General features: G+C 38.5%; 3 protein-coding genes across 5 annotated transcripts in view; 1 reads left to right on the top strand and 2 right to left on the bottom strand.

Annotated features, from left to right (window-relative positions):
* PTEN (phosphatase and tensin homolog) overlaps window positions 1-58096 on the bottom strand; it is a 64305-nt gene extending 6209 nt beyond the window's left edge. Inside the window, exons 1-9 of one of the 2 annotated variants that reach the window (XM_058187620.1) lie at window positions 57267-58096; window positions 46689-46773; window positions 39551-39595; window positions 37383-37426; window positions 33394-33632; window positions 9866-10007; window positions 7312-7478; window positions 7164-7230; window positions 929-1133 (exon numbers count right to left, since the gene is read on the bottom strand). In XM_058187620.1, coding sequence (XP_058043603.1) covers window positions 1072-1133; window positions 7164-7230; window positions 7312-7478; window positions 9866-10007; window positions 33394-33632; window positions 37383-37426; window positions 39551-39595; window positions 46689-46773; window positions 57267-57345 — 930 coding nt within the window. In that variant the 5' untranslated portion in view covers window positions 57346-58096 and the 3' untranslated portion in view covers window positions 929-1071. Of the gene's footprint in view, window positions 1-905; window positions 1134-7163; window positions 7231-7311; window positions 7479-9865; window positions 10008-33393; window positions 33633-37382; window positions 37427-39550; window positions 39596-46688; window positions 46774-57266 lie in introns of those variants that run through there. The other variant, XM_058187619.1, reaches the window with a different exon arrangement.
* A 9499-nt stretch (window positions 58097-67595) lies between these two features.
* On the top strand, window positions 67596-87305 carry ATAD1 (ATPase family AAA domain containing 1). 2 transcript variants are annotated; one of them, XM_058188508.1, is made up of 11 exons: window positions 67596-67954; window positions 70830-70924; window positions 71040-71214; window positions 73753-73851; window positions 76251-76371; window positions 77407-77607; window positions 81327-81433; window positions 82516-82605; window positions 84489-84539; window positions 85727-85860; window positions 87117-87305. In XM_058188508.1, exons 3-11 carry the CDS (start codon window positions 71053-71055, stop codon window positions 87235-87237), a joined length of 1086 nt encoding a protein of 361 aa, XP_058044491.1. In that variant the 5' UTR covers window positions 67596-67954; window positions 70830-70924; window positions 71040-71052; the 3' UTR covers window positions 87238-87305. The 2 variants fall into 2 exon arrangements, with proteins under 2 accessions (XP_058044491.1, XP_058044490.1); XM_058188507.1 differs by having other exon boundaries at window positions 67596-67955; window positions 70825-70924.
* A 5503-nt stretch (window positions 87306-92808) lies between these two features.
* On the bottom strand, window positions 92809-141906 carry PAPSS2 (3'-phosphoadenosine 5'-phosphosulfate synthase 2). The gene is made up of 12 exons (XM_058188132.1): window positions 141113-141906; window positions 115010-115124; window positions 114091-114326; window positions 112373-112511; window positions 111751-111869; window positions 111502-111615; window positions 109733-109844; window positions 102218-102423; window positions 99892-100027; window positions 99531-99799; window positions 97763-97992; window positions 92809-96311 (listed from the first exon to the last, which is right to left on the bottom strand). The coding sequence occupies exons 1-12, from the start codon at window positions 141137-141139 to the stop codon at window positions 96170-96172; spliced, it is 1845 nt and encodes a 614-aa protein (XP_058044115.1). The 5' UTR covers window positions 141140-141906; the 3' UTR covers window positions 92809-96169.
* Between the last annotated feature and the right edge of the window lie 2273 nt (window positions 141907-144179).

Below are 144179 nucleotides of genomic sequence, written 5' to 3'. Positions count from 1 at the left end.
TTAACACAGCTGCCTGCAATTACTGCAGGTTCTAGTCCCACCAGGCCCAAGGTTGACTCAGCCTTCCATCCTTTATAAGGTAGGTAAAATGAGGACCCAGATTGTTGGGGGCAATAAGTTGACTTTGTATATAAATATACAAATAGGATGAAGACTATTGCTAACATAGTGTAAGCTGCCCTGAGTCTTCGGAGAAGGGCGGGATATAAATGCAAATAATAATAATAATAAAAAACTTTTGAGGGGTTTTTAATGCATCTTGATATTTGCAGTTTGATCCAGAATGTTCAGAACATTTTTGGGGAGGATCCATGTGTGGAAGGAATTGTCTGAAATTATCCATCATTGGATAATTCTTTGATGCAGGGCAGAAAAGCTCTACAATTTGCTAACCCTAAATCTGATAATAGACCACAATTCATGAATGAGAAGAACATCAAACCTGTTTAGTGAATGCCTGGCAGTGTCTACTGCACACGTTTTACCATGACAGAAAAGTAGAGCTTATGCCTACTCAATTCAAGAAGGAAAAATCTGTTCCCACAGCATTAGAACTTGGGAAACAGCGGGCACAGTGTGCTGATGCACAACTCAAGATGTCTGCTGAGAAAAATTAAAAAAGGATGAATAATACTGTCAAGAAGCAGAAAGAATATCAGCTGAATAACAAGTGTACTTATTACTGCAGCAGTTTAAAAGAAGGGGTTCAAGTTGAAGCTAAACCTAGCTGCGTGGTATGTGGGGAGATGGAATTCTCACAAAATAATTCTGTAAGCTCTAGAAAGTTCTGAACAGGCCTCTGGGCAGGCATATAAGCAATCTGTGTGAATCACAGAGACCACAATGTATAACATAAATTGCACACAGTTTACGTTACATTACTTGATTGCTTTGAAAATACTTACTCTAAAGTTTGGAGAAAAATATCGATTTGCTTTGTCCTTATTTGCCTTGTCCAAATCATTTTTTGTTAGTGTAAGGATCAAATATTCCTTGTCATTATCTGAACGCTCTGTACTCAAAATGCCATCAAGTTCCTGATCTCCAAGAAGACTTCCATTTTCTACTTTGTCAGAGTTTTCTTCCAGTCCTGGTATGAAGAACGTATTGACCCAGAAATGAAACATTTTGTCCTAAAGGTAAAAAAAAGGAGCTTGTTATAATATAGCACAATAACCACCTATTTACTGTCTTGCGTTTAACAGTACAAACATAGGTGTAACCACAACGTATCCGCAAAGCTTTACAATGAGGAGAGATCTGCTTCCTATTCTGTTTCCACGTTGGCAAACAGTTACTCTCTGCTGATAATCCATCCTGCTTCTATTGGACTTGAGTATTTTGATTTTGTTCCTTCAGTAACTGGGTCATTATCGAATAAAAAGATTTTCCTCTTTCATGAGCTGACAGTTTGAAATCGGTTAGGGCTGGATGGAAGGTGTCTTCGAATTGAAACCTAACTGAAGTACTTATGCACAGTATTTCCTGAGAAGAGAGAAATTGCTCTGTAATTGGCATTTCAGAATCAGTATGGTGCAAATAGGATCGTAATATCCCCACAATGCAACCCTGGATTAAAAGATGAATTACAAATTAGAATGAATACATTCAGAAACTTTATATCCTGGTCCTGCTAACTTGGGACTAATTGTGTTCATGTGTGACAAGAAACATACTAAGCAAAGACACAGCAAGCTAAACAAAGTTACAAAAGACTGAAATGCCCAAATTTGATTTAAAACGGGCCTGGACAATGAACTGTTCTCTTACCAAAACTTCAAGGAGGAAAATGTTTGATTTATGCTAAACCTAATTATTCAGTCAAGAATATACTGGGATGCCTTGATGATTACACAATGAGGTTAAATCAATCCTCAGTTTCCCATCTAATTTCCTTAAATTTTCCTGATAGCAAGTCATGCCATGAGCAACTATAAACTATGGAACGAATGGTAGATAATATTGACATGGCAGGGGAAGATACATATATTGGATTTGTTTGTGCTTTTGGACTTGGTTGTTTACTTGCAGATGTTAGTGACCATTTGAAGTGACAATGGAATTGAAAAAAGTGACTTATGTTTTCCACATTTTTGACTTTTACAGCATCCTCATGGTAACATGATCAAAATTCAGACACTTGGCAACTGATTCATATTTATGATGTTCACAACATCCCAGAGACATGTGATGATCATCTTTTCCCACCTTCTGACAAGCAAAGTCAATGGGGAAGCCAGATTGACTTAATAACCGGATTACTAATTTAGCAATTGCAATGATTCACTTAACAACTGTGGCAAGAAAGGTCATAAAATGGGAAAAATTCACTTAACAACTGTCTCGCTTAGCAAAAGAAATTTTGGGCACAATTGTGCTTTTAGGTTGAAGACTACCTGTATGCCTTTTGCAATACTTTTCTATTTAGCAAACACAAAAGATACTAATATTTCTAAACATGATATGGATAATAACTGACCCAAGGAATTCCAGAGTGGCACATACCATCCATCATCCTACTGAAATACATTTCAAGAAAAGTAACATAAAGCAAAAGAACAATATCAAACTATTAAAATATCTCTCAAATTGATTGAAAATGTAGTATTTAGTAACTAAGGTAGCTGCACTGCTCACCCACTAAGACAGTAGTCTTTTATTATGATCTAGTTTTGAGTATACAAGTATTAAATTTTCTACAACCCTCTCAATCAGGCCTGGCCTTAGACCCAAAACTCCTATAAATCCAGGTTAACATTTGCCAAGTCAAATGCATTTGTCTAATAAATTGACCTTTATTAGTAAAGCAAATTTGGAGAGATTTCCCCCCTCCCCTGAAGATACACTCATCGCTGAGAAATGTTATTCTGCCATGCCCATATGTGTACCAGCAAAGAATGAGAATAGTTAATTGTTCAAGCCTGTCCAGAAATTGCAAATTATCTCCAGACTTTTATTCATGCATATAACTAACTGTATATAACTAACTATATATAACTATATAACGCTAGATGGGGAATTCTGAGAGCGGAAGTCCACATATCTTACACTTGCCAAAGTTGAGAAACACTGGTGTAGAAGGGATTAATAACAAGTGCTAATGTTTATTGAGGAAGGAATATGCATGCCCTATTATGTTATGTATTATTCAATGTTATTATCTTTGATAGATTTGTTTTTGCTATTTACAATTTTTCAACTCTACATTCTCCAAATAATTTATATTACTATATATTACCAATGACTGCATCTCTAACTATCCATCTGTTAAACTACTGAAGTTTGCAGATGACACAACAGTGATTGTCTCATTCGAGACAATGATGAATCCGCATACAGATGGGAGGTTGAACAAGCAGCCTCGTGGTGTGACCAGAACAATCTGGAACTGAACACACTCAAAACCGTAGAAATGGTGGTAGACTTTAGGAGAAACCCTTCCATACTTCCACCTCTCACAATACTAGACAACACAGTATCAACAGTTAGAGACCTTCAAATTTCTAGGTTCTACCATATTCGCAAGATCTAAAATGGACAGCTTACATCAAAAACGTCATCAAAAAAGCGTAACAAAGAATGCTCTTTCTGCATCAACTCAGAAAGCTCAAACTGCCCAAGGAGCTGCTGATACATTTCTACAGAGGAATTATTGAGTCTGACATCTGCACCTCTAAAACTGTCTGGTTTGACTCTGCAACCCAACAAGACAGACACAGACTTCAGAGGATAATTAGAATTGCAGAAAAAAACAATTGCTACCAACCTGTCTTCCATTGAGGACCTGTATACTGCACGAGTCAAAAAGAGAGCTGGGAAAATATTTACAGACCCCTCACATTCTGTACATCCTGGACATGTCGCATCCTGGACATAAACTGTTTCAACTCCTACCCTCAAAATGACGCTATAGAGCACTGCACACCAGAACAACTAGACACAAGAACAGTTTCTTCCTGAACGCCATCACTCTGCTAAACAAATAATTCCCTCAACACTGTCAAATTATTTACTAAGTCTGCACTAGTATTAATCTTCTCATCATTCCCATCACCCATCTCCTTCCACTTATGCTGTATGACTGTAACTTTGTTGCTTGTATCCTTACAATTTATATTAATACTGTTTCCTGATTGCTTATTTGTACCCTATGACTATCATTAAGTGTTGTACCTTATGATTCTTGATGAACATATCCTTTCTTTTACGTACACTGAGAGCATGTGCACCAAGACAAATTCCTTGCGTGTCCAATCACTTGGCCAATAAAAAATTCTATTATATTCTAGTTAGCAAACATATTTACAATTTCCCACTATTTCATATCCTTATCAATTCCCATATTTGCTTGATTTGAAATAACTTCTCTAATTGTTATTTTTCAAGGCAATTAAGTTATTTAATATTTTAAGGTGCATATTATTAAATAAAAGACATACTGTGTAAAATACTCTATATTCATTATTAGTAATAAATCCATATGAAGGCCAACATCAGCTAAAGAACTGACAGCTGGGACTTCACATTGTTAGAAACAAATAAAAAACAAACACCAAATGAAGAATAGACAAGAGACATGACAAGGGTAAGTATTAGATAGCCAGTACATTAAAAATAGTAATAATAATAGCAGGCCAAACAAATAACAAGACCTGGCAATAGCTAAGAATAGGCAAGTTGAAGAAAGAGACAGTGGGGTTAATTCTGCCTTCACAAGAGCAAATGCATACCAAGCCAGAATTAAGAAGACAGTTATAGCTAGCAAATGCCACCTCTGCAAAAAGAGCTGAAGAAACAGCGGGCCCACTTACTTAGCTGCTGCAAGAAGATGACACAGACTGACTATAAACAATGGCATGGCAATGTAGCATCAATGGTAGGTACATTGGAAGATCTGCAAGAATTCCATTTGCTTGCAAGCAACAAATAACTGGAGCCCCAAATAGACAAAGTGATAGAAAGTGAAGAAGCTAAACTGCTCTGGGATTTTACAGTTCAAACAGACAAGCACCTGCTACACAACAACCCAGATTGTCGATAAGAACAAGAATGACTATCCAAGTCTGGATAGTGGATGTGGTGGCAGTAGCCCAAGAAAGAACCGAAGAGAAATAACTGGAGAAAATCACAAAATACAAAGACCTGAAAATAGAAGTAGAATTATTGTGTCAAAAAAAGCAGATAGTACCCATGACAATAGATGCCTTGGAGGCAATCACTTGAACACCACTGGCATTGACAAAATCACCACCAGTCATTTACAAAAGGCAGCTTTACTTTCAACCACTTATATCCTGAGACAACATCTTCAACAGCGCCAAACAATAGCATCTGTCAATCCCAGGTCTTTTATCAACAGGTGGATAAAAATGCCAAATCCAATTTAAACCTCTGTCTGTTTGTATGATGAATCTTAATGATTTATTATATACTATTATTTATTTATTTATGAGTGTCACACCAAAAAAATCTTGTCAGAACTTAATAAATTCTGCCTTATGACATCCTAGGTTCTTGAGAAGAATATGAACGAAGGTCAACATCAACGAAAGAACTCGCAGCAGATATTCCATGTTGTTAAATATATTATAGTTTATTACATTTGTATGCCACCTGACTCCCAGTGACTGAGGATAGTTTACAATTGTTAAAATATTTAAAACAAAGCTGAACCTTTAAATCTTAAAAAATTCTCTTATTCAAATCAGCAAAACAGCCCAGAGGCAGCCCGTTAGCAGGAACTCAGCTAATTTGTAAGCCGGAAGGGAGGGTTACCAGCGGACCAGTAACCGCCCTCACCCCCATCCTGGATCACTCCAGCGATCACTGAGCCTTGCTCGGTAAAGAAATTCAAGTTTTTTAGATGTCTTACAGTGAAGAAATTCAGAAATGGGTGAGCCTCCTGTTTCTCAGTCTCTACTTGTAGAAGACCGAGTTGAACAGGGGAACACCCAGACAAGGGAGCTGTGGCCAATAAAAATAGACTGGTCTCCAAGCAGAGCTTCACCCATTTCTGGATGATCTTCCCCGCCACAATGGAGAAGCAGTCACTGTTTTACTAGCAATTCTAGAAAAAGCATCTCACCTGCGTAGACGCACATTTAAACATCCTAAAGCAGCAGCTCTTGAAGTAGCTGCTTTGAGGACCAATCCAGATGCCACATTGCAAAGTGGCTTGGTGAATTATTTTCAAAGTCGTATTCAGCTTTCTTTATTAGATCAGAATAACGCAAACAAAAATTGGATATATAGCTATAGTTCAGCTAATTTCTTACGAAATTACTTTTTAAAAAAACCGTTCCAGAAGGAATCCCAAGTAAGTGAACAAATAAACACCCACAATCTTCTCAAGATTCACTTTGTGATATCTGATTTTGTTTCCCTCTATACACAAGAAATGGTCAGATAAAGACTTGCATGGAAAGTCTGATCAGATGCCAGAAAGATTTACCTCACATGCTATTTATCCTTAAGTTTGGGATCCAGCTTTCTTGCACAAGCAGAAGGTAATTCTGCCAATCCTCCTGCTGAAATCTCTGAAAGCTTTGAGGAGCATACGCACCCAAAGGGAAGAAATCTATTTGAACTCCCCAAAGTTCTTTACTAGATTCAACTACTATCTGTAGATTTTGTCATGCAACCTGATTTACTAATTACTAAAGTCAACCAATTTTCTTGAGGTCTGCCACTTTCCCCCCAGAATCAGTCTGGAAAAAAAAAATCAGCTTATTCTGGTGAGGACTGGATGCAACCTCTCACTTCACTTCAAGTAAGTCCCATTCTACTGACCTCTTTATGCATAAATGGGACTTACGAACAACCAATTTATATACTGCTGTTACATAAACTTTTGATGACTGAAAATCTGCAGAACCACTGCAATAGTCGGACATTTACACAGCAGCAATAGCTAAGAGTATTTTCTTCCAAATTCATCTAATTATACAATGGCAATCCTTTTAGATTTTGTAAATAAGCTAAAACGTTGCAGCAGTTGTTTATTGTAAAAGAATGTTGGAAAACGTCACATGCTGCAAATTAAAAGTTGTAAAATGGAAATTTCATGAAATATAAAACAGAAAGAGTCCTTCTTTAGTGGCTTTCCAAAACATTTCAAACAATAGAAAGTGGATAAATATTACACATATGCTTTTGTTTTTCACCTAAACTCAGCAGCACTGATAGTAAAAGCATGAACCTCTCAGATTTGTTGAAATTCAAGGGAAATGCCTGAAATAAATGAAGAGAAGGTGAATAAATTTAGCACTTAGAATTAAAAACCAAACACGTATCAAGTTAAAAAAAGCAAACCTTTTTCAACATCTTGTTTTGCTTATGGAAGAATTCCACCTTGATATCACCACATACTGGCAACGGCTGAGGGAATTCGAAGTACATGTATTTGTCTTCACGTCTTGTAGGTCCTGAAGAGGAGGTGAATATCTTTACCTTGAGCTGGTAGACCACAAAGTGAGGATCTGTGCAATAAAAACATTTTACGTAATGAGGTTACAGAACCATCTTAGTTCTAAAAAAATTGTAACAGTAAACAAAGCAAAAAATAAATAAATATTTTTTTTAAAAAAAAGACTTTGACAAAGACTATCTATCTAGTATTGCTTACATTATGCTTTAGTTATACCAACCCTATATTAATAAACTGGGAAAACTCCAAACTGCTCCTGTTGTTCCCATATCAGCTCAGCACAAAATGAAAGTTGATGTGAGATTTACCTTCTATAGGAAGATAATATACAGGCAGTCTTAAACTATATTGCAGCCTGCCCATTAGGGTTGGAAGTCATGGCAAACGTTAAATGAAAACTGCTTCATATAACAACCAAATATCCCTGCTCTTCAAGTACGGGTCATTAAGTGGAGCTCAAGGGTGGGGGCGTGCACATGTGAGCCTGCCACACAGCTGTCTTGCCAGCCAAAAAAAAAAAACAACAATGAGAAAGGAAAATGCTGTGTCCATTCTGCCATTGCCCTTCCTCCTGCCAAGATGCCCCTGTCTTTCTGGGACAAAAAAGGACCCATACGGAAGCTTTGCAGAGCTTTCTGCTCCAATCAACTGGCTGTCAAAGCCTCCCTGGCTCTTTCTGGGCTTTGGGGAAACCAGACTTTGCATGTTAAAGCAGCAGCTTCGAGCCTCTCAAAGCCTTTCTCTGGCTTTAACCTCCTCATGCCCACAGAAAGCCACGTTTCTTCAATAAAGAAATGTCGTATTTTGAGAACTACCAATAAAGAACAAGTGGCTAGCATCAAAATCTGCAGTATCAGAGTATGTCAAATCAATGGCAGAAAAGCAACACTCAATGACAGATTTAATACAATTTTAGAACTGCAGGTAAGCAACTGTTTCGTCATATTTTATAGTTGTCTTATAGTTATCACTAGTAAACTGACTGTAGCTCCTAGTTATTTATACCATCTTATAATGTCACAGGCTTGTGATCAGCACATATAATTGTGAGAAATATCATTTTAATGACCTCACCTGATAGAAAGTATCAGAAGTTTTCACCCATGAATCTTGATTGGCAATTTAAGAAGTAAAACTAAATCACATGTACCAAGTTCATTGGAAAGTTAGTTTAGTTTAACTAAATGGAATTTACTCAGGAAAAAAGTACAGGTAGTCCTCGACTTATGACCACCATTGAGCCCAAAGTTTCTAATACTAAGTGAGACATTTGTTAAGTGAGTTTTGCCCCATTTTACAACTTTTTTGCCACAGTTGTTAAATGAATCCCTGCAGTATTTAAGTTAGTAACACAGTTGTTAAGTGAATCTGGCTTCCCCATTGACAGGAAGGTTTGTCAGAAGGTCACAAAAGGGGATCACATGACACTGCAGCCGTCATAAATATGAGTCAGTTGCCAAACATCTGATTTTTTGATCATGTGAACATAGTACTACAACGGTCATAAGTGTGAAAAATGGACATAAGTCACTTTTTTTCAGTGTTGTTGCAACTTTGAATGGTCACTAAATAAACTGTTGTAAAGTCGAGGACTACCCGTACATAGCAATTTAATGACTGATTTTTGTTTTTTAAAAGTTTATTAATTATCTGTTCCAGTAGATATACTAAAATCAAGGGCAAGCTATAATTAAGTGAACTCTATAAGGCATTTAGAAAAGCCTGTGACTTAAGAAGCAACCGTTATATAAATATTACATATTATGTCATGCCATGTATTGTATTATTATACTACACTATATTTAAATAAATATAGTATTTATATATACTATATGTAAACTGTATAGATAACTGTGTTATCTTGCCATACTAAGATGAGTGCATTCAACCAGGAGAAGCACAACAAATTTCTATCCCTAGTGCTGCTGTGCATCTGCAGTGAACAACCCAAGACTGGCTGAATTCCCAATATACTTTTAGACAACTTTATGATACATTACTAGGATGTTGGGATCACATTCATGATTCACCCTGATTCAATTGTGTAGGGTATTTTCCAGGGCAAACCGAAATGCTAGGGCAAAAGTTACAGAAGAATCAAATTGAACTATGGAATCTCATTTACTGGAAAATATGGAAAAATCAAAGTAAGGAGATGTTATCTACATTGTAATGGTCACTCAAAATGAATTAGGTGAAAGGGAAAGAGGGTAAAGGAAAAAAGCTGAGCAGGAAAAATGGTGAGGGATGAAAAGTCTAAGAAATACATATTCCAAAAATGTAGAAAGTTATTTAAATCAAATTAGTGACCTCTTAATATTCTACTTGAGAAGGTGGAATTATTCCATAGTACTTTATACATATTTCTATTTTTAGTAACTAATATACAAACATTGCATATAATTCCACATAGTAATAACTGCTTAAAATGTTACTTACTGCAAGTGCCGCCACTGAACATTGGAATTGTTTCAAACATCATTTTATGAAACAGCAGTGCTACTGGTCTGTAATCCAGATGATTCTTTAACAGGTAGCTATAATAATATACATAGCGCCTCTGACTGGGAATAGTTACTCCCTTAATAAAAAGAGGGAGAAAAAACATTTATCATATATTGTCACAATTCGTTAGCCGAACTGACTTTCATAAAGTAGATTCTAAAAAAGGAATTAGAATGGTTACATGCAGCCAAATCTATCAATAAAAAGAATATTTGTTGCTCAGGGTTGAACTGTGGGGTCCTTGGTGCTGTCTGGGCTTGGTTGTTTTCTTTGCAGACATTTCATTACCAAACTAGATAACATCATCAGTGGTAAAAGGGTGTTGGGGGGTACTCTCTGTTTATATACTATATTTTTCGGTCTATAAGACACACTTCCCCTCCCAAAAATGGGTGGAAATGTCTGTGTGTCTTATAGAGTGAATGTTGCCAAAGCCCCCACATCCGCCGGCCGTTTTCAGCCTCTGCGCGCCCCGTTTTCGGCCTCTGCGCATTCTGTTTTCATCCTGTTCGAGGCGGCAGTGATCCCTGAAGCCTGGAACAGCTGATCGGCGGTATTCCAGGAGGCTGATCCAACTGCCAATCAGCTGCTCCTGCTAAATCAGGCTGAGATAATGTACTGGATTTCCCCTCCCCCCTTGTTTTCCTTCCCAAAAGCTAGGTGTGTCTTATGGTCCGGAGCGTCTTATGATGCAAAAAATACAGTATTAGCGGTTTATCCTGTCAGTATTGGTGGGACAACCAAGTTCAGACTGCACCAAGCACCTCAAAAATTTATCAATCTCATACATATTTTATGATAGTCTTGAATGGTTAGTATAAGTCTTCTACAATGCATTAAAAAAAAACCCAGATCTATTTTTCCATGAGGATCTACAACATCTGCCTTCAGCATGCACTTTCTATACACCAAATTGCAAATAAAATTTAATCAAACCAAGAGGGTAGTCAATCCACACTGGTTGGACACTTTTACAAGACATGCAAAGGAATAAAGTATACTGAAATATTGTTGTTGCTTCTGTCCAGGTTCACACTCTGCATAGCTAAGGAAGTAGCGCAGAATTGTTTGGGAAAAAATAGTGTGCAAGTGGAACATGATTTGTAATCTAATCTACAAAATCTATTACTGTGATTCTTATCCTAAGCTTGTAGCATGTTATAAAAACCACATTCATCATTTTTGCACCGCAATAAAATACTACAATATTCCCATCACCACCACCATATACTAGTTTTATGTTTGGTTGAGTTTCCAAATCCTTATGTCTGGCCACAACATTGCTAAATGCAATGAGTACATTAAAAATAGTACAAGCATAGTGGGAAGATATGCAGTTCCCTCCTCATAAAATTATATGTGAATCGAATCCTCTTATTACTTATTCATTGTTTAAAGCAAAAGCATGAGTACAAATAATTGCACCCACATCATCACTGAAGTATGGGAGTGACATAACCTTCCTGAAGAAAGAGCCTGCCCACCTTAGGGATTTTAATCTATTTTGTAATCTATTTTGTTTTTCATTCTTCTCTCCCTTTTCTTGTCCTGATAATACGCATATTATACCGATCCTGCTTTTTTTTACTTCCCAATAAAATTATCCCTTTCCTTTAAACTATTTATTTCTACTTATTTTTGCTTTTTTTTTTTAGCTTTTTTTGACATATGGCATTGACAAATATCCATAAACACACTTTTGCATCATCATAAAGAGTGTGATGCGTACCAACATCAATTATAGGGAGGGGAAAATCTCCAAGATCAGTTTCTGACAAACATCAATAAAGTGGAGAATGTGGGAATTGCATAGCATCTTTTTTTCCATGTCTAGAATATTTTGGAATGTAGTTATCTTAAATCCAGGGTTGTGTTTTTTTTAAGTGGATATATAGAAACTCTATTAGAAGAAGAAAAAATCCATTGGGAAAAATCAGACGACAGGCCAATTACTTCCAGAATTTTAATCCGCAATATAGATTAAATAAAATAGTAATTTTTTGATCTAAGGAATGCTATTTTTGTCTCTTGAATACAAATGCTAATAAAAGAAATTTGATCTAAAGGCCAATCATATTCAAAACAGACGGTAAAATTGATAGCTGAAAGGTTTCACTATATTTGATAATCTCTTATTTAGGATTATCCTAATTAAATTGGAGTATAGTGTAAAAATCAGCCACATATATTGGTGTGGGTGAATATTTTAAAAAGGCAAATTCTATGCCTGAGTTCTTATCTACTGGTAAATGCATGGATGGCGAAGTGGTAGGCAAAAAATGTTTTAGTAGAGATGTTTTGCTGTAGGATTATTTGTTAAATTGATATGTTGTCCATTTCACTTGCAAAGTGACTACAAGTAGTCCTTGACTTACAACCATATGTTTAGTGACTATTCAAAACTACAACAACTCTGAAGAAATTGACTTCTGATTGTTTACGACCTTTGCAGCATCTCCATGGTCGTATGATCAAAATTCAGCCACTTGGCAACTGGCTTTTATGATGTCCTGGGGTCGTGTGATCACCTTTTGCAACCTTCTGACAAACAAAACCAGTAGGGAAACCAAATTCCCTTAGCAACTGTGTTAATAGTGTAGGAATTTAGCACCCACCCCCCTCCTAGAAGAATGAAATGTTTTAGAAAATATTTAAAAAGGCAGAATATATTTCCCTGGATGAGAAATGGAGAAACATGTTTTAAAGACAAAGCAGCTTCCTGACTCCCCCCCACCTTTGTCAATGCGCCATTAAAGCCTCAGCTAAGCTCACTCATTTCCCCCCACCTTTGTCAACCATCATCTGCATCATAATAGAACCCATCTAGCAACTGAAACTCACCACATGGCACCTGGGAAGATTACATCAGCCAGCAAGGCTAGCTAAGACCCCCACCCCCTGGGAATCTGACAGCCAATCAGGGTACTCTTCCTGTGCCCCAGAAAGTTCAAAGCTCAGAAAAAGCATAAAACCAGGGAGCACACAGGATCTCAGCCCTTTTCTGTTTAGGAACTCAAGCCATGTGATCCTGGCCACCATTAAACCATCTTTCCAAGCAGTCTCCATGTTTCCAGTGTCTTTGTCCCCACTTGGAACTGAACCCAGATGGATATTTCTTCCAACAATAGCAACTGCAGAGATTCACTTAACAACATGGCAAGAAAGGTTGTAAAATGGGGCAAAACTCACTTAACAACTGTCTTGCTTAGCAACGGAAATTTTGGGGTCAATTGTGGTTATAAGTCAACAACTACCTGTAGTAATTTCACCACTCTTCTCTTCATAGATCTACTGCTTTCTGCTGTGTAAATACAAGTTTTAAAAAAACATCCAGAGATTGCAAGGTAAGTCAATACTCATTCTCTACAATATAAACTTACAATTATGATATTCTGAAAGCAGGTTATGTTCAATTCTATCTGAATTTACATATGGTAAACTCCTTCATTAGCATGAAGTGGTCTAAAAATATATCCTGATTTTTCAAGAAAAGTATGTAACGTCAATAAGTTAATTCCTTCAAAGTCATTTCTGCAAAACCATATCCAAATAGCACAAATCAAAGCAATTTAATTTCACAGATTGTAAAATAACATATTCCATGCAAGGTATTTTCTACCCTATTACGAATCTGCAAGAAATTTGTTTGCTTTTCCAAGACATTTTTTACATGCAGCTCAGCTGTTCCACACTACCTATGTATAACTGCAATTTTGTACAAAAAAAAAATTGGAATCAGAAATCAACTTCAATAGTACTAACTTAAGATAGCCAGTTCTGGAAGTGCATATCCATCCAAACCCTACAATATCCACCTCCTTCTGAAAGCCAAATAATGACAAGACTTTATATGCAAGGCTCAGGATTTTACTCAATGGCTCATCGGGAACATAAGGCTAATGAACAAAAGAATGAGGATACAAAATTTCACACTGAACTGATCAATTGACACCTGCTTAGTACTGGCTAATCTCTTGGATCTCTTCCAACCTCTAAATATTCTCTCAATCTTTCTTCTCATCCCAGTTGAACATGATTGTTATTTCTGGCTTGAACTTCAACTTGGCTATCATCATTCTCTAAGTGTTGTCTTTCTCTAGTTTAGCTCTTGTTCAAACATCAAGTATTGTTTTTCAAAAGACATTCCATCTAACTTTTTGCCCCAAGTGGATTAGCATTCATTAATATTTCCAGAGAACTGAGCATGCATGCAGGAATTGCTTAGACAAGAGGGAATAAAAAAAATGTCATGGTATAGTTGTAAAAATAAAAACAGGCAAGAAATTCATTAGAAATAGGAATCTGGGGATGATTTTCACCTTGCAGAGTATGAAGTGCCTATCTAGTGCTAGCTGAGTGTTCTCTTGTTTGCTAACTTTGAAGGAGCTAGAAAGAAATCTGCTTCACTTCCCTGTTTTTAAGGGGAGCAGATAAAACAAGAACATCTCATGCTGCTTAAGTATAATTATGATCTGCCTTTATGAAACCTACAGAAACAATGGGAGGAGACAATCTCTAGGTCTACAAAAATGTCTAACAGCTAGAATAAAAGGCTGACATGAACAGAACCACTTAAAACCAAATCAAAATTATAAACAGACTTTGCATAAAATGGGTGGATACTGAGAGGTAACAAAAAGAATCAAATGGACAAAAATGGTTTATATTACTAACGCTTAATGACCAATTGTGTTTTGAGATAGACAAGACTATTCTTGTCAGATGGTTGGAATGAAAACAAAATTAAACTGGGTATATCTAATGATTAGTGTTTCTTTCAGTGCTATTTAAATTCTGAAACATCAAATTCACTTTTTATTTTAGGTGAGATTTTGTCTATTTTTTGTCTAATGCAAACATATTATTATAGGTCATCTTTTACAATCTGGCAACCCTAATAGATTTAAGTATATCAAGATCCAATTTCCTAAAAATAATTATAGAAACATTCTCTTTAAAAACGAAAACACTCACTGCTACAAATTTGGAATGCATAATCATCACTTTTCAAGAAAAGATCTCTCCCAAATTTACTCATGTTTAATTAGGAATGCAGTGAGCTTAACTCAAAGTACTAAGAGGTTATTTACAACTATATATCACAGATGAAGTTAAATTTTTATGGAATCATCAGTTACTGAAAGGAAGGCTTCTGTGAAGAATATCAGCTAGAGAATTATACTCCGAGTCTTCACCTTGGCATCTAACAGCCACTAATGTCCAAAATAATACCTTCCTTGGCATATATTGACTCCTTTAATCAGTTTGCCTTCTGGTAAATGGACTTTTACTATTTTGTGGCAATCATTTTATATAATGCCCATAAAATGCTTTCAAAATTCTAAATGCAACCACTGAAAAGGCTAGGAATGCTCGATTACCATCTTCAAATTCTGAAATATATTGCTTTGAGTAAGACAGTATTCTTTACATAATATGAGAAGCATTAAGTAACTCTTGATTATTCACTCCTTGAAGCATGCAAGTTCTTAAAGCTCAGCAAAATACAGCTACTTTGATTGTACTGAATCATTCTCAATACCAAATGGCCATTTTAAGTGTTCTGAGTTCAGAACAAAACATCCAGTGTTTGTTCCAAGATCAGGACACAGCGATGTATTTACTGTATGTCATTTCAAGTGTCCTAGTACTCATCTACGCATTCTTCTAAGCCATGGAAATTTATAAAATGCACTAAAATGTGCCATCTATGCTCCCACTGACTGGAACTAGCTGAGGGCAGGAGAGGAATGTATTAATCAGTTAAACATATATTTAGCTTTTGCTCAACAGCTAAGTTTATTGCTTTTTTAAAATTCTTTGCTATGGAGAGTTTTAGTTCCAGTTATCATGCAGTAATGTGTTGTGTGTGTACAGAGCTTTCTTTGTCAAGGCACATTGCCAAATACAAAAATATGCTACCAGTACTTTTTCTATTCTACTGAACTTTCAGGTGCTAACTACAAATCTCACACTCCTTTGTTTGTCAAGACTGGTAATTAGCTTACTTAAGAAAAGGAATTGCTCATGTCCATTAGGAAAACTTGATTTCTTTTTGTAGTGCAGTTAGCTATTCATGGGTTGGTTTGAAGAAAATATCTTGCTATTGATTCTTTACTGGGCTAGGTTCTGTGGTTACTGCCTGAGCAAGCAACAAGGGTTTTTTGGGGGGGAAGCGAGCACTATGTACGCTACCTTGAGCTCCTACAAAAATAGTTCCTGATGTATCCCACATCAAAATAGGAAAAGCTGGATTGGAATTCAGCAAAATATGCTGACATGATTTTTTTTATGTGGAATTTGGGAGAGTTTTTATATCTATGTTCGGTATTAGAACATTTAATTCACTGAGAGCATATGCACCAAGACAAATTCCTTGTGTGTCCAATCACACTTGGCCAATAAAATTCTATTCTATTCTATTCTATTCTATTCTATTCTATTCTATTCTATTCTATTCTATTCTATTCTATTCTATTCTATAACATTTAAATTCAGGGCAGATGCCTTTTTTTTTTTTATTACTACTAGGGAGAAAGAACAGCCAAGGACTATATTTCAACCATCTCCTGGCATGGCCATGATCAGAATTTCTGGGATATGTTTCTCAAATGCTAGGCTTTATTGGGGGTGGTGCTACTTTTCAAGTGTGTCAAGTCTACACAAAAGCTTACACATGATTTTTTAAATTGTTTCTGCTAAAATAAGGTAGAAAATAACACTATTTGATGATGTAATTGAAGGCAGAAGAGATATGAGCCTCAAGCAGCTGCCTGTTTATGATTAAGGTAATGTATTTGATAAAAGAAAACCCAGAACTATAGTACTGTGTAAAAGTTGTGCAAGTAGCTGTAAATTAAGAATACTTTCAAATATATATATTTTTAATTATTTTTATCGATTTACAAAATGCAAAGCGAGCAAACAGAAGAAAAATCTAAAATCAATATTTAGTGGGACTACCCCTTCGGCTTCAAAACAGTTCTTACATTTGAGCACTTGCACAACGTCAGGAATTTTGTAGGATTAGAGGCAGGTATACGATTAACCAATTATACCAAGTAGGTGTCAATGATCATCGATTTCATATGTAGGTTGAAACATGGTCATTACCTGAAACAGAAATAGCTGCCTAGGAGGCTTAAATCAGAGTGAGGAACAGCCAAACTCTGCTACTAGGGTGAGGTTGTAGAAGGCAGTTTCATGTCACAGGTCCCACACCATGGCAAAACTTGGGCACAGGAACAAAACACAAGGTAGTTATACAGCATCAGCAAGGTCTCTCCCAGGCAAAGATTTCAGAGCAGATTGAGGTTTCAAGATGTGCTGTTCAAGATTTTTGAAGAAACACAAAGAAACAGGCAACGTTGAGGACTGCAGATGCAGGGGTCAGCCAAGGAAACTTAATGCAGCAGATGAAAGACACATCATGCTTACTTCCCTTCAACACTGGAAGATGTCCAGCAGTGCCATCAACACAGAACTGGCAGAAACCAGTGAGACACGGGTACATCCATCTACTGTCCTGAGAAGTCTGGCCAGAAATGGTCTTCATGGAAGAACTACGACCAAAAAGCCATAACTGGAAAGAAGGCTAAGCACCTCAACTATTGCATGAAAACATAGGAATTGTGGTACAGAAAAATGGCAGCAAATGCTCTGGACTGATGAGTCAAAATTTCAAATATTTGGCTGTAGCTCTCCAGTTTGTTTGCTGAAGGGCTGGAAAGTGGTACAATAATGAGTGTCTACAGGGAACAGTGAAGCAAGGTGGAAGTTCCTTGTAAGTTTGGGGCTGCATTTCTGCAAATGGAGTTGGAGATTTGGTCAGGAGTATGATTGGCCCCAAATTTATTCTGCAGCAAGAACTATCTTTAGTGTAAAGAACAAAAAGTCCCAGAAGTGATGGTTTGGTCCCCACAGAGCCCTAATCTCAACATCACAACATCACTGATTCTGTTTTAGATTACATGAAGAGATAGAAGGATTTGAGACAGTCTACATCCACAGATCTGTGGTTAGTTCTCCAAAATGTTTAGAACAAACTACCTGCCAAGTTCCTTCAAAAACTGTTTGCAAGTGTACCTAAAATTGAAGTTGTTTTAAAGGCAAAGGGTGGTCACATCGAATATTGCAGATTTCTCTTCTGTTCATTTACTTTCTATTTTGTTAATTGATCAAATAAACTATTAACACTTTTATTTCTGAAAACTTTAATTTACAGCATAAATTGTATAACTGCCTAAAACTTTTGCACAGTACTGTATGTCTGTTTGGACTTGGATTATTGCTTTTTTATTTTCTCAGAAACTCAATAAACATACCAACTGCTTGTCGAATAAAGTACAGTGACTTCTATACCAGTCCTTACCTTTGTACCCCAGAAAATTTTAACATGGAAATATCTGTTAATATGAGTGAAAAGTTTCTGAAATTGTACAACAAGCAATTGTATTTTAATTGAATAAAGCAAGATATAATTTGATTCTTGGAACCAATCTAAACTGAAAAATAGCAAGAAGTAATGAGTTATTTTGGATGCAGAAAAAGTGAACTCAACATGGAAAAGCATATGGTAGGGGTTCCAGCTTCCAAGTCTGTATAATACAGCTAATAAATACAGAAGCAATATTCGGTCATAAGCAACAGTGTGAAATTGAAGAAAATAATGTGGTTGCTTCAATACAGAAAGCTACAATAGTGAGAGAAAATTTGTGGACACTTTAGAACTATCCAAATATGCAACCCACAGTGCAAACACAGCTTCCTCTAACTCTAGTTAATAGAATCTTATTAGGCAAACACACCCAAAACAGGATACTGCGTTGTGTCTTTGCTGAATATATTAAGACATTTGTTGTCTTTCCTGGGAACAGTATGAAAAGCCCTATGAAAATCAGTTCTCTTACAGGGGTGTAAACTAAGCTAGATGTTCCAATCAATAAGATGACAATTGAGCATGAGTTAGAGAAGCCTCACCTATAATATACTAACACAGGGGTCTGCAAACTTGGCTCTTTTAAGACTTGTGGACTTCAACTCCCAGAGTTCCTCAGCCAGCTTTGGAACTCTGGTTTGGAATTCTGGGAGTTGAACTCTGGAACTCTGGGAGTTGAAGTCCACAAGTCTTAAAAGAGCCAAGTTTGCAGACCCCTGTACTAACACATTAGTTCAATCCACAGTAAAAGAGTTTGTATATAAATGGGAGTTCATATATAAAGCACACCACCATTGTTACTGTTCCTAGGGGTAGTCATCCAACAAAATTTATCATAAGAGCAAAATATAAAATATGATGGTCACAAAGAACCCCAGTATAATGACAGTGGATTTGTAAACTATTTCTGCATCATCTCATGTCAAGTGTTCGTAAGTCTACCACAACGATAGCACTGAATAAAAACGGTATGCATGGGACCCTACCATGGAAAACTACTGCATCCAGGAAATATAATGCTCAAGTTGGTCATAGACCATTTAGATGATCCATCAAACAATGAGAACATTTTGCAGATAGATGAAAGAGGAACTTTGGGACATTTAGGTGAAAAGTTTCTTTGGAAAAAAAACACTGCATTTCAATAAAAGAACTTCACCCAAGATGAAGCAAGGTAGTGGAAGTATCATGGTTTCAAGTTGCTTTACAAATTAGATTCCTAAGATTCACTGTGGGTTGCATATTTGGATAGTTCCTTAGATTCCTCTATCATTCTGGATTGCAGCAAATTCCACAGAAGACTGTCAAATATCTATCCATAAGCTGAACATTAAAATGATCCAAACACTGAATTTAAACTACAACAGAAGAACTGAAGCAAATGAAATTTTACATTTGCAATGACTGAGCACTGACCTTAAACCAATTGAAGTAGTTGCAGCTTGATCTGAACTGAGTTTTACATGCAAAACAATCTAAAAATGTCAATGATTTGAAGTAATTCTATAAAGAGGGTAGGCCAAAATATTTTCAAGCCAGTATGTGGGACTGACCCACAAGTGAGGAAAACTTTCAGTTGAAGCCACTTTTGCTTAAAGAGGTACCACCAGTTTCTAAATCAAAATTTTCACAAGTTCTTTCCAACAACGGCAGTGAATTTTGCCAATGTTGGCATAATATGTTCAATGAAGACAAGATACAGTACATTGTTTTGTGTGTTAAGGAGAAATATATTAATAGAACTTTGATTCATCTCAGATCAGAATTATACTATTGAAGGATTATGAATAGTTCTAAAGAGTTTACAATCATTCTCTCACTGTTCTGACTTTTTACAATTTCTATAAGATTCTCTTTCCCATATACTTTTGAAAGTAAAATTAATAAGAATACTGAGAAATCATCTTTGTAAATCACAAATATGACAAGTTTTTATGCAGATTGGCAATTAATGCATATAACTGAATGAAGTGAAGACAATTAGAAGTGCCAATATTTTAGTATAGCTTGTATAATGTGTGGATGACTTGCATTACATTTTTTGCTTTCAACCACAATGTAGTTCAGACATAAATTCCAGTTGGAATATTCTGGGCTGTTAATTATTAAGATAGCACAATGCCTGCTATGCTGCAAATTTTATGGGCAAACCAAGTTAATGCATTTCCTAAAGGATAAGTGTCATATGCTATCGAGAGATGTTCAGTGAAATGTCTCCTTATCAAAAAATCCTGGCAGAAATCATTGTCACTTGGAAATTTGAAATTTATGGTGAGAAAGCATAAAGGATATCTACAACACTCTTTATTAGCCAAGGAAGATAGAGAAATAAACTGAAATATGTTGACAGTGATATCTCCCTACTAAACACAATGGGATGACATGACAATAAATATCTTTCTCAAGAATCAGAAAGTCAAAATACATGCACTTTTCTTAAAAGAACAGACGTCTTCATTGCCAGCAAGCAAAATCTCTAATAGCATGTTTGTTGAGATGTATGCTTTTCTCTCTGCCATTATAAATTACTGAAAAACTCTTGGACAAACTTTCTAAGGATAAGCTTTATCCCCTCCTCATATTATAATCAACAATTCTCAGACCAAGAAAGGACAACAGGACAGTCAAAACCTGCACAGTAATCCAAAGGAAGGGATATTAGCAACATAGAATAGGGCATCATGTATGGAGATTGAATAAAAAGTAATGCTTCCAAGTTGCTAACAAACGGCAATACTAATGCACTAAGAAGCTCTGATGAGGCCTTGAGCGTGTTCGTTCATTTCACAGGAAATTAGTATAAGAAAATATTGTGCTGCTGTTGTCCATGAAATGGGACCCTACAGTTTAATACTCATCAGCACACTTTAAGCAATGCAGCATGACAGAATTGTTTTTACTGCCAAAGGAATCCCTCCAATTGCAATTTCACTGCCGAATCAGGTTGTTTATAGAGATAGCTGTGTTGGTGTGAGTATTGAGCATCACTGGCTAAATTTTTTTTTAAAAGATAGTAAACTGTGAAAAGTTGTTCCAGGTGATCAAGAACGAAGAGGATAGCCTGTGATAGCCTTCCATGAGTTTCACATGAGAAAGGGTTGGTTCATTAAGGACAGTCAGCAGATGACTCAATGGGAAATTGCTGCCAAATCTTGGCATTTCACAAGAATGTATGGGTCATAGCTATGTTCTTGAATTCTATCAGGTTTGTGCAAAATGAGCTGCCTCTATGCTGATAGCAGAAATCAAAGTATCAAAAGCTGAAATTTGCCAGCAACTGTTGTCATGCTACAAGAATGAGGGCTAGAAATTTCTTCATAGCATTATGACAGGTAAAGAAGCATAGGTTGGCCTGGAGACAAAGCATCAGTCCATGGAATATCATTACAAAACTTCACTTGCAAAAAAATAAAAATAGCAACTGAGAATCAAGACTTCAGCAGGAAAACTTGCCACTATGTGCTTTTGATGCAGATGGTATTATTTGCTTGGATTTCTTTGAACTGGGCACTATTATCACATTCAAAATTTTGAAACAATGACTAGACCACTTTTATGAGCCACCCTAGAGACCTCGCTGGATCTCACTGCCTTTCTTCAATTGCCATATAGTCCAGGCTCAGGTCCATGTGACTTTCACCTTTGGTCAAACTTGAAGAAATCTGTTTGATTCAAGTAAAGAACTGGAAAGGACTGTTGAGACTGGTTGAAGAGATAATGTATTGGGTTCTTTTGTGACAGCTTTAAGAATGTGTCCAAAAGTGGTAGTAATTATGGTGTAAATAGATAGAGGTAACAAAAAAAAAATCTCATTTCAAAGATTATTTTCCTATTTCATTTATTAAAATATCCCTATTTAAACACCGGGACAGCACTTGATAACCGTTGGGGTGGTCCGGTGTGGAAAAAGTACAGCTGGGTGTCATCCGCGTACAGCTGGTACCTCACACGAACCCACTGATGATCTCACCCAGCGGCTTCATGTAGATGTTGAACAGAAGGCGAGAGGATCGATCCTGCGGTACCCCACAAGTGAGGCGCCTCGGGGCCGACCTCTGCCCCCTGTCAACACCGACTGCGACCGGTCGGAGAGATAGGAGGAGAACCACCGATAAGCGGTGCCTCCACTCCCAATCCTCCAACCGGGCGCAGCAGGATACCATGGTCGATGGTATCGAAAGCCGCTGAGAGGTCTAATAGGACCAGGGCAGAGGAACAACCCCTATCCCTGGCCCTCCAGAGATCATCCTGCGACCAAAGCCGTCTCCGTGCTGTAACCGGGCGGAAACCGGACTGGAGCAGGTCTAGATAGACAGTTTCATCCAGGTGTAAGGAAACTGATATGCCACCATACTCTCAACAACCTTCGCCGGCGGGTTGGAGACGAGCGATAATTACCTAAAACAGCGGGTCCAGGAAGGCTTCTTGAGGAGGGCCTCACCACCGCCTCTTTCAAGGCGGCGGAAGACACCCTCCACCAAAGAAGCGCTCGTAATCGCCTGGAGCCAGCCTCGTGTCACCTCCTGCGTGGCCAGCACCAACCAGGAGGGGCACGGGTCCAGTAAACATGTGGTGGCATTCAGCCTCCCCAACAACCTGTCCATGTCCTCGGGAGCAACAGGGTCAAACTCATCCCATAAAATGTCACCAAGACCACCCTCAGCCGTCTCACCCGTATCACCGCAATCTTGGTCCAAACCATCCCGAAGCTGAACGATTTTATCGTATAGATAACCGTTAAACTCCTCAGCACGTCCCTGCAGCGGGTCATCCCGCTCCCCTGGTGTGGGAGGCGGGTCACCCAAACAGGGCGGCTGGGCGGTTATCTGCCGATGCAATGAGGTCCCTATTTAAACTAAACTTAAGGAAATACCAGTATTTTCATTCAACTCGTGTATAGCTTAACCTTTCACTGAGAAAATCTCTGGATATGAATATAAGGGACAGATATATTTAACTGAATCTAACTGATAACTCAGGTTATCAGTTAACTTTCTTTAAAGCCATGAAATATAATTTTAAGAAAGTTACACCTGGATGGACTGCATACTTGGATGGGTTGCAAGTGACTGTTTCAGAAAAATGTCTATAGCATCTACAGAAAGTTAGAAAATCACTATATTAATAAGAATACTGAGAAATCATCTTTGTAAATCACAAATATGACAAGTTTTTATGCAGATTGGCAATTAATGCATATAACTGAATGAAGTGAAGACAATTAGAAGTGCCAATATTTTAGTATAGCTTGTATAATGTGGATGACTTGCATTACATTTTTGCTTTCAACCACAATGTAGTTCAGACATAAATTCCAGTTGGAATATTCTGGGCTATTAATTATTAAGATAGCACAATGCCTGCTATGCTGCAAATTTTATGGGCAAACCAAGTTAATGCATTTCCTAAAGGATAAGTGTCATATGCTATCGAGAGATGTTCAGTGAAATGTCTCCTTATCAAAAAATCCTGGCAGAAATCATTGTCACTTGGAAATTTGAAATTTATGGTGAGAAAGCATAAAGGATATCTACAACACTCTTTATTAGCCAAGGAAGATAGAAATAAACTGAAATATGTTGACAGTGATATCTCCCTACTAAACACAATGGGATGACATGACAATAAATATCTTTCTCAAGAATCAGAAAGTCAAAATACATGCACTTTTCTTAAAAGAACAGACGTCTTCATTGCCAGCAAGCAAAATCTCTAATAGCATGTTTGTTGAGATGTATGCTTTTCTCTCTGCCATTATAAATTACTGAAAAACTCTTGGACAAACTTTCTAAGGATAAGCTTTATCCCCTCCTCATATTATAATCAACAATTCTCAGACCAAGAAAGGACAACAGGACAGTCAAAACCTGCACAGTAATCCAAAGGAAGGGATATTAGCAACATAGAATAGGGCATCATGTATGGAGATTGAATAAAAAGTAATGCTTCCAAGTTGCTAACAAACGGCAATACTAATGCACTAAGAAGCTCTGATGAGGCCTTGAGCGTGTTCGTTCATTTCACAGGAAATTGGTATAAGAAAATATTGTGCTGCTGTTGTCCATGAAATGGGACCCTACAGTTTAATACTCATCAGCACACTTTAAGCAATGCAGCATGACAGAATTGTTTTTACTGCCAAAGGAATCCCTCCAATTGCAATTTCACTGCCGAATCAGGTTGTTTATAGAGATAGCTGTGTTGGTGTGAGTATTGAGCATCACTGGCTAAATTTTTTTTTAAAGATAGTAAACTGTGAAAAGTTGTTCCAGGTGATCAAGAACGAAGAGGATAGCCTGTGATAGCCTTCCATGAGTTTCACATGAGAAAGGGTTGGTTCATTAAGGACAGTCAGCAGATGACTCAATGGGAAATTGCTGCCAAATCTTGGCATTTCACAAGAATGTATGGGTCATAGCTATGTTCTTGAATTCTATCAGGTTTGTGCAAAATGAGCTGCCTCTATGCTGATAGCAGAAATCAAAGTATCAAAAGCTGAAATTTGCCAGCAACTGTTGTCATGCTACAAGAATGAGGGCTAGAAATTTCTTCATAGCATTATGACAGGTAAAGAAGCATAGGTTGGCCTGGAGACAAAGCATCAGTCCATGGAATATCATTACAAAACTTCACTTGCAAAAAAATAAAAATAGCAACTGAGAATCAAGACTTCAGCAGGAAAACTTGCCACTATGTGCTTTTGATGCAGATGGTATTATTTGCTTGGATTTCTTTGAACTGGGCACTATTATCACATTCAAAATTTTGAAACAATGACTAGACCACTTTTATGAGCCACCCTAGAGACCTGCGAAGCTGGATCTCACTGCCTTTCTTCAATTGCCATATAGTCCAGGCTCAGGTCCATGTGACTTTCACCTTTGGTCAAACTTGAAGAAATCTGTTTGATTCAAGTAAAGAACTGGAAAGGACTGTTGAGACTGGTTGAAGAGATAATGTATTGGGTTCTTTTGTGACAGCTTTAAGAATGTGTCCAAAAGTGGTAGTAATTATGGTGTAAATAGATAGAGGTAACAAAAAAAAAATCTCATTTCAAAGATTATTTTCCTGTTTCATTTATTAAAATATCCCTATTTAAACTAAACTTAAGGAAATACCAGTATTTTCATTCAACTCGTGTATAGCTTAACCTTTCACTGAGAAAATCTCTAGGCGCCTTCTCCGAAGACTCAGGGCGGTTTTCACTATGTTAGCAATAGTCTTCATCCTATTTGTATATTTATATACAAAGTCAACTTATTGCCCCCAACAATCTGGGTCCTCATTTTACCTACCTTATAAAGGATGGAAGGCTGAGTCAACCTTGGGCCTGGTGGGACTAGAACCTGCAGTAATTGCAAGCAGTAATTGCAAGCAGCTGCTGTTGTCCATGAAATGGGACCCTACAGTTTAATACTCATCAGCACACTTTAAGCAATGCAGCATGACAGAATTGTTTTTACTGCCAAAGGAATCCCTCCAATTGCAATTTCACTGCCGAATCAGGTTGTTTATAGAGATAGCTGTGTTGGTGTGAGTATTGAGCATCACTGGCTAAATTTTTTTTTAAAGATAGTAAACTGTGAAAAGTTGTTCCAGGTGATCAAGAACGAAGAGGATAGCCTGTGATAGCCTTCCATGAGTTTCACATGAGAAAGGGTTGGTTCATTAAGGACAGTCAGCAGATGACTCAATGGGAAATTGCTGCCAAATCTTGGCATTTCACAAGAATGTATGGGTCATAGCTATGTTCTTGAATTCTATCAGGTTTGTGCAAAATGAGCTGCCTCTATGCTGATAGCAGAAATCAAAGTATCAAAAGCTGAAATTTGCCAGCAACTGTTGTCATGCTACAAGAATGAGGGCTAGAAATTTCTTCATAGCATTATGACAGGTAAAGAAGAATAGGTTGGCCTGGAGACAAAGCATCAGTCCATGGAATATCATTACAAAACTTCACTTGCAAAAAAATAAAAATAGCAACTGAGAATCAAGACTTCAGCAGGAAAACTTGCCACTATGTGCTTTTGATGCAGATGGTATTATTTGCTTGGATTTCTTTGAACTGGGCACTATTATCACATTCAAAATTTTGAAACAATGACTAGACCACTTTTATGAGCCACCCTAGAGACCTGCGAAGCTGGATCTCACTGCCTTTCTTCAACTGCCATATAGTCCAGGCTCAGGTCCATGTGACTTTCACCTTTGGTCAAACTTGAAGAAATCTGTTTGATTCAAGTAAAGAACTGGAAAGGACTGTTGAGACTGGTTGAAGAGATAATGTATTGGGTTCTTTTGTGACAGCTTTAAGAATGTGTCCAAAAGTGGTAGTAATTATGGTGTAAATAGATAGAGGTAACAAAAAAAATCTCATTTCAAAGATTGTTTTCCTGTTTCATTTATTAAAATATCCCTATTTAAACTAAACTTAAGGAAATACCAGTATTTTCATTCAACTCGTGTATAGCTTAACCTTTCACTGAGAAAATCTCTGGATATGAATATAAGGGACAGATATATTTAACTGAATCTAACTGATAACTCAGGTTATCAGTTAACTTTCTTTAAAGCCATGAAATATAATTTTAAGAAAGTTACACCTGGATGGACTGCATACTTGGATGGGTTGCAAGTGACTGTTTCAGAAAAATGTCTATAGCATCTACAGAAAGTTAGAAAATCACTATATTAATAAGAACACTCATAATCATATTACATTTTTATTTTTTATATTCATGTTCTTGATCAGTAATTTGATTTTCCCTAATTATAAATAAAATCGACATAGACTATCATATCATGACATTAAAGTAACAAATACAAAATAAATATCTGGGATTACTTCAAAATAAATTACACACTCTGCTCTGACGTCTCATTGGTAAGGTCCAATTTTGACTGTTTTTTGTAAATACAAAATAAATATCTGGGATTACTTCAAAATAAATTACATCTGCTCTGACGTCTCATTGGTAAGGTCCAATTTTGACTGTTTTTGTAAATACAAAATAAATATCTGGGATTACTTCAAAATAAATTACACACTCTGCTCTGACGTCTCATTGGTAAGGTCCAATTTTGACTGTTTTTTGTAAATACAAAAATGTTTCACCTTGGTGGTGAGTTTCTATAGCAAAGGGGCTGTTCCTGAAAAGGCCTGTTTCTTGGCTCCCTTTCCTTGACTTCTCATAGTAGACGAATTCTTAACCTGATCTCTTGGTCTGCATGGAATGAATTAGACAATTCCAGTGGTACGAGGACACAGGGGCTTTATAGGTAATAATCAGCATTTAGAATTGGCCCCAAAAATATATGGTAATAAAGGATGCTCCCACAAAATTGATGGTATTCTGGTGTGCCAGTATTTTCATTCAACTCGTGTATAGCTTAACCTTTCACTGAGAAAATCTCTGGATATGAATATAAGGGACAGATATATTTAACTGAATCTAACTGATAACTCAGGTTATCAGTTAACTTTCTTTAAAGCCATGAAATATAATTTTAAGAAAGTTACACCTGGATGGACTGCATACTTGGATGGGTTGCAAGTGACTGTTTCAGAAAAATGTCTATAGCATCTACAGAAAGTTAGAAAATCACTATATTAATAAGAACACTCATAATCATATTACATTTTTATTTTTTATTTTTTTTATTTTCATTTATATCCCGCCCTTCTCCGAAGACTCAGGGCGGTTTTCACTATGTTAGCAATAGTCTTCATCCTATTTGTATATTTATATACAAAGTCAACTTATTGCCCCCAACAATCTGGGTCCTCATTTTACCTACCTTATAAAGGATGGAAGGCCGAGTCAACCTTGGGCCTGGTGGGACTAGAACCTGCAGTAATTGCAAGCAGCTGCTGTTAATAACAGACTGCATTAGCAGTCTGAGCCACAGAGGCTTTTTATTTTATTTTATTTTTTATATTCATGTTCTTGATCAGTAATTTGATTTTCCCTAATTATAAATAAAATCGACATAGACTATCACATCATGACATTAAAGTAACAAATACAAAATAAATATCTGGGATTACTTCAAAATAAATTACATCTGCTCTGACGTCTCATTGGTAAGGTCCAATTTTGACTGTTTTTTGTAAATACAGCAGGAAAGAGGCATGTTTCACCTTGGTGGTGAGTTTCTATAGCAAAGGGGCTGTCCCTGAAAAGGCCTGTTTCTTGGCTCCCTTTCCTTGACTTCTCATGGTAGACGAATTCTTAACCTGATCTTTTGGTCTGCATGGAATGGATTAGACAATTCCAGTGGTACGAGGTCACAGGGGCTTTATAGGTAATAATCAGCATTTAGAATTGGCCCCAAAAATATATGATAATAAAGGATGCTCCCACAAAATTGATGGTATTCTGGTGTGCCAGTATTAGCTTCACCATAAGCAAAGGAAGTGAATTCTGGACCAGAGCAAGTTTCAAACTCCCTTCAAGGGCAGCTCCCATCTGTAAACCAAATTGCAATTATCTACAAGATAACAAGGATAAAAATTACCATTATCAGAGTCTTCAGTTCTAGAAACTGCATCATGGTCAGCAACTGAAGCTCAGTAAAAGTCCTGCTGTTTATAGTGTCCACTTGCTACATCAATAGGAGCTGTGAGTCCAGGACTCTCAAGTTGTTCCTTTTTTTCTTTTAAAAGTAATGACATTCCATTCAGAGCTAAAAATAATGGAGTTCTGGAACATAAATGCTTCTGAATACTTCTGAATAAACAGTATCTCATATCGCACTTCTCAGTCATCAAATCAAGACTTCTATCATATTGCCAAGGCAAGACGGAATTGGTATACAAAGTTGGGCATAATATTGGTAATTACCTAAACTGAACCAACATAACTTTCCTAAATGATTCATATATTTTTGAAACAACTTGAGCACTAAGGCATTCCCACATTGATTGGCCCAGCGTCTCCACCGACCTGACTGAAATAGGAAGGGGGAATATTCACTTAATACCCAGACTATTTACAAGCTAGAATTATATCCAGACATCCGTTAGTGTAAAGTTGAGAGATCATCAGGAAAGATCATTCTTCTGATGCCAGTCTGAAAGCTGCTACAATCCACACCCATTCTTATTTTGTATCTACACTCCCTCTTCCAAACTTATGGTAGCCAAAATATCACTTCTGTCTCTCCTTTTCTGTACTGTAATCACTTTCTATTTCTTCATCTATACCAATTCCTGAGTCCACAGTGATAACCACCAAAGGACAAAACTGTTGCACTCATTGTCATAACCACTGGTCAACAATTTAACAATCCTGTTTTCAGTATCTTTGCTAAATCCAGCACCATCCAGACCTCTTCCCCAATGCTTTATCTAATGTTCCACAACTTCAGCTTTCTACTGTTGCTGTCTTCACAACCAATGATTCCCATTCCTTGACTCAAACTCTGCTTTTCCAAGTTTCTATTGTTAGGTCTTTCCAGTTTGTCTCAATATCATGATCATTCCTTTGTGAGAATTCTCCAACCTCCATAGTCGCCAATATGATTTTTTGCTCAATACTCAATTTCAGTGTAAGTGACTCCTATATCCAATGTCACACAACTGCTTCCCTAAACCACAGGCAATCCAGAGATTGCCAAAAGGCGTCTAAGTAACAAAAACGGCAAATCACCACCAAAACAGGAAAGGGACATTATTTTTTAAAAAAACATTCCAGACCACCATGACAAAAAATGGGAAACAAAAAAGTTACTCTTTTGCTCTGTCAAGCAAATCTGTGGGGTCAACAGCATGGAATCTATAGTTACTATTATACCAATTATGCTATACAAACAGGCATCCATCAGACAGTTTTATTTGCTAGTGAATGAAATGGCACTTTCATTTACATATGGGGAAGTTGATTTCTTGCCAGAAATTGACTGGAGAAGAAATAGAAGCCATCTATTGCAATTATCCTAGGCAGAGAGTGAACTTCTGTCTTGTCAAATTCCAGCAAAATATATTCTCCCGTCTCCCACAGCAGGGCAACTGATTTTATCTCCAATGATATGCATTGAAAAAAACCTTTACAATTGTACATTTTATTTTAAAAATGAATAGCTGCATTCATTTTTCAAACAACCAAACCACAGACTGGTAAGGCATTAAGTTGCAGGACTTAACAGTACAACTAACCATGGCCCCTCTAAATGACAATAGTAGCTGGAGAATATTCAGCACAAACTACCACATATCTAGTTGTGTTCATCTTGCGTTTAGTTATTTTAGAACTTTCTGAGTCAGGTTTCTTTAAGTGTTTTAAGTTCTGAATGCATCTTTTAAGCCTTAGGTAACTTTATGATTTGCCCTGTATACTATATAAGCATCATTTCTTGAAAAGAGAAAGGCTACTACTCTGGGATAATTCTGAAGTAGTTTCAGAACGATCATGTAATGCAACAAAGTGCAAATGTTGAGAACCACATGTTACTCTGTCTTTGAGAGCTATGTTGGGTATGGCTGGTATTATCACAGGAGACAGTCAAAATATTTGAATGGGGAAAATTAAGAGATTAAGGGCAACTATGCTTCTTCTATTAGGCCTAGATTCTTCTCATAGTCACTCATGCCTTTAATCACCTAATGTTCGGACTATATACAGTACAGAGCTGCCCTTGAACAGTTAGTCCTCAACTTACAATCACAAGTGGGACTGGATTTTCCATTACAAAACAATACAGTCATAAAACCAGACATCACATGGCTGCATTGCTTAACATTAGAAATCCTGACATTCCTGGTTGTTATCGCAAACCAAGAATTGCAAGATGTGAAGCAAGTACACAACCCAAGCCAAGCAATTCTGGCTTGGTTCTTCTCAGCCCCTAGCCTCAGTAAGGGACTGCCTCCAACTCTCTTCACCCTATCTCCATCTCTGCCCTCTTGGTCGCTCTGCACCTTGCTTTGAGGGGCAACAGGCAGTCCCCGAAATATGCAATGGGCTATCCCACTCACGCTTATCACCCTGTACTCCCAAGGTTCCTGCCATGCCAATGGCAGAGCAGAGTGTTTGAATCTGAAACCAGAGCAACCAATTTAAACCAGGGCTGAAATTTAGTTACCTTCACTACCGGTTTGGAAATGTGAGCGTGCACGCCTCCTCCACAAGAACGGAAGGCTCTGTGTATGCACAGAGGGTCAAAAAATGGAATGTGATGGGTGGGTGGAGCCTCCCGCCATCGGCGCTACCGTTTCGCCCGAGCCAGATAGAACCAGCTGAATTTCAGCACTGGTTTAAACACTCAATTCTCTAACTCTCTCTCTCTCATACAACTGATAAATAAAAATGCATAAAAATTACCATTAAAATTAAATTAAGATTTTAAAAATTTAAATTATAGAATGATGACAATTAAACATCAAAAGCAGAAAAAAAATCCTATGATGACCATTTAACATTGGAGTATTACAGGAATACTCAAGGGACTAGCCAACCTCAGCTGCACAGTCCTCTGTGCCCCCTACACAAGGACTCTTTGAGGAAGGTCATGAGCAAGATGTTCCACAAAGGGCAGCCATAGAGAAGGCTCTCTTCCTAGACCCAACATACCACATCACTAAGCTTAGAAATATTAGTCATCCCGAAGTGCCTTCTATGTAACCTTTATAGAGTTGTCGGTAATCTTTGATTTCATTTCATAACTGTATTGTCAGGTGAAAATATACTTCTTTCTGAAGACGTATGTAAAATTTAACTCTGCTATAATCTCCTTCATCCAACGAATATAATTTATAAAATAGGAAAATGCAATTTGCAACACTGACTAAGAGTACTATGTCAATTGTACATATTTTGAAAAAGCAGTTTGGAAATGATGGTTACAAACTTTTTAATTTTAAAATTTAAATTTTCAGTTTCAACCCTAAAAGTTGAATTTTTCAGCTTTTAATCCATTAAAATTCTTTTGCTTTAGTAAAAAAAAAATGTTCAATTAAACTAACCCACAGATTTTTTGAAGTCATGCACTTTCTAAAGCATTTGGAAAGCAGATGCTTGTCCTCATTATTATGAAGTAATGTATCTTCTAAAATATTTGCATGGTTCGTCTAAAACTGGTAGCCTTTTTCAAAATTTTATTTAACTTACATGCAGGGTTAAATAGATCAATTAACTGAAATACATATAAAGAATCTAAGCAAATGATGCTTTATTAACATATAAGCAGGAAGCAGACACATTAATACGGCTTCCTTCCCAAATGAAACATAGCTGTGCTCTTAACAGCTGCATCAGTAAGATAGTCCGATGTGAGGCTTTCATTATGTGTATTTCCTCTTTTAATAAACATATTTCTGACATGGATCAAAGGGAACTATGTAATTTTCTTAACAAGGTAAGGGTCCCATAGATTGACTTTGCATTCTAATGACCATGCTGATATTATAATAATCTTTTCTTGGCAATAAATCAACTCATTTGCTATTGCCTTCTTCCAGGATGTTTCTTTCACACACACCCCATTTCCCAGCCTACTCTGTGGGCTTGGGATTTTCTGGCAGTTTCCCATCTAAGTCTAAAACAGATCTGATTTGTTGAACTGTTTTAGATCAGCTAAATTCAGCAAAGTGCCTGTAGTTATTGTAGATGTAGTAAAAAAAATTAATGAGACTATACTTATATGAAACTAGACTGTGGAAACAGGAAATAAATCTATTTCTCAAATATTACAGTAATCAGATATTTCTAAAAGAATATTCACTAAATGACTGAATGCTTATTATAACCAGATTTCAAATCCAAAAAAGTGGAGCGTACACTATGGAGAATCTCAAATCCTAAATGAATTTTACTTTTGCATTGCAAAGAAACACAAATACATTTTTATGCCTAAAGGCAGATGTTTCTGATCATGTAAGTGAAAGGAAATTAAGTAACATTGAAATATTATTACTTGTACGTTCACCGTCCATAATATGGTAAGGACAAAAAAAACCCCCATGAAATCTAAGAATCAAGACTCAGCAAAGAAAAGAACATTGACACAGAAAAAGCAAGTTTCTTACCTTTTTATCTCTGGTCCTTACTTCCCCATAAAAATCTAGAGCTTCTTGTGCTTTCTGAAACCTTCCTCGATGTAACAAATAAGCACAAATCATTACACCAGTTCGTCCCTTTCCAGCTTTACAGTGGATTGCTGCAACATGATTGCCATCTTCACTAAGCCATCGATCAAGATCTTCACAAAAAGGTTTTATGAGCTCTAGCTGTGGTGGGTTGTGGTCTTCAAAAGGGTACTGTGCAACTAAAAACCAAAAAATTGTATTATTAAATTGAACACTAATTTTTAAAGATATTTGTAGTATTCCTTGGTAAAAAAAGTCTGTTGCATAATTTCTTGAATAAAAAAATTTGGATGTTTCTAAGTCTAACTCTATTATAGATTGCCATGTACAGGTTATTTTAATAACACTGGCTTCACAACTCAAAATCTTCATTACTCCCCATTTCCTCCAGAAAACGCCAATGAAAAAAATCTATAAATCCTGAAAACTGTCTGACTATTTAGGTTTTTTTTTTTTAAAGTTAAGAGCTATACCTATGGTTTTGGTTTTACATATGCACAGAAACAATAATTGCAACTAGATGTAAAATATGATTGGGTTTCATATGAAACATCTTTAAACTCATTGACTCCCCCATCAACTTTTGCATTTAGCACCAGCAAGATAAATGGAAGTGTCTGTTTTTATTCTTTATTTCAATCAATTATATGTGAAATTAATCAGTGGCCAAGATTCAAATGCAACTGAATTTAACAGAAAATGAAAGAATTTTTCTATTACTTCTCAGCTAGGAAATTTGTGGGAAAATATAAACTAAATATTTATGAATCATATTAAATCAAGTTCATGGGTGGTAAAATAAATGTAGTAGAACTGAAATAAGACAATTACCTTATTTCCTTAGTACAAAATTTAGTTGCAAGGTATGAAATCAATGAAGTATATTCAGACAAATCAAAAGCTACCAAGCTGATCAGCAACAAAAAATATTTCACCACCAAATGTAAGAAAATAAGTCTTCTAAGTAGCTTCAACATGCATATCACTGAATATTAAAAGTTCCTTAAATCACTAAAAGTACCAGAAGAAAACCGCTGAACTTTCTACAAAGCTATATCCATTCTTGCAGATTGGCAATTCTGATAGGGTAGATTCTTCTTACCCTGACAAATTATCTGCATTGCAGTGTTAACAGCCCCTTAATTCCTTCTGGATAATGGTTGGAAAGGGGTTATATAATTACATTTCTTAGTGACCGAGGCAATCTAGGGGGCAAAAACTCCTTTTGATGAGATCCCTATTGAGAAGCTGTGGTGCAATGGATACTTTTAAACAGAGGCTGTAAGCCTTCATGATATCTAGATCATGAAAAAATGGGGACCTTATTCAGGCACATGATCAAACACATGAAGGGCTCAATCTCGGTAGAGAAAGGCTGCACACACAGGTCTCTCATACTTGCTCTAATCTCCACGCCTTCAGATGGAAATTTTTGAGAAGGGCAGCTGCTCTTAAATTCTGTTGAATTAACCACTAAGCACAACATGCAAAACAATATTCTTTATGGTTGATATATGAACTGCTTTCTTTCTTTAAATTGTGATTTCCAGTTCAAAAGTATACATATTTTACCTGTTTTTACAAGAAACCTATTTGCTGCTGCTCCTCAGCAATAGCCCTTTAATGTTACATCCATTCCCAATAAGGTCCAGAATTAAGGGCCCCTATCTTTTACGGTTTAAAATTTTGAGACATGTTATAACCACTTTCATAAAATAGCTACTACAATGTGTATGGACAAAGCAGAGCAATTATTTACAAAAAAGCTACTCTTCTCATCATTATTTTACACCTTGCTCTCTCTGTAACATCAGTTCGTCATGTATTTTACTAAGTCAGTGAGCACAATTCTTAGGAGAGAGGCCTCTAAAATGTTTATTTTCAATATGCCACAAAGATTACCGTAAATATCTTGAGAGATCCTGCTTTAAATTGGAAGAGTCACGAAATCTTCTGCAGGCTATAAATATGTTTCCTTTTTTAAAAATTAAAATAATCCAAAAATAATAAAATCCTATAGGCTCTGGAGCCCAACAAGTAGCATATTGTGGTTTTTTAAATCATAAGATGGAAATTTTACTATATGAAAAAGAAGTACATGTTCACACAGCTACAAAAGCTGATGCATTAACAAAATAAATTCCTTGCTTATTGTATGCTGGGGTACACAATTTATAATCCATGAATTAACTCCTTAGAGCAGCGATGGCTAACCTTTTTTTCCTCACGTGTCCACACCCATAATACAATGACCCCTCATGGATGCCCTGACCCCTATGCATTCACGCGCAATCCCTCCCCCGCCCCCCCCCTGCGCAGGTGAGTATGACCCCCCGTGCTCTCCCACCTGTGCATGCACGCGCGACGCCAGTACCCCATTTTAGTCCTGGCAAGCCTCCCTGAAGCTTCTGGAGGCGGGAAACGGGCTGTTTCAGGACTTCTGTTAGGCCCGCTTTTCGCCCTCTGGAGCCTCAAGGAGGGCAAAAACAGCTTCCCCCAGCCCTCTGGAGGCTGGAAATGGCCCATTTCTGGACTTTACGTAGGTCCATTTTTCACCCTCCGGAAGCTTCAGAGACTTTCCTGGAGCCTCCAGGAGGGTGAACATGCCCCACCCCAGCCCTCCAGAGGCCGGAAACGGCCCATTTCTAGACTTCTGGTAGGCCCGTTTTTCGCCCTCTGGAGGTTTTCCTGGAGTCTCCAGGAGGGCAAAAACAGTCTTCGGAGGCCGGAAACTGCTCATTTCCAGACTTTTGGTAGGCCGGTTTTTCCCCCTCCCAGAGCCTCCGCACGAGCCCTGTACTTACCTGGCATCCAAAATGAGCCATGTGAAGACTCCTGGGAGGGGCGGCATGGGCATGCATGCGCATCTCCCACATGCGCGGCAGAGATCCGAAAATCAGCTGGCTGGTGGAAGGTGCGCGCGCATGCGCAGTGGAGCTGACCTAGGATGATGGCACGCATTCCTGCAGAAATGGCTCCGCATGCCACCTGTGGCACACGTGCCATAGGTTCGCCATCATAGCCTTAAGAGTATCCCCAGACAACACATTGAAAATTATTTAATTATTTTATGTAGTTTAACCTATGAGTGATGAAATCTGACCCAGAGTCAGGATTTGGGGTGGGTGGGTGGGTAGGGATTTCTCCTTCAAAAATAAACTTCTTAGAAATCTAAGATACCTGCCTTCTCTCCAATGAGATGGATTTTATTACTGTTTCGAAGAAATCGCTTCAATTCCTCTCTTACCAAAAAGCTGATAGGGTACACTCTGGAGATATCATCACTTCCTTAGTTGAACTTCCTGATGCCCTCAGAGATCAAATTAAAATAAAGTGCAAATTCTGACTATAAAGAAAACATTAGTCCTAATTTACTAAAATTTACAAAGAACCACAAATCTATATCTCGTATAACATTCATCTCTCTCAAAACATTGATTCTCAAAATATAAACAAATATACATATACTCAGATAGTTGAGCTGCTGGATAACTATCAGGCTGCGTAAGTGCGTAATAACCTTTTAATAATAAGCAATTTCTGAGGAGTTGGGGAATACAACTCAGCATACCAAACTTCTGAAGGGCTGTTGAAAGAGCAGGACTAATTCTCAGTCTTTTTAAATTGTTAGCTTCGGGAATATTTAAAAGTTGGGGATAGGGATACAAGGAACTAAAAATGAAATTCTTGAGATTGAACTCTTGCATGAAATTCTAGGAGATTATCTGGTGTGCTTGGAGGTCACTAGGTCATGAAATGTTTGTGAAGAGGTCACCCTTTCAAAATTAATCCCCCCTCCCAAATAATAAAGGGGAAGAAACTAAAAGGAAAACTGAGGTTACTAATATTAACATGTAACACTTCAGAAATGAAGAAAGGGTATGCTTGCTCTTGTTTCTTAAATTATGAAAAATACAAAACAAACATACCTCTGCAGTTAAATTTGGCGGTGTCATAATGTCTTTCAGCACATCTGAAAGAAAAAAGTTAAAATTGCATGAAGCATTATTTTATCATTTAGTTGGGGGACAAACCTATTATATACTGTACAAATTCCTTTCTACAAGCTAATACTACAATCATAAAGAAAAGAGGGAAGAACTACTGTTTGTGTGTTCTTCATGCCATATAGATAAATAGAGGTATAAATAGTCCTCGCCAATGGCTCTTTCAGCAAGCCATTCAAAATTGCAGCAAGGCTGAAAAAACAGATTTATGATCACTCCTCAAACTTTCAGCCATTGTAGTGTCTTTGCAGTCAAGTGACTGCAATTCAAGCGTTTAGCAACTGATCCACATTTACAAGGATCGCAACATCCCAGTCACATGATCACCATCAACTTCACAGCCAGTTTCTGACAAGCGGTCATTGGGGAAGCTGACAGGAAGCTGTAAGTCGCGGTCACCTGATGTCGTGCTGAGAGCTGTAGGCGATTCATTTAATCCCAATTACAGGTAGTCCTCGATTTACGACCGCAATGGAGCCCAGAATTTATGTTGCTAATTGAGAAATTTGTTACCATATTTTTCGGAGTATAAGATGCACCTTTCTCCCCCCAAAAAAGAGGGTGAAAATCTGGGTGCGTCTTAATACTTTGAATGTAGCCCCGCCCAGCCTCCCAAACTGAGGTTTCAGAGGCTGAAAAAAAAGCAAGTCACAGAGCTCACAACTAATGAACCTGTTGCTAAAATTCACCTCTGTGAACAGCTGATTGGGAGTATTCCAGGAGGCCGATCCACCCGCCAATCAGCTTTTTTCTTATTTTCCTCCCCAAAAACTAAGGTGCGTCTTATACTCCGGTGTCTTATAGTCCAAAAAATACGGTGAGTTTTGCCCCATTTTACGACTTTGCTTGACACATTTGTTAAGCAAATCATTGCAGTTGTTCAAACAGTGACACGGCTGTTAAGTGAATCTAGCTTCCACATTGACTGTCAGGTTGCAAAAGGGGATAACATCATACCCAGGACACTGCAAATGTCATAAATATGAACCAGTTGTCAAGCATCTGAATGTAAATAATGTGATCATGGAGCTGCTGCAATGGTCATAAGTGTGAAAAATGGTCATAAGCCAATTTTTTCAATGCTGTTGTAGCTTTGAATGGTCACTAAATGAAGTGTTGTAAGTTGAGGAGTACCCGTAAATGCAGCTGGAACTGATACCATTAAGTAAGTTGTAGTCACTTGAAGTTACACTTAATGACCACATTGCTTAGCGATGGATTTAAGTCTCAATTACAGTCGATATAAGAGGAATACCTGTACTTTTGAAAATATAACAGCTATGTACAGAACTCTTTCTCTTATTTGTGGCATTAATGGGACAATCACTGTACACCTAACTCCTAATAAATTTCTACCCAAAGTAATAAAACTACGGTGCACATAAATCTGAAAATAGAAAAAAATGTGATTATAGGAAAGAAGATTATCTCAAATAAAATGTGAGTTCATATCACTGTTCAGGTATAATGTTCCTAGGCAAATTTGGGACTCTGATTATTACATATATTCCTTTCCTAAGAACTCTCTTCTACAAACAAATAAAAGTAACTCCTAATTAAATAATACTGAACTGAGTAGGGAAGCAGGTAATATAACAATGACCCTTATTCCTATTAAACCTCAAACCTAGATTTTAATATGAATATATTGAATATTTTTTTAAAAATTACACTAAGAAAATCAATATTAAAATATTTTTATACCTGCTTTTCCTAATAAGGATAATTAGGAATTAAACTGCAAATTCTCAATTACTTTACAGAATAAAGTATCATCCCAACTTATGAGTTATTAATGTTTCAATTCTCTTTTTTCTCATTATGAAGTCATTCACTTGCTAAAACTAAAATAAGTTAGGTGACATATCGTTATTTCATAGGTTTCCTATTAAAGAACCAGGCTGCACAAGTGAGTAGGAATGTGCAAGTGATCAGGCAGTGCACAAAACCACACCCCCAGCCCACGGAAAAACTGCCCTCCGGGAGTGTACTGGTCCCCGGCATCCAAACTGTTAGGGGCCACTGCTCTAATGCATTTTAATATATTTAAGGCCAGTATCTATAGAAGCTACATAAAAAAGCATACTTACAGATTATATATCTTGTAATGGTTTTTATGTTTTGAATCCAGAAACCTTGAAAGAAAAGTGATATATTAAATTCATTTGGATACTATTTAAAAAAAAAAGATTGAATAAAATATGTTTGAGAGCAATTTTGATCAAATAATATTTTATGGATATAACATATCAACTGCTGCTTTTCACTATAATTTTTCCCTTAGTTATAAAACTAAGGAAATATTAAATTTTACTTACACATATAAAACGTATTCCTGTTACCGAACTAAAGAAAGTTGAATTTCTAGGCACCATCTACACTGAAATTTAATTTTAATTTTCATACAATCTGTCTGAAATAAAAATAAATGCAACTCTACTTCACAACAGAAAACAAGCAGAATCAGCTTCAAATTTGTTTGATATCAGTAGAATAGATCCCTATGTCAAACCATCAAGTCTTTAAGCAAAAATTTGGTTCTATGCATTTTAATTACATCTACAATAAAGACTGTACAGTTCTAATTTTTTTCACTATTCTAGGAAATTCCAATATTCAACAATTATAGTTAAAATTTGACTCATGTGCTGTTTGGTTACGGGTATTTTAACAATTTAAATAGTTCCTTCAAAATGCTGGGGCACTGCATCATTTATCAAAAACCACTCATAAAATTCATCACACATTTTTAGGCAAATGTGATTATTTCTTACATAATCATAATCTAACTTCATGAATCAATATTTCTCAAACTGAAAAAAAGTTTTAACAGAACCAGTTCTTAATACATCAAACCTCAATGAGATTTAATAGAGGTTAAATAACTTGAGAATTTAAATGGGGATCCAAGTTTCTTAGAGCAAAGATGTCAGTTATTTAAATAACCTACAGCTTCAAAACTGAAAAGTCCAAGGCAACAATCCATAAGCTATGAGAAAGGCAGGAAAAAGAAGCACCAGATTTTAAGCTGTAGTTAGGATAAGAAAAGCCTATATGCTAATGGCAGTAGAGAAAATCAACTGTTTATATTGGCTTCATCTTGGTATGCAATAAAGATTCCTATCTAGTCTTGTTGAGCAGACTGTCTGGGAAGCTTCTGCTGAGTTCTAGCTTGGACACCTGACAAAATCTGTATGCTATGGTAAATCATCATTCAGGATTTCAAATTTATTTATGAATTCTTGTTTACTTAGAAGTAATTCAACCTACATTGTTAGTATTAAGGTAGCTTCCATGGTATTTAACTACTTGGATGAACTGATTAAGCTCTATGCATGAGTACATTGCTACTGCACACTTGAGACAGAATTAATGGTTTAGTGTTATTGCAAAAATGGACAGAGGTATTTATTATACATGCCAGCTCATAAATTATCATAATTATTTCACCCATAAATCCCAGGGAAAAATATATAAAAATGCATTCTTATAGCAATGTAATGAAGTATACCCAAATCCTGCATCCTATTATCAAGCTTCAATTTTAGAGTCATAAATAGTGTTAGTACATAAATAATGCAGTTTTTATATAGAATTGCACCGTTATTTTACTCATGTTCTCTTGGGAAAAAGAATCAGAATGCCATTTCTCAAATTCTAGATCTCTTTGTCTAAAATATTATGCTATGCTATTAGTACATGATATAAGTTAATTAATACTGTTCAAGTACTTTTTTCTGAATAATTTGCATAACAAGTTAACCATGATTCTTTTAAAAGCATTTTTTTTAACAAATATATTATAGTAAAAGCAAGCTGAATTGATTTTAGATTTGTATTTAGTTAATTGTCAAACAGATTATTTTTAAAGTCTAATTTAGTTAAAATTGCATCAAAGTATAATAAAGTTTTATTCACTTAGGTTATATATAAATTACACTAATCAGGTATATATAATCTGAGAAGTAATAATCTATATTGAAGCTTCTTTTTTCAAGTATTAATTATTTGCTGAAATGAAGTTCATGTAACTGAAATACCTCCAGATTTGACCTATTCATGAAATGTATTTGCACAGAACAATTCTCAAATCATAACTGATTCTTGTTCTTTTGCCAACTTACTACCCTCTTCATAGTCTATTAAGCTTGATTGTCAAGTTTCTGGATGAGAAAATGAATCAACAGAAAGCCGGTAAGTCAAAACCACAAATGTAACCACTGTTTAACAGCTCCAACATTAGAGTACTTATTTCAAGATTCTTTTGTTTGCTCTATCTAATACCTATTTTTAAAGTATTTCAATTAATCAGATGAAGTAGGTCTTTGGAAGAAAGGCACCCTATTCTTCAGTTTTGCTTTTTAAAAATTGTTTTATCCTTTTTTAAATTTTAACCAAAATTCTTGCAATCTTTCCTATCAGAAATAGTTCCTATCAGAAATATTTCCATTTCCTATCAGAAATAGTATTAATTGTGCACATGCAGGAACAGATTGAGTTTCTTTGAACAAAAACACATATCATTACTATTTTAATGGTACCATTAATATTGAAACTACAGGCAGTCACAGTGAAACTTTTACTCTCAAATTTAAATCAATTATAAACTGTTAGATCTCCGAAAATCAAGTATCAAAGATTTCAAGGCTTCCTGTTTCAAAATATGCATCTAATGTATGATATATGCATATTATATAGGGTATAAGGAATGTTGTTCATCTAATACGAATGCAATTTGTCTTGTAATTACAATATTTTAATTTTTTTCTTTTGAAATGTTTAGGTTTTCTCTTTTTAAAAAAAGTTTTATTAAATATTGATTAATGATTACTTGCCATTAAGTCTCTGTCAACTCTTAGTGAACACATGGAAATTTTGCTAAGATTTAATAAAGAAAGCAAAAACTTCTGACCTTAACAGAAAGCTAATCACTTTATCAGAGCTTCTTCTTGAAGATAGTTAAAATAAGACAACTGGAATGGTACTGGATACTAGTTTTACTACAAAAGTAATCAGTATGAACACTAGACAGGGTAAACATGATAGGAGATTGATCTGTGTAGTATTTAAAAAGCCATCTGAATTGAGAAGTTTATACTCCAGGTTAGAATTGATAATATTTGAGGCAAGTTTAGTGAAGTTTAGAAATCCTTGTAGACACATCTACCATAAAAACAGCTGTTTTTACAGCTATCCTAGGCTGAGTACATATTTAGGTATGACCTATAGTTTAAGGGGAAAGGCACCTGGAAAAGCTACAAAGCAATTGTGCTGTGCCTTCCAGAAGACATGACAGCCTTAATACAGACCCCTCCTCAAGAAGCCTTCCCTGGACCCGGCTGCTTTAGGTAACTATCGTCCGGTCTCCAACCTTCGCTTCGCGGCGAAGGTTGTAGAGAGTATGGTGGCATATCAGTTTCCCTTGCACCTGGAGGAAACTGTCTATCTAGACCCGTTCCAGTCCGGTTTCCGGCCCGGCTACAGCACTGAGACGGCTTTGGTCGCGTTGGTGGATGATCTCTGGAGGGCCAGGGATAGAGGTTGTTCCTCTGCCCTGGTCCTATTAGACCTCTCAGCGGCTTTCGATACCATCGACCATGGTATCCTGCTGCGCCGGTTGGGGGGATTGGGAGTGGGAGGCACCGTTTATCGGTGGTTCTCCTCCTATCTCTCCGATCGGTCGCATGAGCAGTGTTGACAGGGGCAGAGGTCGGCTCCGAGGTGCCTCACTTGTGGGGTGCCGCGGGGTCGATCCTCTCGCCTTCTGTTCAACATCTATATAAACCGCTGGGTGAGATCATCAGTGGCTTCGGTGTGAGGTACCAGCTGTACGCTGATGACACCCAGCTGTACTTTTCCGCACCGGGCCACCCCAACGAAGCTATCGAAGTGCTGTCCCGGTGTTTGGAGGCCGTATGGGTCTGGATGGGGAGAAACAGGCTCAAGCTCAATCCCTCCAAGACAGAGTGGCTGTGGATGCCGGCATCCCGGTACAGTCAGCTGAGTCCACGGCTGACTGTCGGGGGCGAGTCACTGGCCCCGATGGAGAGGGTGCGCAACTTGGGCGTCCTCCTGGATGAACGGCTGTCTTTTGAAGATCATTTGACGGCCGTCTCCAGGAGAGCTTTTTACCAGGTTCGCCTGGTGCGCCAGTTGCGCCTTTCTGAACCGGGATGCCTATGCACGGTCACTCACGCCCTCGTGACGTCTCGCCTGGATTATTGCAATGCTCTCTACATGGGGCTCCCCTTGAAGGGCATCCGGAGACTGCAGTTAGTCCAGAATGCGGCTGCGGGGGTTATAGAGGAGCCCTCGTGGCTCCCGTATGACACCTATCCTGCGCAGACTGCACTGGCTACCTGTGGCCTTCCGGGTGCGCTTCAAGGTTTTGGTAACCATCTTTAAAGCGCTCCATGGCATAGGGCCGGGCTACTTACGGGACCGTCTACTGCTACCGAATACCTCTCACCGGCCCGTGCGCTCTCACAGAGAGGGACTCCTCAGGGTGCCGTCAGCTAGGCAGTGTCGTCTGGCGACGCCCAGGGGAAGGGCCTTCTCTGTGGGGGCTCCCACCCTCTGGAACGAACTCCCCCCAGGACTCCGTCAACTTCCAGACCTCCGAACCTTCCGTCGCGAGCTTAAAACACACCTATTTATCTGCGCGGGACTGGACTAGTTTTTTAAATTTTATAGGGGTTTTAATTGGTTTTAATATTTATACTATTTTTAATTAATTTGGCTTTTGAATAAGTTTCTTAATGGTTTTCTTAATTTGTATATATATGTTTTTTAGCTGCCTGTGAACCGCCCTGAGTCCTTCGGGAGATAGGGCGGTATACAAATATGAATAATAAATAAATAAATAAATAAATAAATAAATACTATGAGGGGGTTTTCACTTCATCTCTCTGAAAGCTTTAAATTAAATATGTGGTTCAAGGATGTCATCCTCCAAATTATAACTGTGACAAAGTACTGTGTCTATATAAATGTTTTCAGCCTTATAAATCATATGCAGTAAAGAAGATGCTAGGTCTGAAGGAACAAAAGATTATTTTATTTAGCAGTTTTAACTCAAAGTACTACCTATTTAATGCCATTATCAATGGCATTTTTTTCTTTTTTAAAACAATCCTATTTTTACCACCCTGCATCATATATAGGTACTTCAATTAATGAAGTGGAATGATAAAACTTGTATGATAATAAAGTTAGATAACCCTTATGGTAACATAAAATATTTTTTAAACACCAAATTGTTTTGTGTAAGTTTCTGTTCTCACATTCAAATGAAAGTTTTCTAAGCTCTGTTTAAAAATAATTTATTTTTAATACTTATTTTTTTAAAAAAAATAACAGAACAAAGGAAGCAGCAACAATAAAGGGAAAGTTTTAAAAAAGAAAATATATTTATTTCTGGCCTGGCATTGGAGGAATATGTTCACAGATAGTGACAAATTAAAATGGGATTGTTACAATTAACATCCAGATAGTAAGAGAGATATTATTTGAAGCAACCAAATTCGTTCACCACCTTTGTGCGGTTATTGTGCTTTTATGGAAACTTTTGTCAAACTTCTTTCAAGGTAGTAAGATAATTTCAGGGCAATTCTCACAGGTGGGATGATAATACTTTTTGTAACAATGATCTGCCTTCCACATATAATCATCTCCCCAGTGATCTACCAGTTTTTCCACAGCTTCCTCTGCTTCAATAATATCCCAAGGGAAGATATTATGAAATGGCCTTTTCAGATTTTGAACCTCGGGTGGCTAAGTAGGCTTTAGAATTTTGGAAGGTTATACACAACATTTGGGGTGCCGGGATGGGGGGAGACCAATAGCATTCAGTACAATATAAAAGGTAAAGGTTTCCCTTGCACATACATGCTAGTCGTTGCCGACTCTAGGGGGCGGTGCTCATCTCCGTTTCAAAGCCGAAGAGCCAGCATTGTCCGAAGACGTCTCCGTGGTCATGTGGCCGGCATGACTCAATGTCAAAGGCGCACGGAATGCTGTTACCTATTTTTTCTACTTGCATTTTTACGTGCTTTCGAAACTGCTAGATTGGCAGAAGCTGGGACAAGTAACAGGAGCTCACCCTGTTACACGGCAGCACTAGGGATTCAAACTGCTGAGCTGCTGACCTTTCAATCGACAAGCTCAACGTCCTAGGCCATGAGCCACCGCATCCCATTCAGTACAATATAGCCAATGCCAAAGTAAAAGAGGGGAAACTATCTTTCAGCAAAAAGAATTGAAATTTGATAGTTTTTATTTTATTGTTCAATAAGCAATACTTGGAATATTTAATTCCTCTATTATAAATTTCATAGGCAAACTTCTTCAGACTAAACAGTGAGGCTAACAAACAATCCAGCCTACTGAAAGATCAATACCATATAGTTCTACAAAATCATCATGTGAAAGAGCAATTCTACTGTTGGTGTTTGAAAAGTATGTTTATTAAAGCTTTTTTTTTTTTTCCAGATGACAGGGCAGGAATAAGCTAACTTTTTGACAGCTGAAAGGGCATTCCCATCAGAATTAAGGACTTCAATGGATGAGGTAGTGATGCAATTACTGAGAGGGGATGATGGGGGGGGGGATATTTTTATATAAACTAAAATTTTATATATATTAAATTCAAATCAGCCTCTGGTGGCTCAACAGACTACGCAGTCTGTTATTAACACAGCTGCTTGCAATTACTGCAAGTTCAAGTCCCACCAGGCCCAAGGTTGACTCAGCCTTCCATCCTTTATAAGGTAGGTAAAATGAGGACCCAGATTGTTGGGGACAATAAAAGTTGACTTTGTATATAATATACAAATGGATGAAGACTATTGCTTAACACAATGTAAGCCACCCTGAGTCTTCGGAGAAGGGCGGGATATAAATTCAAATAAAAATAAATAAATAATTAAAAAAAAGGTTAGTACTTTCTTAACTGACTGAATGCTTTTGCAGAACAGAATCCAAATTTTCAAAATATTTTTATTCTCTAATCAAATCTTATATACTGGCAGCACTAGTTTAATTCTTTCTTTCTTTCTTTCTTTCTTTCTTTCTTTCTTTCTTTCTTTCTTTCTATCTATCTATCTATCTATCTATCTATCTATCTATCTATCTATCTATCTATCCATCCATCCAGAATGGCAAACATTTTGACAAACCACAAAATATTAAGCCTGTCATTGAGATAAGACATTGAGAATACATTCTTACCTTACAACATCATCAATATTGTTTCTGTACACTCCTTCAAGTCGTTCTGCCGGAAAACCCATTGCAATGATATTTGGATAAATATCTGAATATTTGTGTTAAAGGAATTTTTTACAAATTTTTACAAAATTGCAGAATAATTGTAGTACATACTTCAAATATTTAATTATATAATTTAAATTTTAAAAAATTGCAGTGCTTCCCTAAAACTGGCTTATCATTTGATTAGTTGTCCAACTTAAAAACAACAGCACCTAAAGGGACTAAACAGCTAAACCTCACTAAACAACCACAATTGAGCCCAGAATTTTAGTCATAACTTGTTGCAGTCATTAAGTGGGTCACCATGACTTGATTTTACAACTATCTGTAAAATAGTTTCACCACAGTCATGGAACAAACTACATAGTTGTGACCACATGATTCATTCTCACAAATGGGCATTTTTTGCCAGAAACCACATAACACTACAAGTGGTCCTAAATGCAAGCCAGCTACCAAGCACCTGAAATGTGCTCATATAACCACAGAGATGGGGTGTGTGCATGACAGTCATAACTTTGAGGACAGATTATACATAATTTTTGGGGGACCCGTCATAATTTCAAACCGTTAAGTGATTAAGCAAGTAGTACATTTAACAAAAAATGTCTTTCCACGTAACTTCACTGTTTCAGCAATATGATATAGAATTATAAAAAATCTTTTCCAAAGTATCTAATAAAACCATTGCCTTCATTATGTATATTAATGCTTACTTTTAATATATATACTTAAGGTCAAATAGTATTTTTGCATTATGACTGCATCTTGAATACACACCTATAACCTTTCCCTAAACTTGGGAACCAGGTAAGAGGTTCATAACCTTATACAGCACCAAAGATAACAATACCTATGCCCAACTAACCACTGAATGGCCAGCTACTTCCACAAACCACAGTTAGTAATACTGAAAGACTAATATAACAAAACAGCCTTTCAGACTGTAACTTGTTTGTAAGTAGAGGAATGTCTGTATTACAATATGCTATATTTGACAGGTAGCACCATAACAAGAAGACGCCATGGTTATTGTAAAGGTAGGGTAATAGGCAGGAGAATAGAACAAAATAGAACAGAACCTATATGTAAAAATAACAGTAAATTAAATAAAAGTTAAATTATTTAAAGAACATGCTGACACAAAGGACCAATGCCCTCAGAAACTACTCTAAGTGGAGCACTGTTCAAAATACTCAATATTGTCTGAAAAAATTTACAAAACCATTTTGTACCTTTGCGTTCAATATTGATAAAAATCTATTTTTTGTTCCCAAATATAAGAATTTAGATAAAAAATACAGTCACAACATAGAAGCAGCTCAGTTACATGAGAACAAAGGGACATCTAGTTCGGCATCTTGTTTCTAACATGGCCAAACAGATGCTTCCAGAAACCTTCATGCCCTGCTTGCAGGCTAACAGACTTTTTCCTGCTTACCAGCTGTTAGCAATCATAGAAGTTCCATTTAGTAATCATAGTTATTCAGTGCTGACAAATCTCGTCTTCTTAAATTTGTCTTATCTAAGTCAGAGGACACTCATGGAAAAGGAAGTTTGAAATTTTATCAGAACAAAATATTTTATGCACCAAATATATTCAGCATATTCAGAATGAAACAATTGGAAACAATACTTTCAACAAAGGAAAACATATTTAGATTCAAAATTAGAAAATAAAAAACTTGCTAGATTAGGGAGACTGAAAATTTATGGATGTAACATTATACATCCCCACATTAACATTTTGGATTAGTTTAACAATATTTTCAGTAAAAGACAAAGCAGGGAAACTGGGCAAATATTGCTGATTTAGAAATCAGGAATATTTTGGAATTACAATTTCGGCAAAATCCTTGTATGTTTACTTCCATCAAAGTTGGCAGGAAATTGAAACCTGACTACAGATAGTCTTCGAATTACAACGACAACTGAGCCCAAAAATTTATGTTGCTAAGTGAGAAATTTGTTAGGTGAGTTTTACCTTATTTTATGACTTTTCTTGCCAGGTTTGTTAAGTGAATCACTGCATTTGTTAAGTTAGTAACACGGTTGTTAAGTGAATCTGACTTCTCCATTGACTTTGCTTGTCGGAAGGGTGCAAAAGGGGATCACGTGATTCTGGAAGACTGCAACCATCATAAATGTGTTGTCAAGCAGCCAAATGTTAAGTCACATGACCATGGGGATGCTGCAACAGTTGTAAGTGTGAAAAATGATCTTAAGTCACTTTTTTTCAGTGCCGTTATAACTTTGTTCACTAAATGAACTGCTGTAAGTCAAGGACTACCTGTATTATTATTCTATTGAGAGTTCTTTGAGTTGTAAGAAGATAAGCCAGGTCACATTTTAGATCTGTATTTATTTATTGGTTTAATTTCTATAACTGCTCATCTCAATCAAAGACTCTGAGTGGCTTACAATTCACAAAAATATTGTTGTTGTTTTGTTATGGTCATTTCCGAAGGCATCCAGACTTGCATTGTTCAAGCTGAGCAGCTCTATAAATATTTTAAATAAATATATTACCAGACCATTCAGTAAGATTTAAAGCACAATGGGCAAACCTAGATGCCCATTTACAAGTAAAATGGAAGAAATTCTGGAAATATGTCTATGGAGATTCTCAGTCATCCAGGTCATAGTTGTCTCAAAGGTGGTATTTCAAAAAATCAACTGGACTGTTTTTTTCTTGCAGAAGAAGGTAACGTTTTGCTTCTCATCTAAGAAAGTTCATCAGTTGTCTTTCATCCTTCCCCCATCACAACTGATGAAGCTTCTTGGATGAGAAGCAAAACATCATCTTCTTCCTCAAGGAAAAAACAATCCAGTTGTCTTTTTGAAAAAGTACCTTTTGAGACATTCTGGAAAATATGTGTCAATTTCCTTCCATTCCGAGGTGGGAAAATATACACGTTTTACTAGGCTTGACACTTAAAAAAACTCTAATCCTCAGCCAATGGAGGAGCAAAATAAACACTTCAAATACATATATATAGATGCGCAATACAACCTCTTCCATTTTGTGTAATCACTCAATTGCACTCCTCAGCATACATACAAAAGCACACATGCAAGCAAAATGCATCTCATCTTCTAAAGTTGTCCATCCCTGATATACCATTTCCCCGAAAATAAGATCCTGACTTATATTTTTTTTAACCCTGAAATAAGCGCTTGGCCTTATTGGGCTTATTATCAGGGGATGTCTTATTTTGGGGAAAACAGGGTAATTTTTTATATTATTACAAGTTTAGTCAGTTTGGACTAGTGGTTAAGGCACCAGGCTAGAAAGCAGAGGACTGTGAGTTCAAATCCCACTTTAGCCATGAAAGAGAGGTGGTTGACTTTGGGTTAGTCACTCCATCTCAGTCCAACCCACCTCACAGGGTAGCTGTGGGGGGGAAATAGGAGGAGGAAGATGTTGGGTTTGTGTGTGTTGGATATGTTTACAGGCTTGAGTTTTTTCTAAAAATAATAAAGGTGGGATACAATCAAAGAAATAAAAGTTGAATTACTTGCACAAGACTCTCTCGTTTTAATTTCAAAACTGTAATCATGTGCCAAGAATAGCAACTAGCCTAAAGTAACCCAACAAGTTCCATGGTTGAGTGGAAACTGGAATCTGCATCTCCACAGCCCCAGTCTGAATTCATAGCTTTGAAAACCAAGAACATTCTGGAGACAAGTGTGCTCTCGCTTGATGCAAAGATAGATTTTGGAAAAATATAGAAACCTAATCTAGCATAGAAATAACAGATACCATTCTCTTTTTTCAACAGAATGTAATGAAACATACATATAAGTCAGAGTTTGTGAGCAAATGAAGCATGTTATGCTGATAAAAATTGTATGTGTGTATACACACACACACACAAACTTCTGTTGTTGGACAGTATGCACTGAAATTTGTAGCAATAGTAGGTTCTATGCTAAGGGTTATCTATTCTAAATTTCACATGGATTGAAACATTTTTGAACAAACGGATGGCTTGTTTATAAGGAATGCAATTCATTTCTGAAGATAGTAATAAAGCTGATTTCCTCAAGAACTGTAGTGAACACGTAAGGCATGAACTTCCTTTTTTCTCCAATATCTATTCTTCCTATATCCCTTGTTGTGAAAACAATTGAAAGGGTTCATGAAGCTTCTGAATTAAAAGTCACAGCATAAAGTTGATACTCCATGATAAAACCCACCAGGATAAAAATATGATAAGACACCAGCATATATAAATGTCTTTTAAAAAGTATTTAAAATCTCCTAAACCTTAAGATTTCTAGAGTCTCCCCTAATTAAAATTCTGTAATCAAAACTGCTTGATTTCTAAAATACTCCGATATAACAGTACACCTTTCATCATTGAAATCCAGCACTCTCATCTCTGATCACAAAAGGGTTTTACATAAATGGAGAAAAAGAAATTCTGCTACAGCTGCTTTTCACATTCTGCAGAAGCCAGTTAAAAGGTACTTAATCCTAAAGCCCAGAATTATCTACAGATAAATTCAGGCATATCTCCAGAATAGCGAACATCTCACTGAAATTATCCCATTCTGCTAATTCTACCGATTTGAGTCAAATCAGATGTACATTTCTAGAAATTAGCTATCAACTTTTTATTCCAAGATTAAGTAAATTAACGTTCTTAACAAACCAATATAAACTTGCAAAGGTGCTGACGTGTCAATAGGCAGCATTTTCGGCATCAGATGAGAAGAAAATATGGATAAAGAGGAATTTTTACAGACTAATATAGTGTATTTTCCCCACAGATTCAGGAATGTAAGGGGGGGGGGGAAACAAGGAAGAGTTTTGATAGAAATATGTGACCTGAGATTACATCCTGATTCATTCAGTCAAATGGTTAAAAAGTAGTTATTAAAACCCAATGATTTATATGAACAAAACACAATGAAGTATGAGCAGATGGACTTTACAGAATGGTGGAAGGAAGATGAGGGAACTCTTCTTTGTGTCTGGATGTTTGTGGCTGTTCCTTGGGGTACTAATTGTTTTGTTGTTTATTATAGTTTTATTGTTATTGTGTTTGATTGACTGGCAAGCCATGTATAACTCTATTGGAATGAGCAGTAAATTAACTAGTAAATAAATCAAATATTGCAATGCCATATTAGAAATACAAAGCTATGGTATTCCTCTGCAGAAACTGTGCTAATGAAGATTAAACTTCCAAAGAAAATTATGATCAGTGTTGCTGACCATAAAATCAGCAGCAATATTGATTTTACAACAGAATTAAAAAGCTTCCAGCTGGAAAATTATATAGTTAAAATGGCACTGTATCTCTTACTTTAAAAGGGGAAGCAAATTTGGTAGCAGGGCAGGAGAACACAAATAAACAAATAACCTCTCATTAGCATCTTTGCTGAAGGAACATGTGAAGTAGAAGGTACAGCAATCATTTAGTATTCCATAGTCAGCAGGAACAAAGTCCAGGAATGCTTATATCATATTTGTTGAATCTGTTATAAGTTAAATTAGATTATAATTTATGCCTTTCTATATATTTGTTTTATAAAATACAGATAACAATAGGTTTGGCTTGAGACTATATATATGGAAATCTGCTTGTGTAATGTAATTTCCCTTTCTTCCCACTGTACCCCCAAAATGTGCTGGAGAGAACACAGTTCTGCCAAATTTGTCTCCTTACATGGACAGATATAAATTGTACCCCTACAAACAGGAAAGTTTCATTAGTTGAGTGAATTGGGATTTAGCAGAGATTTCTTGTTAAAAGAATGGGTGGTAGTGATTTCCTTATCCAGCATTTGATAGGGCAGCCATGTGGAAGATTCGCCAAGCCTCCAAAAAGCTGGAACAAAGCTCGAAAACAAACACTGCCATATCTCTAATGGAACTCTCTTGACCACAATCCTGAAATCAATGCATTGTTGAACGATGTTTATCTTACTGCAAACAATCCAGGTAGATGGAATAAGTGGCTAAAATCTTGAATGTCTAGATACTCTAGAACAACTTCCAAATCATTAATTTTTTGAAATGCTATCGATTCAAGTATCATCCATATGTAATATTTTAATTTTAGCATACTATATTTGTTATTTACAGACAATTTATTTTATTTCAGTTTCTATGGAGAAAGCTAGTTTAAATATTTAGACACCAAAGAAACTTCTACAGAATAGAACACTAGCATATTTACTGATAGAACACACACGCAAATATACACTATTGAATAGTTATTTTTCCACACAGAACTGAAGACTGGCAGTGACTTTTCATTTCCAGTGAAAAGTCTATTTGTATCTTGGAATGTTTCTCAACTACAACGCCCACAATTAACAATCAAGATATCAATGCACAGAAACATGAGCTGTCATATACATCAAACAGCAGATACCAAGCACTCCCTATTCGTACATCAAATTTCAACATACGATTGTCAAAAATTGTGATATTTTCTTGCCACACTGAGGGCTGAAAACACGTGAACTATAAGCACAATTCCTCCCTAGTGTTTGCTATACTGTTGCTCTGTTCACGGAAGCTTCAACCAACGCATAACCCAAACATGATAGCGTTGCCCACCAAAATTATACAATGTTTACTTTTTTGAAAATATATTTCACTGTAGATTATAAAACAATAACAAATCATGTTCATGTTGTTGTAAAGAATACTATACGGATGTGTCCTTAGGTGCCTAGGAGCTGAACTTAATTTAAAGGAGACTTTACTTTTTATTCTAAATGAAATTAACCCTACTTATCTGTATTTTTATCTATATACGCCATATGGAAGCAAATTCATTTATACATATAAAAATAAATATATAAGCAATCAGGCTACACACTCACCCACACTTCTGCAAATACAAGCACTCATTTTCCAGTTAGAAAAAAAGACTTGACTCTGCCCGCGATTTTACGGAGCCGCTGGCACCAAAGTGTACAATACAAGGCCATATAGACTTCAGGGAATACTATCATAGGTATAAATGGGTCATCCCATGCTTCACAGCCAACACTTTATATATACATTCATAATTATCTGAGGGAAGAGGCCAATTTCATCCACTCTTTTATACTGCAATTAATTCATACCTTCCTCTTAATAAACACAACATCTGGCTACTTGCTTATACTGCAACTTTTACTGTTCAAATTTGACAAAGCTATAATTTAACTGTGGACTGTGTACATAAGCAAGAGTGTTAATTTTTAACTTCATGTTTAGTTTCCCCAATTTTATTGTGCACGTTCCAATTGCAATTTTCAAATACAAAGCCATTTTTTTTATCTTAATAAGATACTGTTTTACAGCATTTAGAAAACTAAGAATCCAATTATTTCCTAAATGGAAAGGTTAATTTACCACCAGAATGCATGCTAAATTGCATGGTATCCCTCAGAAAGTATGAATTAACAAAGTATTACTACTAAAATATAAATCTATACATAATTTCCTTGAAAGTTACATGTTAAAAACATTCAAGATACCTTATATTAAGATGTGTACTTTCACTTTTATTCACACATCATGGTTTATATCAGTCAGATGGCCTAATGGGGTTTTTAATTAAAACTTTAAGCCTATTCAACATGACTAATCAACAAGGTTTGTAGGAGCTGCAGTAAAAAATGAACTGAAAAATGAAAAATACTTCTCACTTCTCAGAACTAATATTGAGTTAGAAATCTTTTTCAGTTTAACCTATTTGGTTTAACTACAATCAAAAACACACTATAAATATTATTACACAGAAGTACTGTTCTTACAATAAAACATCAATTTCCCTACCAGTAATATATGGGTCGTTTAAAAATATATTATTTTAAAATTTTAATCTCTTATTTATATGGACATACACATAAATCACTGCTAACTATGATAACTTAAATCTATAAAAACTTTTCAACCATTCAGGAGAATTTCATGCTGGAAACAAATAAAGATCTAAATTAGACACAACTAAATTCTACTAAAATGGAGAATTTCACTTGAATTCTTAAGCATGTTTTTTTTCAGATGAGTTTCTCCAAATTTTACAGGACTTGCTCTCTAATTACTAACTGACATGGTACTGTGGCTAACATAGAATGTGACTTGATTTTAACTCTTTATCCTAATATTAATATATCATTCATTGTTTTATCCGATAAGAAATACGAAACCATTTCAAGAAAAATCAACCCTAATTCCAAAAGGAAAATACTGGAAGGTCTATAGCCAAAAGACAATTAAAAAAAAAATCTATCAAGTATTCTGCACATGACCCATAATAGAATCCGTAATTCTATTGTTGGAACGATTATGTGGAAGACTTTTTACTAGTCTAACACGGTTTGCAATGTTCTAATGCAGAAAATAAAAACAATCTTAATGATAATTAAGATAATGTATCTTAATTGATACAGCATATTTATGTATTTATGTATTAGCAAGTTATTTTTTTTTAATCAGATTTACAGAAAAAATTCTTTTTTCCCAGAGGAAATCTGTGCATACTTATTTGAACATACCTTAGTGACAGAACACTATGGATGCAGTGTGCTGTAACTTCAGTCCCTAGTATCTTCAGCTATGCCAGTGCAAACCTCTACCTGAATTTCAGGAATGATGCTGCCAACTAATGTTAATTAATATCTATCAATTGGCTGAGCTAGTTCAATCAATGTAATGACTCAATGTAAGGCTGCTTTCTAAATTCTAAATACAGCAACTTCAAACAAATGAACTTATTTCTCAATAGAGATGAATAGGATTATACTGTCATGTACTGTAATATACAGTCAATCTGCATGTACTTTAAATTGTATGAATTTTTTTCTTAAATAAATGCATGCTTTTATGTATATGTATTTTAACTGTAGTACCCCTAACTTACAAAGAGAAGCAAACAATGAGTTAAACAAATTAGGATAAAATTTGGGCCTACAATTTGAACACTCAGTAACTACTGAATCTCAAAAAACCTCCCTGAAACTGAGGAAGATTCCGATAATTCTACAATTGCAATCAAATAATGGATGGCAACATATATATATGCACTCATATATGTAATTATAACCATGTAGCTCAACAGTGTTCTAAAGTTGCATTAATGAAACATTGCTAAATCAAAAAGGAGCCTTACCTCCCATTTAAGATAGTACTGTATTTCCAAAGTTTTCTATGCTATTATACAAGATACCACCAACTAGTACTCCTACTAAAGCTATTTCTGCAGAAAGACAGACAGAATCATCACTATGCTTTAGAAGAACCATCTCTATGCTTTAACATTTGGTCATAACTCAAATTATTGGATGGAGTATGCAAATGGCCAACTTCCTAATTCTAGTAGCTGTAGTTTCTACTACTGTTAAAAATGCAATTACTTAATAATGATCTCTTTATAATTAAAAATATTGTTTTAGAACCAAGATCCATAGCACATTGGCCACACCTCCCAGAACCTATATAAGTGAAAAGTAATTTCTGCTAGTCATCAAAATTGTACTACATTAGAAAATTCAAAGACTGAATTTTATATATATATAAATATATATATATATGATTCTAAATGTCTTTGAATGCACAAATATTGTAGTCTACGGTATATATTTAGAAGCACTTTCGTAAGCAAAACCACCTTTGTAGATAGGTTTACTTAGGTAAAACAGCAATTTTTCAAAATCTTACCTGGAAACATCAACTACCTAAATTTGTGGGTACTTAGTCTAGTTGTCAAAATCAAGCTCGCAATTGTCTAAAAATGTGAATACTAGCTTTAATATTTACAAGAATCTTTGTTGCATATTTATCACCATTTATAATCCACTATAGAGCCTGCTTTTTAACCAAACATAATTACACTCACTCAGCCTTCCATCCTTCCGAGGTTGGTAAAATGAGGACCCAGATTGTTGGGGGTAATATGCTGACTCTGGAAACTGCTTAGAGTGGGCTATAAAGCACTGTGAAGTGGTATATAAGTCTAAGTGCTATTGCTACAAACTAAACACCATTTAAACTGATTTTTCATCCACAACCAACTTTCCCAATCCACTAAAGTAATTCAAATGTGATAAGATAGAAGGCTTTCTACATTAACTTTTTCCAGAAGACAAATGCAATGGAACTACTCAGCTCTTTGTCACTGTTAACTGAGCAACTTCAATACAAGTAACTGCCATAATCCACACAACTATTCCAGATCACAAGACCTAGGACTGCAAGGAGCACACCGAATATCACCTTCAAGTTTCTGATGCAACAGCTGTATGGGCACGACTTATTTCCATTTCATCTGTCTCTACCTTGTAACACCGGGCCTAGGCCCACGTCTGCCAGATTCTTGCTTCTGCACATGAGAAGAAAGGGAGGGAGAAGCCAGAAATCACAGCCATTTTTTTTAAAAAAAATATGGCACCTAATGGGGAAAGGGGCGGGAAACACAAGAAGCAGCCACACTAGGCCTCCTGGGGGAATCGGGGTGCAGTAGCGAGAAAGGGGGACCCCTCTTAACAGGAACGGTCCCCGGCCTCCAAAAATGATTGGGATACAAGTCAGATCTAAATCGAAGCCATCCTCCTGGTATCGCCTTTTGTTCCTGCTGACGATTTCTTTGATGATGGCGGTCATGTCTGGGAGCCGGGAGCCGCTCAGGAATAGCGCGGAGAGGCACGGCGGCGGCTGCAGGGCGCAGATGGCTCGAAGCCTCGGCGGGGGAGGCTGTTCCCCGAACAGTCCCCGCCGCCGGTACGACCGACGGCTGCTAACCAAGCGGCTGACGGGCAAGGACGGCGCGGGGAGGCCGGCACCGTGGACAGGGCCTGCCCCCGATCGATCCAGCGGCGACTCCCGGGAAGGCCCCGCAGCGGCGGCCCCGACAGAAAGCGGGAGCGAGGAAGGTCCTCCTACAGGCTCCGCCACCGGCGCGGTTCCCCGCGGCAAGCAAGATCCCGAGAGCGGCGGCGGCGGCGGCGGCGAGGAAGAAACGCGGCCCCGACTCCCTATCGCGCTCCTGCGGCTTTGGGACGAGAAAGAGGAAGCGCCGCCGCCGCCGCCGCCGCCGCCGCCGCCTTCGGGCCGTTCCTTTTCCCCCTCAGTCAGGCAGCGGCGCTCCAGCTGCAGCGGTGACAGCAGTTCCGCGACGGGCAGCCCCCCTCCCCCGGCCCGCTCCGCACCCCGCGCGAATTGGGGGTGCGGGCGGGCGGGCTCCCTCGGGTTCAAGGGGAGGCCGCCGGCTCGGGGCTGGGACTCTATGGCTCGACGCGACGGGCCGGCGGGCTCCCCTCGGAGAAAGCGCGGGGAAGACGGCTGGGCCTCAGGTGGCGGCGGTGGCGCTGCTGCTGGTGGTGGTAGCGGCGCGGCGGCCGCGCAGGACCAAGGCCGCCGCCGCCGCCGCACTCAGGTCCTGAGGAGGGTTCGAGGCTGGCGGCAGCCGCCGCGGGTCATGTTGCTCCGTCCGCCGGTGGTTCGGGTTTCCGCGATCCGCTGGATGGGGGGAAGGGGGCGCACGGGGGGCGCCTCGCCGGTCGGCCGGTTGCCTTGCCAGAGCCCTCTTCGCTCCCCGTTGGGGCTGCGGCTCCGAGTCTCGCCGCGCCAACCGCCTGAGGAGCTTCAAACTACCATCATGGCTGCAGCTTCCGAAGCGAGAAGGGAAGCAGGAGGGAGAGGGAGGGAGGGAGGAGAGGGAGCCCAGCACCGAAAGGAGGGGAGAGACAGACAGACAGACAGACGGCCCAGGAGGAGGAGGGGGTGGGGGGTGTCCAACCAGTCCGCCCTTCCTAGCTCCTTCCGCTGCTGACGAAAAAAATAGTCCCGCACCGCCACATCACCGCCTCTTCGGCCGCCGCACCAACCGATTCGCTGCTTTTCCCGGACGGCTCCCTTTCTCCCTTCTGTTCCTCCTCCTTTGCCAAAACCCTGCACGGGAAGCGCCCGGCTCGTTCTTCAGGGGGAAACGGCCGAGGCCCGAATTGGGATCAAAGAGGAGCGGAGGTGGAAGGGGGGGAGGGGCGAGGGGAAGGGAGGAGCGTACGCACGTTCTGAGTGGCGGAGGGATACGGCAAGCGATTGCCTCATCGGCATGACGGGCTAATTCCCTGTGGAGTCACGTGACGCGCTAGGCGAAAGCGTCGGGGGGGGGAGAGAGAAGAAATCGCTTCTCGGCCCCCCACCTTCCCGTTTTCGTAGCGGCCTTTCGGGCCTTTCTCCAGTCCCTTCTCCCGCCTTGCGGTCTCTTCCTCCCCGGCTTTTTGTGGAGAGTTGAGTGAGTGAGTTGAGAGGGTGACGAAGCTTTTTTTTTTGGACGCCGAGATTGAATTTGCATCCGGCGCTGCATCCCTTTGATGGAGGTTGCCTCATGAAACTGTAGGCCTTGTAGTAAAGAGTCTGGACCCTCTTTTTTTTTTTTTTTTTTTGCAAATATGGTTGCCGGATAACTCCAAAAAAAAAAAAAAAAAGCAAAATGTCTGGTCAGCTTTTTAACCTTTTGTGGAGAGAGAAAGAAAAAAGCGGCGAGATTTTGTAGAAGCCAGCAGGTGCAACCTTGCAAACGATACCGAGAAAAACGAGTTTTTGGTGTGTGTGTTTTTTTTTAAAACATCCGCAGAGGGTGACCGCAAGCGTCATTCCTGCGGGCGTGCTGGCGGGGGGGGGGGGAGGCCACTCTAGAATGGATGACGAGACCTGGGTGACTGCAAAGCCGCCTCGTGAGGAGCCTTTTTTGAAGGGGGGGAGGGGCGGGAGAGACAGAGAGACCCCCCCCATGAAAAGTGGGGGGAGGGGGGGCTTCGCTCTCCGCAGCGGCTCCGGATTGCACCCAGCCTGCAAAATTGCGTGGGGGGGGGGAGAAAGACGCCCGAAAGCGGCTGCTGCCTCCGTAGCGTGTGTGTGTGTGTGCTCGGATGCGCTGATGTCACCCGGTGTTCAAGACCCTCCCCGAGCTGCCGTTGGGCAACTGCCATCCCCCAGCTCGGAACTGAATCTCGGCGGGAACGGTCGTCACCCGGCTCCGCCACGCGAGGCGAATGAGAAGCGGAGGCCGCGCTCCGAGCCTCCTCGCTTCTTTCACCGCCCGTTCAAAGCCCTTCTTATAAAGAGACGCCGAAGGTTGCGCGGGGGGAAAGCCGAGGCGCAACGTGTGGCCGACCCGATTGCGCCCCCTATTGGCTCGCGAGAGGAGAGCCGCGCTTCACCGCGGGCCGCTCAAATCGCAGTAGGGGTGATCCTCGATTTAAGACCTCAGTGGAGTGAGAGAGCGCCCCCCCCCTCGTTTCTGGTTGCTAAATGAGATGTTTGTTATAAGTGAGCTTGGCCCTGTTGGGCGGCTTTTCTTGCCACAGCTGTTAAGTGAATCGCAGCGGTTAGTAAATTAAGTGAAGTGTGACTTAATTCTGAAGTTTAACTGGCTTGTTGGAAGGTTGCAAAATGGCATCCCGTGACCCCCATGGACACTGCAGCCATCATAAATATGAGTCAGTTGCCAAGCAGCTGAAATTTGAACGTGGCATGGGGGATGCTGCAATGTGAAAAAGGATCATAAATCACTTTTTTCAGTGATGTAACTTTGATCATCAAACAAACTCTTTTAAGTCAAGGACTACCTATGTTTCTCGAGGCGTGCCACCTGGGTACTCAAACCATCTTTTGTTGGCCTCCAGAGTTATCTTCCACAAGCTGGGTTTGAGTATTCTTTTGGTATCATTCTCCAGAGGCCTGGCAAATAATTTGAGTTCTTCAGGCTTCCCTGATTTGTGTCAGCTTTTTAGTTGCCAGTATGCAGGGACAGTATGAATGGGCGCAATGGCTCAGGGGCTAAGATGCTGAGCTTGTCGATTGAAAGGTCGGCACTTTAGCGGTTTGAATCCCTAGTGCTACGTAACAGGGTGAGCTCCCGTTACTTGTCCCAGCTTCTGCCAATCTAGCAGTTCGAAAGCACGTAAAAAATGCAAGTAGAAAAATAGGGACCACCTTTGGTGGGAAGGTAACAGCGTTCCGTGCGCCTTTGGCGTTTAGTCATGCCTGTCACATGACCATGGAGACATCTTTGGACAGCACTGGCTCTTCAGCTTAGAAACAGAGATGAGCACCGCCTCCTAGAGTCGGGAACGACTAGCACATATGTGCAAGGGGAACCTTGAACTTTACCCTTATGCAGGGACAGAATGGTTGAAACATTAACGTAATAGGGGAAAAGCAGGATGGCCCACTTTTTTTTCCTTTTTCAACAAATGGTAATCTGTTGCAGCGGGTTTTTTTTCCTCAGTTGATGTAGAATGAAAGTGACAAAAAGGAATTCACTAACTTCTTGCAGTTCTTTCATATCATAGTACCCTGAAGACAATAGAGGCTTTGCAACAATATATCAAATGTATTGTTACAAAGCCTCTTTACAGGATGTATAATTACTTGGCTGAGTTTCATTTAGCTTCACTTCCTACTCTACACATCTCCATTTTACTTTCATTGGGGGGAAATTTTGGAGCAAGGACCATTGAAGTGCCAGAGAAAACATACTGTTTTTCATTCCCCTTCCTAATTGTAACAGATTGAATTCACACAGTGCTAAGCTATGGTTTCACTCAACTAATGTTTAATAAATTACAGTATCTACATTTGCATATGCTAAACTATGAAGCGTATTTAGAAACCCCAGGGAAGAAGACTGCTTAGAGATATCAATCCCTTAAAGGAAGATCAAGCAAACCTCAGTCTGACATCACGTGTCACAAAGACATTGATTACAATTTGGATCTCCACATGGCATCCCAGGGTGGTTGTATGCTTGGCAACAGCTCCTAGTACCCATCTGATTTTATTTAACTAAGGAAAGACGGTTTATTCCTTGTAGTTCAGGATTGAACTGTGGAGTCCTTGGTGCTCTCTGAGATTTATGCATGTAAATGTATTTTAATTTAGTTGAAAGTTAGCATGCTCTAAACAAAACACAAACCTCATCCTTTCCAGGCTCAAAAAGCATTCTTAAAATAATGGAGAATTAAAGTACAAGAATAGAAAATAAAAATAATAAAAGTGGGAAACCTTGATGTAATTATGCTGTTACAATAATTGCTACTACATTTTTACAGCTAGCTTGCTCATCTTAAATCCCTTTCAGTCGGGTTACAATCCTGCTGATGAGTTGTTTTTCACTAATTTTGCCTTATATTTTGGGCCAACATGGCTTAGCATGATTTATAGACTTAGCCAAGTATGATTTATTCCACAAAACACAGTTAAAAATTTATACAATCTATCAGCATGTGGATTCCAAAAGAAATCATCAGAAGTTTTCCTATACAATTATGATTAAAATGAGTAGAATGAGTCTATTTACTAAAGGCCCCAAACCTGTTTTATTTTCAATAGATACTTAGCCTCACCTAGCATTCATTTTTCAAACAGTAATAACAAATATAAAGAGATTTACTGATATAATAATAGGCTGCCCACCCTCCACCTCAAGATTCAACTGATATTTTGTGGAAGAATTTTCATTGGCATTGTGGGAGGATACAATAATTAAGAAAACTGTGATTATGTAATATGGTGTCAGTCTGGCCAATGAAACACCAGCCTTTTTTTTTTTTTTTTTGGCAGTCTATCTGATGTTAGTGCATAATATACCAACAATATGCTCTGGCAATGTATCCTTATTCTAAACCTAAGGCAACTGGTCTGTATTATTGCATTAAAATTCCAAATCAAGTTAAAGTTGACACAAATACCACAGGCATAAATTGCTTCTGCAACAATATTAGATTTGTCTCTTCGGCTTACTTCAAGGGCTTGCAAATAAAAATCCGAGCTATTTTTAGAAGAAGCCCATGATCTTAAATTCCAGCAAGTTCAAGGGTGAAATCCAGCAGGTTCTGACAGGTTCTGGAGAACCGGTAGTGGAAATTTTGAGCAGAGAATAACCAATAAATACGGTAGTGGAAATTTTGAGCAGAGAATAACCAATAAATACCACCTCTGGCTGGCTCCAGAGTGGGGTGGGAATGGAGATTTTGCAATATCCTTCCCCCAGGAGTGGGGAAGGAATGGAGATTTTGCAAGATCCTTCCCCCAGGAGTGGGGAGGGAGTGGGGATTTTGCAGTATCCTTCCCCTGGAGTGAGGTGGGAATGGAGATTTTGCAGTATCTTTCTCCTGCCACACCCACCAAGCCACGCTCACAGAACCGGTAGTAAAAAAAAAAGATTTCACTACTGAGCAAGTTTCATTAAATATATGTATGTATGTATGTATCTATCTATCTATCTGTCTGTCTGTCTGTCTGTCTGTCTATCTATCTATCTATCTATCTATCTATCTATCTATCGTCTATCAAAAAAGAGATCATGTGGCTCTGGTATTGGATCTGCCCTTGGGAGATTCAGATTCAAATCCATCCTTCAAGTCCATTGAAGTCCAGTGGCCCATTTGCTATCAGCAAAACCTACTTCACAGGAAGGAGATTATGGAGAAAAATTAGAGACAATGCTGTTTGCTGCCTTTAGCCCTTGAAGAAAAAGTAAAATATAAATCTTACAAATAAATGTACATCATGCAAAAGGAAAAAGAAATTCAGTCCTATTGCTATATCCCTGAGCACATTACATGAAATTGCCATATCACCTATATTCTCCTTACTTTTTAGAAACCATTTTATGCCTACGTACTTGTGGTTTTTATAAGGCAATTTAGTTGTCTCTAGGGATGGATTGGTATTGTTTCGTTTCCATTGTTTTCCAACATTCTCTTTATCTTCAAAAATTTCTCGTGAGAATTGTGCAATTGTTGGTTTATTGAGCTCATTTATACCTGCTTTTAATTTAAAATGCTTTTGCATTTTCAAGGTTATTTCTTGTCAAGGAGACTCTAGAGACACATGAACTGCATACTCTGAATTGAGCAAGAGTGGGAGGTATTGAAAAAGGTAGAAAAGTGCCACATTTTGTTATCTAAGGAGGGTTTACCTTTATATACATGCACACGGTTCGTTTTACAAACACTTTAAACTAGAAGGAATAGATAAAGATTCAGGCTAACAAGCTCTGCTCATATATTTATGTCCATAAACATTTTCTAAATAAGAAAAATGGTTTAGGACAGCAAAACATTCTTTTCAGAAATACTCCATGTTGATATTATGAGAGAAACCAGAGGAAGCAAGTGGATACATTATCTATACATTAAACGTTACTGATTTCAGTCATAGGAAGCTTGTATTTTCAGTTCCTACACCAATTTTCAAAGTACTCGGTGTCTCTCCAGTGATTGGTCCTTATGCTTTCTGATGCTTGTAGAGCAGGGCAATTTTTTTCATTTATCAAAATCATGTATGACGTGAACAAATCTCCGTTTTTTTACATTTCAAATCAATCTTCCATGAATGTTCATCAGCACACACAAAGGGAATTGACAGGTTTTTAAAAAAATGATTAGCAAGAAAGTAATATATTCCAGTCTTATGACAAGCCATGTAGTTTTTCATTTGCTATTGGAAACATTCCTCAATTCTTTCATCAAAAACCAACTACATTGTTAGCATTCTAGATCAGGAGTGTCAAACTCACATCGTCATGAGGTCTTTTTCCCCCCTTTGCTAAACCCGGCATGGGCATGGCCAGCATGTGACACATCTCGCCTGTGGGCTGCTAGTTTGACAGCCCTATTCTAGAGCCCCTTATTTCAATTTAAATGAAAATCTATCCAGAAGCTCAATCTATACTGAATGTTATCTGCAAACAATGAAGCAAATATACCAGATGTAGCATAACAATTATGACGAACAGTGCTAGGGGCAATTAATTTTCCCAAGGGGCCACATGAAAAACTGGGACTTATCAATAGGGCTGTGAAGGATGCGTAGGCACAAATGTGTGCGCATAAATAAACTGGGGGAAAAATACATCAGTCTCCTTCAAAATAAAAGCAAAGCGGTTGTTCTGCATGCATGGCATACAGTATACTTATTTATATTTACAGTTCTAATTTCCAACTGACCTCACACAGACCAGACAGGGACAATCAAAGGGCCAGATGTGGCCTGAGAGCCATAACATGTCCAGGTCTGGTCTAAAAGCTATCAGCCCAGGATTTTTTACTTAGGTTAACTTTTGCAACTTTTTACTATTTACTATTTAATATAGTAAGTTTTTGGGGTGAAGAACAAAATTGAATCTATATTTGCAATATCCAATGTAAATTTAAAATCCTGTAGAAGTGGAATGTTCAGGTTTTATATATAAGTTTTACAGTGCAGTGTGCCTCTCAAATTAGACAAAATAGAGTCCTGCTGTAGGCCTGTTTGATTCGATAACCGTTCTCTCTTCTTTCCCCTATTATTGTTCAGAATGTGACAAGATAAATCACACAGACCTGCATTGTCTGATACATCTTCATGGACAGTACCACTGGTATTTTGTTCACAAAATCTCAAGTACTTATAGTTTAGAAACAATGTAGCATCTCAAACACAGAATTCTCTTCCATACCAAGTCTGTAAGTATTTTCAGCCATCTTTGTAAAGATTATCTCCTTGATTTGACATATTTTTCAACTTTTTAACAATAATGTGAATCAGCAACATGCTGCTTTCCAAATGCTTTCAAGGACATTCTGCTAAAAGCAGGGAAATCAAAATGCAGGTGGCCTACTTACAATGTTACAGCTTCAGGTGACAGAGATAGAGAAAGCAAGCACAGCTGAACAGTTAGGAAATATAGCATCTGGAACCATTTTATGCCTCATCTATCAATCTGCTTTATGGGACGAGAGAATTAACATTTCAAACCACACATCATTGCTTCATGACAGATAAATCCCAAAATTGTGGTCGTTACTTCACCCCAAAGCATTTCAGATGGACATCTGCAGAGGTCACATTGAATAATCGCTTTCCAATGTCTTTAAATTAAAAGTTGTAATAAAATTTACTATGTAATGAAATTAGCAAAAACTGTAAGCACTACTCCAGTATAAGCATATATATAAAACTTCTAAAGTCTTTTGAATGTACAGTGACAGCTCAGGTCAATGAGATGATACTGTGAAATATGTAAGATAAATGCAGAGGAAGATTAGTTGCTTTTGTTAGAACATTTATATAAATCAACAATGGTATTTTTGTTTTGCACCTTTTCAGTTTAAAAAAAAAATCAAAATTGCTAATGAAGTATCCTGTAAATTCTTCCTTGTAGTCCTCCTGTTAACAGTTGAAAATTACCTGTGCCTTTGTCTAGGCCATAGGTGTCAAACTTGCGGTGTCACGTTGCCATCGCATGACGTTTCACAATATTTTTTCTGTTCACAGAGCTGGGATGGGTGTGGCCTGGGTGTGACACATCCAGCCCGCAGGCCGCCAGTTTGACACCCCTGGATTAGGCACAGTGCTTCAGCCAATAGACTGTATCTTCACTGCTATTTAATGAGCATTTTACACTAGGTGTAGGCATCTAAATTTAATAAATAAATCATTCTAGCAACTTCCTATTTCTTTGGCACACAGTATTTGGCTAGTCAAGCTTTAAAGAAGATGTAAGTATATATGCTGATGTCTAATGCTTCTCCCATGTCCAGCATACATTATTATGTATACTGTCATCACAAAGACATTGTATTACCTATGTACAAATCATACAACCCTTGTCCTGTATCATTTCACAGATGTTTTTAAATCTGTCACCTTATGTAATTTATACCCTAAATTTAATTGTAATACACAATGACTACACAAAAAGTTCAATTTCCACATTAAAAATGGAATGGAATGAGGGGTGAAAAATGAAGAATGAAGTTATAAGAAGGGATTCACTAGTTTTCAGCATTAGAATCTATTAGAAGTATTATGCCTTGTAAAAGTATAGATAGTATCTCAATAAGGTAAGAAATATAGTAAGTCTATTATATACCAGTATGTGCATCAATACATTTTTCAATTTTGGAAAATGTGCACAAATGAGATTTGTAAATGTATATGCTACCACATCCAATTTATTGAGAATTTGAAAGGAAATTATTTTTGCAACTAATGACAACAAAGGTGTACAGATAGGCATAAAAAGACAGCCTAAATTCCTGATTAATTTTAGACGTATGGAATTCTAAATAAAGAATTAGGCATCATTGAATTAAGTTCAAATCTTGGTAGCAGCATAATCCAATGTTCACTATCTGCAGCAATCAATGCTAAGGCCATTCTTGTCATATCATTTAGTCCCTCTACTTCCATTAACATTGCCAAAGTCTATTATTCTGGGAGCAGAGGCATAATTAATATCTCCTTTGTCTCCCAGCGTTTGGATTTTAGACTTAACCCAACACGAAAGATTGTTACTTATTCGCAGTTTGTGTTACCCACCCACACCCATAGATTTCATGAAATAAAACAACATTTACACAAAATATAGAAAAACACTCGATGGTGGTCGTAAATTGAGGGCTATCTCTACTGAATTTCGGGTTTCATGGTTAACTAGACCAGACTGGGGAAATCTCCATCTAGCCCTATTGTGTGCAAGCAAAATTGGAGCTGTCCTTTGGCTCCCTCTCTACTCCTCAGAGGGCAAACTTTTTTGAGGCCCGCCTAGACCAGGGGTTTCCAACCTTGGCCACTTTAAGCCTGGAGGACTTCAACTCCCAGAATACCCCAGCCAGCAAAGCTGGCTTTCTGGGAGTTGAACTCCTCCAGGCTTAAAGTGGCCAAGGTTGGAGACCCCTGGCCTAGACAGTCTCGCTCGCCTTCCCACAAGACGAAGAAAGCAAGCTCGGCTTTCCACGCGAGATTCCTCGGCCGAGGGTCACAAGAAAAAAGTTCCCCTCCCTCTTCCTCCTTTAAAGCGGAACCTTAAGAGAGAGGCGCAGCGTCGGAGGGGGAAGGTATTGAGCGTCGGCCCAAACAGCCAAGCGACGCCTGCCGGGAACGGCCGTTTCCTTCACACTCCTCGACGAATTTCGCGCGCTGTTTTTTTTCTCCGCTCCTCCCCCCCCCTCCGGCGCACGCCTTTTACGCGCCGCGATCCTTTCCGTCGCCCCGGTGCGGAGGAGGCAGCGGCATCCGAAGGATTCCCGCGGAAGGTCACCTCGAAAGGCTCCCTTTCGCTTTCAGTTCAGTTCGGCGGCGGGGCTTTCGCACAGAAAACCGGCGGGAGCGTTTCGGCCGGAGAGTTGGGGAAGAGGGTGCCCGCCGGGCTTTCCTTCTCCGTGCCCGCTGTTCGAAGCCGCCGGGAAGCCCCCCTGAAAGCTTTGGGAGAAAGAAGGTGACTGCTCCATTTGCCCTCTCGGGTTGTGTGTGTGTGTGTGTGTGTGTGTGTGTGTGTGTGAAATAACGACTCTCTTCTTCCCCCGCCGCCTCTCCATGTGCCCGGCTTGGTCTTGTGTTATTAAATAGGGTTGTGCGGAATCCCAGTTATGTTGAAATTCAAATTCAAACCTTTACTGTCAGAGTACAACATGTGTGCTATGAAGATCGGCTGAGCCTCCCTTCGCGCACCCGGGGTTGAACCAGATCAGGGACCCCAACCTTTCGGACGTCAGGGACCACTAAATTCATAACCCCTTCTCCCGAAGGACTCAGGGTGGTATAAAAATCGAATAAATAATAATAATAATAATAATAATTTTAAATCCCGCGGACCACTAATATGAATTTTTTAAAAAGATAAATAGTATTTATATTGTCCCTCACATCCTGGACGTAAACTGTTTCAACTTCTACCCTCAAAACCATGCTAAAGAGCACACTGCACACCAGAACAACTAGACACAAGAACAGTTTCTTCCCGAATGCCATCACTCTGCTAAACAAATAATTCCCTCAACACTGTCAAACTGTTTACTAAAACTGTTACTATTCTTCTTCTCATCCTTACTAGTATCTATATCTTCCCACTTATTACTATAACCATGCTGCTTGTATCTTTCAATTTATATTGTTGTTTCCTAGGACAATTTGATACCTTATTAGTAACCTTAACTATCACTAAGTGTTGTATCTTTTTATTCTCGATGAATGTATTTTATTCTCCTTATGTACACTGAGAGCATATGCACCTAAGACAAATTCCTTGTGTGTCCAATCACACTTGGCCAATAAAGAATTCTATTTAGTGCAATATAAAAAAATGCAAATAATTTTTCTGCGGACCTCCAAAATGTTCTCATGGACCACCAGTGGTCCGCGGACCACCTGTTGGTGACCACTGGACTAGATGACCTCCAAGGTCACTTCCAACTCTGTTACTGTTACACCACCCCCAACACAATACTGCATACAAGGGAGGCCCTTCTTTATAGTCTGCTGGTCATGTTTGATAAGCTGCTTCCTTAAATATAGCTTTGAAACTCTTGAAGGGAGAAAAAAGAAGTCAAGTAAACTAAAATGATAAGAAATGGCACATTTTAGGATGCACATGGAAAGAAAAGTTATGCTGGTAATTGAAAATGCAACATACTGGACTTTCTGCCCTGTTGTTTTGCACTGACTGATTGGCAGAAATAAAACTAAAATGTTCGACTTGTTTTGGGTTTGGTTGAAGCTTGTTCCACGCTCCTACTGGAGCGATTTTACAGTGCAAAGAGTGAGGCTAGTGTGCATCATACACAACCAGATGCCCATTTGTGCTAGTCTACTATTGGTATGCCCCAAGCTGAGTTTTAATTTACTTAATTTTAGTACTGTGTTTCCCCAAAAATAAGACCCTGTCTTATATTTTTTGCTACAAAAAAGGCACCAGGTATTATTTTCAGGGGGGATGTAGTCCACTGACTCACCTCACTTGCGCACATCGCTTCCCAGCCTCCTTTTCACTGTTAGAGGCCTTCAGGAACTACTTCTGTGGCTGCCGGCAAGGCTTTCCTGAAGCCTTGCCGCCCTTGCCAGCTGCAGAAGAAATGGGCCGGCAACACAGGTGTCAGAGTGTGCGAGGCCTGGCTGCAACTGTCTGAAGGCAAGTAGTAGGGCAACTCCACCACCCCCATCCCCACCGTAGCTTAAATTTTTACCCATGTACCCTGGAATGGCAGGGTCTTAGTTAGGGCTTATTTAGGTAGGGCTAATATTGGGCCCACATGTAAAAATCAAGCTAGGACTTACTTTTGAGGTAGGTCGTATTTTCGGGGAAACACAGTATTTGTGTATCATTATGTTATAGAAATACTAGGTGGTTCGCAATAATAAGCATAAAATGCAATAAAAGTCAGTGAATACAGACTAAAAAAAGAACTTATTCCAATTTTTAGCCTGCTGCAGTAAAGTAAAGTTGTAAAACTTCCCATGTCTTGCTTTAGACCCACCCAAACATGTTTTTTCTCATGCATAATAATGAAGCCGAGTATCTTTCAATCTTTTTCTCTGGGCCAACTTGTCAAATCAGCTAACAGCAATCTAATAGTATGTTCCTTGCTTCCCCCTGCCCCCATCCCCACCCCTCCATTCTCTTCCCTGCTTCTCCTCAGCTGCCAGGACTAGTAAATTGGCCTGGGTGCCTATTCCTTAATGCAATCATCTCGGCAATAAGGAATAGAATTCCAGAGTGGCCAGTCCCACTAGCTGCTGTATTGGCCGGTCTCCAAACAATCTTCTTTTTTCTTTCACTTAGTGCACTATATCTTCCCAGTGTTTTTTTCTTTGTTTCCTTCTTCCTTCCTCACAGCTGGTCCACATATGCCATCACCCAGGAAACCATCACTCAATCATATGCCATCACCCAGGAAACCTTTCCATCTAGTTTTCTTTCGGTGTCTCTTCCTCCATCCCCAAACTACATTTCAGTCCATACTAGAATCAGCCCTATTTCATTATGCATATGGATAAAACATCTGAAAAACCATATTTTGGCTTGGGCAGAAAGCATTGAAAACCAGCTGTGCCTGTATATGGAACATTCTGCACATTCATAGTATGTTTAAATCCAGTATTTTAAGTCAATTTGTAAAACTGAGTCTTACTGGTTTTGACTACTATCAAGTGAGTGGCTAATAACAAATAAACACATGTATGATGCTTTTTCTGAATATTATTGTTTTTCAATTAATATGTTCCATTTTTAAAAAATGCTTTCCCTTTTTGATGTGGTCATTGACACATATTGAGTGATAACTAATTATCCCTTTCTTTATCTCTACAGGGAACAGAATCACACCCATCTTGTGTACAAAATCTCTTGTATGTGAAACTCCTCTTATATATGAAAAAAACCTCAACCATCTTGTGTATGAATTAACAACAGGTTAGTAATGTATCAAGTATAGTAATGTATACCGTGTACCAAAAATTAATACTTCAAAGCTTCCTAATTTTCTAAGAATGCACGCTGATATTCTTTTCTCCATTATTTGGTATAGGGAAACACGCACAATGGTACATGCTGAAACGTTTTCTCGTCCTCTAACTCGGAATGAAGTTGTTGGTTTAATTTTCCGCTTAACAATATTTGGCGCTGTGACCTATTTTACAATTAAATGGATGGTAGATGCAATTGATCCAACAAGGAAGCAAAAAGTAGAAGCCCAAAAACAGGTAATGAATAAAATATTTTAAATATAAATGTTATATAAATAAGGAACAGAAAGCTAAATTTTTGAACTGCTGAGTTCAGAGTAAGAAATGAACTGATTGAGTTTGCCTAGTCATTTATTTACTTGCTAGCTTGCTAACCTTGCTCAGTATCTTGATCTTCTGACTTTGGGTGTTGTGCAATTGAATAAAAACAAATTTCACAAGGTATAAAAATAACCAATTACAGGTAATCCCCTGGTTACGAGTGTTCCCTTAGCGAATGTTTGAGGTTAGGGTTAGGTTAAGTGCCCCCTAGAGTTTGCAAACAAGGCCCAAAATGACGAATCTTGCAGCACCATGGCAGCTGTTCGCTTTTACAAACAACTGCAGAGGCTCTGCAACATTCATCCTGCATTTTGCTGGCTGAAATTGGGCTGAGGGGCAGTTCCGGCCCTCCGAGACTCCATTTGGCCCTCCACGGGCCAGCAAGGTGAGACCTGTGGAGGCCCAAATGAAACTGCAGAGGGGTGCTCATGGCTAAGAGGGTGGAGAGGAGATTGCTTACTAGATCTTCACAAGGTAAGTGACCCGGTGCAGTGGGTTGGGTGGTGAGGGGAATACAATTGTGCGGAGCATGAGGTATTTCAGAGAGTCAGGGAAGCTTTGGGTGGTCTTAAGCAGATGGCCTGTTCCATCAGTAGCGCCCCCCCCATGGCCTTTCTCACCCTGAAATACATAATGTGCACTTAATGAGCCTCACATTCGATTAGTGAATGCGTGGGCGAAAGGAGGGAATTATCTCGTTCAAGGTACGAGATTCACACGAATCCTCGGGTTACAAATGGAAATGGCGGGCTCCATTCCATTTGTAACTTGAGGACTACCTGTAATCAATTATGCAGACAAATATATGCAAGCTTAGAGGAAGTTCAGTTCACACAGTGTTAAAAAATTTGGGGTATAGTATAGTCCCTGTGACATGTTAGCAATATTCAGTAGATGCTTGCCAAACAATATAGTTCAATTTCCAAGCCATGACTTTGTGAGTAATGTGTAGAAAATTTGGGCACCCAAAAACGCTTCTTAAATCTCAATCCAGAATATAGACACGATCACATGCTTTTCTTTCAGAGTGGTCAGTTAAATTACTGGGTTGCTGCTCCGTCTACATTAGTCCTCAAGCTACTGCAGTGGAAGAGAATTAAATTATTTCGCAGTTCATGAAATAGAGAAACATTATTGAACTCCGTGGTACTGACTTCTGAGTAGACCTGTGTAAAATTATGCTTTAAAGCTGACACAATCCTTTGCTCATAATTATGGTAATGTTCTAAAATAATGGAGTCAAGCTGTTGTTTTTAACAGCATGTGTGTGCTACATTAATACGAAAATTCAAAGACCTCCCTGTATCCTTTGCATGGAAATAATCTGCTATATTGAGATAGGATGTCTTGAAAGACTGTCTCCCTGCATTAGCTTTTTTTTAGATATATATAAAATTAAGGGAGATTCATTGGGAGCTATTGTTTTACAAAGCCCACTTATAGAATGTTGCCTGTGTGGAAATGTTCTTTGTTTTTCCCCCCGTCACAGATCTTTCTGGCTAGAGAATTATTTTCTTTTCCCCAGTAATGAATATATCATTCTGAAAGTTGTCTGCATATTTTGAAAGAGTTTCTAAAATGCTGTTTAAAAGGCATACAAGATGTCACACGACTGTGTCACTTAGCAATGACAGGCCCCATTAACATTGTAACGTGAAGAGTTTAGATTACAATGCTTGCTGGTTTCCCTATTGGCTTTGCTTGTAGAAAGACATGCAGGGAACATATGAAATCACAATTATGTGACTGCAGCTTGCTGCAATGTCCGGAACTTAGAGGACCAGTCGTAAGTGCCCCTCATTCAGCACCATCATACCTTTGAACAGTCGCTGAACGAATGAATGGACACAATCTAAGGATTACCTGTAATGTTTATGACCATCTGTAAAGTTTATGACCATCTGTAATGTTTATGACTGCGAGAGCAGTGGGGGCGCAATGGTTAGAATGCAGTATTGCACGTTAATTCTGCCAACTGCCAGCAGTTTGATTCTTACCGGCTCAAGGTTGATTCAGCCTTCCATTCTCCCTAGGTGGGTAAAATGAGACCCAGATTGTTGGGGGGGATATGTTGACTCTGTAAACGGCTTAGAGAGGGCTGAAAGGATTGTGTAGCGGTATACAAGTCTAAGTGCTATTACTATGCTTAAATTAAACATTGTTCTATTATTGAAAGGACATTGAGTACTAAGACAAAGATTAAAACACATTTGAATAAGCTTTGATTATCCTGGAGGGACACCCTGAAGTATTGTTACTAACAACAAGCTGACTTTATTTTCAGCAAAGAGATGATATAGTCAAACCAATGAAAATGGGGGCATTATTTTTTCAAATTCCTAATTCACAGTTAACAGAATACTCACATTTCTTAATAGCAACCTTGCCTTTTCTGACATTATCTGAAAATATCAAAATGAGGTCATATTGCTGAACTCTAGCTTTTTTCAACAGGCAGAAAAGTTGATGAAGCAAATAGGTGTGAAAAATGTGAAGCTTTCTGAGTATGAGATGAGCATTGCTGCACATTTGGTGGATCCTCTTAGTATGCACGTAAGTGTTCTCTTTCTTATTCACATGTAAAAATGTTACATCTCGGGGCAAAATGTTCACATGGATGCACACGTGTTCATAGTGGAACTGTATTTTAATTGAATTTTCTTAATTTTGGGAGCAGATGGACCTTGTGGGACAGACACGTGTGTTGGCTTTTTATTCCAAATAGTACAATTATCATAGAGGTCTAAACTTCCGGGCCCCTTATCTTTTTTCCCATTCTCTCAATATAAACAGTGTCTTTACAAGTTAGTAATAATACTAGCAATCACATACACAATTCAAAAATCTGAAATATTATTTGATAGAACTAGTGCATAGTGACTATTTTCAGATATTGGAGCATAAAATGCTATACATGTGCAGCTAATTGAAGCAACATTATTTTTGGGGGGAGATAGTATGAAATAGGGAACAAAATGCTGCGATAACTATTTTTACGTTTATTAAAATATCAGAACTGATCATTGACTAATATGCATGTTCATGGACTTTTTTGTGTACTAGCTTATTTTAACACTGCATCAAGAGTTTTACTTTCCTTCAGTGATTTTATGCAGTTTTACATGAAGCTAAAAAAAACATGCTTCAAAATAATATTTAGAGTTCTCTTTGTACGCTTAAAAACTGAATTATGGTAATTTAATCTTATTCGTAGATTAATTCATTGTATGCTGTATCTATAGCATGCTCAAATAAAATTATTTCAAGAACTGGGTATAAGCACCAAGTACTTGGGTACCTAAAAATTAGCGCACTGAAAATATCAGTATGGTGTTTCCTTGAAAAAATAGTTATATTGCTGCAATTAGCTAGCTCAAAGATTGAAATCCTGGAGGCCACATTGGAAAACAGCTATTTACTTAACATCTACCCCAAGAATTCCTGGAGAGAGGAATAGTCCATGGTACCTTCTTATGGCCTGACCATTAGTGATTCCACTACCAAACCATCTGATTTTCACCTGCCTCGCTTCGTCTGGTCAGAATTGAATAGAATGAGTTGTGATACTGGAAGAAGTGCCCTCTGTCCTGTATCGGTGGAGGTAGAAAGATTCCCCGTTTTGCAATTGTGGTGCTGATATGCAGACTATAAAACATATTGTGCAAGTTTGCCCACGATGTGCATTCTCTGCTTCCCTAAGAGATCTGCACGAAACAAAGCCAGAGGCGATCATCGCCTGGGTAGATGAGTTGGACATCCAGTTATGAGGCCACTGCCATACCCCCACTTAGTAGTTTTACTTATAATTATATGGACTGTGTGTGTACATACCGTGTTTCCCTGAAAATATGACCTCAGAAAGTAAGTCCTAGCTTGATTTTTACACTTGCGCCCAATATAAGCCCTACCCCCGAAAATAAGCCCTAATTAAGACCCTGCCCACTGTGGGGTACATGGGTAAAAATTACGCTGGGGTGGAGATGAGGGTGATGGAGCTGCCCTACTACTTACCTTTGGATAGTTGCAGCCAGGCCTCGTACACCCTGGCCCATTTCTTTTGCTGCAGCCAGCAAGGCTTTCCTGAAGGCCTCTGTAGCCGATAACAGAGCTCCCAATCGATCTGTTATTGGCTACAGAGGCCTTCAGGAAAGCCTTGCTGGTCTTGCCAGACAAAGAAGTTCCTGAAGGCCTCTAATAGCGAAAAAGAGGCAGGAGGTGACAAGCGCAAGTGAGGTGAGTCAGTGGATGACACCCCACTCCCACCCCCACCCCAAAAATAAGAACTGATGTCTTTGTTGGTGGCACAAAAATATAAGACAGGGTCTTATTTTCGGGAAAACAGTACATACATACATACATACATACATACATACATACATGTGTGTGTGTGTGTGTGTGTTCTCTTCTGTCATGTTCTCCTATGCTAAAGCTACATATAAAGGATTTTACACTCTTGGATGTACTGTAGATAGAGTATAAAATATCTTAAGAGTTTTAATTTCTATGACTGTAATACTTGTTAATATTAAAAGACCAGGTTGGATATTAAAACTAGGTTCTTCGTTATTAATAGAAAATTTATACCAGTAAGAATACTTATTTATTAGTGCTCTCCTGCCATACTGCTTAAGGCCAACGTCTCTATTTCTTAGATCAAGGATCAAAATATTTTTCTTCAGAATCAGTAAGAAAGCAAAAATAATCACATGGTATATTATATAAATGGATTCAAATCCTCCCAACACTAATCTATCTGAACCAGCATCAAGAGAGTAAAGTCATAACCTCTGGGATGTATTTTGTTTTATTTTTCTTGTTCAGTGAGATACATGCTTAATATACAAATGGCTTTAAGGTTCAGTGTAACTTTCATCTTTATCCCTAATTTGAGAATTTAGCTGTTTAACTGATGCCAGCCCAGTAATTTTTTAAATCTTATATTTGTGCCTTAGGTAACATGGAATGATATTGCAGGCTTAGATGAGGTTATTACAGATCTGAAGGACACAGTCATTTTGCCAATCAGAAAAAAACATCTATTTCAAAACTCAAGACTTCTACAACCACCAAAAGGTAACGTGAAGAAGTACAAATTAATATTTTTAGAAAACCTGACCGTAATAGAATTCCTCAAGGACAAAAGCTCAAGTGGGGTAGCTCAAGTGGGGTAGCTCAAGTGGGGTAGCCATGGTAGCTCAGGCTGGTAAGAAGCCTGTTATTAAAACACAGCTGCCTGCAATTACTGCAGGTTCAAGCCCGGCCCAAGGTTGACTCAGCCTTCCATCCTTTATAAGGTAGGTAAAATGAGGACCCAGATTGTTGGGGGGGCAATAAGTTGACTTTGTAAATATACAAATAGAATGAGACTATTGCCTTACACACTGTAAGCCGCCCTGAGTCTTCGGAGAAGGGCGGGATATAAATGTAAATAAAAAAAAAAGTTGTATAAAAAAATCAAGTGATCTTTCTAAGTTTTATTTTAAAATAAACTTAGAAAGATCACTTGAACTTGTCCCCATTTATAATAAACTGTTTTTGTGGAAGATTAATTTAGATGTGGAAAAAGGTAGAGATTTTCTTCCAAATCATGTCATTTCAGTTAAATATATACATTTATGTAGTTTTGCAATATTGCTTAATATCTCACTCTTCCTACAATTCATAGGATGGCTTAAAGGGCAGCAATATAAAATAAGTAGCTAATGACAGTGCAGAACTTTAAAATAATTTCAACATGAATAAAATATTTAATTTGGGTAAATAAGGTCCTAGTATGTGTATCCTGTGTATCTTAATATATAGGCAGAAATTCTACTAACCTCTGGCTAGCTTAAACTTCAGAATCAGTATATTTTCACCACATGAGTATATTTTTCTGCCTGTATAGCTTGTTTCTGTCCCTCTGAGTTTGTGCTCATTTTAATAAATTAATGGGCAGGTAATAAATGTCAGGATTTTATGACATATGAGAGCAGCTTGTAAACAACAGTGCTGATGTGGGGACTTTTGCAAAGAGTTTTATTAACCGCAGTGTATATAAAATGAAGATGTTATGTTTTCCTGTGTAGAATTGCGATACATTTATTAACAGTGTGTTTTGGTTTTCAGGAGTGCTGCTATACGGCCCTCCGGGTTGTGGTAAAACCTTGATCGCTAAAGCTACAGCAAAGGAAGCTGGTTGCCGCTTTATTAATCTTCAGCCCTCGACGTTGACAGACAAGTGGTATGGCGAATCCCAGAAGCTGGCAGCGGCTGTTTTTTCTCTTGCTATAAAACTGCAACCGTCCATCATCTTTATTGATGAAATAGGTAAAGTAGAATTTTCTACACATTTGAAAATATTACGTTCGCATTTTTAAAATACTTCATAGTCTTCTTCATTAGTTTGGTCACGTGAGATCAATAATATTTAGTATTATCAGTAGCAAAACAAAAGTTACCTTTATAAAGAGGGGTTTTTTTTGTTTTGTTTTTTAAAGGAGGCTGCTGTTTAATTTGAAACAGCAGTGTTATATTGCTATAATCTTATATGTATATTTAATATTTAAAGAAAAATAAAGGCCTTTCCTTTGTCTATTTGGATTCATGAAATGGATAGAGCAGCATCATTTTTTTTCAACCCTTCAGCATTAGTATATATCCAGTATGAAATTCAAAATCTTATATGGATTTAAAAAAACAACGACGTTTATTTTATCCCATCTTTTATTATTTTTATAAATATCTCAGGGCTGTACATAATATTTACTCATTCTTTTTTCCCACTCAACAGCTGTGTGAGGTGTGTTAGGCTGAGAGACTCTGCCCCAAAGTTACCCTGTCACTTTTCACGCCTAAGATGGGGCTAGAATTCATGGTCTCCTGGTTTCTAGGCCAGCACCTTAACCACTACATCACACTGATTCTACATTTAGCATGGGCACATTTAGTTCTTAACTCACATATATGTAAAATTAGATGTGATGCTTGTTGCTTAAATCCCGGTAATATAATACTTAGCTGGAAGGCATATCACTTGGGAAAAGCCATATTCTATAACAAAAAATGGTTTCTTTCTCATTAGTATAGTACTGTTAGTATAAAACAGTGGTCCCCAAGCTTTGCAGTTTGGCAGCCCAGCTGGGGGAGGGAAAGAGGGGAACTGGATTGCGCAAGTGGCAGGCTGGTGCACACGCCTATAGCTTGACTTGTGCCAGAAGAGGACCAGCTGGCATGCGCATGGTTGCCCACCAGCCCGTTGCTTGCGCAAGCCAGCTGGTCTTCTGGCTAGCCACTCACGGAGCCCAATTCCAAATAGGCCATGGCATGATAATGGGTTGCGGTCCAGAGGTTGGGGACCCCTGGTCTAAAAAGTCTTCCCTTCCATATTGTCCTTTTAATTTTCCTCTTAAGTGTAAATTAAAAACCAATTTCTATTCCTAGCTGGTTTCCTTGGCTAAGTGATGGGATCAGATATATCCCAGCTAGAATACATACTGTATTTTTCGGAGTATAAGACACACCTTTTTCCCCCCAAAAGGAGGGTGAAAATCTGAGTGCGTTTATGCTCTGAATGTAGCCCCACCCAGCTTCTCAAAGGGAGGTTTCAGAGCTGAAAGAAGCATCAAAAACGAAGCTTCAGAAAAGAAGCCCCCAAACAGCTTCAGAGGCTTTTTTTCTGAAGCTGCTTTGAAAGCTTTCAGAGGCAGAAAAAAGTTTTTTCTGAAACAGAGTTTCAGAAGTTTCAGAGGCAGAAAAAAAAAAAGCAAGGCACAGAGCTCACAACCAAGGAACTTGTTGCTAAAATTCACCTCTGGGAACAGCTCAGGGTATTCCGGGAGTCAGCCCACCTGCCAATCAGCTTTTTCCTTATTTTCCTCCCCAAAAACTAAGGCATGTCTTATACTCCAGTGCATCTTATACTCTGAAAAATATGGTGCATATGTATCTTCAGATTTTACATATTGTTCCCATCAGACTGACTCTAAGTAGCTTACGCAGTCTTCAGTATATTGTTTGGATTAAAATATGATAAAACATCAAAAGAACTTTTAAAAAAAATTCCACTAATATGGCCACCAGTTTCTCAGAGAAACGTTCCTCCTATTTTCCCATTCCTCAAAGGCTTTCTGAAAGAGCTACATCTTCCTAGTCTTCATGAACACTAACAGGGATGGGGTCAGCCCTTACATCAGGCTCAGGATATCCATGAAGAAGGAGACCAGAACCGAGAAAGCCCATCCCTGGAATCCTAGAAGAAAATAGTGCCTAAGGGTTGGAACCTGCACCAAGTCCTACCTTTTAGTTTTCACCAGATAAGCAAGTTGCACCGGTACCGTATATATGGTACCTTGCTCAATAGTAGTACCTGTGAGAGGGATCTTGGAGTCCTAGTGGATAACCATTTAGATATGAGCCAGCAGTGTGCAGCAGCTGCTAAAAAAGCCAACACAGTTCTGGGCTGCATAAACAGAGGGATAAAATCAAGATCACGTGAAGTGTTAGTGCCACTTTATAATGCCTTGGTAAGGCCACACTTGGAATATTGCATCCAGTTTTGGTCTCCACGATGTAAAAAAGATGTTGAGACTCTAGAAAGAGTGCAGAGAAGAGCAACAAAGATGATTAGAGGATTGGAGGCTAAAACATATGAAGAACGGTTGCAGGAACTGGGTATGTCTAGTTTAATGAAAAGAAGGACTAGGGGAGACATGATAGCAGTGTTCCAATATCTCAGGGGTTGCCACAAAGAAGAGGGAGTCAGGCTGTTCTCCAAAGCACCTGAGGGTAGAACAAGAAGCAATGGGTGGAAACTGATCAAAGAAAGAAGCAACTTAGAACTAAGGAGAAATTTCCTGACAGTTAGAACAATTAATAAGTGGAACAACTTGCCTGCAGAAGTTGTGAATGCTCCAACACTGGAAATTTTTAAGAAAATGTTGGATAACCATCTGACTGAGATGGTGTAGGGTTCCTGCCTGGGCAGGGGGTTGGACTAGAAGGCCTCCAAGGTCCCTTCCAACTCTGTTGTTATGTTATGTTATGTTAAGTTCCACTTTGTGTGGGCACTCCTACAAATCCCCACATTCTGTGAAATAATACTAGATAATGGTTTCAAATCAAGCCAGCCATGAAGCTACATTTTAGTGAACCCATCCCCCAACTCCTGCGTGTGATACCAATTTTATGCAACTATTTTAGAATAGAATAGAATAGAATTTTATACATTTGCATGCTTTCTCTGGACAATTGAAGGGCTGTTATTGATTTATTTTCAATAAAGAGATGGGTTATATATTATAATTTGAGGGGGGAAAGTAGATATCACGCTCCTCAGTAGGTATATGAAATTTATTGATGAGACTTTTATTTTAAGGACGACCCAAAGCTGAAAATATTGTTTTAATCTTAAAAAAAACAACAGTTCAGTGGGAATATTTTTGTGGTTTTGAATATTTGTATTGGCCAATAATAGAATTTAGTTATGTTACTATGTACCACAGTGTGCCCAATCATGTTTTAGACTTCTTGTGATGTATTACTTTTAAATACTATCTATTAACAGATACAACAAAAATGTTTTTACTATGATGTCCCTAGTTCATATGTGCCTTTTTAAATATATAAAATGGGATGTTAACCAGGTATTACTAATTTATGTCTGAGGCTCTTGAACTGTTCTGTTGTTTAAGAACTGAAATTACTTTATCAAAACCAGGTCTCCCAGTTCAGCATTTTTTTTAAACGCCTAGAAACTGAAGACAATACATAACCAACTGAAAAAAGGCACATGGGGCATCTACCCTTCTTGGTTGCATCATAATCTGATTCTGGAAATTTCTTCCATTTGCTAGAAGAGCCAAGAACTGTTGTTTCAGAAACACTGTCCAGCACTCCTCTTAACCACATAGAATGTGTATCTTCTTGTATGTCCCATATGTTCTCAGTTAATGCATGTACCTCAATTAATTCATTATGCAACACATATAGCTTCATACTCTAGAAATACAAGTTCTACTCAAATCCTGTTTTGGTTTTGTTAAATTCAGATTCTTTTCTACGAAGTCGTTCAAGTTCTGATCATGAGGCCACAGCTATGATGAAAGCCCAATTCATGAGTCTCTGGGATGGTCTAGACACTGATTTTAATTGCCAAGTAAGTAGCAAATGATCGTTTTTATTGATACAGTCATGCAAAGCTTATAAAAATGTACTTTTCATTGCTTAGATGCTCAGTTATAGGCATTTATGAGCAAAAAATTGTCAGCTTGAGAAATGAAAGCACAAAAAGATGGTTTATTCATTTATTATTTTTCTTTCCTTCCAGTGTACTCTACATAGTATTTCTTCCTTTATTTTTTCCCCACAAGAACAACCCGATGAGGTTTTGCTGAGAGAACATACTGTCCAAAGTCACCCATGGCTAAGTGATAGAACCTGGTTTCCCAGGTGCCAGTCCAACATTATAAGCCTACACTATACTGTGTAGCAGGAATTTGCAACTTTTTCCAGGCTAAGAGTGCATCTGCTGTCATACTCGATATTTTTCGTTTCGTATTCTTGCTTGGTTTAGTTGTACCCAGAAGAAAGTCTTGTCTCATTCTGGTAAAACCTACCTGATTCAGTTGAGATCAATATCTCTGTAGCTTCTCCAGTTAAGCAACTTGGCATGCTTATTTTTCTAACCACAAAACGGTTTGATTGGCTGAGAGTCACAGTGAAATGGGGAAAGAGCCATCTAGCCAGCTTTTCAAAGAGAAGGCAGTTGAATTGCAAACTACTTTTTAAAAACTTTTTCCACCCAATCTAATCTAGTGATGGGAAGCCTTAAATGTCAGTACCTTGGTCAAAGTGAATTCCTACATCTAAGAACCCTTTCTAATCCCTTTATTTCTAACCCTTTATTTCTAATCATTTTATTTCAGTTTTGTTTCCATATGCAGATAGTAGCAACATTACTGATTTTCAACTCCTGACATATTTTAGATGTAGTAGTAATCATGTACTTTGGAATCAGTATTTATAAACACCATTTTGTAATGCCTCTCAATTAAACGTGGGATTTTCTAGATAAATTTAAGCATCTAGAGATTTATTCAGATTCAGACGAATTATGTCCTGATGATATTAATGGAAAAAAACATTCTTTAAAAAAACAGGGCCAGTTGTTTGCGAGACATGATACATCAATATTCATGTATTTCATCAAGAATAACTGTTCCTTGTCATTACATTTAGGTGATAGTGATGGGAGCTACCAATCGCCCTCAGGATCTTGACACTGCCATTATGAGAAGAATGCCTACAAGGTTTCATATCAATCAGCCTGTAAGTTGATTAAAATGGTTTGCTATGGACTTCTTCCTAAGGCTCAGAAAAAGTGACTGGCCCACGATCACCCAACTTGCTTGGTGCCTAAGGCAGGACTAGAACTCATAGTCTCCTGGTCCTGGTGTCTAGTCTAGTATCTTAATGCTATCTCATACTAGGTTTCCAAGGTAGTTTATCACAAAGGAAAACAAAATAACAAGCCAATATGATGAAATGCTGATTAATGGAGAAAACAAACAGTATTCCTTCACAATGGCATACCAAAATTTGGGCAATCTGCTTAGAATGTTCTCCTATTTCTATGCCATCCAGTATTTCCCTAAGGTGATACGAAGTACTGTAGGCTGTTCCTTGAAAATTTCACAGGGAACAGAGTAATAACCTACTTCTGAGCTACGTAGGGCTTTAAAACTAGGACAAGAAATTATATTTTCCTCAGAAACCATCTATTATGCAGTGAAGATCGGACCTAAGAACTTATGTTTGAGATAGGACTTCCTGTCACACCAATGGAGTTTTGCTTGAGTTCCATGCACTTTTCAAAAAACTTTTAGAGCAGCAGTTCCCAAACTTTCTGGCTCCATGGACTGGCGGGGGAAAGAGGCAGCAATAGTTACACATGTGCAATCTAGATTCCACATTGGCACAAATGAAGCTTTGTGTGCTTGCTTGCTGATTTTGTGGCCCAGTTCTCAACAGCCCATGGACTGGTAGTGGCCCACAGACTGGGAATTGGGGACCCCTATTTTAGACGATGTGACTAAGAGAAATCAGAAAATTGCCATACCTGTTTTCTCTAGGAAGCAGGAAGTGTGGGGGGAAAAACTTCTACCCTGGACACATAGAAAGGAAAATTGTTATAAAGCTTCCATTTTAATTTAGCAGGGGAAACATACCATTATTTAAGAGCAGGTACTGTATTTACATCTTGACTTAAATCAGTTTCTTGCTCATCTGAAATCCATCGGTCTTGTTTGGGATAAGTTTCAGCTTTTTATTCAGTTTTCTGTTCTTTATAATCTATCAAAACGGTTTGGTGGTATCTTGCTTGTTTATTGTGCCTTTTTGATTTGTATCTGATTTGCCTTTGGTATCTATGTTTAAGGAAGTTCTGGAAAGACTCTGTGTGTGTGCTGAGGAATTAGCTGTGTTTGGATATGTTTTTCTTGCTGCTCCAGACTCAATTTCTGACTGATCTCTCCCAAATCGGTCTATGACAACTCGCCATGGTCAATTTGCCACAGCCAACTTGCCACGGCTAATTTGTTGCAGGACAAGGGTTACACTAATATCAAAGAAATGGTGGAATCGAATAATTAAAGAGAGGATGCAAAAGGAGGGGCAGAATAAAATATGAATGGCAAAAATTAAAATACTTTTTGGTTATTTTAAATATTTAAATAGAATTGTTAAATTGTCATACGAGTTGTCCCATGATGAGTTAGCTGTGGCGAGTTGTCCTGTAGCAAGTTGGTATTGATGAGTTGGCCATGGCAAGTTGGCCGCAGCAAGTTGACTGTGGCAAGTTGTCCCATTTCCTCCTAAATAACTTTCAACTGTCTTCCATGAATCCCTCTTATCAAAGGATTTATTCTCTCACAAGTGCTTCTTGCAGAAGCAAGGAGAGAATAAAGAACCTGGGTGCTGCTGAGGTAGGAAAATGAGGACATTTGCTTGAGAAGTACTTGACATTTGATGATGGAAACTACCTTCTGTCATCAATGCCTTCTCTGGGAGATCCAGTGGTACAACAAGGAATTTCTAGCAGAATAGTTTTTTTTAAAGACATCATGAATGTCGTGTAAGATTATCATTTTAAAAAGGTTGGGTCATTCTTCCTGTTTTATATTAATAACAAGTTTTCTTTCTTTTAATTAAAGTCACTAAAACAGAGGGAAGCAATCCTGAAACTTATTTTGAAAAATGAAAATGTAAGTTGGTCATTTTTTGTACTATAAAGTAAATTATTTTTTATTCCTACAACAGTGTCTCATGGTTGTAGACAAATAGTTTCTGCAAGTACTTATATCATGGAGGTTTTAGTCCTCTGTAAATGACTCAGTTAAAAGATAAAATTCTGGCTCATAGACTTTCCCCAAACATGGATTGTAACAAAATTTTGCCAGATAGTCATATATCTTTAGAAATCTTATTGCCTATTGGTAAAATGTTAATCTATTCCAATTTATTGTGCGTCCATAATATTTACCATGTTGTTGGTCCCTATATCAGTAGAAATCTTTCATATTATCTGCATATTGTAGCAAATTTGCTTCTGTTTCTGCCACCTGCTTACCATGAATTTATGTATGTAGTTACTCATATAGTTGTCCACTCAAAAGAGTGGTTAACGACATGAGAAACAATACAGGTAGTTCCCAACATATGACTGTTCATTTAATGATGGCTTGAAGTTACAACAGCTTTGGAAAAGGAAACTTGAGACTTGCATTCATTATGATGGCCATTGTACCACCACTACCCCGTCGCAATATGAGTGTGCTAGCCCTTACAACCAGTTGCAGTGTCCTGCAGATCACATGATCACAAATGCTCATGTGCTCAACAATTGTAAAGGTGAGCTGGTTGCCAAGTGCCCGAAATATGGTCCTGTGACTGGAGAGGTCGTACAACCATTGGAACTCTGGAACTGGGTTCTAAATAGCTTTTGGAGGGGACTCCATCGTATCTTCAAACAATTGCTAAGCAACCAAATCGCTAAGCAAGGACTGCATGTATAATCTCTTGTAAATGAAAACGACTTCCAGAACAATTACATAAAATATCCAGTTTATCTCCAGTTAGGTCATAACAATTTATCAGAGCCATTTGACTCTCGGTATTAATAATTGCCAAAATCATAAGGTGCCCATCAATAACCAAAACATCATGTTCAAGTATAACGTATGGAGATTTCCTAATTAATATAGCCATTCTGGTCATTTTTGAATTTCTATAAATAAGAATCTGATAAACCAAAGTGCGTTAACAAGTAATTTGTTTTTAACAAAATGAAGCATGATAAATTATTTGATTCTATTTCAGTCTAAACTATTCCTTATTGTTTGTAAGTTAATTCTGTGGTCCTTGGGTGTGTTGTTTTTTTCTTTGCTGACAGGTGGACAGGCATGTGGATCTCCTTGAAGTCGCCAAAGAAACGGATGGGTTTTCAGGAAGTGACTTGAAAGAAACGTGCCGCGATGCTGCACTCCTGTGTGTCAGGGAATATGTAAATACTGCATATGAAGACAGGTACTTCTATTTAATGCCCCAGAAGGCTTAATATCTAGGAGCCAATTTTGCTGGTGGTTTTTTTTTTTTTTTTACAGTGATGGATTCCCATAGCCTAAAGATTGGGTGAACTGTTTACAAGAATTAGGAGGGGATTCCTTCCTGTTTCCTTACTTTATGTAGCAAGATGGATGTGCTCTTAATTCATGACTTCTTGCATTTGGAGAAGGGAGAATTACATTAATGCCACATAAGATGGCAGAGAATTTCAAATGTGCGTGTCAGCCCTGAAGCCATTTTGGGAGCATCTTCAGGGCTGCCACAGCAAGGCCAGTTGGAGCTGTGGGAACGTGAGGGGGGGAAATTGAGATAGCTGGCAGGATGTAGCCAAAATAACATTCTTTCCTGTGGGAGCTAAGGACACTCTACCAGGTGTTGGAGGGGCATAGACAAGAGCCAGCCAGACCTGGGACTGTGACCTCATTAGGCTATGTGATGGACTTGTGACCTGGGGGCAAGAATTTGGGGGTTTGATTTGGGTGGGGAAAACCTCCTTCAGAGTCAGGTTTTCACCAGCTGTGCCAATATGACATTCCTAATAAATTCATACTTTGAGGAAATTCATACTTGCCTCAGGATTTTGATTGCTTTGGGTTTGTTACTTAGAACCCTGACAGTGCGAGTATCTGGTTTAAATTATTGTGAAGCACCTCAAAACAATTCTGAATTGGTCAAAATGCTTCCAAAGATCATTGGTTTGAACGTGAGAACAACTGTTTCAGACTCAACATTTGGAATGGTTTGGTTGGAATTTGAAGCAGGTTTCATACTTCTAGATCAGGGGTGTCAAACTTGGTTTCATTGAGGGCTGCATCAGAGTTGTGTTTGACCTTGGGGGACCAGGGTGGGCGTGGCCAGCTCGACCTCACTCGTGTCAGGGGCACCTGTGGTGGCCTGAGTGCTCTGCCAGCGAAAACAGGGTCCCAACTCCATTTTTGGCTGCAACAGCCTCCTGCAAACCTCTGCCAGCAAAATGGAGCTTGGGAGAGTCGCACATGGCCATCCCAAGCTCCGTTCTCCCTGGCAGAGGCACTGCAGACCAGTCCTTCGCTGTTTCCAGTGCAGCCCTGCGGACCAGATCCAGTCCACAGGCCTTGAGTTTGATACCCTTGCTCTAGATTATTCCCAAATACAGCATGATATATAATATACTCTCTCTCTCTTATTTTTTTAATTGCACTTTTTATACTTTTTCCTGTTTTTTCTTCTTCTTCCAGCAACGACGACGATGAAATTCGCCCAGTGCAACAAAGAGATTTGCATCGAGCCATCGAGAAGATGAGGAAATCAAAGGATGCAACGAATCAAAGTGTTCTGATGCATGTTAGTTTAGATTAAGGTTATCCATCGCTTCTTTTGGTGACTGATAATTTAAATAGTAGAAGTCAATTGAAAAAAAACAAAAACCCATCCTTTTAACACCTGGTTCTGGAATTGTTTTTATATGCTGATACCTAAGTTATTGAAACCTAGTAATTTTGCAGAATTGGATTGGATCTGTGTGACAGATCATGACAAGGAGGGATATAGTCTTGCTTCAACCAATGTCCTTGTTGCAGCCTTAAAAATGTGTTGGTAGGTTTTCGCATAGCACATGGTTGCTCTGAGAGGGAGAGCAGAGCCTGTGTATATATGTATGAGACGATGTGTGTGTGTATATGACATGTATGTGTATCCACAGGTTTTTATAGAGAGAGACATACTATGTAGGAAACTTGAATATGAAATCCGTTCAATTCTTTTACTATCTGGATCGAGTTAGATCACGGGGTTAAAATAATAACTGCACAGTTCCCTAATGCACAGTCAGAAATTCTGCTTTTTTGGGGGAGTTGGGGTGGTGATGGTGTGTGTGTCTGTAATGTAGGGAAATTCTCATTTCTCCTTTGCATCATAACTGACAGTATGCTCAGGTGCCAATTATCTAAACCAGGGGTCTCCAACCTTGGCAACTTTAAGACTTGTGGACTTCAACTCCCAGAGTTCCTGAGCCAGCAAAGTCCACAAGTCTTAAAGTTGCCAAGGTTGGAGACCCCCTGATCTAAATATAAAATGTGTGCAAAGTTTCATGAATGTTTGCATCTTATATGATCCTACAAATTGCATTCTTTTTAATACTTTTTTATATAATTGAAGCTTACCATTGTAGGCAGAACACTGGAAACTACAGATTGTTAATGTTTTCTTTTATTTCTGAATTATGAATAATGTCCTTTATTTAATTATTGGACATAAATGCTGCCATTGCTAAATTTCCTTCTTTGCTGTTCTAAACATTCTAACAGCTCTAAGTGGAAATCACAAAAATAATCACATCAAGGACAGTGGCTTTCAATTTTAGTTAAACTTCTTTCTATAAGACAGGGGTCTTACAGAAATAATCATATTTCATATTCATTATGAAATAATAGGAAAGATTGGAATAATGAGATTTATTTTCTTAAATTCATTTACTGCTGTGTTTCCCCGCCCCAAATTCATATCTGTGCTAATTCTAGGTGCACTTGTAAGCATCTTTTTTGGGGGTATAGAACTAAAATGTCTTTTACAGATCATATCCTAACTAGAATGATTTACTTCTTTTTTCTATGTGTCCATTTCAAAATGAAAAATCCGTGGCCAAGAAAAACACAATTCAGTTACTGTTAAATAAAGCAGATTTTGTCAAATGAAATAATGCTTTTAAAAATCCATTCAAGTCAGCCTGTCTTAGAATTTTAGTCCCATTTAAGTGGCTACTTAAAATATTTGGGGTTAAGAACTGAGTGGGTAAATATATATATGATCCTCAAATGCTTTTGCATTATGGACAATATTAAATCAAAATGGGGGTGGGGTGTCATTTTCCCATTTAATTTTCCTTTAATTGCTAAATCAGTCCTATCCAATCCCCTTGTACATATCTGAGGTATGTATCTGAAAAGAAAAATACTTGAAAAATATCTATGCTTCTGGACATGCTGCTCTGATTTTCAGTCATACAGCTTAAGATATCAGTAAGTTGACCTTTTAAAGTCATTTACACAAATCTCTTTTGCAATATTAAAGCTTCTGACAAATTTCTCTGGTAGATTGTGGTAAAGTACTTGATTTAATTCTTCAATTAAGCCTTTCATTTTAATGAGCTTTATTGTATTCTGATAGTAATTCTTTGTTCATGTCTCAAATTTTATTCTACTTAATTTCAGCCATACCTCAAAGTAAAAAAAAAAAACAACTTTATCTAACCATTTCATTAAACTGCTGTATCTTTCCAGTGTTTTCTGTGGCCTATAAATAAATGTCACACAGTGAGTTTCTGTTGTACCTCATGTTCTAAACATTTATGAATGTCGATGAATAATCTTTTGCCACAACAGCAAAGCTAGGTATTACTTCTTGTGACCAAATATATTAATTTTAAGATGTATCATTTCACTTCATAATTTTCATAAGCTCAGAATAGTCCCATTTAAATTTATTGTAGCTTAAATCATACTTTGTTTCTGTCTTACTGAGTGAAATAGATTTATCTTTTTCTCTATTCCTTTACGTTTATTTGCAAGAGGGAAAATTAAATGTCACTGATTCCAGGTTTGTTTTAAGGACAATGCTTAAGATCCAAAGATTGCAGCAGCTCAGGAAATTTCAGCAGATGTTCTTTACACATGAGGTCTCTCAAGACATTTTAAAACCTTGGTCAATACTTCTGATGTCTTTTGTCACTGTATTTAAAACATGACTTAAAATCTCAAACCTGTTTGCCTTCTGACCCCATCATTCCAGCAGTAAATATTAATTTAGTAGGCATAATTTAAACATTGGAAGTAAGAAGCACCTGAAAATGTTGAATGAATTTCCCCTCAACTTGTTTAAGAGGTAATAAATGTGAACAATCTGTTTAATTTCTAGAACTATTCTTTAGATATTTATTCCACCAGACGTATTGCTATCTAGTAGTAAGATACAGATTTTTATCACCCTCCTTGGTCACTAAGCTCCCTTAGCTATCCCTGGGACATAGCTGTATAGTTTTATAATAAAATATTTACCTGCATTTATAGACTAAAGAGCAGTATTCAGAGGTCCTAATGGTCAAGAATGGAAATTATCTTTCCATTCTTGATAGTTATGGTCCAATTGTGGTGATAGAAACTTCCAATTGAAAGTTCATAGCAACTTCCTTCATTTTATTTATGATTTCCAGACAAATAACTTTGTTAGTCTGCAGCACCAAAAATAGCAGTCTTTTGGCATCTTCATAGTTCCATAGCATAAATTTGCATATTCAACAGCCCAGTGTTTGCCTTATAAAATTATTTGACTTCCAGATGAAAATATTAGTATATTATTTTTGGGGGGGAGGGAGGAATGGGGACTTCTTTATAAGATCAGCTGACTTTCTTAATTCATGGCAAGTTTCTTGTCTCCTCCTCCTACCCCTACAAAACTTCTCCAGGGGCTGAGGGATGTTTCTCAAGTTAGATAGAATGGGCACAGAAGGTTTTTGGAAAAATTGTACCAAACAAAACAGAAGCTTCCCGGTGTTGACTTCTTACTTCCTTGTTTTAAGAGCCATGATTTCAGCAGAGCGCCTTACTTTATAATGGAGCCATGTTAACGCCATTGTGGTACTTTGTAATTATTGTACTTTCAGCTCTTCCAACAATTCAGATAAGCACTTACTGATGGATCTTGAATAGTTATGAACAATTCAGTGTATTTGCAGTTGAGGTTGTTCTTCTTCTTCTGCACTATTCTAAAATTAAATTTCAGTCCCATCATTGGCTTGACTAGCACTGGTTTTCACACTTCTTGTGAAAGAAGAAGTGCCTACCTTTTTCCTCCTTCCATCTTGCAGTTGGCATAGTACGTTAGAGCTCCAGGTGAAGGCCAAATGGCTGCAACTAGTTTGAAAGGTGGAGATAATAGATCTGCTAATAGGTTTCTTGTTACAGTGTGTGATTTTGGAGTGGGAGTGGGCTGTTCATTGTTCCGTCACGGACACCATGTCTGTAGTTGTGGTCTGTACAGCGTTATGGTTGTGTCAGGTTTATGTGTCATCCTGTTTTACTCATGAGAGTAAAGTAGTCCACCAAGAGTTTTGAAATTCCGAAATCCGAGCCATAAGCTTTGTCATTAGGTACATTTGTGCTTTATTATTGTCCTTACCGGCATGTCGGGCCTCCACTGACATAAAAAAGCACAATTACTCTAAAATAATAATGGGCATAGGAATATTTAAGGGTTCCTTTCTTAAACCTGAAAACCCATTGACAAAGCTGAGCTTGATTAACTAGAGAATGAAGCAATAAATGTGACATGATCATGGCAAACCATTTAAAATTGTGTATTTTTAAAAAAAATATCTGTTTTTCCACATGGTTTTAAGGATCAAGTATATACATGTATTCTCACTGCAGTGGCTAAATGTAAATGAATAAAAGATTAGCCAGCCTATTTATGATTCAGTTTCGGTGTTCGTTTATTTTCTGAGGAGATGCTTTGCTGGAGGCAGTACAGGGAGTCCTCGACTTATAACCACAATTGAGCCCAAAATTTCTGTTACTAAGTGGGACATTTGTTCAGTGAATTTTGCCCCATTTTATGACATTTCTTGTTATGTGAATCCGGCTTCTCACATTGACTCTGTCAGGTCATGAAAGGGGATCACATGACCCTGGAACGCTGCAACGGTTGTAAGTATGAACCAGTTGACAAGCATCTGAGTTTTGATCAAGTGATCATGGGGATGCCACAACGTGAGAAAAATGGACATGAATTCCATTTTTCAGTGCCATTGTAACTTTGAACAGTCACTAAATGAAGTATTGTAAGTCGAGGACCTGTACAAGATAGAGGGGTTTTTTTTTCATAGCAGAGAAATAGGGTCTCTGCAGTAGGCTTTCAGGTGCCAGATTGCAACTCCAGTCACCTCTCACTTTAGCCATGCTGGCTAAGACTAGAATTAGTTTAATTCAAGATTATGAGAGCTAAATTGTTCCAAGGAAAGTCCCTAACCTGGTATCTTCTAGACGTCAATCCACAGTAACTGATATTCTTACAGACATACATTCCGCCCCTCTCCTAATAACTACTTGAACAACCCCCTGCAGCTTTGGAAGTGGTTTGCCCTTGCAAAACTAGGACTGTGAGTGGCTGGTCCAAGGTCCCCCACCCTCACCCGCCCCAGCTGGCCTTGTTGCTCAGGTAGGTTGAAAATTTATGGTCTCCTGGTTTCTAGCCCAATGCCTTTAACCACTAAATCAAACTGGCTCTCAAGGACAGGTAGTCCTCGACTTACGACCATAATTGAGCCCAAAATTTATGTTGCTAAACGAGACACTTGTTAAGTGATTTTTTTTGCCCTATTTTACAACCTGCCTTGCTCTTAAGCAAACCATTTCAGTGGTTAAATTAGCAACAGGGTTGTTAAGTGAATTTGGCTTCCCCATTGACTTCGCTTGTCAGAATGGTCACAAAAAGCAGATCACATGACCCTGGGACAGTGCAACCGTCAAATATGAACCCGTTGCCAAGTGTCTGAATTTTGATCACATGACCATTGAGGATGCTGCAACGGGTGTTAAGTGTGAAAAACAGTCATAAGTCACTTTTTTCAGAACTGTTGCAAGTCGAGAACTACCTGTACATATTAACTCAATTTGCAAAGAATCACTGATTTCCTCCTTTTCTAGCAAGAGCATCTGAGTCTTTTGCTCTTTACACAAAATGACTATACATTTTCCTGATAGACAATACTGACAGTAATTTTTTTGAAAAAACTTTGCTAAATGTATGTAGAACTATTGCAGACTTTCTGTAGCATCCTGGCTCTTGACACAGTTTGAGGACATTAAAATGAACGAGCAGATGCCAGTTTTGGATGTTTTACCACATGCAGACAAAATGAAAGGCAAGAACCATTCAAACAGTGAAATATTTATTATCACCAAAATGAATTTTAGTAATAGAAGGCCAGAAGATACTTTTGTCAAGAGATGCAACAGTTAAGGCATACATGTCGGTTTCGGGTCTGTAATAAATATGCTATAAAATATTATAAGATTTATTTTTGTAGAAAGAAGTAAAGGCACATTACAACATATTGATTTGAACTCTATAGTTCTATAAGGTTAAAAACCTGGAAAAATATTGGCACTATAAACATTTAGATTACAATGGCAAGACAACATTATCTTCACGCCCACTTCCAAAGCCCTTGGTTATAAAAGGCCTTAAGGCTAATATAGATTAACCAGCAATGCTGGAACCTTCTACCAATTATACTGGCTATCTTGTCTTCTGGTCAATGCAATTTGCAAGATGGTTACTGCTTACTGCATTCAACTGACCAAAAAAAAAAAAAGGAAACCCGTTTTATTCTTTTGGTCCCAAAGATTCAAAAAGCATTAAATGCTATAGCAATGTTTTAAAAAGCATTTTCAAATATTTGTATTTAGACTACAAAAATGACTTGCATAATTGCTACATGAAAAGAGTAAAGCAACTTGTCTATTTTTGGACAAGAATAGTGAAAAATCCAAATCAAAAGAAAAAAGAAACTTAGCATACCTGTAGCTAATATAAATGCCCAAATTATGACCACAATCCATTTTAGGCTCTATAATCCATGATCTTAAATCAGTTTTTCACTTTGTGGGAGTCACAATAGGAAGAAATTTTAACAATTATGAATAGTTATACCAAAAGATGGATGGATGGATGGACAGGCAGATAAAAGTTTCAGAGTGTTTGTGGATTTGCAATTAACATATTTTAAATTCCATCATTTTTATTCTTTCCAGTTCTGCAGTTAATATGTTTGGCCCGATGTACGGATTCCAAATTTTATAGTGCCTTGAATTGCGTTTTCAAATAAAATTGTACTTTATAAAACTTACAAAAATAAATAATACACTGAAGACATTTAATGCAACAACTCCCCAGTTGTGAAAATACAGGTAGCATCTGGACTTGCCCGATATATTGTCCAGAGCAGAGCGTGGCTGTTTTATTCTGTTTTCAATAACCCTTGATTTTGAATGCGGATTTCAGAGCCAAACTTCTGTTTAATCATAGCAGCAGCTAACGTGTGTCCAGTGATAGAACAGCACCAAGCATTATTCTCAAAAGCAGGGCTATCTTAGACTAGGGTGATGGGGAAAATAATTATGTAAAGCTGAGACAGATCGTACCTTCTCAGTGATTTTCATGATGTGGCTATTCTGATTTGTACAGTGTTTCATTCTCCTTGCCACTGAACAGCACACTAAGTACAGCAGCACAATAGCAAAAGAAGCTGATTTTTTTTTTAAAAAGCAATAAAATATCAGAAAGGTATAATGTGTTAAATTGTATTTAGCATTCATGTCGGAAGTATTAAGATGCAAAAGGAATGTATGTTAATTCCGACTGAACCAATTATATACGGAAAGAAATTACAACTAAAACATGTTATCTATCCCTATGAGCAGATTCTGGAACAGAGCCCCATAATTTGGGATTCATCAACCATGATAATACGTTTGTGCTCATTTGCTCCTTACCAAGAAGAAAAGAATTAAAAATACAGGCATTGTCATGATTCAATATATAAAATGCAAAAAGTTTTCCTATGGGAAAAGGGGTTGTGTCCTGCACGTGCATTCACCTTTCCCTTAAGTATCTACTCCAAATTCAAGTTGCCGTAGGGTGCCCCTGGATTTCCCCCTCTCCCCTAAACGCCTCTTTTAGATGATGATAAGGCTGGATATTACAAAAAATACTAAGCTTATCAGCCATTGTGTACATGAACAAAAAAGGGGTAGAACAGCATTGTAGCTGTCTTGACTTTCTTGATACCCCTTTCTACATCGCCCTAGAACATGGGTGTCAAACTCTATTGTGTCATGTGATGTCACGTGATGTATTGTGACTTTTGCCTTTGCGGAAGCGGAGTGGGCGTAGCCCGCACGTGATGCATCCGGCCCGTGGGCCGCCAGTTTGACAGCCGTGCCCTAGAAGATGGTTAGGAATGAATTTATGTCTCTCAGAAAAACTTCTCCGGTCAAATTCAGCCCCTTTCATTGGATAAGCTAAGGCAGGGGTGTCAAACTCATGTCGTCACATTGTCATCACGTGACGTATCGCAACTTTCCCCCCCCTTTGCTAAAATGGGGTGGGCGTGGCCAGCACATTATGCATCTGGCCCACGGGCCGTGAGTTTGACAGCCCTGAGCTAAGGCGATCATAATGAATGCTGACTTTGGCAACTGTAGTGGGGAAAAGAAATGGCCTTGGGGGAGAGATGGAAGAGAAACAACCAAGACAGTAGTCAAATAAAAGAAGGGGGCAAAAATGTATCTTGAAAAAAGTTTCAGGCAAGACCCTCTCAAGTTCTCCCAAGGATAATGAGAGAGAGGGAGGAAACGTATTCAGACTTGTAAGATTCTATTACTATACCTTTACAATAAAAGTAGTATTGGCCTACATGACTTTGGTCTCCTAGTCTGGTCTATACCTCGAAGAGATGAGAGGAGCTGTGAAAGGGCAGTCATTTAGACTGTAATGATGTTATTAGCACCCAGCTGAAGGGGAAATGCTTGTGGACGTCCTTCATGAAAGAATTTGGCCAAGGCTATAAAGAAAGTCAATGTCAAGGGTGAGAAAGGTGCATTTCTTGGTCCAAGTTGACCAAAACGCTATTTGTAAAGAATTTTTCAGAATAAGCACAGCTTTGTGACTGTTTCCAAGAGAAAACTGTCATGGAATTCTCTTCTTGGGAAATGCTGATTATACCAGCTCCGTTTCATCTTCATTATCATCATCATCTTAAAAAATGACATGAAATCCTTCCTCTTCACCCCAACAGTACATGAAAGGTTTTGGTGGAGGCCAAAAAAAACAAACACCAAACCACAGTGGGAAAGTACTAGTTTATCCCCTATTTCTTTCTAGGAGTTCAATTTATAGCATTAATGTGATAATTTGCATAGTTGCATAGTTTTCAATAACATTTTTTTGGCAAAGGCTGTGAGAGCTGGATCCCTATGGCTTTGAACTCATCATTTTGATCTTATTTTTTCTGATGTGTACAGTAAAACCTTGTTTTATGGCATTCCTTTGAAATTAAGGAGAAATCGCCTATTTAAGCTCTAAAAATGGAAACGCTGCTCCAGAACCATTGTATGGCCCAGAAAGAAAATGCCCAGCAACCAAAAGATTCCAAACTAGATGAAACATCGTAGCCTATTCATCAATTAGCAGAGCTCATATTTAAAATAAGGGCACTTTGATAGAGACAGCATAATTAATCATTTTTTCCCATCGATGTGTAGTATTCTGTCAACACCTTCCATGCTTTGGGCGCCATGAACCCATCAGGGGGATTGTCACCGTCACGAGCCAACTTTCTCATGCGTGTGCCAGAAATGAAATCAAATTCAGTGTGCCTGGTGAAGAACAAATGGAAAGCATGAAGAGAGGGCAAGCAAATTTCAATAACAAAAACAGTACTCGAAAGGTTGTACTTTCCCAAACTTTTTTCACGTTCTGTACATTCAAATTGATCTGACATGGATGCTATTTTTTTTACATATTACTGAAGAGTAATCATCCACACGTAGGGATGCGGTGGCTCAGTGGCTAAGACACTGAGCTTGTTGATTGAAAGGTCAGCAGTTCAGCGGTTTGAATCCCTAGTGCTGCCGTGTAACAGGGTGAGCTCCCATTACTTGTTCCAGCTTCTGCCAACCTAGCATTTTGAAAGCACATAAAAAATGCAAGTAGAAAAATAGGGACCACCTTTGGTAGGAAGGTAACAGCGTTGTGTGTGCCTTTGGCGTTGAGTCATGCCGGCCACATGACCAGAGAGACGTCTTCGGACAGCGCTGGCTTTTTGGCTTTGAAATGGAGATGAGCACCACCCCCTAGAGTCGGGAAGACTAGCACATATGTGCCAGGGGAACCTTTACCTTAATCATTCACACATACAAATAGTAATTCAGGTTGCTGAACAACTCATAACATTTCATTGCTCTGTGATGATTATCCTAGAATTCAAATTTTTAAAGACTATTCAGAAGCAAATGTCTACTGAGGTTCTCAACCATTCAGGTTACGGCTGTCCCAAATGTGTTTTTTCCCCAAAAAGCAACTAGAGTTTCTTGGTGTATTCTTGGAAAACGTTTCGCTTCTCATCCAATAAGCTTAGTTCCTCAGCTTCTTGAACAAGAAGCAAAATGTTTTCAAAGAAAACACCAAAAAAAAGTCCAGTTGCTTTTTGGGAAAAGAACACATTTGGGATATTCAGAAGCAAACAAACAAACAACAACCCAAAACTGCAACCCAAGTTAGTGTATTGTATTTACCACACTTTTAACAGAAATGGGATACTTATACTTCAGATATTGCAAAAGACAATCTCTGGTTCCCGTGCTTATCTAGTAGCATTTAACACATATCATCACACATCTCTTTCTTTTTTTAAAAAAATCTCATTTTCTAATTTTCCAAACTAAATCCTGAACAAGGTGTTGAGTATGTATATTGTGAACCATAGTTCAATTTAGGATTATATCAAGATATGGAAGCAATTTTCACCATTTTTGTCATGTGTTAAGATGACAAAATTCTATTTCTTCCCATTTGATCAAAAGAAAAAAATCTGGAAGCTTTTAGTTAAACCTTGTTTAGTGCCTCACACCAATAAATGCAAGCTTTGGTCAGTTTTGATGATGTTATCAGTTCAGGCAAGACCAATTCTTGTTGATAAATACAATACAATAAAATAAATAATTAAAGGATATAATGCAGCTTGGTTCCACTGGTTAGACACCAATGAGGGAACAGCTAATGTGAGAAAGTGCTAATTATGGAGTTGTAATTGACTGTTATTACTTACCTGTCTGGATCATAGAAAAGCATCGCTTTTTGTACTTTGTTGTATGCAGCTACTCGGAAGGGAATTATTTCCACCGAAGTTAATCCTGGAGCCATACTAAGCACCTTTCCACCTTGTGTGGGTTCATACAGATCTTTCTTGGTTTCTGGGTGAGGCATACCTGCCGGATCTCGACCCACAATGTAGAAATTGGCACCAGCAATCATTCGAGACCTACAATGCCACTGGACCTGCCATAAGAAGGTCAGAATGCTATAAAAAGAGTTGGTGGGTGGGTGGGTACTTCAAGGTATCTTAGGCTACAATCTTATACCCACTTACTTAGGGGTCTCAGCAAATGGAATGAGATTTACTCTCAAACAAACTCATTCACATTCATACTATTTCATTTATTTAAAACATTTCAATACAGTAATTAGAGAGGGATCTGATATCAGAATTTCCCTTTTTTAGATCTTTGGAAACTTTTTTGTTTGGTTCTGCAACCCAACAAGAAAGACACAGACTTCAGAGGATAATTAGAACTGCAGAAAATATAATTGCTACCAACTTGCCTTCCATTGAGGACCTGTATACTGCACAAGTCAAAAAGAGGGCTGTGAAAATACTTACAGACCCCTCACATCCTGGACATAAATTGTTTCAACTCCTACCCTCAAAAACGACACTATAAAGCACTGCATACCAGAATAACTAGACACAAGAACAGTTTTTTCCCAAACGCCATCACTCTGCTAAACAAATAATTCCCTCAACACTGTCAAACTACCGTATTTTTTGGAGTATAAGACACACCTTTTTCCCCAAAAAAAGAGGGTGAAAATCTGGGTGTGTCTTATACTCTGAATGTAGCCCCGCCCAGCTTCTCAAACAGAGGTTTCAGAGGCTGAAAAAAGCATCAGAAACGAAGCTTCAGAAAAGGCGCCCCCAAACAGAGTTTCAGAGGCTTTCAGAGGCAGAAAAAAGTTTTTTCTGAAAGAGTTTCAGAAGTTTCAGAGGTAGAAAAAAAAAAGCCAAAAAAAAGCAAAGCACAGAGCTCACAACCAAGGAACCTGTTACTAAAATTCACCTCTGGGAACAGCTGATTGGGGGTATTCCGGGAGGCTGATCCACCTGCCAATCAACTTTTTTCTTATTTTCCTCCCCAAAAACTAAGGTCCATCTTATACTCCGGTGCATCTTATACTCCGAAAAATACGGTGATTACTAAGTTTGCACTATTAATCTTCTCATCGTTCCCATTACCCATCTCCTCCCACTTATGACTGTATGACTATAACCATGTTGCTTGTAGCCTTACGACTTATACTGATATTGTTTCCTGATTGCTTATTTGTAGCCTATGACTATCATTAAGTGTTCTAAGTGTTGTACCTTGATGAAGATATCTTTTCTTTTATGTACACCGAGAGCATATGCACCAAGACAAATTCCAATCACACTTGGCCAATAAAAAAAATCTATTCTATTCTATTCATGTCATCAAAACTCAAATATTAGAAAGGAATGTACCAAGATGGGATGCCACAGTCCTGGCTCTCTGTTATTTCCCCAACCACATCTGTTCTAAAGTTGTCCTAGATTAATTGCTCCTCATGGATAGTCTTAAATTAAGAGAAAATTCCTATAAATACATTTTAAAATATTAACTGGGAAAGAGAATAAAATGCAGCTATGGTTTCTCCCTTATTTCCTTCCCATTTTGGTGGCTTTTTTCCTTCTTCTCCTTACTGTTGGAAAAAAAAAAAAAAAGATCCCAGAACCATACCTCCGTTGGGCCAGCGTACAACATGGGAGAAGGGAAAATTGCAACAACGGTGGATTTGGGATCCAAGACATGTTCTTCTAGCACTGCAGCATGTTGCTTCATGCGCCAGTCCAAGGGCACATCATCATCCTTGGTCCATCCCCCAAGAGGATGCAGGAGCAAGACTGGATGCTTATAGCCCCTTTCCAGTAGTCGGCGTTTAGTATCCTGCATTAGCAGAGCATGTCCGTTGTGCACCGGATTACGTAGTTGGAAAGCAAAAACTGCATCTGAAATATAAGGAACATGGCATTGGGAGTCAGGAACACATTAACTGGAAAGGACCCCGTCAAGCGGAACTTGACTTATGCAAAGCAACTACCTGCGTTCATCTCTCTAAACTTCTCCCTCAGCTCCAGTGGAGTCAAACGGTATTGGTCTAGTCCATCGTTCCACTTTATTCTCTCCAGTACAAGGAGTTCGCCCCCAGCAAGCCACTCTCCACTCTCCATCACCATCTATCAAAAGATATTACCAGGAATTAGGAAGAACTTATATTCAACTATAATAATTCAGCCTCTGTGTAAAACTTATTAATATTGCAGAGATTACAGGAACTTCAATTCTCAAGTATCTCGGACTATGCTGATTGGAACTAGAAGTTAGGATCAAACAATATCAGGATGCCCTAGGTTCCCCTACCTCAGATGTAAAGTAAGGAGAAATAAACAAATTTGTGGATATTACTATTTAAAGCAAGGGTATCAAACTGGATTGCTTGGAGAGCTGGACCAGTATTGTAGTTGTCCTCTGCAGGCTTTTGTGGGGGGGAGGAGCACCTGCAGCACCCTGCCAGGCAAAACAGGGCACAGGGCGGGGGGGGGGGGCTGTGGGTGGCCTCCTGCGTCCTGTTCTTGGCCTGGATGGCCTCCTGCAGCACCCACCCTGCTGGCCAAAATGGGGCGCCGTTTTTGCTAGCAGAGGCACCGCGGGTCGGTCCTTCGCTATTTCCAGGCCGGCCCTGAGGGCCAGATCTAAGCACCCCACAGATCAGATGCAGCCCACGGGCCTTGAGTTTGACACCCCTGATTTAAAGTGTCTAAATAAAGAAAAGACATCTTTTCTTTAAAACCAGGGTTAAGATTCCGCTAATGCTGCTAATGTAGAGAAAGTATGTGAACTGACAGACCACTTTCATCTATATTGACACAGCTGATTTCATAGACATAACGCACAAAACACACACTCTGCTAGAGAGAAGTTCCCTGAAGATGGGCTCCAGCGTAATTCTGAAAGCTTAGAAGACTAAACTTCTAAGACAACTTAGAAGTTGTCTTAGAAGTTGTCTTAGAAGTCTAAACTTCTAAGACAACTTAGAAGACAACTAAACTTAGAAGACAACCATCTTTGCTGGCTGAGGAACTCTGGAAGTTGAAATCCACAAGTCTTAAAGTTGCCAAGGTTGGGAGACCCCTCTTTTAAATGATTATCCTTTTATATGGTAGTGATATATTGTTTAAATTCTTGCATGCTGCTTTTTGTAAATGAATAGATGAGGCTATGAGCAAGCTAGTCAGGTTAGATAATGACATTCTGTCTAAAAGCAGAAATATATATATATAAGGCGACAGTACATTCCATGGTTTGGACTGCATTCCTGTAGCCAAGAATTTTTACTATTCCAAACATTTCCCAGTGAGGACTTAATTCATATTGACTACTGTCAGTAAAAATGGAATGTAGTGAAAAGTATCACAGTGCACTAAGGGCATCAACAGCCCGAGATATTGTCAAAAAGTTAGGATGGCTGCTATAATGTGTCAATGAAGAATCAATCATCCAGGACAAAAGTCAAGATGGCTGCCACAACCACCTGATTGAAGTCCCGCCTCTTTTCACATGCAAGGGAAGGCTTTGACTGTGCCATTATAGCAGCCTATCTAAAAGGATAAATCACGGCACCAAAATTGGTTAATCTGAGACATTTTAACATAACATAACATAATAACAGAGTTGGAAGGGACCTTGGAAGTCTCTAGTCCAACCCCCTGCCCAGGCAGAAACCCTACATCATTTCAGACAAATGGCTATCCAACATTTTCTTAAAAATTTCCAGTGTTGGAGCATTCACAACTTCTGCAGGCAAGTTGTTCCATTTATTGATTGTTCTGTCAGGAAATTTCTCCTTAGTTCTAAGTTGCTTCTCTCCTTGATTAGTTTTCACCCATTGCTTCTTGTCCTGCCTTCAGGTGCTTTGGAGAATAACTTGATTCCTTCTTCTTTGTGGCAGCCCCTGAGATATTGGAACACTGCTATCATGTCTCCCCTCCTTCTTTTCATTAAACTAGACATACCCAGTTTTGTTGCTCATCCAAGCAACTTCAGCAGACAAAATAAAAAATTAGGTAGTCAAGAGAACAGTTGGAATGTACCAACTCTTGCCATGCCAACTTCAGCGCTTTCTCTCTGCCTAATTATTATTTATTTATCTTGACTGATAAAATGTTGGTCCCGTTGCCATGATTTAACCTTTTAGATAGGCTGCTATAATGGCACAGTCAAAGTCTTCCCTTGCACATGAAGAGAGATGGGACTTCAATCAGGTGGTTGATTCAATCAGGTGGTCTTGATCCAGTCCATCAGATGCCTCGGAATGAGATAATTTATTTATATTTCCAGAGCCAAAAATAGAACTGATTTGTGCTTACTTTTACATGTGGATGCTTTGCGCAAGTGGTTCCCCAAACACGAGCACAACGCTCTTCCTTCCTGTGTTCAAAAAATTCTGGATTTTTAAGGATTGCCACCCTCCGTCCATTGTATAGCAGGGTGAATGCGCTGCATCCGTCCAGACGTTTTTTGTCTTCAGTAGAGATGGGAAGTACAATCGGTATGCTCAGGTTAATAACACCATCTGTGCAAAAGAAACATTAAATTCAATCAATTAATTTAAAATTAATTTTAAAAATGGGGGGAACTTGGCTGTGTTTGATTTGAAATCCCTAGAAAAGGAGGAGATTCTCAACCGTAGGCTTTCTGAACAGTTAAACACTTGATTTTTGTGCTTATCTCCTTATTTTCTAACACAACAGTTACAAGCTGCTTATAGAATTCTTACAGTTTAGTAGCATAGTTTCCCCTTTTCTATGGGAAATTAAGGATCTCAAGGTGTATGTACGACACTTAGAGCAAAACTTCAAATTAGAAAATGTTTCTTCCTCTTTCAAAAAGTATCCTTTGTATAAATACTTTAAAGGCAAACCATTCAAGTTTAATACAATCATTTCACTTGAATAGAATAGAATAGAATAGAATTTTTTATTGGCCAAGTGTGATTGGACACACAAGGAATTTGTCTTGGTGCATATGCTCTCAGTGTACATAAAAGAAAAGATACGTTCATCAAGGTACAACATTTACAACACAATTGATGGTCAATATATCAATATAAATCATAAGGATTGCCAGCAACAAGTTATAGTCATACAGTCATAAATGGAAAGAGATTGGTGATGGGAACTATGAGAAGATTAATAGTAGTGCAGATTCAGTAAATAGTTTGACAGTGTTGATGGAATTATTTGTTTAGCAGAGTGATGGCCTTCGGGAAAAAACTGTTCTTGTGTCTAGTTGTTCTGGTGTGCAGTGCTCTATAGCGTCGTTTTGAGGGTAGTAGTTGAAACAGTTTATGTCCAGGATGCGAGGGGTCTGTAAATATTTTCACGGCCCTCTTCTTGATTCGTGCAGTATACAGGTCCTCAATGGAAGGCAGGTTGGTAGCAATTATTTTTTCTGCAGTTCTAATTATCCTCTGAAGTCTGTGTTTTTCTTGTTGGGTTGCAGAACCAAACCAGACAGTTATAGAGGTGCAAATGACAGACTCAATAATTCCTCTATAGAACTGAATCAGCAGCTCCTTGGGCAGTTTGAGCTTACTGAGTTGGCGCAGAAAGAACATTCTTTGTTGTCCTTTTTTGATGATGTTTTTGATGTTAGCTGTCCATTTGAAGGGCATTGTCCACTTGGTACACTCTGTAAAGCTAAATATCTAGTAGTAGTAGTAGCAGTAGTAGTAGTTATGAATCTCAGACTGAAGCGCAATCACATCATTTAGATTTGATTTTAATAGTTGGCCTCTATTATTTAATTTTATATGTTATATTTGTGTTCTTTCTGACCTGCTTTAATACTGACTCTGTTTTTAATACTAGGAATTGCTCTTTCTTCTCTTTTTTGAACAGACTTTTGTTGAATCATTTCCTCAATTTTAGTTCTCAATATAGTATTTTTTCCCCCTAAATCACTGTCTGAATCAAACAACTGACGTCCTACGATCCAATTCATGAACTTTCCTAGGATAGCCTACAATATAAAATCTAACAAAATTGGACAAAACCAAAAGTGTACAGGAATGCTGGCTCAGTTCTAAAGAGAAGGCAAAAAGCATTTCCACAGTTCCTACTTAGAGCTCTAAGATGACACTCATTTTGATATCAGAGTCCTGAGTGTTCGCTGCGACTTTCTTCACCGTTTCCATGCTTCTCATTTAATACCATATGGCACAAAATCTTTTTAGGCTTAGGGTTTCACAAGGCCACTTCTTCCAGAATACAACAGATTACTCCCCATCAGACATAAATTACTAACACAGCTGTGCAATAATAGCTGTGCAATAGTGTCTTGACATCACTTCTTGTCCTTTGTGGCTTGTCCCGTCCTATTTGTTTGCATCAGAACCTCAGCAATTGCTTTTTCCCCTTTTTGTTTGGTTCTTCAAATGTTCTTCTTTAGTTTAAGTCATTCACTTCAGCCCCTTGCTTGGTGTAGGAATCCAGATAAAAGCATCCCAGCCAGAGACTTATCTAGCCTCTGCCTAGATGCATGCAATGAAGGGAATCTCGCTATTTCATTGAAAGCTGATTCTACCATCAAATGCTCTTAACAATTAGAAACTTCCTAACATTTAGTTAGAGACTGCCTCCCCATAATTTAAATCCCATTTTTTTTTACTCCTAAGCTCCAGGAGAACAGAGAATGGTGCTGCTTTTTTCTTTCGTAAATATTTGTAGGGAGCACTTACTTCTTAAGGTAAAGCTTTCCCATGTGCTTCAGTCTATCTTTATCGAAATTGCTTTCCAGTTCTCAGATTAACAGAATAACGGAGTTGGAAGGGACCTTGGAGGTCTTCTAGTCCAACCCCCTGCTCAAACAGGAAACCCTATAACATTCCATATAAATGGCTTGTCCAACCTGTTCTTAAAAACCTTCCACTAGATCACCCGCAACGTCTTTGTTGCCCTTCTCTGAACTTTTACAATTTGTATGTATCCTTGTTAAAATTGTCCAGAGGAAAAGAAAGAATGACTACTGCCATTGTAATATTGCTGTTTTTCATTTAATTTTTTTAATCTTAATAATAGCAATTAATATTATTAATAATACATTTATTAATAATAGATAGAGATTTTTGTAAGCTGCTCAGAGACGATAAGTAAGAGGAGCAAAGGAGGCTGAGAAAAAATAAAATAAAATAAAAGAATCTAACTAGACACATTATGCAATGGCCAATAAATAACAAATGAACTCGCACCTATGCTGTAAGTTGCCCAGGGTTGTTGGAATATGAAATGAGCAGCAAATAAATTTCATAAATAAATAAATAAAATAAACTGCAGCTTAAAACCACATATATCTTTTTTACAGCCTCAATACGCTATTGACTAGCCATCTTTTAACGACCCCATAATTCCGTATGGGGTGGACTCTGGGGAACTGAATGGAGCTAGGAGAGTGTTTAATGGCCGGATGCCATTCCAGTCACCAATGCAGGGTTTTGTTCAGCAAATATATTCTCAGTGTGCCCAGAGAGAGAAATATCTGCCTCTATCTAAGATCGAACTCACAGCTCCTGATTGTGAGGCAAGAGTTCCACTTCCAGGCCACTGCACCACTATTGACTAATGTTACTTTGTAAACAACCATGTCGTCCAATCCTTTTTCATACTGTTTTTACCAAGCTGGATACTTCTTGTTTTATAAAGGTGCATTTTGTTTCAGTTTCCTAAATGTGTGATTTTGCATTTGTCTCTTGTAAAATTTAATTTTGTTATTTTCTGCCTATTGCTCTAACCTATGAAGATGATTTTAAATGTCATTTCTGTCTTCTAATTATTTCCACCTAACTTTATGTCATCTGCAAATTTGACAATATTCCCCTTTAGTTCAGCAATCATTCCTTAATGGGAAAAAAAATTAGCACAAATTGTGAGAGTGAATTTCTGCATCACACCTTCTGTTTGACAAAGAGTCATCGATGAGGGCTTTTCAATCCATTTAATTGTTATGTCAACCAGCCTGTGCTGAACTAGCTGGCTAATTATATACTTTTCAAATGCTTTGTTGAAATTATATCTAAGGCTTCCCCACATCTGCTTCTGTTGAAATACCCTTTTTTGAAGTCCAAATTACATGCTCATTCAGTTTTGCTTATAATCAAGAACTTTGCCATTACATGAATGCTATTTAAAGGAGGTAGAGGAAGGGGGAAAGGCCCTCTGAATTACAAATAAAATACATTGCATTTCAAATTCTCAGTTCGTGAAATAGAATCAATTAACAAATTAGAAATGAAACTTGTTTAGCCATTGAGTTTGATTTCAAAGTTATTGGATGCTGTGACCATTCTCACTATTCTAACTTTCTGTGAAATAATTCTGATTATCCTGATCATGGGTTGGATCCAAAGATATGCAAGTGAATTCCTTTTACCTCGTCATGTTGTCCTCCCAAGCTTAGGGTCACATGTGACATGTGACAAAGCAAGCATTGAAGATTAAAGCTGCATTGTTGTGGGCAAAATAATTTTTCATTTATGTCGTGCCTGTGGGGGGCGTGTACATTTCCATATGGAAAAAAACACGCTCCAAAATAACTGGAATGGGGAAAAAAATACAGGTAGTCCTTGACTCCCTGTATTCACTTAGTGACCGTTCAAAGTTACGACAACCACTGAAAAAAGTGACATGACTGTTTTTCACACTTATGACCGCTGTATCTTGGTCATGTGATCAAAATTCAGATGTTTGACAATTGACTCATCTTTAGGATGGTTGCCGTGTCCCAGGGTCATGTGATCACCTTTTGCAACCTTCTGACAAGCAAAGCCAAGCCAGATTCATTTAACAACCGTGTTACTAGATTAATGACTGCAGTGATTCATATAACAACTGTGGCAAGGAAGGTCATAAAATGGGGCAAATTCATTTAATAAATGTCTCGCTTAGCAATATAAATGGTGGGCTCCACTGTGGTCGTATGTTGAGGACATTCAATCCTTCCTTGCAGCTTTTCAATCTCAGCTTCAGGCAGGAGCTGGCAATGTGAAACCAGAGTTCTCTGGTGCCACTAGATGGCAGCCACAGAGCACTATCCACCAATTCAATTTTTTAAAAAGGCCACTTCTACAGGATCAGGTGAGACATCATCATCATCTCATGATATCTCGACGTATCACCATCTTTCTGCATGTGGGACGCTTTTTAAAATAGGGAAGACCTCCTCCAAACTATTACAACGGATCATTCAATGGTGCATAGTGACTGAAAATATTGCTCTATACCAGAGGTCTCCAACCTTGGGTAACTTTAAGCTTGGCGGACTTCAACTCCCAGAATCCTCCAGCCAGCAAAGGTGGCTGGGGAATTCTGGGAGTTGAAGTCCGCCAGGCTTAAAGTTGCCAAGGTTGGAGACCCCTCCTCTATACAGGCCAGTGCAAAAAGGGGAAAAAAAATAGCGTTGTGAGCTTTGAAATGTAAATTGGGGGTTCTGGAAGTAGTTAGCTGCAAGCATTTGCTGCCAGGAATCTTTACATTCTAACAGAATGCAAATGTTAATTTAGATACAGCTTGAATGGGCTTGCTCTGCACATGTGCAAGGGATATTAAAATAATTTGACCCAGAACAAGGAACCATAAATGGAAAAAAATGTCCCTGGATTAGTGGAAAAATTCCATGAAGAGAAGCAACTTTCTCGCTTCATGATGGAACCTTTGAATCCAAGCCACAACAGAGGCTCTGAGGTCTTTGGGTTAGATTTCATATCTACTCAATCTACAGATCATACTGGACCCATGCACAATCAAAAACTTTTCAGAAGTGGTTCTATTTGTACTATGATTCAACCAGATGTACTTTTCTTTATTGAACTCTTCCAACGGCATACTCTTAGAAATGTTTTTGTTTTAAACAAATTTTGGAGAGAAATTCACAAAGACTGTGTTGCCATGTATTCATTTTCTTAAAATAGGGTTTGAAAAGATGATTAATATATTTGTAATTGCTAATTTACTAAGTCGTCTTACTGATGTTAGATGTGACATACAGAAACCCTTCCAAATGTGTAACCCTCAAGCCTATTACATCCTTCTCAGTGGTAGGTTTTAAATTTTTTTACTACCGGTTCTGTGGGTGTGGCATGGCTTGGTGGGCATGGCATGGCTTGGTGGGCGTGGAAGGATACTGTAAAATCTCCACCTCACTCCAGGGGAAGGTTACTGCAAAATCCCCATTTCCTCCTGATCAGCTGAGACTTGGGAGGCAGAGAATAGATGGGGGCAGAGAATAGATGGGGGCAGGGCTAGTCAGAATTTTTACTACTGGATCTCTGAACTACTCAAAATTTTCGCTACCGGTTCTCCAGAACTGGTCAGAACCTGCTGAAACCCACCTCTGATCCTTCTGAGTCAGCTATGGAAACTTTGAGACTTCCCATTCTTGCTATCTCTCTAGAAATCCCCTCCTAATAACTAAACTTTTACTCCCCTAGAATATCACAATGGGGAACACTGTGTTAGGATGTAAAATTCTAGAAAGACGACGACGATGATGATCATAAGATAACAGGCTTCAGGCTATGACTGGTAAACTGCTGTGGGTCAGTGGTTGGTAAGTTGTGTGTAACCAACCTATTGAAGAAGGCAGCAAGAAGCAGGAGAAGAAAGAGAAAGAGAATGCAAATTAAGAGTTGCCCTTTCCAAGTCAATTAAAATGTTGGAAAAGCACAATGTAACTGGTTGGATCATGAATATACTTGTTATGATTCTGGACTTCTATATCAAAATTTCATTCCAGGGAATCTGTCAATTAATCGTTTCGAATTATTTTCATAACATAGCAAAAACAACTCAATACATACCAAGCTTGAATATATCAATTTTACCCACTCCTGGCAAAATATAAAGATAATTAACAACCATATTTTAATTGCTTTCCTTCTCAAATACAAAGAGCTTCCAAAATATCAAGATGACACTTAAACTCTAAACATGGTTTTCATGATTGTATGATGAGTGCCAGTCTACAAATATGGATCCACAGATAGATGGGTCCATGTGTAGATGCAAGTAGCCAACATATCAATGTGGTATCATGCACGTGACCAATTGAAGCAGTCCTTTGATGAAGATGAGAATATGGACTGCAAGGAGCTATATTTGATAGCCAAAAGGACCATTGTAAGATAAGTAAAGATAAGTAAAGTTGAAACAGCGTGCATCTTCCCAGCTTAGTAAAACTGGATCTTACCTGCATCCTAGCAAACTAGAATGTAGTCAAGATCTTACTTAAAGTAGATACCAATACCACCAGAATTAAAGGTGGTATAAATAAGAAGTGTCTGGTCCTTATAAGGTATTTGCATATCATTCCAGTTTCACCTATGATAGACAGGAGAAATATGATAGTGGAAAACAAAGCTCCAGCAATGTGCTTGGTCAGTAAAATATTTCACGTATCTATTAAACTGTTTTCAGTGCTCTCTTTAAAACTATTTTTATTGCTTTATTACTTTCTGACAGCTGTTGATTTTCCACACTAAACTGTCCAAGATCATTCAAGGGGATTCACAAAAAAGGAGCAATTTGAACCTAGATAGCCCTGCGGCCAATAAAATTACTCTGTGGTCTTTAAGACCAAAGTGAATCCAAGATTTATTGACTTGGGTATGCACACGATCTAGGATTTGACTTGATCTTATCTGGCAATTTACCTGTCTATGATTAGCATATTTTTCTAGTTTATAATTACTAGCCTCAAAAGGAAAAAAAAAAGGTACTAATTTCATTACACACTAATCAAAGAATATTCTTAATGAGAATTTGGTTTTTTCAAATGATTTTTCCAAAAAGAATGCCTAAGGATAATGCATATGAATTAGAATATCATACCATCAAGCAAAGTGCCAAAATGGATAACTTGCAAATATTCTTTCTCCCGCATAAACCCTTTGAGTGGAGTGGCCCAACCTTCACTTAGGACTTGAACCCACTGTAGATCCAACTGGAAAATAAAGACAGTATAGCATATGACATATGCACATGAAAATAAGGAGTTAGCAGAATAACAGAGTTGGAAGGGGCCTTGGAGGTCCTCTAGTCCAACCCCCTGCTCAGGCAGGGAACTCTATACCATTCTGGACAAATGGCTGTCCAATCTTTTCTTGAAACTCGCCAGTGATGGAGCACCCACAACTTCTGAAGCCCAGCCGTTCCACTAGTTTACCCTTCTTACTTGTCAGGAGTGCCATTTTCAGCATTTCAATACAACACTTTTATTTAATTTATTTATTTATTTATTTAATCATATTTATATACCGCCCTATCTCCCGAAGGACTCAAGGCGGTTGAAAATAATTTTCTCATTAGCTATCAGAGTGTTCCCAATTAGGATCACTTCGATAAAATCAAAAATATTTTTTTTCAATGGATGTAATATACCTACCACTTCTTATTTATAAGAACATATTTGAAGACTCGGTCCTAATATATCGGGGCACTATTAGTTCAGGTACTGAAATCCTTATTAGGGGCTGATCTAGAAACTAGGAAACTGTGAGTTCTAATCCTGCCTTGGTCATGAAATACCTGAGTAACCTCGGATCAGTCTCTCTCTCTCTCTCAGCCCAATCCACCTCGCAGAGTTGTTGTTGTGAGGAAAAGAGACGGAAGGAGCCTTATATATGTTTGCCACCTCCAGTAATTTATAAACGTAATAAAGACGGGATATAAAAATAAATAAATATTCTTCTCCTTTTTATCTCACTGAACACAGTGAGCATCTTGTTCAGAAGGATTCATTCTTTTTGTTTGAGGCAGCTTTCAAGAGCCTGACAAAGAATATAACAGAATTCTGCAAAACCTTGGCATTTTATTTCCAGGAGATCCATAGTGACTTGAAGGCCAGCAAACTAAAGAATAGCATTCTCTTAAATATAATGTGTATATGTATATGTATATTTCTCTTAAACACACACACATACACACACTTTTCACTTTTAAGATGTGCAAAGGGAAAGAAACCTTGTATATTTTTCTTCTTCTAAAAATGCCTGGTACACTCACATTACATTGCTTTGGCCCCAAAAATCAGCCCTGAGCCCTTCCTTCCTGCACCCCTTTTTAGCTGGATTTTTAAAATGAAAAAAGGTTTTTAAAAAATTGAAATTTGAAGCAGAAATCTCCTTCCCGCTAGAAAAGGCCAATAAAAAAGTATATTTCCCTTACTCTGCTCATCCTTTGAAGATGGCAAATATGAGAAATTAGATTGCTTAAATCTAAGAACACACAGGACAAGGGGTTTTTTTTTGGGTTTTTTTTGCTATTCAGATAGTTAAAAAGGTAAAGGTTCCCCTCGCACATACGTGCTAGTCCTTCTAGACTCTAGGGGGTGGTGCTCATCTCCGTTTCAAAGCCGAAGAGCCAGCGATGTCCGAAGACGTCTCCGTGGTCATGTGGCCGGCATGACTCAACGCCAGAGGCGCACGGAACACTGTTACCTTCCCACCAAAGGTGGTCCCTATTTTTTCTACTTGCATTTTTACGTGCTTTCGAAACTGCTAGGTTGGCAGAAACTGGGACAAGTAATGGGAGCTCACCCCATCAGATAGTTAAGCGGAGGGTTTTCCTATATCAGAATCACAGTGTTCCTTATTTCTTACCTTGGTAATGTTTATAGATGGCAAAGTACCAGCTTTAGCCCAAGTTTGTTCCACTTTATTTTCAGGTACAAACAGCTCAAGCACCTCTTTAATTGCAGAGGAAGGAACGAGGTTCTAGTAGAAAAAGGAAAAGGTAAGCGATAAAGTCCCCTTGTGAAACATGGATAGGTTAAGCACAGACCTGGAACAAGTGAAAATGCTACTTTTTTTGTAGATTAGGGTTTGTTATTGCAAACCAGCACATGATACCTGCTCTTGCAGGAGCTCCACAATAGTCTGGATGCATTCAGTCACTGAAAAAATGTTGGTTTTCAGCACAAGTTCAGGCATTTCTGGTTTCTCATACTCCGAATCGATTCCAGTGAATCCTAGAAAAGAGTTGGATATTCATTGGTCTAAGACAATAAGGTTATGTTCAAACCGCAAATCAAAGATCAAACATGACACCCATAAGAACAATGGGTTTTCTGTCTTCTGCATCAACAGCTTTCAAAATCTCATCAGGTACTTCCCAATACTTTTTTTCCTAGCTAATATGGATTTGCAGCTACCTGTTGGAGCAGGGTCTCCAACCTTGGCAACTTTAAGCCTGGAGGACTTCAACTCCCAGAGATGGCTGGGGAATTCTGGGAGTTGAAGTCCTCCAGGATTAAAGTTGCCACAGTTGGAGACCCCCGTGTTGGAGCCTCCCTTCTCACCTGAACCACCAATTTGCCACCTATCAAGTCAAATGACATGACCAATACAAGAGTTCAAAGAGTTTTGATGCACTAGAACATCTGCAAATAAAGCTTGTATTTAGGAGCAGGGGAATAAAAGAAGGGCGATTATGTAGATAGTACATATTGCAGCCGGGATGAGATAATCAAACCTTTGATTTCTCCAGCTCGTGCTTTTTTGTATAGGCCTTTCACGTCCCTACTTTCACAGATATTGAGAGGTGCATCCACAAAAACTTCAAAGAAAGGAAGCCCAGCTGTCTCATGAATCTTCCGTGCGTTCTCGCGGTCCTGTAAAAGGAACAAGGAACAATTAGCAATGTAGGTATCTTACTATTCTTCATCATCATCTTTTAACAACCCCATAATCCCTTGCGAGGTGAGTCTGGGCAACTGAATGGAGCTAGCAGAGTGTTTAATGGCCAGATGCCCTTCCTGTCGCCAATGCAGAGTTTTGTTCAGCAGATAGGTTCTCAATGTGTCCAGAGAGAGAAATATCTCACAGCCTCCAGAGGCTACCGCATCACTCGGGTATCTTATCATTCTTCTTCTTCTTCTTAAATCTATTGTGTAAATACGAAGATGTCTACACAAATACAGAAATATGTAACGGGATGATCAAAGTGTTCTGTTTTTTCTGTTTCTGTCTTTGTCTCTCTCGCACATATACTGAGTTTTACCCATATATATTGGCCAACTAGATAAAGGTTGGGTTACAAGGCCTAGAGCAGGGGTAGTCAACCTTTTTATACCTAACGCCCACTTTTGTACCTCTGCTAGTAGTAAAATTTTCTAACCGCCCACCGGTTCCACAGTAATGTGCTGTGTATCGTCATTTGCACATGCCTCTTGCCCATCGTGGATTGGGTTTGGGGATGGGGGCGCTGGCTACCAGCTGTGCTTGTCTGTTACAGTTGAGTGGTGTGGGGGGAGATGCGCGAGCTATTCTAGGATGAGGCTCTTTTGTTTGCAGTTGCACTATAGTGCCATTTAGTTTCACTTACTTAACGTGAACTAAACTTATGTGCAGGCAATACAAATAGTATATTTTCAGAAATCTAAATTGTCACAGGGAATTTTATGAAAACCTAATGAAAATGTTTTTAAACAATGCTAAGACATTTTTTTTAAAAAGTCAATTAAATTTAAAAAAAGGAAAGTGCTTCAGTATCGGACAAAACCCTACCGCTCACTAGTGGGTGGTAGGGACCATGAAAGCTGGAAGGCCCACTAGTGGGTGGTAGGGACCAGGTTGACTACCACTGGCCTAGAGTTTTCTTTTCAGACACATATTCTACTGATGCTTTTTAAAAATGAGCAGGGAGAAAGAAAGACTGAAATTCCCACAAGTAAAATTTTGATTGACTGACTTAATGTTAAGCTAAATGAAATAGATGAAGTCCAGGGTTTCGGGAGAATTTCCTACTGGTGAAAGCTTGATTTGAAGATAAATAGAAAGAAGCTCCTGAAGATGAAACTGAAATACTTTGGCCACCTAATGAGAAAGAAGGACTCACTAGAGAAGAGCCTAATGCTGGGAAATATTGAGGGCAAAAAAAGAAGGGGACGACAGAGAATGAGGTGGCTGGATGGAGTCACCGAAGTAGTAGGCGTGAGCTTAAATGGACTCCACAGGATGGTAGAGGACAGGAAGGCCTGGAGGAATGTTGTCCATGGGGTCGCGATGAGTCAGACACGACTTTGCAACTAACAACAACAACAACAACAACAGAAAGAAGGACACATAAGGATGTTACATTCCCAAGAAAAGATTTACAAGGAGATGGTTCTCTTAAATGTGCGTCCCATAACGAATAAAAAGTTGGGTGTTTTTTTTTAAAGGACAGAATAATTATCCAGACAGATTTACCTTTGCAAAAGGAGAAATGAAACTAGTAATGCAAACTAAGCCAGCATCTGCAAATAGTTTGGCAACTTCAGCAATACGGCGGATATTTTCTTCTCGGTCATCAGCAGAGAAACCTAGATTCTTGTTGAGACCATGACGAATGTTGTCCCCATCAAGAGAGTAACAAGGGATGCCATAGGACACGAGGTATTCCTCAAGAGCAAACCCAATGGTTGTCTTACCAGCACCAGAAAGACCTGTTAATCATAGGTAAAAATTTAAAAATTAAAAAACAAAACAAAAACCTGTGATGGTTCACTCCTGCTTTTCCGAAATTCGTAAGTATGCCATAAAATAAAATTTCAAAATAGGAAGAACTTACTGATCTTTTTTTTTATATTTTGCAGCCAGGTTATCTAACTAATCAAAAACAAAGGAGCATACACATGCCTTTGGTCCTTCAGTTTTATTAAATACTTTACTAAGATCTCTTTATAGCTTTACATTTTGGTAAAATAAATAAATGACACATACACTAGATCTATTTAAGCTTTCAAAATATTTTATACCTCCGGGAAGGACCAATGTAAATCATAGCATTTCATATTTTAAAAGATGTTAAGCATGTCCTTTGCAGAACTGAACAATTAATAAAAAATTATCGCATAAATCGCATATAATCCACTTTACGTGAATTTGTCAATATATTCCAGAGTTACCAGGTTATGAACTCTGTAGCTTGTTATAACGTCTACATTTGGGCAGCCAAAATCTAGACAAAACCCTTAGGTGACAGCCAAGAGATCCAGAAAGTTCTTTCACTACCTTCTAGCAGTAATCTGGATTTTTGCAAGTCCATTTGGCAGCCTTATTTGTTTTTTTCTACTGCAATAGAAATAATAAGAGCCTTCCCCAGATTAGTTAGGAGAAAACACAATACCTGTTAGCCATACTGTGCAGCCACGAAATCCACCTTTTGTGCCCAAAACTTGTCCTCTCTTGTTTCTGCTAACATGATGGGCTTGGTACACCACATTGGTAGACCTTTGGAGGTTCTGAATATATAAATAACATAAAAAAAAGTTGTTTAATAGCAAAATAAAAGAGCAAGCTCCAGTATGAATGTGTTACAAAACAGCATCCCAGGAAAAAGACATTATTCAAAGCTCACAGAAACATACGCCTTTATGCTAATATGCATACATGCACCTGCGTGTCCCTCATGTGTTTGCCTAAGGAAATTTTTCTTTAGGGCAAAAATTTCACTTGTCCTGAGTTAGGAACGGAAGATGCCTTGGAGCAGAGGTCTTCAAACTTGGCAGCTTTAAGACTTGTGGACTTCAACTCCCAGAATTCTCCAATTCTATGCTGGCTAGAGAATTCTGGGAGTTGAAGTCCATAAGTCTTAAAGCTGCCAAGTTTGAAGACCTCTGCCTCGGAGGAACAAATCATTACACAGAACAGGATTATACTCTCAAAAGGCCTTACTAAATAATAACATCCAAGACTTAACAACTCTCGATAACAAAAAGTCTGTATAGAGGATGTTGCAGAACATGGAGACATCAGCATAGAACAGGAGGAAAAAGCTGGAGAAAATCGCAAAATACAAAGAGCTGCAAATAGAAATAGAATGACTGTGGCAAAAGAAAGCAAAGGTGGTAGCAATAGTAATACGCACTTTGCGTGCCATCCCAAAACATCTGGAGCACTACTTGAACACCATCGGCATTGACAAAATCGCCATCCAGCCAATTGCAAAAGGCAGCTTTATTTGGAACAGCTAAAATATTGCAACGGTATCTTTAAAACCACCAAACAACATCTGCCTATCCCAGTCCTTGAGAAGGACCCAATAGTGGGTAAAAATATCAAATCTAGTCTAAACATCTCCCCAACTGTGCAACAAATTTAAATAAATATTATTATAAGTACGGTCCTCATTAACTTTTACAGCTTTGCTGGATGGTAGGCCAATATTTTTATGCCCATATTGAAGGGTGCAAAGAGAAAATATGGCTGTTCTAGATGACCTAAGGAACTTTATTAATGAAGACAAAACTGAACACAGGTTTTCCAACTCTCATGTTCTGCTCCCCCAGCACCCCAAATCTTGTTGATTTGGAACCCAAATCCAGTTCTTATCCTCTGCCAATTGCTCAAACAGTCTGCCTGGGAAGATTGTAGTGTTGCTCAAGATAGGAGTGGACTCTGTATGTTTTTGGAACCCCTTGACTTGCAGAAATTCCATCTGAGTCCAGAATCTCTTCTTGACATGTTCCTTTTCTCTCCCATTTAGCTGAATCATTCTTAAAGAGACAGAACTCCTTAATGATTGTATTTTAAGCATTGTAACTCCATATCCCTAATTTAGTCCTCTGCCTCGCCTCACTCCCCAATGTCTTGGAATCAATTAGCATTAATAATGCCAAAAATCACAACAGCTACTTAGGTATTTTTGTGTTTAAATTTGTTTTTCACAGATAGGTTAACATTTTTATGTGGCTTTAGATTTACTACCGTAAATATGCCTGGGAAATCAGATCTGAAAGAACATCTAGAGCCCAGACAATTTTATTTCTAAGTAAGAAATCTATAATAGAATTTTAAGTATGAATCTTATTACGGTTGTACTATAACGTTAAAACAATAACAATGAAAGTCAACTCTGCTCTACCAGCAGAGAAATGCTTCTGAAAACTGACAGAAGAGAAAATCATTTGTCGATTTATAATCAAAACGTAGCTTTATATTTTTTTTCAAAAAATAATTGTATTAAGTTTATCAAAATGTAAAGTACAAATGAAAATGAAAGTAGTGGGGAAATAGGGGAGGGAAAAGGGGCGAGAAAGAATCATAGGGGAAAAAAGATAGAAAAGCATTGTTTTATTTTTTATTTATTTATTTATTTTGTCACAACAGTATATGTAAGCATAAGCATGAAGTAACTATATAATATATAAGCATATATGTAAGTATGAAGTAACTATATAAATTGGATATAATGAAAGGAAACAGTACGACAGGAACAGTAGGCACGTTTGTGCTCTTATGCACGCCCCTTAAAGACCTCTTAGGAATGGGGTGAGGTCAACAGTAGACAGTTTTTGGTTAAAGTTTTGGGGATTTTGAGTAGATACCAGAGTCTGGTAGTGTGTTCCAAGCATTAATAATTCTGCTACTGAAGTCATATTTTCTGCAATCAAGATTGAAACGGTTAACATTAAGTTTAAATCTATTTTTTGCTCTTGTATTGTTGTGATTGAAGCTGAAGTAATCCTCAACAGGAAGGACATTGCAATAGATGATTCTATGAGTTAAACATAGATCCTGTCGAAGGTGACGGAGTTCTAAGTTTTCTAAACCCAAGATTTCAAGTCTGGTGGCATAAGGTATTTTGATATATTCAGAGGAGTGGAGAACTCTTCTTGTAAAATATTTCTAGACACGTTCAATTGTATTGATGTCTGGAATGTGGTATGGGTTCCAGACAGGTGAACTGTATTCAAGTATTGGTCTAGCAAATGTTTTATAAGCTCTGGTTAGTAGTGTAGTGTTTCTGGAGAAGAAGCTACGTAAGATTAGGTTAACAACTCTTAATGCCTTTTTTGCGATGTAGTTGCAGTGGGCTTTGGCACTTAGGTCATTGGATAGGAAGACTCCAAGGCCTTTGACAGGGTGGGGGTCATCTGTAAGGTAATGTCCGTCGAGTTTGTATTTAGTGTTTGGATTCTTTTTTCCAATGTGTAAGACAGAGCATTTGCTAATTGAGATTTGGAGTTGCCAGGTTTTAGACCATTCTGACACAAAGTCAAGGTCTTTTTGAAGAGTAGCTGTATTATTGGTAGTGTTAAATCATTTGACATCATCAGTGAAGAGACAATTACTTTTAATTGTCTTTCAAGTCTTTTTTAGCACAATAAAAAAACAAAAACAAAATTGCAGCCTTGACTTTTTACTTTTATATACTTAATATGGATTAGCCATTTCTCTCAGCAAAACTTATCAGCAAAACCAAAAGTCAAAGTTTCATTTCTTTCTTCCCATCTCACGCACAAAAGCCAGAAGTGGTTTCCAAGTAGAAACAAAGTTGAATGTGTTCTTTTTTATTACAGCAGTTAATTTAGTCATATCTTTAGTTCTGCCACTTTTTCCAGCCATTCATTCATTGTGGGAATTAAACTATCTTTCCATTTTTGTGCAGTTCCAGATTTTATTTTTTAAGTTCTTTGTCCATTAAATCTCAGTCTCTGATTTAATTTTTATATTCATTTGAAGAATCTTCTAGGTTTCTTTGCTAAAACCTAGCTTTATATTATTCCTAGAATATAAAGTAAAAGTTGTTATGCAAGCATTAGATTGTGAAATAGCTGGATGCCTATTGTGGCCTTGAGGCTTTTTAATGGCACATCTGTATCCCAGATCAAAATGTTTGGAGGAAATGTGTGTGGGGGCTACAAATCTCAGATTTCTCAATTAATATAGCCAAAGGTTAGCTGGCAGTTTGGGGAATTACAGTCCCAACACATCTGGAGACAATGAGATTGGGGGAAATGGACAGGACATTCTGTATCAGAGCCGAACATGGAACAAGATGTTCTGTTTGAACTTTGAGTAGCAGCACATCTTCGAACAGTGTAGAATAACTAGGTTATTCTGTACTCCCTTCTGTTCCACAGGGGCTCCTTGTCATCTATAGAACATGAACAGCTTCTGCATAAACCTCACAGTTTCAGCTAAGATTACAGATCACTGCCAAATCAGACAGGATTTCATTCAGTACAGTCTGAGCAAACAGTAAGGAAACTATTTTACCCGCTGGTATGAATCTTAGCACTTTCCTCTTATTAATGTTGACACCGTTATACCAGACTTTCCTTCTACAAACATGGAACATAGAACATCTCGTAAGAAACTCAACCCAACCGTTATCCTCAAATAAGCAGTGATTCAGCATAGACTAAACTGATACTTCATTTTGTATCTGCAAGCTGAACAAAATCGTACTTTTTAGTGAACTTATTTTTCAACCAATCAGTGTGTGAAATCCAGCAAAGTTCACTTTAGTATTTTTAGATCTTTTCATCCGTGAAACTAGAAAACCCAAAGTCATTATTACCAAAAAGTCATTATTATAACCAAACATTTAAATGATTATCGAAATTACATTCCGAATAATTATATATATATATATATATATATATATATATATATAAATTTTTATTATTATATTAGGATCATTTCTGCTCTTGTAACAGCTTTATAATAACAACAGGCCACAGTTAAAATGGCATAAGGCCTTCCTGCATTATTATTGCCTTGGTATTATGGTAGTTGGAAGACTCTAGAATAGGGGTTTCAAATTTGCGGCCTTTGGGCCGGATGCATCATACGCTGGCCACGCCCATGCCCGGTTTAGTGAAAGGGGGGGGGATTGTGATACGTCATGTGACGATGTGAGTTTGACACCCCTCTGTTCTAGAAGACATGACAAAGGGCTATTGCAAGACAACTGTAATGAAAAAGCTCATCACAAAGAAGCAGATTTGTGACAATGCAGATATCAATTTCTTAATAGAAGCAGAAATTTGACAACAGAACCAGCTACCAAAAAAAAGATAGACAATCTCTTCTTTACTAGATGTAATAAATGCCATTCCTGAATTCAGTAAAGATTGGATACCCATTTTGGCAGGGGAATTCTGGGAACTGAAGTCCGCCATCTTAAAGTTGCTAAAATTGAGAAACTGAGAGCAATCTGCTCTGGTTTCCAATTAATTTGTGAGCAAAATGCAAGCTGGGAATTCTTAGAGTTCCAATTCACAGAATTCCATGTTGGAAAGGGCTGGATTAGGGGAAAAAATAAGATAAAGAAATCATGATCTCAGTAGTGTTACATGATGTGCTATGTTTTATGGATTACCCTGCCCATTTTTACAATTAGCTGGCAATTACGAATCAGCATTTTATGGCAGCAATAATTTTTTTTTGCCAATAATGCAAAACATTGTGCTTTTGCAAGACATTTTTATAGCATAATGATGACTTTGGGTTTTCGTCAGGAGATGATAAATGATTTATATCAATAAGATTTTACTGGCTTTCAGGAAAATAAAAATATCACTTTTTTAAACATTTAACCATAGATTCAGTTAAACGCTATTTTCCCTTATTGCAAATAAATTGAATTTTTAAATCATTTCTGTAAAATGGTGATGTGTGGAAACCTGTAAATTGAATATGCCTGAAATCTAGAAGATATGGTGCATAAATTGAATGAGTTCTAAGGAAGCACTCATAGCCCATACAAGCTCATAAAAGCACTGATTATACTTTAATTTTAAAATATTACAAAACTAAAATTGAAATATCGGAACTGATTATTTTTCTCTTATGCTTGTTTTATGAAAACGTGATCTGTTTCAATTAAAATAACTGAAATGCCTCAAACTAGAACATGGGTGTTCTCTCTCTCTCTCTTTCTTTCTTTCTTTTTCTTTCTCTCTCTCTCTCTCTTTCCTTCCTTCTATCTTTCCTTCCCTCCTTTGTAAAATTTATTAGCTGCCCATCTTGCCACAGAAGATATCTCAGTAGATTACAATATTAAAAATGAAAACTGTATAATTTATACAGTAGTACAATAATATAAATATTATATAATTAAAGACAGGTCTTAGGGAAGGCCAGTTATGAGGCCATCCTCATATCTTCCCATGTCTTTTAGAAAACAAACCAACAGATAATTCTGTAGCAAAATAATGTATGAGAATTCTGCAAATTATGAAAATGTCATGTTATGACTAATCAAGATGATACAACTACCAGTAAGTACATCATGGTGTAGTGAATCCTGCATGGTACACAGGGTTGGAATTGATGGCCTCTGAGATCCCTTCTAACTCTATAGTTTTATTTTGTTTTTAGAGAGGAACATAATGGCAGTATTCGTCTAGAAAGATAACTGAAGAACCCTTCCGTGTAACAACTTGGTGCTAACTGAAAAGCAGCAGTTCTGGAACTTGATGAATTTTGGCTCAGCTCCTAATGACCTTGAGATTGATTTGTTTCTCCATCAAGGAACTCTTGCGTCATTGCTTCTCCTAACTCCCAAGAGTTTCAGCCACACTAAGCAATCCTTTAGTATCCGTTTAGCAAGAGTAAAAGGATTGGCAATAATATTTCTATCTGATGGGTCCTATTCTTAAAGGCTGGGGAAGAACAAAGAACAAGTTTTGCTTATTCTTTACGTTTTTCTTTTCTTCCTCTTTTGCCAAAAGTGGGAGTGGAGGATATTATTCATTTGGGTGGGTGGGTAGGCAGGTATGTGTGATGCGGAAACACTGGTGTTGCAGAAGCCCTTTACCCAAAAGACCATGTTTAGAATTTAGTCCCTGTGGCACCTCACAACCTTGGTTGGAAACACTATGAATGTGCTGAGGGATTTATTGCCTTCCTTTTGTATGTGGACTTTTTTTGTTGCTGTAAGTCATTGTTTTTTTTAAATTCAGCATATTTAAGATGTGTGAACTTCAACTCTCAGAATTTTCCAGCCAAAATGAATTGAAGTCCGCCCATCATAAAGTTGCCAAGTTTGAAAAGCATTGCTATAAGGGTTGGGAAGAGCAATGATTAAATGAATTTTGGAGTTCAGCTGCAGCAAGAACATGTGTGATATCAGTTTAAAGGTCAGCAAGAATTAATATAATCAACAGGTCTGTTTCAAGGTACTGTATTTTTTGGAGTATAAGACGCTGTGGAATGTAAGACACACTTTAATTTTTGGGGAGGAAAACAAGGGGGGGGGGAATCTGCCTCTGCCTACCAGCATCCATCGGTATTCATCTGGCTAGCATCCTTGCAACGAACAGCAAATAGCCTGGTCAGCTTCAGCATGTTATCGCAGCCTGATTCAGCATGAACAGCTGATTGGCGGTTGAATCAGAATCCCAGAATACCGCCAATCAGTTGTTCCAGGCTGCAGGGATCGCCATAGCACATCAACGCTGCCGCCGCCAAGCCCCACCACCTGGAACCGGGAGAAATGCAATGCACGGAGGCCAAAAACGGGATGTGCAGAGATCGAAAATGCGATGCGCGGGAGCTGAAAATGTAATGTGCGGAGGCGGCGATCGGTGGCAATGTGCTGTGGCAATCCCCACAGCCTGGAACGGGTCTAAAATGGGGCGTGTGGAGGCCGAAAATGCGATGTGCAGAGGCTGAAAACAGCCAAAGGGTGGGGGCTGGCGGGTGGGCAAGGCTTCTGCAACATTCAGTGTATAAGATGCACTGCAATTTTCACCTTTTGGGGGGGGGGGAGTGCATCTTATACCTTGAAAAGTACAGTATTTTTGGAGATGGTGCTGTGTGAATGATAGCCTAAGGTTTAGGGTTGATATCAGCTGCAATCTCATCATTAAATTTGTTGGCAGGAAGTCACCAAATTGTCTACTTTCATAATGCAATATTTTTCAACTTCATGCCATTCTATGAGTATTTTGGAGAATACAAATGCTGAGATTTTATTTTTTAAATAAATCTGATTTACCTTAGGAATATCTATAGGACTCAGAAGAACCAGTTCAATCCTGCCATAGTGCTATAGTATCTAAAAATATCCAGCCAAGGCTTTAAGTAAGACACAACAATAATCATTGGCAGCTGGTAGCCTTTGATCATGACTTTTCCAGTGCATGGGCATTCTCAAGGATACTTTGAAGTTGTGGGAATTCTAATTCTAATTCATATGGGTGAAAGCAACAGGTTTGGGAAGGCTGATTTAATACACAAGGGCCCAATTTTTTTACGGAAACACAGCATTATGATACTTCTGAGGGAGAATAAGTTTTTATAGACAGCAGAAGTAAATTAATTTACTGGTGCGCTCCTGAAAAAACTCTGTCAGAAGTATGTTGGGCCATGAACAATCATCCTCCAAGCACATTGGGAATCAACCTTACTTTTGTTTATACATCAATCCCTACCTTCCTAGAGACCTGGGCTGCCCTTCTCCTGGTCTTTCCGAGCATCTTCTGCTCCCAGCTGAGAAGACCTTTTTGTCTCCCAGCTCCCTAAATTGTTCTAAGAAACCATTTGATTTGATGTTCAAAGATGATTTTTTTCCAAAGCACCTCTGGGACAACCATGACCTGTGTGATTGAGAATCCGGCATAGGCATTTGGTAGAACTTCTTTCACAGCCCCCTTTTAATTACTATTAAATAACAATTAATATATAGTTAATAATTAATATTTAATATTTAATATATAGGGACGCGGTGGCTCAGGGGCTAGGACGTTGAGCTTGTCAATCGAAAGGTCGGCAGCTCGGTGGTTCGAATCCCTAGTGCTGCCGTGTAACGGGGTGAGTTCCCGTTACTTGTCCCAGCTTCTGCCAACCTAGCAGTTTTGAAAGCACGTAAAAATGCAAGTAGAAAAAATAGGGACCACCTTTGGTGGGAAGGTAACAGCGTTCCATGCGCCTCTGGCGTTGAGTCATGCCGGCCACATGATCACGGAGACGTCTTCGGACAGCGCTGGCTCTTCGGTTTTGAAACGGAGATGAGCACCGCCCCCTAGAGTCGGCAATGACTAGCACGTATGTGCGAGGGAAACCTTTACCTTTACCTAATAATTAATAACTGTTATTTTGCAATGATTTTTTTAAAAAAAAATGATTTATGTGATATTTATAGAGGACCCACCCAAATGCTTATGTTATTGGGTGGAGTGTATAAATTGTAGAAATAAATAAATAGGCAGATTGCTCAGGCAAAAAGTATTAAGAGGGAGAAGAACTTGCCCACTTACATCCACAAACAGGAAGAATCTGTATAGCCTCCTTTTAGGCCAACACAAAGTAATACAAGCTTCTATAATAGGATCACTGTTTCTAGATGATTATGGAAAAAGGAGGTTGAATGTGGCATTTCTTCCATGACCAGTCAGTATGAGTTGAAGGAGTCTTTTAAGAGAAGGCAAAGAAACAGGAGAAATCACTTAAATGAGTCATCCCATTGACTGTGCTCGTTCAGGACTGCCATTTTACTCAGTAGTGAGGCATTCACCACTTCTACCTGGATATGCCACGCATCAAGGGTGCTTACAAAGCATGCCCTGTATTGCCATGAACCATGAACCTTTCTCTCTTTTCCTCGCTACCTTAAATGAGCTGGAGACTCAACTCAATTTGCCTTTGTCCAAGCACGACCTATCACAGAATATTATCTTTGTTATCTCTATGTTAACTCAAAGTAGACAAAACAGTCATTATGATTATCCATCTGTTTGTAAGACATTATGTTAAGTATCTTCTTCTGGTAAAAATAAATTTCCTACTTTTAAGCCGTGGATGTTTAAATGCAGTGTTCAAGCAAAAACAGCCTTAAATAAGCTTCACAGTTAAGATGTACTGCTGCAGTCACATATAAGACCAAGCCAAGATTTTTAAATCGTGCTATTGAACAAGTCACAATGGCTTGGTTCATACATAATATTAAACCATAATGGGTGGAAGGTCATACACCAAGCTTTGGCAAAACATAAAAGAAAGTGTTAATTGTTAAATGAGGCAGAATGCACAGACAACATTATTATAATTTTCAATGGACATCACTGTAACCATGCACTAAGATGAACTGGGGAGTTTCTATCTGAGGTCTCACTATGGCTGGAATCTGTGGTGAGATGACTAGGAATACAGCGTTCTTAGGCTTGGCATCAAAAATTTCATCAAGTGAAATTGAGACAAAGCTTGTTTATTGAGATTGTGATGTCATTATCTCAGCCTGTTATACAAATAAAAACTAATGCAATTACAAAAAAGAGAAAGAAAAAAAATAGAAAAATGAGAATATTGCAAAGGAAAAATTACTTCCCCCTTCATGACTGTTTATTACAAAAAAGAAAGTTCCAACGGTTTAATGAACTGCTAATTAAATGTCTGAGTTAGCCAATTCGAATTAAATGTTTGAATTTGCAAAGACTTATAAGGATAACCCCCACCTTTAAAAAATTCTTTTTTTTCAAGGAATTCTGCTGGCCTTGAAAAAGTAATGCCATATGCTTCATATCTGCAATAACTTGAGAACAGTGTTCGTGTGAGCACGTGTGTATTTAATTATGTGTTTACTGTTTTGCCCATAACAAGACACAGACTTCAGATGCAGCTAGTTTCTCTCTTACTTCCTTGTTTCACACTCAGGAAACAATTAGGACAAATATCTGGATGCTTGATACCAACTTTATTAATTGGTAATTTTTATTGAAGAATCAGTGTGGTGGATTAGTTAAGGTACTAGCTAGAAACCGGCAGACTATTGTGTTCTAATTCTATCTTAAGCACAAAGCTAGCTAGGGGACCTTGACTTGTTCACTAGGGAGAACACAAGGGTGCGCCACTTCTGAAATCCAGCCAGGAAAACTGCAGGGGTGTGCCAAGGCAGTCGCCAAAAGTTAACATTGATTTGAAGGCAAATGTGTACATGTTATGTACCGACAGAAGAGAATATTTGTAGCTCAGGGCTGAACTGTGGGGTCCTTGGTTTTCTCTGAACTTGGTTGTTTACTTGAAGATGTTTCATTACCAAACTAGTTAACATCATCAGTGCTAGTAAGCAAGTGGGGTTTGTTCTTATTATATATACAAGACAGACAGCTTGCCCTGTCTGTCTTGGGTGAGAATGGTCTTGGCGGTTCCTTGATTAGGCTATTATTTACTGTGAGCTTGTTTGTCTGCAATGGTAGTTCCCTGATAGAAATATTGTCTATTTCTTGATTGTTGGTCTAGTGCTAATGTTCATTACTGTTCATACGGGTGTTGACTCCTGGTAAGGAGGATTTTTTTGTTTTTTGGGAGGCTTTTTGAGTATCTTTTGTGAGCGGTATGTAGATAGCAGCAGGTATACAAAGGACCTTCCTCAAGAACTATATGGGATTGTGGAAGACAACAATAGAAGCAACTCAATTCAGCTCAAACAAGTGGCCCTCAAATGGGCATATACCAAGTGACACACTTCTTTACTGCTGTTCTGCATAGGCTTGAACTCCCTTCAGCCATATAATTCACAAGAACTGGATACAGATACATACGTTCATGAATGCAACTACTATCGGCCACCTTCTCTACATGGATGTCATTAAGCTGTAAATGGATGAAATTGACTCACTGATCCACCTGGCACAAATCTACAGACGTATGGCCTGATGGTAATCAAGAGAGGATGGAGTGGGACTATCAGTGATCCACATAGTAGACATACTGATCAGTGATAAGTACTTGATATCCCATAGTCACATGGGATCCACAATGAGGAGGTAAGAAAAATAGAAACATCCAAGTACCATCAAAAGTAAAAAGCAGGTCCTAGATGAGTCAATTCAATGGGAGGAACAAGATCCAGCCCGTAAACATATATGCCCTGCCAGTCATCAGATCTGCGGGTATAGTGAGCTAGCCAAAGGAGGACATAGAAGCTGTTGATGTGAAGATCCAGAAACTCCTCACAATGTACAGAGGTTTCCACCCCAACTCCAACACACAAACCAGCCAGGAAAAGGATGGGGTGGGGTCAAAGCCACTGTCCTGGATAAAACCCAGAGCATCCAGGAGTACATCAGTAAGATGGCAGTCAAAGATGCACTGCAGAGAAAATGCATGAAGCAGCAGCAGACATGGGAGGAAAATCAAGCGAAGGAAGTGCCATGCAAAACAAGAGTCTGCACGGAAAGTATCATCAACAGATAACTGAGGTGGCAGACATTGGGAAATCTTAAAAGTGGCTGGACTAAAAGATAGAACTGAGGCACTGATCATAGCAGCACAAGAACAGGCATTAAGCACTAGATCTGTAGAAGCAGGGGTTTTACTAAACTAGACAGGCCCCAAGGTGCAGACTATTCAGAAGGGTCTCAGAGACAACCCAACATCTAGAGGCAGGGTGTAAGATGCAGGCAGGAACAGCATATACCCTGAATGGCACATCCAAGAAGCTGGCATTTTGTACAGGAACATCTGTACAGTGTATAGGCTAAACACTCTAAAGTCCAGATGGGGCATTCCACAAAAGGTTGTGTAAAATAACAGAACTACAATCCTATAGGACATCCAGATGCAGACAGATTGGCAGGTACTGGCCAAATTAACCAGACATCACAATAGACAAGGACCAGAAGATACTGGTGGTGATAGATGGAGCAGTGCCAAGTAATAGGAATATAAGGAAGGAGGAGGGTAAGAAGCTGAAGAAGTATCAAGGCATAAAGGAGGAACTAGACTCTAGAGAATATGTGGAAAGTAAAGCCAATGATGATAGGAGCACTCAGAGCTGTGACTCCTAAGATGGAAGAATGACTCCAACAGACCCCCCAGAACACCATCAAAGCTCTCTGTCCAGAAGTGTGCAGTGCTAGGAACAGCTAAGAAGCTGCAGAGAACCCTTAAACTCCCAGGCCTCTGGTAGAAGACTTGAGACTGAGGAAGACCAGACCATCCATAGGAATGAGAAGGGGAATTTTTATTCATTCATTCTGTGGCTGAAGGTAGACTACAACATAAATCTCCTTTCTACTAGTCCATCCTCTTAAACACAATTTCACACTGACAGACAATTTAAACTGCAAGGTATAATCTTGAGTGGAGTCTCTGGATCATTTCTTAAAACATTTGTAATTTTTTTTTTCCTAGCCACCTTTTTGCACTGATAAAGAGTTTCAGAGAATTTTCAAAGGCTCTTCCTCTTCTGTGGTCCTTGTGAAGATATTGTCCAATTATAATTTTTTTCCTCAGCTATTCTTTTTTTATAATGTTGTTCCTTCAAACTGCACCCTAAGTATTTTATTATTTGCAGCTAGTTTTGAAATCCTGGCTAATCAAGGAATCCTAATTAGATTCAGGTTAGTTTACTCTTAAGATTTTTCTCCCACCTTTATTTTTGGTTAACTCAGAGCAGCATACTGTATGTACTTAATGGTCCTGCCTCTTAGTTTCCCCACAACTCTATAAAATGGTTGGGCTGAAAAAGAGTAACACCCTTAAGGAAGGATTAATCTTTTGTCTAGGCAAGCACTTTAGCTGTTTCAGGACACACTTCTGAAACACTGCTGAATCATATTAAAGGGAAAGGTTGAGATTTCCAAAAACCGTGATGCAAGAAGGGATCAGACTAAATAGAGTGAGATCACAATCTTGTGGCCCGCTTCCTCTTTAGATAGAGATAGGTTTCTACAAACATATGAAACGCTGGTATTTTTGCAGATTCCATGAGTTAATTTCTCAACAGGCAGGGGTGAAATTCTCCCAGTTCGGACCGGATCGCCCGATCTGGTAGTGATGGCGGCGGCTGGTTCAGAGAACCGGTAGCAAAAATCCCTGGCCCCACCTTCCTCCCACCCCCGCATGCCCAGCTGAGCCGCACGACCATTAGAGGGGTTTTTTACTTTTAAAAGCATTTTTTTCTTCAGCCGAAAAAATGCTTTTAAAAGTAAAAAAAAAAATTGGCCACACCCACCCAGTCACATTAATCCCCCCATCAAACCATGCCCACAGAACCGGTAGTAACAAATTTTACATTTCACCCCTGTCAACAGGTAAGTAATCTGCTTCTATATTTTTACTATGACATTGTCAATCACTTCACTGATAAAGTAGAAGCTCTAAGAAGAGGCTAATCACCAGAGGGAAATGTCAATGGAGATTTGTCAGTCATCCAGGCCTTGTCCCAAAGGTGCTTTTTCAACTGGGCTTTGTTTTTCTTTGAAGTCATTTCGCTTCTAATCCAAAAACTGAAGAAGTTTCTTGGATTGGAAGTGAAACGTCTTCAAGAAAAAAGAAAGGAAGTCCAGTTGCCTTTCGAAAGAGCACCTTTGGGTCCCCAGAGGGAAGTTTGTATTTTTCCCTATCTTGAGGCAATTTGCTAGTTCCTTTCGTGTTCTGCCGCACTGGCTGTATTCACAAGACATACTGAAGAGAAAAACCCTTCAATTTCCCAATGTCTTATTTACTAGCAAGATAATCTTATCCAAATACCAGTAACTGTACCTCCACTGTCTTTAATAAAAGGTCGTGTGATAAAGAACAAAGTAAAATGTTTCAAAACTCAGGCTGAACAAAAGAAAAGAGCATTGCAATAAATGAACCTTCCAGCCAGGCTGAATAACGGTCCTTTTTTGCTACTGAATTCAAATGGCACTAGCCTCAGGGTTTTAAGAAAATAAGACAAGGAATCATAAGTAGTCTGAGATTTAGACCTGCCATTCCTGCATTATCCCTGCCTGGCCCTTGCAGTTATTCAAATAGCCATAGTTCAAACCAATTACAATTATAAAGTGTAAAGAGCCCTCATTGTCACAACCTGGTTAGCCAAGTAGTAACAGTGGAAATTTTTCTGTTCTAATTATTACAGATATGGTCAGTATTTCAGTTGCCTTTTTAAACCAGTTGTTTTTGTAAATCTTGTGCAGCTGTTCCCCTCCCCAAATTGCAGATAGATACTATATTTGTGCAGGGGCGGGGTGCTGGGGGTTCGCAGGGGTTCAGGAGAACCTCTAAGATACTGTGCAGTTTGGAGAATTGCCAAATCCCACTCCTGGCTGGCCCCACCCACTCCACCTCACCCCTCCTAGGAGTCCCCACGCGGCCTGTTTTGGATACAGGTAAGTGCAGGGTGCACAGAGGTTCAGGGAGGGTGAAAAACGGGCCTACCGGAAGTTCAGAAAGGCCAGAAACGAGGAGCCTGGGGAGGCCATTTTCGCCCTCCCAGAGGCTCAAAAAAGCCTCCAGAGCCTGGGGAGGGCAAAACGACTCCCCCCCAGCCATGGTGCAGGAGGCCGACTAGGCCACGCCCACCCAACAACTAGGCAGAGAACCCCTTGCTAAAATTATTGAAGCCCACCCCTATATTTGTGCCTAGAGGTACTCCATTGAATCTTTTTGGAACTGAATCCAAAGCACCACATGGCATACACACTGCACTGGAGCTTTTAAAAAATAATTGACATTGCAATATATGAAGCTATGGCTTCACCCTCGTTTCTCAAGGTTGCGTCAGTTGGGTCTTTACAACACTTGACACACTTTCAGTGTTGCTGTATGTTTCGTACCATAGCTTATTCATCTGAGCTACTCATTCTTCCGAGTATTGAGCACTTTCATTCATTAATTTCAGAATTGTAATTGTTCCTCCAAAAGTAGCCTAATTCATGCCTTGCAAGGCTTTGAACCTAAAAAAAAAAATACTATTGAAGATAGCATGCCATCTATATATTTTCTTGTGAACATTATGCAATTGAGTAATTGTCTGCTTTTTTTTTTACAATAGAATTTTTTATTGGCCAAGTGTGATTGGACACACAAGGAATTTGTCTGGGTGCATATGCTCTCATTGTACATAAAGATACCTTCATCAAGGTACAACACTTACAACACTTAATGATAGTCATAGGGTACAAATTTAACACTTAATGATACAATACTTAATGATAGTCATAGTCTACAATTAAGCAATCAGGAAACAATCAATTACAGTATAAATCGTAAGGATACAAGCAACAAAGTTACAGTCCTAAGTGGAAGGAGATGGGTGATGGGAATGATGAGAAGATTAATAGTAGTGTAGATTTAGTAAATAGTTTGACAGTGTTGAGGGAATTATTTGTTTAGCAGAGTGATGGCGTTCGGGAAAAAACAGTTCTTGTGTCTAGTTGTTCTGGTGTGCAGTGTTCTATAGCATCATTTTAAAATACCAAGTCCCAAAAAATACACTTTAAAAAGCATTTCTGGATTTTCACTAATTAACTCTGCAAACTACGGTCCTCCCTTCCACAAACTACAAGAAGTATCAAAAAAGAATTAGAGAGGAGGCCTGCAACACAGGAATTCCACTGGAAAAAGCGAAGTATGAATGCCTGAATTGTGTAAACTGTAAAACAGTTTGTAGGAGGCAAAGTTTGCAGTTAAATATATGGTTTACCACAGGTATTTCAAAACTTCCCTCTGGTTGACGAAAAAGTCTACCCAAAAGATCAGATATATTTCTTTTGATGATACCTAGTCCTAAATTTACCACCTAACTTTACAATTTTGAAAGCGCCTCTGAAATATGGATCTTTGTTTTCAAGGTTGGTTTGTTCTGTTCCTTCCTTCCTTCCTTCCTTCCTTCCTTCCTTCCTTCCTTCCTTCCTTCCTTCCTTTTTCTCTTTTTCTTTCTTTCTTTTACCTTGGTGTTACTGTTGACTGAAGTAGTCCCTACAGTTTTCCTCTCAAGATTTTTGAAGTCGTTTGTCATTACCATCTACTTTCTAGGGCTAAGGGAAAAAATGGCTCACTTAGGGCACTCAGATGGGCTTCATGTCCAAGCAAGGACTAGAATTCATGGATTCTAGCCTCATGCTTTAACTTTAACATCAAACTCTCTCTCAAACGTGGACCACTGGACATTTACAAAAAGACAGCAATGGTTAATAAAACCATTCTAATTTTACAATTAGAATTCCATGTGGGTGGCAAAAGAGAGATTTCATATGGGTTGGACCCAATTTCTATAAAATACTTTGTTAACCCAAACTTGGACAGAGCATTAATTGGATGAAATATGCATTCAATCTGTATAAAAAATAAATATTCTACAATGAAAGATGTTCCAAAAGTGTTTAGGAATCTGGGTTTATATTCACAAAACCATGATTCTTATTTTGTTAAGTCATAGCTCATTGAGAAAAGCACTTTCAGACTAATGTGTCTCAGCAGCTGTTATAAGAAAAACACAGGAAACAAAATGTGACACACTCTGTGTACTGAAAAATGTGATTCTCTAATTAAAAACAGGTCAAATTCTCTTTTGTAATTTAAGGCACTGCTTATAGCATGTCATGACAATACTGCATATTTTGTCAACCCTCCCTTCATATTGCTGATTACCGGACAATGCCCAATGCCGTAGATATGGTGTTGCTAAATGTTACAGAGGAAGGACAGGAATCTTGAGATATTTCCCAAGTAGCCTTCCCTAACTTTGCTTTCCATGTGTGTTGTATTTCAACTTCCATATGCCCAATGTTACGAAGGAGTTTGAAATCATCTCCAGAAAACACCACACTGGGGAAAGTTTCTCCAAAATGACCATCTTAACTGAAACCAAACCTATTCTCTGGGCAACATTAAAATAATAAACAAATTTAAATTATTTCCAGTTTGGATGATTGAAAGGAAGTAAAAATGGTTTGTTTTCAATATATATACACCCGACATTTAGAAAACCAGCCAAATCCTAATTTATGTTTTCACTAAAGCTGACCCACTTATTCTGCTGTCCAGCCATATTGATAATAAGTGATCTTCTCACCTGCTACTTGTGAGATAAATGTAAGTATCTATTATTATGCAGATACTCTAGAAAAACACCAACATCTTCTTTCTGCATGCTTTTCTCACTGACCTTGGCTTTCCACAGCCTTTTACCAAATTACTTTTCTTCATTGCACCAAGTTTGAATCTGCAACTCATATTATTTTAGCAGACAATTATAATTCCTCTCCCCATGTCTATAAGATATTACAAACAAGTTACCCAAGCGTTTATTTTTTGAATTTCCACACAAGGATATCAGATGGGGCCAGGATACTTACTTGACCATCCTCACCTGTCTAACTGATCTTTAGCCGAGAGCCTCTACCACACAGGTGTCAAACTCACAGTCTGCGGGCCAGATGCGTCACGTGCTGGCTATGCCCACGTCTGGTTTAGAGAAGGGGAAAAAACTCGCAATATGCCACATGACGACACTGTGACGCCGTGAGTTTGACACCCTTGCTCTACCTTCCCCATGAATGAATGAATGAACAGTAATTCTTGGGAGGGAGAATTTGCATGGCTGGTTTTCCAAAACACAAGACTAGTAATCCACGTTTAGCCATAGATATTTGCCTCCTGCACCTACTCATTGTCACTAATCATTATCCACCTGAGCTTTCCCCACTTCATACTAAAATAGGTAGCTAGGAAGAAAAGAGGAAGAAGGCTGGAAGGAACAAATATTAATTGTTCCACTCCAGAGAGAACAATTGATGCTAGGATAGTAAGAATGCCTGGAGTAACACACTGAAACAAAAAAGCATTCTTTGTTCCTTGCTTGATGCCTGCTCAATAGAATCTGGAATTCACATTTTTCACACTGGCAGTTCAGTGTTAAATCTTGACTCTCATAGTATTTCACTCCTATACTAGACAAGGGATTCTGGGCACCTTAAAAAAGTGACCTATTTCCAAACAATCTGAGAAAATATAGAATCTCAGCAGGAAACATAATTCCTATTGGTTATGCAAATTCAAGAAAACTAGGTTGGAAGCCTGTCCACACATTGTGCAGAACTGGATAAATTTGGACCATCTTAGTCTGCATGGAACTGTCCTATTTTTTGAAAAGAAGTTCTGCATGTCATATTGAGGATCTGGAGAATGTTCTTCCAAGCACTCAGCAAGTTACCAAGAAAATAAATTACAAGGTCCTTGTATGTACATAATAACTAAGCACCTTAGAGAAACAACCATTTTTATTATACTAATAATTTTGCATTTGAATTGAAAGTGAAATGGACATTCATTTTTCTGAGTGCTAATAGCTTACATACAACCTACTCTACCACCAACAATAAATCAGCTTTATTACTTTTGTGAAATAACCCAATATGCTTAACCTTTGAGTGACATAACTTTATTTTTATATAGCCTCAATAAGCTTTTATTATAATACACCTATGCAAACAACCTAGGTCCGTGATGGCGAACCTATGGCACGGGTGCTGGAAGTGGCACGCAGAGCCATCTCTCCGGGCACACAAGCTGTCGCTCATAGCTCTTCCGGGTTCCGGTGCACCGGCCATCAGGTCTTCACGCACATGAAAGCGCCAGAAACTGGAAGAACAGCTGCCCAGCGCTTATGTGAGCGCTGAGCAGCTGCTCTTCTGGTTTCCAGCGCACGCATACGCACTAGCCACCTGATCTTCCGGTTTCTGGCATGCATGTGCATTCGAAGATCAGCTGGCCAGTGTGCATGTGTGTGCCGGAAACTAGAAGGTCATCTTCCCAGCACACGCATGCGCACCGGGCAGCTGCTCTTCCGGTTTCCGGCACACATATACGCACGCTCCTGTTTCGGCACTTGGTGGTGAAAAGGTTCGCCAACACTGGCCTAGGCTATGAGGGGTCCTCTCTGATCTTTCTTGTTTTCTTGCAGATGTTTCATTACCCAAACTAGGAAACATCATCAGTGCTAGTAAGGAGTGCAATTTGTTGTCGGTTTATATTCTAATGGCTTGCCCGTCAGTGTTGGTGGGGGTGGTCTGAGAGATTCTTTGGTTGGGGTGTATCCTGTTGGCTTCTTTGGTAGTTTCTTGGTTGGGGTATTGTTTATTTGATTGTTGGTCTGTTGTTAATCTTGGAGTTAATCTATGCTGATTTGGGGGCTGATTGCTGGTGGAGAGCTGCTTGGGTCTTTTTGCTCCTTTTTGAGCTGGGTGTGGGTGATAGTCTCTTTTGCATAGTCTATAGATGCTGTTGATGTCTATTGATGGCTGATTTGTCTGGGTGCCAGGCTTCTAGAAATTCCCTGGCATTTTTGGACTTGATTTGGTCACATTTTCCCAATTGAAACGATGGTTAAATCTGTCTATGTAAAATTAAAGAAATGTTATCATGTCCTCTTGACTGCTAATTTATGGATGCTTCCTGCCAGTCTGGCTAAAAAGAGATAAAAGTACATTGATGTCCATATGTACACCCATATGGCATGGAGAGACATACAAATATATATTTCCCTCATCATTCAGAATTTATAATACAGGCAATACTGTCAACATTTTGTGAAGCTATTTGCAAGATAGCGATTATAGGTACCTACATCAAATAATATTTGATATGAATATACTAATTATTTGGAATTTTGTATAACCTATCTTTTTCTGAGAAAATGGCTCTAAAAGGGAAAGCATATCCATATTTCCTTGTCTAGGTACTTTAAAAATCTGTACAAAGGAGCTGCAAAATCTACCCAAGCACTAGATGGCAGCAAAGAGTGAGTTTTCTTTATCTTTTTCCTGCCACCCAGTGGTAACTTGACTTTTGCAGTTCAAATCTGGCAGTACATATCTATATAAAATCACAACGTGGTAGTTTTGGGGAGGCCTTACAAAAATCAGTGGTCAAACACTGACCTTATGTATCATGTTGCCAACAATAAAACGGCCTGAATAAATGGATGGTTAAATGAATCAAAGCTTGTGGTTTTCCTAACCCTCAGTACAATGAATGCACACACCATGAACTAACCCCAATTTATCATCTTCAGATAGAAATAAGTCCGAAGAGATACCCTTGTAATTCCCTGTAATGATTTATTTCTAGGCAAAGAGCCTATCTAATGAAGAAAGGTTATAAAACAGAACAGTAATGAAACACTCCAGCTGATATTGTACAAAACAGACCAATATTCTTCTGTGACAAACAATCAAACAAATTTCTTGCATATTTACATTTTGTCCTATGTCTTATTCCCTTTCTTCTCTGAACATATATTCTTTATTCTAAGATTTAGAATATAGGTATGATTTTGCTCCCATTATAAATTCAACAAAATTTCCAGTCCCTAAATACTTATTTCTCTGACCTGTACTTATTCATATTATGTTCTATTCTGGTTGTTATTCTGTGTTGCATTCCTATTCCTGTTGCTGCTTTCTGTTTTTTTGCCCCAAAAGAACATCAAAAATCCATTGCTGAGTCAAGACCTTCATCTGACTCCACTGTTCTTTCACCCAAGGCTGTCCACAAGGTTATCATATTCAGAGATTATTATGGCAGCGTAATAAAACTTGGTCAACTTTGCACACATTTCTTTACAAGTGGCTCTAGAACACATGTATTTGCAGGAAAGTAAATCACACTTTAAACAACAGAGCTTCCTGGTCAATAACCATCAGTATACTCAAGAGAAAATATGTTGATTTGAATTAGAAACCAACCCAAACTTAAATAGTTTTAAATTGCATTGTATCATTGCATTTAAACATGCTGGTTTAAGTTTACCTGAATAAGGTCCTTATTCAGGAAGTACTTAAAAAACATTGTTTGCCAAGTGATGCTGATGGCATAAATGATAAGGTTGCCAGAGAAGACGGAATATAATTTGCAAACTCTTTTTGTTCCATGGTGGAATTGGATTAAAAATAAAACAAACTATTAGCGGTGGAACTTAATTTTTATTATGTTACACCCAAAATAATTTTTTCAGTAATTTCCATGTCTAATGTTTGGAACTGTGTTTAAAAAATTGCACAGGGCATGTATCACGTGTACCACATGAAACAGTAGTTGTTGTTTATACTATTTAATTATAAGAAAATGATATTTAATTATAAAAAAACGCATCAATATCTGACCATCCCACACAGTGAATATGGCATTAATCCAGAATAAAGATAAAATATGGTTCATAGAGTTAACTTTTTTTTAATTTTAGATTCATAGTACACTTCAAATAGTTATGTGAAATCTGAAGATGTATGTATATTCATGAATCTTTACAATAGGCTCATCAAAACATTATACTGTTTCCTAAGAAAAAAGCAGCTTTTCTTCATGTTTTCTAAAACCCCCAATCCGGTGGGGAGGACTCCCAATTACTTTGAAAACACCCTTTTAAATGGGCATCAAGAGAGTTTGCTTATGAAACTGCCTCTCACACTCAGGAGCAATAATTGAAGAATTTTTTTAATACATTTGGCAGTGGCTTCCCTTAATGTATTTCTCTTAATTATTTCAATTGTATTTCCTACCCTCCTGACTAACAGAAATCAGGTCAATAAAAATAAATATTATCTAGTTTGGTTGCCATGCTGCACATAGTAAATATATTTGTCTGAGCCTTCAAAAATAGGACAGCTCAGACAAATGCGTAACAAATCTACCCTACAATATCAATCAATGAAACAATGATGCTGAATAGAATAGAATAGAATGGAATGGAATGGAATGGAATGGAATGGAATGGAATGGAATAGAATGGAATAGAATAGAATAGAATAGAATAGAATAGAATAGAATAGAATAGAACAGAATTTATTGGCCAAGTATGATTGGACACACAAGGAATTTGTCTTGGTGCATATGCTCTCAGTGTACATAAAAGAAAAGATACCTCCATCAAGGTACAACACTTACAACACAAATGATGGTCATAGGGTACAAACAAACTAATACAAGCTTTGTTTTCTTGCATGTGTTTCATTACCCAACGAGGCAACACCAGGGGTGGTTTGCTACCAGTTCACCCCAGTTCAGGCGAACCAATAGCAGCTGCAACGGGAGGCTCTGCCCACCAGCCCAGGCATCATTAAAAATGCTCTGCGCATGCGCAGAAGCGCCACACGCTCCCAATAGCAAACTGGTAGCACTGGGATTTAAATCCCACTACTGGGCAACACCATCTGAGTGTACCTTACTTAAGAAATGACATTCTTAAAAGAAAACAGTCAAGCTTGGAGATCAGCTCTACGCTACAAATATTCTCTTCTGGTGGATACATGAAAGACTCCAAATCACAAGAATTTCACTTGCCAAGTGAAAAGATAAGTTTGAAACTAGTTAAGATTTTACAATGGTTGCCTCTTTTTTACTTGTTGACTTGTACATGTTTGTCTGAATGGGTTACTTACTAAAGATATCTTAATGTGTTTTATTAAAGTTATTACAACCACTGCAACAATCTTTCCAGGAAAGAATCATATCAGTCTGTGGTATCAAAACATCAGGAAAATCCGACAGCACCTTTTCCAAAGAAAATTTTTAGTAAAGGCTCTTTTGTGAGGTTTATGCCTTTTAGCAAAAATTGTTAATGGGAGGAGATGCTACTAGTGTCTTGGCGATTTTTGCAACAATTCCTATACCATGGTTCATTTCTATTTAGATTTCTCTGTTGGGGATAACAGTCATTATGGCTACTATTATTTAATGTTCTGTAGCTGTTAATGGGAATACTATATCTCCCTGTATACTGTTTTATAACCAATCCATTGCCATACAATATTTAATTAAACAAAAACTACTAATAACACAGTTCTTGAAATCTGAACACTTGATTTTGCTGGCAATTAGAAATCCAATGACCAAACCATTAACGGGTGAAGGTTAGCATTATACAAAGAGGTAAAATCATGTGCACAAAATAATAATAATAATAATAATAATAATAATAATAATAATAATAATAATAATAATAATAATAATAATAATAATAATAATAATAATAATAAATAATTATGGAGATTTGAATGGAGTTTTTATTTTCTTCCTCACCCCATTTCCTCTATTCCTGACATAAATACAAAATTATATTTTTAACTAACACTCGGGAGACTTGGGATCAAATCTTGCCTCAGCCAAGAAATTCACTGGGGTAATATTGAAACCAGGAACTGGTTTCTCAGTATAACTGATGTCAAATAATTGTTGGGGGGATAAACTTGGAGGTTGGGCTACTCAGGTATACCATCTTTGAGTTACTGGACAAAAGGCAGAATCTGAACTGTTTATTTTATTTATCAAATGTGTATAGAATTTTAATAAAAATGTATTATGCAAAAAGCAATAGTTGCTTTTTGTTTTTTAGAAAACTCCTTGCTTTAAAATTTTCTCTTACTTCTAGCTCAGCACTTTGTTATGTCTTCTTTCAGAGGGCGTAAAGGGGAAGCAGAGGTTAAACTCCAATTGCAATGCAAAGAAATTGCTCCTTAGTCCTGAAAGAACATGAATCAACAAGCGCTGTGCAGTCATGTGTAAATATAATGACTGAATACATCTGGAGTACTTTTAACGTAAGTAAACCACAGCGCTATAAAATAGACATCCCATAACTGGGGAAGCTTTCCACAGGCCATGCCTCTGGGACTGAATGTATTACTTGGGTATCCTACCAGTCCAAGAAAGAATGCAGATGAAAACAAATCTGTTAATCTGCTGGAGATCAGCTGCTGAAGTCCCTTTTGCTCTAGATGGTTTAAATCAAGAAGGGATCACTGAGAGATGAAGACTGCTTTATTCTAGCATGGATGTGGGCTTCCTGATTGGCCAACTGCTAATTATTGATTCCAGCACTTTTGTTCCTTCTTTAAAAAAAAATAGCTCTATAACCACATATATGTTAAAGAGGAAGGAAACTCAAAGGTATCTACTATTGCTTGCTTAAAAGTATTGGCCAATGTGAACAGATGAGCAAATGGAAAAATGCATTAATATTACTGGTGATTTCCATTTTAGAGGGTGTATCTCCACTGGACAAAGTTAACCTAAAAGCAGTGGCACTGTTTTCTCTCTCTCTCTCCCCCTCCCTCTCTCTCTCTCTCTCTCTCTCACACACACACACACACAGGCACACACATCTGTGTGTCTGTGTGAGAGATTTGGAAAAGAAATATCTCTGAATTCAATGGCATAAGAGGAACCTCAGACATTGCACATGCTACATTAATGTTTCTCATACCCATCACCTGATGAGAAGCCAAAACCGAAATAAAATACACTACCCGTTAAGCATGGACCTAGTGATCCTACAATCTGGAAAAACACACTTCCAAAAAGTAACTGCTTGACAGGAAACCGATATAGAAATTTTTCAGAAACCTTTAACCCACAAGGTAAAACTTGCTGTTCGTGCCCTTCTCATATCTCTAGGAAGAAGCAGAGCAAGGAACAGAAAGTCCCACCTTCCAGCTGTCACAATTTCCACTTACTTTGGGACTTTTAGGCATGGGTACCTCGAACACATCTGGCTGGGATCACCAGGAAAACTGGCTTAGCCTAAGGAAATCTTATGGAGCTATGAAAGAGCCGGTGCAGACTTTCCTTTTACTGGCATACAGCAAAAGAAGTAGGCGATCCAAGGGCTGGGCTGAGGGCTTTTATCAGTGTCCAAGCCTTCGCCCTTATAAAAAAAAAAAAAGAACCACCAGAATTATTATGGAATTATCACTGGGTAGGTTCAATGCAAGGCTTCTTAAGAAGTGCAGATTGATTGCCTGAATAATCTACACCTGGATCTGAGGCTGCTTGGCATCTCTAAGAAACCTGCAAAAAGGTGACATTAGTCTCATCCATCCCTGGCACCGTCTCTCACTTCAAATTCCACCAGAGGAAAAAAAAAATCCCACCCGTTTCCCCGACTCCCGCGGGCCCCAAGGGATAATTTTTCCAGGCGGTTAAAGTCTGATTCTGTGGTTTCTTCCCCAAACTCCCCAAACTTTAACCTTAGACTCTCTGCTGTCGACCTCACCCCATTCCTAAGAGGTCTGTAAGGGGCGTGCGTAAGGGCACCAGCGTGCCTACTTGTCCTTATCCTAATGTCCCCATTTATTCAGATCCATTTCAAATATCCATAATCATGTTTATACTTATATCTGTTATCTAATACATGCTTGACAAGATAGATAGATAGATAGATAGATAGATAGATAGATAGATAGATAGATAGATAGATAGATAGATAGATAGATAGATAGTCCCATCCTGAGAAACGGGCAACCAAAGCCGGTGGTTCAAGCAGGGTGCGCTCATCCTCTAACTCAGGGGTCTCCAACCTTGGCAACTTTAAGCCTGGGGGGCTTCAACTCTCAGAATTCCCAGAATGGGAGTTTAAGTCCGCCAGACTTAAAGTTGCCAAGGTTGGAGACCCCAGCTCTAACCTGCTTGTTGGTGCTGCTATCCCGGGCTGGAGATTTTTGGGGAAGGGATGGGGGGGGGGGAAAGAAGACGATAGCCGGGTGGGGGGAGGTGGGGAGGCAGCAGCCAGCCAGCCAATCAGGCAGCAGCCGGAGAGAAGCGAGGATGTTAAGGATGAGGATGGGCGCGCGCGTCACGCGGATCGGTCTGTGCGGCTACGCACGCACGCACGCGAGCGCGCGGGACGGAGGTTGGAGCGGGGGGGGGGGGATCTGGTATAACGCCGGAGGAGAGCGGGGTGCCCCGCGGACGGCGGGTGGAAAACTCGGCTGAGGGCGGTACTCACCACCCTTTGCTTTTTGATCTCGGACATGGTGGCGGCTCGCGCGTCCCGGGCGGCGGCGACGGTTCCCTCGGGGTACTGCCACGAGTAGAGAGGGAAGGAAGGCAGAAAGGAAGAAGCCAGCAGAAAGCGACGGACGGACGGGGGGAGGAGAGGAAAAGCCGGCGGCTGGCTCCCAGCTGAACTGAATTGAAAAGGAGGGTAGTAGGTTATATGGGCTGAGTAGACACGTAGCACTTCCCAACCCACGGCCTCGTACTCCTCCTCCTCCCCTTGGCTCCTCCTCCTCCTCTCCGGGCTACAGTTACGGAGCGGGGAGAACAGCTGCCTGAGGGAAGCGGAGTTTGTGGGGTGTGGGGAGGGGGAGAGGAGGACTGGAGAGGCTTTTGTCCCTCGCGCGCCTGCGCCCTTCCCTCCTCGCCGGACGCCCAGGTGGGGGCGTCGTCGTCAGGCTCTGAGGGAACTTTTTTGAGGCGAGCTGTGTGTGGCGTTCAAGTCGGACTCCGGCACCTTTGAGTGGTTAAAAACGGGTTGCGTCGAGCAGAGAGGCTCGCCCACACCTTTCTCTCTCTCTTTTTGCGTGTGTGAAAAGAGGGTCCAGCATAATTAAAGGATGCGCTTTGACCACTTAAATGTTACCTTTCGAGAAAACTCCACAGCCGCGAGGGTTGCTGGCGTCCCGCGCCAACCCGGCGTGAGAGGAAAAGGAAGGCAAAAAAGAGTTTGCCTTTGCGCAATCGGCCTCGTTCTCTCGACCTTTCCGCTCCTTACCTTTTGACTTGCTTTTTCTGGAAACTTCGCCGCTTCCTCCACCACCTCCACCACCACCCCACCTCCCGCTGGTTGCAAGTGAGGTGGATGCTTCGGTGGCCGTGAACTTGCCTGTCCTGAGGGTGCCAGATGTAGCTGCTTGATCCAGATTGACAGATTCTCCTGCTTCTAATCTCCACTGTTTTCTATTTTTTTCCAAATTGGAAGAAAACGGCTAAGAAGCCAAAGATGGAGTAGCTGAATACAGGTGGTCCTCGACTTACGATCACAATTCAGCCCAAACATTGACATTTGTTAAGTGAATTTTGCCCCCATTTGATGAACTTTCGTGCCTCAGTTGTTAAGTGAATCATTGCACTTGTTAAGATAGTAACCTGGTTGTTAAGTGAATCTGGCTTCACCATTAACTTTGTTTGACAGAAGGTTGCAAAAGGTCATGCAAAAACATGACCTTGGGACACAGCAATGATCATAAATATGAATCAGTAGCCAAGTATCTGAATTTTGATCACGTGATCATGGGGATGCTGCAAAGGTAACTGAAAAACAGTCACAAGTCACTTTTTTCAGTGCCGTTGTAACTTTGAATGGTTACTAAATGAACTGTTGTAAGCCAAGAACTACTTGTAGTTCATCACTGCTGCCATAGTTGTTTAGAACTCTCAAAGTTGATGGTTGCATCTGGCCAACTTTACCTTCTTAAGTATAGGTAGTCCTCGATTTAGGATCACAATTGAGCCCAAAATTTCTGTTGCTAAATAAGACAATTGTTAAGTGAATTTGCCCCATTTTATGACTTCTCTTGCCACAGTTGTAAAATGAATCACTGCAGTTGTTAAGTTAGTAACACTGTTGTTAAGTGATCTGGTTTTCCCATTGATTTTGCTCAAATCCAAAAAAGATTCAGCAGAAGCTGCTCCATTACATGTAAAGAGGAGAACAACAAACATAGCAACATTGTCATTCCATACATTGCAGGAATATCTGAAAAGCTCAGGAGAATTTTTCAACCAACACTACATACATGTACACTTTAAGTCCAAGAATACACTAAGGCTTGTTCACCCCAAGGATAAATACCCAGACACAAACTGACCAAAGTGATATATGGAATACAATGCAGTGACGTGCAGATTTGTGCATTGGTGAAACAAAACAACCACTTCACAAATGCACAGCATAACATAAGAGACCAAACCCATAAGGACAAGATTCAGCAGTCCATCTGCATTTTAAAGACAAAGGTCGCTCTTGAAGACAGCAAAGTCCACCTTCTGGACAGAGAAGATCACTGGTTTGAAAGAAGTGTAAAAGAGGCCATTTATGTTAACATTGAGCAGTCCTCTCAACAGAGGAGGAGGAAGAGAGATAAGATCCCTTCAGTCTGCAAGGCAGCTCTTGTAGCAGTGCCAAGAAGATTACACAACCAATTGAACTCTGAGGGCAAAGACAAACGCCTCAAAGGCTCTCACAAGAGTGCTAATTAACCAGATGACTGCAAAGAAATACCATCCTTCCACTCCTCCCACCTCTACCATCCAGTCAGAACCTATTATATCTCCCCACCACACAATCTCATCTGTCAATACCTATCATTCATTTCCCCCCCCTCCCATCACAACTGATGAAGTTCTTGGATGAGAAAAGAAATGTTTTGTTCTTCCTCCTCAAAGAAAAAAACAGTCCCGTTGCCTTTTGAAAAAGCACTTTTGAGACAACTATGACCTGGACGACTGAGAATCTCCACAGACACTGGCTAGACTACATGAAAAAGTAGACATAGAATTTGGTAGCCGTTTCCAAATCGAGCAACTTTACTACTAGGACACCAACTTTCATTTGTTCATGAAAACTACTGCCCTAATAAAGATGTGTCTTGAAGCAGCTAACAGTTTGGTTCATTTCTGCATTTTTGTGGAGAAAATTGGATAAACTTGGTCAATAGTCCCCAGGAGTTGCTTGAATTTTAATTATAATTTACCTTTTTATATTAACACCCAGCAATCATGATGAGGATGCCTAGCCTGCATTCATCACAAAGATCATTGACATCATGGATGGTATCAGTTCATTGAAATTGATAAATCTTATATCAGCTACACCTTTTTTTCAGGTTTAGTTCAGAAGCCTAGGGATAATGGGTTGCTTTAATGAACAGCAAAGAGGTACAAAGAATGAAGCCTCAAGTTTGAAGTGTGCAATTTTAATTTGTAGATGGATTTTATGTGGCAGAAGAAATTCACTGAATTCTTTCTCTAGCGCTTACATATTCCAATCTTTGTAAAATGTGATCTAACAG

The sequence above is a fragment of the Ahaetulla prasina genome, chromosome 6, assembly GCF_028640845.1.
Source record: "Ahaetulla prasina isolate Xishuangbanna chromosome 6, ASM2864084v1, whole genome shotgun sequence".
In the NCBI taxonomy this organism is placed as follows: Eukaryota; Metazoa; Chordata; class Lepidosauria; order Squamata; family Colubridae; genus Ahaetulla; species Ahaetulla prasina.
Note: the sequence above shows the minus strand (reverse complement) of the source record. Positions and strands in the feature narration are given on the sequence as shown.

Coding starts and splice junctions, on each gene's coding strand:
- ATAD1 (XM_058188508.1), top strand. CDS start 71,053: ATGGTACATGCTGAAACGTTTTCTCGTCCTCTAACTCGGAATGAAGTT. Junction 82,606..84,488: donor GGTTTCATATCAATCAGCCT/GTAAGTTGATTA, acceptor TTTTAATTAAAG/TCACTAAAACAGAGGGAAGC. Junction 84,540..85,726: donor TTATTTTGAAAAATGAAAAT/GTAAGTTGGTCA, acceptor CTTTGCTGACAG/GTGGACAGGCATGTGGATCT.
- PAPSS2 (XM_058188132.1), bottom strand. CDS start 141,139: ATGTCCGAGATCAAAAAGCAAAGGGTG. Junction 114,327..115,009: donor CTGCACAGTATGGCTAACAG/GTATTGTGTTTT, acceptor TATGATTAACAG/GTCTTTCTGGTGCTGGTAAG. Junction 99,800..99,891: donor GTTTAGAGAGATGAACGCAG/GTAGTTGCTTTG, acceptor CTTATATTTCAG/ATGCAGTTTTTGCTTTCCAA.